Below are 141,104 nucleotides of genomic sequence, written 5' to 3' on the forward strand. Positions count from 1 at the left end.
CTTCAATTGAATCAACCTTACCATTAATTTAACATCTGAAATTTGAGTAGTGAGATTGTCAATCATGGGTAGGATAGTGAATTTTACATGTGTATAAAGTAATCACTTAAATCAACCAATGACAGGTCGTAAGTCCTGTAAATGCCCAGAATTTTTATTCGTCCATGTTGAGATATCGATAAAAAATCTTGATTTCAATAACTCATAAGTGGAACAAAACCCAGAATTTGTGAACAAAAATTATTAATTCTACCTCCATTTACTTTTGTATGATTTGCAAACAGTGATCAATCACATTGCAAATGTGTGTAGATAATACAAAAAAATAATTTAGAACAAGTATATCCTTAACATTAATATATATAAAACAGTCACAAAATAATAATTTACCTTATTTTATTTCATAATATAATCAGCATACAATATTCCATGCAAAGATAACAAAAGTTACAAATTGAATGAATAGTTTTATGTGATGAATAAAATTTTTGTGTATCGACTTTGTCCGCCTCCGTAGTGTAATGGTCAGCATGCTCGCCTACCGTTCTGGAGGTCCCGGGTTCGATTCCCAGGGGGTTTAATAAGTATAAGTGATTTTTTCACTCTAATATTTATTCAATATTACACTGGACTGGTACCCGAAGTGGAGGGCTGATCACCTTTCCTTCATGTGTAATCGATCGAGATAACACTGCGTTTATATGAAGCAGTGCCCTATGCACCATTGGGGTGCGGTAAGGGATTATTATTATAGTATCGACTTACTAAATTAAATTAAAATTACTAAGCTAACACAATGACCCCATTTATTTTATTTCATTAAGGCTTTAATTAAAATTAATTAAGTACCTGACTAATACATATTTTGTTTATCATTCAAAGTTTTACATCCTGAAAAATTGCAATAGGGTAAATACCCCAGTTATTGTCACTTTAAGTAGATTAGTTTTGATTTGTAACCAAAGTATTCACCATATTAGTACAATTTATTTTTTTGTTGCGTAAACCAATGCTCATTTCACTTAAACTATTTCTTATATCGAACTATAATTTAAATAAAATTTAAATATAAAAAAAGATAAAAACAGTAAAAAAAATACTATTTATGCCACTTATTATAGACATTTTGGAACATGACAATCGGTTTTGATGTAAAGATTTTCATTTTTAATTAGTTAATACTTCTATTTCTTAAAATCTGTTGTGACACATCTTTCGATGCATTCCGCATCATTTTCAATCACCGTATGTTACGTACGGTGTTTGAAAATGATGCGGAATGCATCAAACACGTGTCACAATTGATTTGAAGAAATAGTGGTGTTTACTTAGTAAAACTTAAATGAATGGATAGATTTTTACCACAAAGTGACTGCCAAATTTAATAAAATAAATAAAATTAAATAAAATAAAGATTTTAATTTGGTTAGACATGTTAGGTAAACTAACCCAGTTTCATCATTGATACCCACAAATTATGATACATTAAAAAAATAACTGTTGTGCAGATAACATACAAAATCAGAAAATCAGGATCCATGTTATAACTAGACTAACAGAAACGTTTAGATAAAATCTTCATTACTAACATAAGTAGTATTTTATTTTATTTATAAAAATAGGATACTCAAAACTTTCACATGTGTTTAAAATTTACAAATAAAATCAGTAGTGTCGATAACTGGGAGAACAAGGGAGTGTCAATAATACCGCTGTTTACCCTATATGTACAATTATAATTTTATAAAATATTATTTTAAGACTTCAAATCATCCTCTTTATTTAAAGGAAATATATTTTATTTAAACACGTTAAATGAAAATGCTTGTCTTGTATTTTCAAGAGCTTAAGTATTATTTTCTTTTTTCTTTTTGTATGACATTTCTATTACAGAGGCTTTCATAAATAATATTTAAAATTACTGGTTGATTTTAAAGTATTGTACGCAAAATGTTTAGCAAGTTGTAATTATTTACAATCAATATTTCATGATTTATTATTAGTTTTCAAATTGTCTTGTATAAAGTAGTTTCTTAATAAAGTAAACTTAATAAAGTAGTTTCATAAAATGGCATCTAAAATTTGGAATTTGAACTACTGGTTATATTGAATTTGAAAGGTATAATGACATTCACAAATTGAGGGGATATTAGTTTCATGTTTGGAATTTACGAAATGAGACACTTTACGTTAGAACAAAATTAGAAAATATTGAAAACTCACATACAAAGTGGTGAGTCTTCTACTTAAACTGTAAAAAATTTAGGATTTTTTTTAGTACCTGTAAAATTTCATACTCAATGTTTTGTTTCTTTTCCAGATTTACTTTTTATATACATGTATAACGTACTTATATTTTGTCTGTGTATATATATATATATATATATATATATATATATATATATATATATATATATATATATATATATATATATATATATATATATATATATATATATATATATATATATATATATATATATATATATATATATATATATATATATATATATATATATATATATATATATATATATATATATATATATATATATATATATATATATATATATATATATATATATATATATATATATATATATATATATATATATATATATATATATATATATATATATATATATATATATATATATATATATATATATATATATATTTATATAGATATATTTTAAATTCCTATTTATTTGTAGAGATATTTTTTTCAAGTTATTTGATTAATCTCCTCAATATCATCTCAAATATTACAATCATTTATATACAATCAAATATTTCTTTCTTTCATCAAAATGCACGGATAAAAATATATTGAATTGTGAGGTTTTTTTGTATAAACACAATTCTTGAAACAAAATTCTCACTGAATGTGCCCTCTTATCCACAAATATGTCGGAAAATTACAGTAAATTATGTAAAAAAAAAATGTTCATTCTTGTATGTGTATTTCTGACGCAACTGAGTAAAAAACTATTAAAATTATTCATTTTGGGGATACCAGTAAAATTGTTTTATACTTTACCCTCTGTATTTTATTTATATTGATTAATCAGTACTCAAAGTAGGATTTGGTGTTTAAATTAATTGGTATATTTTTCAATATAAAAGTTGCCTTTTACATATGAGGGTATCAATGACAAATATGTAACTCAATTTTCTAACATCATATTTTCTAGCATCAGCATAGAGATGTAATACTTACCTACCAACAATATATGCTTAGTCTATGGCAAAATCCACAGAAATCAAAATTTAGAAATGTTTCATCTATTCATGTACTATAGTATTCTTCTTCTATATTCTGATGATTTCTATGGATTTTACTTGTTGACTGTCCGTATATTTTTTGTTTGAAGGTATTAGATGCTAGAGAAACATCTAAAAATTATTTATTTGTTACGAATGCTTTCACATTTCTTGTAAATGTTATTTACCGGTAGACACATATTTTAATGCATACAGCATCATTTGTTTTACTTTGTTTAATAAACATTTGTGATAATTTCTTGATTAATTTTAAAAACAGTTATAATTTAAAGAAATTATTTTATTTTTTTCATATTAAACATATCTAATTCCAGTGGCGTGCATTCCATATAAGCATAAAGGCAGTGCCTACCCTACTTATTAAAATATATTTGAAAAAAACTGTGATAGTGAAAGAAATGTGCGTTTAACTTTTTTTTTGCATTTTTCATCTTGTCTTTAGCAATAAAATACGCATTACAAGTTTAAAAAAAAATTATTAACACATTTTTCCTACTGCATAACCTAGCTAAATCTATCTGCACGCCACTGTCTGATCTGTCCATCTTTTTCCATAGTAAATATTCCGACCTTCTTTAGAAATATAAGTAGATACTTCAAGATCATTTTTGATAAAAGTTTTTAGGCAAATATTTGACATTCCTCGACCATCTTGCGGAATGAGTAAGGAACGAAGTAAGTTGTAATTTTAAATAAAATATACCATAAAACTGTTTTGTCAATATAAAATATTATTTTTATAAAATTTTATCGCATACTGTTATCGGAAATATAGTTTGATGTAATGGACAAAGGTAATTCAGGCGCATTCCGCCATCTCATCTTTCAGCATGCCTTGAATTTTTTTACACTTTTTACCTATTTCTGTTATCCGCCCAGTTGTTGACACATGTAACTTACATATCGCTGATTTGGTGTAACAATGACATAATTACACTTTTTTTAATAAACGAGTTTATATGTCAAAATGTGCAAAATACTATTTACATTTAGAAACATCGACAGAATTGATTTTGTAGTAAAATGCTGCGAGATGGCACGAGTGTCATTGTAGAATTGATTAAAATGGCGCCATTTCTATTGCTACGTCTGAATGGCATCTCCTGTAATATTTCTAAAAGTGTAATTACGCTATTGTTGCACCAAATGAGTGATATCGAGAGTTTGGTGAGTGATTTAGCTTTAGCGCGCTATCAATCCTTTGGATGCTGCCGTTAGAATCAAATTCGAGCCTTACATAAGATTAAACATTCCTGCGTTTGCACTTTAAGTGTTCCAGTGATATCTCATATCGCTCACTCCTTTCAACAACGTCTTAAATAAAAAATTGTAAATTTTCAGTTGTGCATGTTTTCGGAATGCCCAAAAAATGTACCATATCCCAGCAAAAGAGGCATATTTTTAACTTAATATTTACCTGCTACAGGGCAGAAAGTGTTGTTTTTGCATTTTTAAGAAAAGGTATTGTTTAATTTTTTTTTTAAATATACTAAATATTTTTCAAATGGAGAAAAAACCTTCAGGTTTTACCTAAAAAGATCTGTTGCACAGTAAAATTTCAATAAGTGGCTTGATATTTATTTTCAATACATTGTATTATATTTTTAAACTTTAAAAACGATCTCCTGAAAAATCAAGTTTTTTGATTTATGACGTTCTTGAGTGAGCGATATGATATTTTATATGAATTTAGACCCCTCAGGATTCGGACCCGAGATCTCCAGCTCTTTAGCCAAACACGCTTATCATTGCACTACAGAGACAGATTTTGTAACTATTCTGTATTATACATATCTACACATTGTTTGCGGTAAACGCATAAAAGCGTTTTTTACATAATGTTGGTAGAGAGCGGGAGACGCTTGTAAGTGTTCTATTTGCTTACTTTTGGCAGAGTGCGAGATACGCCAAAAAAACATTGTACAGGTCAGAATTGGGTTTGCAGTTACTTGTGATTAGTATACTTAGGGCAAGAGTAATTAGGGTCGGGGTTGATGAAAAAATCACCCGACAACAATGCATTAAGTTGATACGAAATTTATAGACTTTCTACAAAATAGGAGCGTAACGGCCATTTTGTATTTTTAAAATTAGATGATATGAAGCGTAAAGGACTGGAACCATGAAAGATATGTTAAGAATATATCATTTTTGTTATAAAGAGCTTCTCTTCTCCGTCTTAGTCCTCATTACTAAGACTTGTAGCTCTTGTGGAAGCAATGACTCTTCTCCAGTTATCCCTTGACTGCGCTGCATGTAGTGCTCCAACCACCGAGGCGCCTGCTGCTTTCTTAACTTGATCGGTCCATCGTGTGGGAGATCTTCCTCTCCCTGTCTTCCCCTCCAGGCTACCAAACACAACCAGTTGTTTCACGCTATCTTCATTGCCATGCGCAATGTGATAAAGAGCTGAAAACTTCCCATAGATGTCATTTTATTCAAAAGGAGGTTTATAATAGCAATACATTTTCTAAAATAAAAAGTTTTTTGTGTCTCCCAATAATTTAGTGTTGTATTTGTCTATTACATCGAGTCATATTTCCGTATATTATTTTTTTTCTGTAATCACGCTTGACATTTTCTGCTATGACACTAACATTTATGCCACTGCTTATCTAGCACTTTTTCAATCACGTAAAGTAAAAAATATATTTTGTAGCGTATTTTACATATTTTGCTAATAAACCCCAATATGCTTATATAACTTAAGTATACTTTTACATTATTGAAAACGTAATATCGCTGAAATTGTAGTAAATGAGTACCTAGCAAAGGATATTGAAGAATGGGTTCCAAGATGGTCACAATATTTTTATTAATCCATTTTAGTAAATATTGCATTGTTGGCGAATGTGTATTTAAGGTTTGAGGTGTGATTAGTGGTTGTGAACTTGAAAGCAATACTATGTGTGTGACTTGTTAAATTTATTACTCTGTATTTATGAAGAAAAAAAACCCTTATAAAAGCATACAAAATATGTATTATCATGGCAATTAGAATGCAAACAGTGATTCTAAAATTGCTGAAGGAAATTGCCAGAATTTCTCTTTTTTGACAGAGGGATAAGAAATATAATTATATTTTGGGGTAATTGATATAACTAGACTTTGAAATCTATGTTTTTCGAGTTAGCCAATAAAAATATACAGCAGAACCTTTCACTTGTTGGGTAATATATCCAAAATTAAACAAGGTTTATTCGGTTGAATTCTGCATTTATTTATGTATATGTTAATACGTGACGCGTTTCGTCTTTTTAGGACATTATTAAACTCATTAGAGTGTTTGATAATGTCCTAAGAAGACGAAACGCGTCACGTATTAACATATACATAAATAAATGTAGAATTCAATCCAACAAACCTTGTTTAATTTTGGATATATTACCCAACAATTCAATATGGAATTCTACCAACTGTCTGCAGTTACAATAAATAAAGAACCTTTCACGTCCGCCACTCTGATTGGTCCAACCTTGCTCCAACTGAACTCATCCCGACTCTAGACCCGAGAATATGAACTGTTACCTTGCGAACTCGATTACATAGACGAGATAAGCCTCATCTATAAAATGCTGCCAAACAAAACGCTGGCTGCATCAAATGAAACCGTGACAGGAATCAAACTTTATAAAGAGAGACTAAACATTGCTCCTTGCAGCAAGGCTGATGGTACACACAACCTTCCCCAGTTATTATTTAGATTGGCAGTGACAGGTATATTGAAAGCTTTTAAATGTAAATTCATAGTAAAATCGGGATACAATTTTATGTTGTTTCACATTTTCAATAAATTTCCCAACTTAGTTAAAAAAAAAAAAAATTGCTTAGCAAGAGCAGATCTGTCAGGAAGCCTAGATGCTTCTGTATCAGATCTGGGCATGCGGTGGGACAGCTTTCAAAACCTTCCCCAGTTTCTTATAGGCTAATCTCAGAAGCCTAGGGCATTCGAACATGAAATTTCCTTCCTTGCCTCGCTTCACACTTATAATATTGATATACCATCCGTAGGGTGAATAATCCAGTGTCTGATAGAATAAATAATAATTAATAATGGTATATTTTACTGTAAATCTGTATTTTTTTGTATTTTCTCATAATCTGACCTTTTTTGTGTTCTGACCACACTCCTAATTCCAACGGTGACGGATTCTACAGAAGGGTTCTACTGTAACTTTATTTTCTGGTCTGCATATGCATCATAAAATAATAATAGGTATCATAACGCACTGAAATCATTAATAATTTCAATGTTTTTTTTTAAATATTATAAAAATACAAAAACTAATTTATCAAACTGCTCGCAATCTTCTATTTCGATATCCCAACAAAGCTTATGTAAGAGTTACCTAGTTGTAGTAATTACCTCGCAATGTTGCCTTACACCTTTGAGCCTCTTTTCTGTCTCCTAGGGCCCCCTAACCCTTCTCGTACGGTGCTAAAACCTTCCGCGTGCACTGGTGATATGCATTTTATACACCATATGAAAATTTGGTTTAGAAAACAGGAAAAATGTGAATATTCCTAAATGTTGCTTTTATTAACCATAGTCAAAGTTGAAATGTAACAATTTCGTAATGTTAGCTCTGGAAAGTATCTAAAAAAAGGGGAAAAAATACATCGCTAATAACCGTTATAGCTGGCGTAGCTACACAACCGCCGTGTAAGACGATCTGCGCACTACTAACGCCGAAAACACGTTATGACATGCGCGTATAAGTAATAGATATTTCCGTCGCTGCAAATGAATAACTTTATATTATAATACTTTACATGATTATATTACGGAGAAATAAAAAAATTATGGGTCCGTATCTATTATATTTTATATTGATATTCTCATTTTAAAAGTCGAGTTGTAGTAAATACATATCACCGGGAGGGGAAGGTTAAAGACCTATCCAGCGCTCACAGAGCGGCAAAATGGCCCACTTTGGGAATCGCTGGTCCATCAGATAGATGTGATTTCATATCTTAAAAGCAATCCTGTGAAACCAAAGCAATATAGTATAATAATACATACATGTACTGATTAATTAGCTTGAACAAATGACATTGTTATGGAATTGAAAAGGTTATTGACTGTTTAATAATTTTGTAAAAGCAATATGTTTCAGGGACCATGTCTCTTAAAACCATAATATTAATACGACTATGATGATTAAATTGTATCCACCAATATATGTTTCAGCAATTGCCAATATGTTATTACTCACAAATTACAAAATTTACATGTTATTATATAAAATTGTACATTTAATAAAGTTTATTTTGCCTTTAACCCTTTCCGGTGCCCCAAAATTTAAAAAAAAAATCTAGGTAGACAGTTACATTCCAATTGGAAAAAATCCTTTGTCCTCTGCTCCACATACTGTTGTAATAGATACGAGTGACAAAAATGTAAGCTTGGAATTTAAATAAATAATACTAATCATGAAAAAAATGTCGAATAACATCTAACATGGGACCTAAGAGGAAAAAATCGATGTCGAATGAGATTCGAAATTGGACCAGTAAGAGTTAAATTAATAACCATGGCATATCTTATAGGGATGATAATAATAATAATTTTGGACACCATCGTTGTAATTTTATGAATATTTTCTTAATAGATCCTGTTGTGTAAAATTTAAAGCCTAAGGTATCAATAGAATTGACTGAGACTTGTGTTTTAATAAAATCTCTAGAATTACCTTTTACCTTATTAGAACTGAATCGAAAGGTTGTTGCAGATCTAAGAAATTGATCATCTATAAATATTACTTACTTTGCGTCTATAAGACTACATTTGATCAAGATTTCAATATATCTTCGTTTCTATTGTTTTATCTGAGTCGCTTCTTAAATCTTCCCTAAAATACTCATTCTCTGTCTCTTCGCAAATGCATGATATTTGTCAAGCAAATTAAAACAAAAAAATACCTGTTTGTGAGTTACAACATATTAACGTTTGTTGAATGTTATATTGGTGTTTTATGTCACAAATTTGTCACAATGTTTTATTTTTAACAGTTTACTAAAGTGACTGATAATATATGTGGAACTGTCCCCTTTGAAATAGATAGAACTGTTTGTACATGGAATCGCAACTTGATTTTTTCTTTATTTTGCAAATTGAATTATAAATCGGCTTCATTTGATTTTCTCCATGTTTGTAAATAGAAATGTGTACAAAGTTTCACAGAATGAATGATTTGATTACATTCTTCCAAATGATTTCACAGCTTCTCATATGTACTTCTTTATGGTGCTTTTGCAAATTGACTGCACGGATTGTATATGTTAACTTCACACCGATATATGAAAAGACATTTGTAATATTTGTACACTGTTATTGTTATTGGAATTTGTCCACTTGACTTTAAATAAAATATTTAAGCTTTTTCACTGTGTTTTATTTATTATTGTGGCAGAAAATCATGGTATCAACCTTTCCCGTACTGATCATTCAAAAATTACATATGATCCAAAGCAGGTAACAGGCCCCAGTTCATATTTGTATGGAAATCGTATTACACAGTTGGGAGTAAGTATTACACTCCCCGCCGACTGAGTCATAAGGACAATACGCCCATGCCAATGCGCCGTCATGCAGTGACTGAATGCGGGTAGCGGGACACTAGATTTCGCTCTCTCTTTATGGTAGTACCACATTTATTAGAGTGAAAGAAATAACATGTCGCAAGCAGACAAAAAATTAACGTGGTAATATGTAAGTACGTAGATCTCGTGGCACTGACTGATTGTGCTTTTTATCAAAAACAATATTTTGAAACATTGATCTATTTGAAATTATTTAAAAGAAAAACACACATTTGTAATAAATTTATAATTTATTTATCAAAATCAACAACACTTCCATACATAAAAATAAAAACAAACAAAAAACATGCATAAATAATTTGAAAAATAACATGTTACAAGCCATGTAATTTTTAAACCAAAAGAATAATACATTATTCAACTCCTCGTTTGACTAATTATACTTTCTATTCACACTTTTAAATAGATGTATTATTTTGAAGTACTGATAATAACTTTCAACTGCAGAACTGATAAAGCTATTTTTTTTAAACCAGATTGACGTAAGATACCTTATATTTAAATATAATATATTATAACTTATAAAATACCTTTGATTAAAATACAAAACAAATATGTTTTAAAAAATTATAATATGGGAAAACAGATGCTTTAAATATTGATTTTTAACATTTTATGCCAAAGTATAATATTATGTTATACATTGAACGCACAGAAATTTATAATTATTTTTAAAAGCAGTTATTCTTAAAACAGTGATGATATCAGTATTATTTAGTGATAATATTACATTCAACTTTATTGATCGAGTTATAATCAATGTATTTCTACATAATAACAATAAACAGATGTGGTGTGAATGGAAATTTTAATTTTTAAAAAAAAATATCTTTAAAACATTTAATTTGCAAATATGAATATATTCTTCAAATTATTATAACAATACACATTTTACTAACGGATATGATATAAACATTGTAACATTATAGTAATTTTGATTAAGAAAGACAGAAAAAACAGTTCAATTTTGGTGACCACAAAATTTAAAATTTAAGGAGTACTTCCTTAAAATAAACTGGTAATTTAAAAAACCATTTTCCTCAATAATACTGAACTAATGATACAGTTTTAATTCATTACAATTAAAGGGGAATGATGATGATCAATAAAATAATTATATAATTATTTCAAACCTTTTAATTGTATAATTATTTAAAAGCAGGTATGGATTGGATCGCGGAGCAAGAGTCAAGACTCAAGTGACAATGGGCGGGACATGTTGCAAGAAAGAATCCCAAAAGGTGGACCCCTAAAATTTGGAGATAGAGACCTTGGGAGAATAAAACCTTGGGGACCTTGTGTCGGGTTGTGGTCCCGTGGTTAGTATCGCGGACTCTCAAGTCAGAGTTTCTCGGTTCGAACCCACTCTACCACAGTTTGATGCCTATTTTTAATAATGAACCGCTTGGGCTCACAGAAAAAGTATGAAATTGAAATATTTGTGTAAATAATAAAAAACACAAATGTTTCTTTTTATATATAAAAAAAAGAGGCTGAGAAGAATCATATTATTGAATTATAATATTCTCAACAGTGTATTGGTATAATATAGTAATTACTTAAACCAGCCTATGACAGGTCGCAAGCCCTTCAAATTCCCATACGTACCATACGAAATCCAGAATTTGTGAACAAAAATTTGGACACTGAAAATATAGTGAAAACAAAAGTTAGCTGTCATCCACGAGACTCGGGTTCGATCCTCAATAGGGTCGATGTAAATAGCATTTTTCAGTAGCATAAATGAACATATTTATCTGGAGTGGAATCTGAAATGCAAGACTGATGCTTTATTGCTCTTAATGACAAAGATAATACTGCATCAATGGATTGTAGTGCTCTTTGAGTCATTGGGGATTGAGTGTAGACAATAAGAAGAAAGAGAGTAGTACTATTATTGAATGACAATGATAGATTGTTTCTGTTAAATTAAATACAAATTAACTATAAAGTCTATTTCTATTCAAGGCGCAAATTTCATTCTTTAAAGTCACATGTTTCCAAGTATGATATTTTTATAATAAAGATAATTTTTAATGTTTCGTGTTTTTGAAACCAAATCACACTTGATATTAAATTCATAGTAATTAAAAACTATATAAATTTCATAAACAGCCCGAAAAGATAAATTCTCTTCAACAATTTGCATAATGAAAAATTTATGGTTAGTTTTGATGTTTGTGGATATGATACCTTTTTTAAAAGATGTTTTTATTTAATTTAAAATAAAAATATTGGAATGAAAGGAATTTAGTAACATCTTGCACAATCAGTCTCATAATGTAACGTAATATGATACATATCATCATACGTTTTGTTTAATTTTTATATTTCATTCCCTTTTTTTACAGCAATATACTCCAAATAAAAATTTAAGATGTTAATATATCGCTCACTCCTTTCAAGAAGGTCATAAATCAAAAATCGTCAATTTTCAGTTTTGCATGTTTTCGGAATGCCTAGAAAATGTACTATATCCCAGCAAAAGAGGCATATTTTTAAATTAATATTTACCCGCTACAGGGCAGAAAATGTTGTTTTTGCATTTTGAAGAAAAGGTAATGTTTGATTATTTTTTTTAAATAAACTAAATATTTTTCAAATGGAGAAAAAACCTTCAGGTTTTATCTAAAAAGTTTTGTTGCACAGTAAAAAGTTCAATAAGTGGCTTGATATTTATTTGAAATACATTGTGTTATATTTTTAAACTTTAAAAACGTTCTGAAAAATCAAGTTTTTTGATTTATGACGTTCTTGAAAGGAGTGAGCGATATGTCCGTTGAATTTAACACCATCCATCAGAGCATACTTGTTTCTAATCAAAATAATGTAACATAACAAGTAGACTGCATTGTATTTAATGTTTTTTGCATATTTTATTTTGCTATGAGGAATTAATTGTAAAGTATTTTTTTTGTATATGCTTTTTTGCAATAATACTGGATAGTGTTCCATAATTAATTTCAAGGGTGCAGAAAAAAAAACAAAAATATCATTGTACCAATGACATGAGTGTAAGAAGTATATAAGAAGTAAGAACAACACCCAATAGTATAGATATTGCAAATTATCGTCTTGATCATTAAACACGTGAAAGCAAGGTAATCAGTCCTTTGGTAGACTGTTGGTAGGACTGCCTGAGTGATATGAAGTACAGAGTGAAAAATTGTGTATATTTATAAATATATATAGGTATTAATATATTTTTATATTGGCAACCCTGGACACTAGACTCAATTATTCCTTCTGTGACTAGCTCTCTGGAGGACATTTCCATTTCCCTGGTTATAAATTCTTTCCCATGATAATTAATAGATAATATAATCTAAAATAAACTTGATACCTACATAAAATGTGTTTTGAGTTTTTTCCCACACTGTATTTACGTTGTTTTGTTTTTAAACATGCAAAACAATACTTGTATCATGTAAATATAAAAATATTGATTTATACGTGTATTGAATTCAGAATACGATAAGTTTAGTGTTACTTTTAATATGATTCTCTATAAAATCTAGTACAAATTTGATAATTGAATAAATAACTTTTAATAATGCATTTCTTTTTTTCTTTTTCGAATTATGATTAGAGATGCACCTGAAAATTATAAATACATCCCGTTGACCAGATAATCAGCATCGTGCGCAAACGGCGATTTTCCCGATCTGCGCATTCGTCTGCGTGCCATTTTGAGCCTACATCCGAGGAGAACGACCATGATGCTGGCCATACACACTCCTGAAATAAAAGTGAATGATGTAATAAGAACAGGTGTACGTTTCATAAGACAAAAGATGTATCAGCTTGCCTCATTAATTATTTTGTTGGGTAGTACAAAGGTGCTGTGTGATATGAAACCTGCACTGAACTTAAAATAAATGAACTACTGTCAGAAAAGAATTTTTCATACCTACAATAAACAGTATTAAAGCTTAAGTAAAATATGTTATTTTCACATTTTAAAATTATCATTTTCAGCCTCTAAAGTAGCATGATATGAATTTCAAAACATTGTTTGTTCAGTTGGTAAAACATGTAACTAGTCAATAAATGATTTGACTGTGTTGTATCATCAATAGATGGCATTACTAGTCCAAATCCCGACACAATTTGGAAATATTCGAGAAATAATTACTACATCCCAAATGTAGTGCCACACGTTATCTGACCCCACAGTTGAGGCAGAATGCACGCAGAGGTTAACGTACATATGATTTTTTTCAAATCACAAGATAGCGATTCTATTCTTAAGGAAATTTGCAAAGACTTAAACTATTAAACTACTAAGTGATTTTTTACATTCAGAAGGCACTTAAAAATAATATTCCTTTAACTAATAACCAAATAAATTTTACTTATAGTCCATTATTTGATTCAACATCGGTTAAGCAAGATTCGTCAATATCCAGTTCAAAACCCCGCCCACTTCTTTGAAACTACGAGTATATGATCCAGTCGTATGGTAACTTATATGTAATGCATGTTTGTGCTCCAACCCTTAGTGCATGTTGGTCTTCGGGTCGACTCAAATCGCACATGTTAAACATTTTGTGTAGTTTTAAGTGTGTAAATAAAGTGTGTAAATAGTCTTATGAAACAACTCACTATTAAGAGCAAGAGTAATTGATACTAACCTAACGTCAATAACAAAATAGCACCGGGAGGTCTCTCCGCCTCACCATCATGAACATCATCTTCAAACTGTTTCCCCATGATTATCTGTTCATGAACAAGTGTAATTTTGACATCTTCATTTTCGTTATCTGATTTCTTGTCAGTTTCTGACTTGAGATGCTTCTTCTTAGTTTTGTTCGCAGCATGCTTTTTGTTATTCTTGCTCTCCTTGGGCTTTTCGCTTTCTTTTGTCTCTGTTTTTTCATCATCGCTGCTTTCTTCTGACTCATCGTCCGCTTCTTCGGTTGCATCGGGAAGTGGTTCCTTCTTAACTTTTTCTTCTTTGGGTTGTGGCGGTTCAAAATCGTCATGTGTTTGGACTATGGTTTTTTTTTCGCCCGGTTGGGTTTCTACTTTTGGTTGCGTATAAATCGGTTGATTCTCTTGCTGCAAAAGATCACATTCCATTAGAATTAAACACACTAACTTGTTGAATTTCACATTTTTATCGGGTACTTAAATACATAATACCTAATTAGCAGTTCTTTCTTTCTAATTGAATGATAACTACTACTATTACGACTCCTAACCTGATCACTTTCAAAGTATTTGGCATACCTGATCGTGCCGTGTTTTTCTCGGTCTTCCTCTGCTCCTTTTCCCAATTACATTCGCCTCATAAAATTGTTTTACCGTTCTTTCCTCACTCATTCGTTCTACATTTCCAAACCATCTCAACACACCTTTCTTAATTTTATCGATAATGCTTATCTCAGCTTTGCATTCCTTCCTTATTTCAAATACTTACTTAAAATAACAATTGGAATGTTTTAACTATCTACTTTACTTATCTTAAATACTTAAATAAATTTATCTAAGGGAAAAAGTAAGATTAAAAAGCTAAACTTAAGTCAGTTAGTGAAAGCTTTTCACCTCGGTTTTTCTTTGCTTCTATTACCAACCACATTCGCCTCATAAATTTGTTTTACTATTCTTTCTTCACTCATTCGATTCACATGCCCAAACCGCCTCAACAAACCTTTCTTAATTATATCGATGATACTTATCTCGGCCTTGCATTCTTTGCTTATATCACCATTCGAACATCTATCATTCATTGTTTTGAGCACATTCTTCTGAGAGATCGCATTTCGACTGCATTCAGTCTACTTTCATCCTTCTATTGCCTAATCCATGCATCACTTCCATACATTAGGGTTGGAACCAGGACTTGATTATATGGTACACCATATAATCAAGAAACTCTGTGTTTTTTTTTGCTTCTATTACCAACCACATTCGCCTCATAAATTTGTTTTACTATTCTTTCTTCACTCATTCATTCCACATGCCCAAAACATCTCAAAAAACCTTTCTTAATTATATTGATGATACTTATCTCGGCCTTGCATTCTTTGCTTATATGTATCACCATTCGAACATCTATCATTCATTGTTTTGAGCACATTCATCTGAGAGATGGCATTTCATTTGCATTCAGTCTACTTTCATCCTTCTATTGCCTAATCCATGCATCACTTCCATACATTAGGGTTGGAACCAGGACTTGATTATATGGTACACCATATAATCAAGAAACTCTGTGCGCGTCACTGAATACATTCAGTGACGCGCACAGAGTTTTTAATGAAGGTAGTAGGGTTGGGTAAGGATAAGGCATAGTAGGCACTGGTCGTGTTTCTAATGGAACATGAGTAACCAGGGTAGACACTGCTTTTCTGCCTATATAGAACACACGCCCTTGTGTAAATTCATGTTGTCATTATTGATTTCTCACAAAATAATGTTAAAAAACATTACATTTGAAAATTAGTCCATTTTCAATCCCATTTCCTTACCTGAACGTTTTGTTTGGGAACAGCCCACATTTTATCTCTGTCTTGCATCAATATCTCGGGTAGTAAATTTTGCATCGGTATCCTTACAGGCTGTGTCACTCTTTGGGGAGGAGGTTGATTATTAGTATTTTGGATTCTGTGCTGAAGTACATTCTGTAGTGGGATTTGCTGTTTCCACGCATTTTGATTTTCCATTTCCAGATGATAAATGGGAGATCCATCATTCACGTTCAATTGCTCTGCAAATGAAAAAAAAATACCTTAACAATTTATTATTATTTATCAGATACTGAACTATTCACCCTACGCATCATTTACCAATATTAAAGATGTCTCAACTTGAAATGAAATATCTGTCGTTTATATAAAAGAATATGGAAGTCTGTGCAACTCAAAGTTTATGATCTGGTATTTGGCCAGCTTATTGATCACGTTATACACTTGTGTAACGTTCACCATTCTGCCCATTGTTGAAAATCCATAAAGCATGAATTTTTTAATGTTCTATGTCCGCCTCCGTAGTATAATGGTCAGCACGCTGGGCTACCGTACTGGAGGTCCCGGGTTCGATTCCCAGGGGGAGTCAAAAAATATAACTGATTTTTGCACTATAATATTTATTCAATATTACCCTGGACTGGTACCTGAAGCCGATGGCTGATCACCTTCCCTTCATGTATTAACGTTCAAGATAACACTGCGTTTATATGATGCAGTGCCCTATGCACCATAGGGTGCGGATAAGGGGTTGAAGAAGAAGATATACGCAATGTTGGTAGATTCCTTTCATATGCTCGTTCTTATTTCATAGATTAAAAGGAATAATTGATCCAAAACATATATGTAATTCAATGATGAAAGTTATGGGCGCAATGGGCATACGAGTTCTGAGTAAGTTTTCATGTTCGAAAATTCTGGAAAGTAAAAATCGACCATAATAGAGAGGTGAACGCTAATAGATGTTTTACTGCAATTAAATACCTTGTTGAGGTTGCTGCCATTGCCTATGTTGCCAGTTATTATCTTGTAGCGAATCATATGGAAGACCTTTGTAGTCATACTGCCCGGCGGCAACACTAAAATATAACAAAATATGTAATGAAAACAGAATTGGTAGAATATAACGAGATTAGTCAAAAAAATGTGTTTTGAAATACCGTGTAATATATTTTGTATATTAAAAGCATTTTTAACTTTCTGGTAACGTAGAACGTGGCTACTTGAACATTGATGTGTTACTTGAGCCCAGTAGGAAAAAAAAAATCTGTATTTGGTCTACAATAATGAATGTAACGACATGATTCATTGTTTCCCTGACAGGTGACACTGATCGTCACGATACGTCGATCAATACCACAAACTAAATATATTTTTTTGTACTCGGCTCAAGTAACACATCAAAGTTCAAGCAGCCCCCGTTCTACGGTATGGTAATATAACATTCTCCTTATCATTCATCTTTTACTTTATGTAATACCACTTTAAAAAACACTAATTCCTGACTACCGAGTCAATTTCACAATTACAATTTCACTTTAGTCCACATTTGACCATTTGACATGGAATGATTACTCTAAAACCGGTAGTCACAAAGTATTTTTTTTTAAAGTGGTATTACACAAAGTGAACGATGAATAATAAGAAGAGAATAACTGTGTAATATTTTATGGTCGCAGTGGTCGCTGATATGGTCGCATTGTTCTTAAAATGCGGTTGTGACCATATCAGTCATCACAGTGACCAGGGACAGACATACATATAGAATATTGCTCACCTATCAGTCTCAGTAACTTGCAGTCCACCTTTATGGTTGAAAATATGAGATCCTCCGGAATTTTCTATAAAAAATAAAAAATTGTTTTTTTAAAACTAACTAACTAAGACCACAATAAAAAAAACATACTATATTGAATTTGTTTTTGGTTTCTACTTTGGTTTTCAGGACACAAGTGGCGCATTGCATAAAATCAATGCGTTGTTGATTTGATTTGGACTACATGAAGACAGTGATTAATTCTGCGCAGTATATTCATGGATCAATATCCAATGAGTAGAATATATTTGATGGGATGTAGTTGATATAAGTCAAGGACGTCTCGCTCACTACTTTCAACAACGTCATATATCAAAATTCGATAATTTTCAGTTGTGCGTGTTTTCGTAATGTCCAGAAAATGTGCTTTATCCCAGCAAAAGCGGCATATTTTTAACTTAATATTTACACGCTACAGGGCAGAAAGTGTTGTTTTTGCATTTTGAAGAAAAGGTATTGTTTATTTATTTTTTTAATATGCTAAATACTTTTCAAATGGAGAAAAAACATTCAGGTTTTACCTAAAAAGATCTGTTGCACAGTAAAAAGTTCAATAAGTGGCTTGACATTTATTTTTAATACATTTTATTATATTTTTAAACTTTAAAAACGATCTCCAGAAAAATTAAGTTTTTTGATTTATGACGTTGTTGAAAGGAGTGAACGATCTCTGTTTTACGGAAAAAAATAATAAAAGTCATGGTCAGGGCACTCGGACTTGCATACACTAGAGATTTGACTAATAGATAACTAGAACATTTTCGGTTAGCCGATGAGAATGGTATTCGTTACATTTTCTCAGCTGAAGTTTTTTATGTAAAATAGTCAAACATATTAAAGCACGAAATACGCAATCAAATTGGTGCACTGATTGGCATATTTAGCTTTAAATGATCGAATCCATGAACCAAAGTAAATAACAACTTCTTTTGAAGTATTTGTCACACAATTTGGTTTTTAAATTCGACCACCCATGTATACTATAAACATACTTGCACCAGTGTATTGAATTTATTACCTACCATTGTATTGCTTGATTCTCGGCATTTGATTATTTGACATGGAGTGATCAAGGTGTGTCGGCCACGGAGGTCCATCCATGGAACTCATCGGTCTCATAAATGCTTGCTGATGCTGACTCGGAGAATCCTGAAGAACATTAATTTATATTTTTTGTAATTTTTTAATACATCTAAAATATATAAGGCAGTGCATTTTCATATATATTATTTTTTCTTTTACCATAAAGTCATTTATTACTATTATTATTTTTTTTAACATAAATTGTATACATTTATTTAAATCACAATTTTAAACATATTTAAAAAACAATATTTTGCAAAGATTCATCACGCCACCTTGTGTGTCTTGTCAGTGGAGTTTTTTTAAATACATTTTTTGATGTAAACCATTTTAACCTAATAATATACACACAAAAAAGATAAAAATTAAGAATATACATATACATTTTACAATTTTCATAGAATTAAATCTTGATCATTTACCCATTCCTTGATTTTGCCTTTGTATCTATTTATTTGCCTCTAACATCCGTCGGCAACAAATTAAAAATGTTCGGAACGATATACTGCAGTGTTTGACTCCCATATTTATTGTTTATTCAGAAGTGTGTTAATATTGAAAATCTTTATTCTTTATTTTTATGTCCGCCTCCGTAGTGTAATGGTCAGCACGCTCGGCTACCGTTCTGGAGGTCCCGGGTTCGATTCCCAAGGAGGGTAAAATAAATATTAGTGATTTTTTCACTGTCATATTTATTCAATATTAACCTGGACTGGTACCTGAAGCGGAGGGCTGATCACCTTTCCTTCATGTGTAAACGATCAAGATAACACTGCGTTTATATGACGCAGTGCCCTATGCACCATTGGGGTGCGGATAAGGGTTTTATTATATTATTACTTTATTTTTAAATTTACTCATATTGTAAATTTGTACAAAAATTACTTTCAAATGAAGATTTTAGGTTTTGCCATCAATTTGAATAATAACGTAAAGTTAGTCGAGTATTTTTTGTACATTTTATAATCTAATTTTATAAATTTATCAGCCAGAAGGCTAAAGAGTTTACACGAAAATAAGTTAATCTGTCAACTCTTATCCACACTCAATGGTCCATAGGGCAATGTGTTATCTTGATTCTTAATAACTTGAAGGCACATTAGTCTTGCGCTTCTTGCACCAGTTAAATATTAAAAGGAATACACTCATATAGCGTGAAAATCACTCATACTTATTTTTACCCATCTGAGAATTGAACCCGGAACCTCCAACGCGGTAGTCAAATGCCCTTACCACTACACTAGTGGAGACGAAGATAAATATGAATAAAATATGTCATTAAAACAGTGTGCAAGGATATTTATATTTTTAAAGATTTTATTCATTTGCGCCTTGTGTATAGGCAAAATAATGAACACACGTGCTGTGTTTTTTAGCGTGAAATAGGCGCAGTTCCCATTGAATGTATCGTTCAATATTGATATTATCGATTCTGAATGTTCGCACATACGCAGATAAGTGAAGTATTCGGACAAAAAAATACCCATTTTATTTTTTACGGAAATATTAACTTCCTGATAATACTGATTGATACTTACGTCTAATTACTACGTGTACAGATAACTTTACTTTAAAAATTCAGTAAAAATAAATATTCCTGATTTTTATCGGTAACTTTGATGTCCTGAATTTTCACGTACGTATTTTTTTTACTTTTAAAAGAGAAATTTTTGTGTTTTTTTTATATTATTTACAAAAATACTTCAATTTTATAGTATTTCTGTGAGCCTTAGCGGCCCATCATTGGAAATGGGTATCAAATTGTGGTAGAGTGGGTGCAATTAATATATTTTTTTAACCGCACGCGATGGCACGACTTTGAGAATTCCCTGTCAAGTTTAAGTTCGGTTCAAATTACCTTAGGTATGACTTCTGACCCCGCGTAGTTCTGCATCTGCGGCTGAACTTGGGGCATTTGCGGTATGATTTCCCTGGGCGGCAGGTTGGGGGGCGGGGGTGGGGGCGGGGGCGGGGTGGTGGCGGCGGGGCAGCCCAGCTCGGGCGCCTCGTCGCTGGCGTCGGCGCACTGCGGTATGCCGTCGCACGCGTTGTATATGGCGATGCACTCCTCGGACGAGTGGCACTCGAACTGGAACCGGCTGCAGCGCCGGGCTGGTACCGAAAGATGTCTCATATGATGAATATGCCAAGTGAGCCTTGGAGGCTTGCACACTTTACCTCAAGGTTTTTTAAATGTATTAACCGTACGAGCTTTAGAGACTTGCACAGTTTACATCAAGTTTTTTAGGTTTATAAAATGTATAAACCACGCGAGCCTAAGAGGCTTGCCCACTTTAGTTCAAGATTTAGAAAATGTATAATTCATACGAACTTTAGAGGCTTGCACACTTAAGTTCAAGGTTTAAAAAAAGCATTAAATGTTTGAGTTTTAGAGGCTTGCGTACTTTATTTCAAGGTTTAGAAAATGTATAAACCATATGAGCTTTAGGGGCTTTATTTCAAGGTTAAGAAAATGTATAAACCGTACGTGCTTAAAAGGCTTGCGAAGTTTATCACAAGTTTAGAAAATGTATAAACCTTGAGAGCTTTAGAGGCTTGCACAGTAAATGCATATGTATTTTTATATAATGTCTATATCATATGAACCTTAGAGGCTTGCACACTTAACATCAAGGTTAAGAATAAATATAATAATAAAAATAATAAACCCTTATCCGCACCCCAATGGTGCATAGGGCACTGCGTCATATAACGCAGTGTTAACCTGATCGTTTACACATGAAGGAAAGGTGATCAGCCCTCCGCTTCAGGAACCAGTTCAGGGTAACATTGAATAAATATTACAGTGAAAAAATCACAAATATTTATTTGAACCCCCCTGGGAATCGAACCCGGGACCTCCAGAATGGTAGCCGAGCGTGCTGACCATTACACTACGGAGGCAGACTGAAGAATAAATATAAAATAAATAAATAATATGTACATGTATACGAAGGGAATATGTAAGTCTAGCCTGTCACAGAGCTTTCAAAGGTAAAAGTTTTTAGTTCACAGAGTTCTCAACAGGCGGCAGATCCAAATGGGATGCGAAGGGTTGTTGAGATGCTCGATATTAGACACAGGATCTAATTAACCTGTTAACCGGGCGGTCCGCTGTCCAATTACGCAATTTGTAAAGGGCGCGAATACTGATTCACCCCGTGTCTTAAATTCACGTCAAGACATGTATGGATGACTATTCAATTCAATCAAATAATATATACATACATAACAAACAATAATACCAATACCTTTGTTGTTCGAAAAATATACGTCCATATATATATTTTATTGAAAGCTGTCCCACCGCATGCCCAGATCTGATACAGAAGCATCTAGGTTTCCTGACAGATCTGCTCTTGCTAAGCAATTTTTTTATTGAACTAAGTTGCGAAATTTATTGAAAATATGAAACAATATAAAATTGTATCCCGATTTTACTGTGGATTTACATTTAAAACCTTTCAATATACCTGTCACTGCCAATCTAAATAAATACAAGATTGTAAGTCCACCACCAAATTTTCTAGAAGTACCCCAGTATAGGCAGTGAAAGGGATTAGTGTTTAGTTCAATAAGTCAGCTAGATCCGATTCCGACTCGACGTTGGCCGGTACACAGACGCCCACAACCCCGACCAGATATATAATATATTAATAATAATAAAACCCTTATCCGCACCCCAATGATGCATAGGGCACTGCGTCATATAAACGCAGTGTTATCTTGATCGTTTACACATGAAGGAAAGGTGATCAGCCCTCCGCTTCAGGTACCAGTCCAGGGTAATAATATTGAATAAATATTACAGTGAAAAAATCACTTATATTTATTTTACCCCCCTTGGGAATCGAACCCGGGACCTCCAGAACGGTAGCCGAGCGTGCTGACCATTACACTACGGAGGCGGACATAATATAATAAACATATATTTCAAGGACGTATTCATATGTCCTTCCCGTACCCGATATTGTTTGCGTTGGACGTATTTATGCGTCCCGCCCGGTCGACAGGTTAAATTAAAATTTAAATGATTTAATTAATATATTTCGTTACTTTTGATCGTAGGTGGAACTGATGTTTCAACTGCTGGATTCATTATTGGATTTGATGTCACAGGTTTAGGGGTGCTCTCCCTTGGACTCTCTTGAATGTGTTTCCTGAGTAAGACGCATAATTTATTAAAATATATAATAAACAATAAATTTATATAAAATGCCAGTCACCTGGACGTCTCACGTAATATTTGACGCAGTTGAATTCATTATTTTAAACGCCGTTTTTGTGTTGGAAAAAAAAAGTTTTTCTTCGAAATAAATACATACATGGTTTTTAATCGGGGTAGGCAGTAGGAAAAACAGCGTTTTATTTTTTACTTTTTTAAAACTTAGTTGTCGCGGAGAAATAACGGAGAAAAATGTAAGTTTTGTTAAAAATATTTTTTGTTAATTATATTATTATCACAGTTTTCCATATTTTTTTCCATTCCGGCATTGCACTAACCAGATGAAAAGTCTCTTCTTCTTCTTCTTCTTCTTATTATAGGCCTTGCGGCCTGTTTTTAAGAGGGATTAGCCTCCTGCGACGTCGATTCCCAGCTATCGGCCCATCTCTTTGGTGGTCTGCCCGGGAGTCGTCTACCATGGGGTTGGCCGTACAGAGCGATGTGGGGGAGTCTGGATGGTTCCATTCTCCTCACATGCGCATACCATTGTCTTCTTCGTTGCCTTCCCCACCTAACGACATCTTCGATCTCGCATATTTCCCTGATCTTGGCATTTCTCAATCTATCTCGAAGACTCTTGCCTGTTATGCTTCTCAGAGTCTTCATTTCTGACACATTTCTGACAGTGTCAGAAATGAAAAGTCCACTTACATTTTTTTAGCCAATGGCGCTAATCGGTAGAGTATTAAAAATATCAAAGACCATATTTAACATAATCTGCCAAAACTCGTTAAGTTCGGAATAAGATGGAATGGAAAAATCAATACTCTTGCAAAACTCGCTATGCCGATCAACCGTTCACTTACGAAAATATCCCAAAAAAGCTCAAATCGGTAGAAGATTAAATCTTCTTGGCGCCATTGGCTTAAAAAACTTATTTTTTAACATAACGCGGTTTGCAAGCGTGGAAGTCCTCACCAAAGAGTTACATTTCAAATATTGCACAATAAACCCTTTACATGCAAATCTGTTCTGTACTGTACTGTATTCTATCGAAATCTTAACTAATAGTAAAACCCTTATCTGCACGCAAATGGTGCATAGGGCACTGAGTTATATAACGCAGTGTTATCTCGATCGTTTACACATGAAAGAAAGGTGATCAGCCCTCCGCTTCAGGTACCAGTCCAGGGTATTATTGAATATTACAGTGGAAAATCAATTATATTTATTTGAACCCCCCTGGGAATCGAACCCGGGACCTACAGAACGGTAGCCGAGCGTGCTGACCGCTACACTACGGAGGCAGACATCTTAACTAAAGTTGCTACAAAACATGACCAATCCTGTGTCAAACCAATATGAAATCATTAAATCGTACCAAACAGCTAGATTTCCTGATTAATCATTTATAATGGAAATGTAACGTTTTGGTGAGGACATCCACAAGTGTACCTACTACTCAATTTTAAAAAAATACTTGCCTTAGACTTGCCAAATCTTGTTCGTGTTTAGTTAGCTTGATTTGGTCTTCCAGTTCAGCTAAATGTCTGTTGACAGCCAGAACGGCACTAGAAAAGTTCGTGTGTCTCGTGAACTTGCACTTGAAGTCCTCGGGTGGGCCGCAGTGAAAGAGATAACAAGATCCTGGACTCTGAAAAAATAAACCGCCTGAAAGGACTGTCCTAACTGTAACTGTCCGAACTTTTGAAAGCGAGTTCTGAATAATTTAGTAGTGCTGTGGCACAAAATGTCGAACCCTCTTCTAGTGGAACGGAAGGTCTGTTGACGACAGTCAACAATCCAGCTTCTCCTGAGGATTTTTATATGGTATTTTCCCACCAATGAGCAAATAATGCTGTGGAGTTCTGTTCCAGGAAATTATATTAAATTACATATCGCTCAGTCCTTTCAACAACGTCATATGTAAAAAATCGTCAATTTTCAATTATGCATGTTTTCGGAATGTCCAGAGAATGTACTATATCCTAGCAAAAGCGGCATATTATTAACTTAATATTTACCCGCTACAGGGCAGAAAGTGTTGTTCTTGCATTTTGAAGAAAATGTATAGTTTAATATATATTTTTTTGAGTATAGTAAATATTTTTCAAATTGAGAAAAAACATTTAGATTTTACTTAAAAAGATCTATTGCACAGTAAAAAGTTCAATAAGTGGCTTGATAAATATCAATATAAATATTTTTATTATATTTTTTAACTTTAAAAACAATCTCCTGAAAAATCTAGTTTTTTTTATATATGACGTTGTTGAAAGGAGTGAGCGATATGTGATTTTGTTTTTTTTTTAACTGTTTTTTTTTTTTTTAATTTTGTAACTGGAATGTTTCAAATACCTGTTTTTGTTACTTATTAATGGATTTAAATATATTTATGTAACTGTTCTGTAAAATTTTGAATAAAAAAACTTTATACAAAATAAGCAAGGTAAATAATAAATACATGAACAAAAGTCCAAAAAATGAGTGCTGTAATCCCTCTCTATAAAGATATTGAAGGAATATTTACTAAACACATATAAAATACTAATTTTTATAAATTATCCAACGTCCAAGTAATTCTGAAATTAAGATTTCAGAGTCACATGTTATCGTTTTGACTATTATTTTTTTTTCACCAATAAAATAAGACGATGAAGATAGACATGGTTGAAACACATTGTGAGAATGTCCCTTGAGAGAGATGTGTCAATAAAAAAATGTTTAAGAAAATTTGTATTCATTTATCAAATGATCAAAACATTGAATGTTTATTTAACTGATGCTAATTTTTACCGTTTTTAAATGTAGGTAAGTATTTAATAGCGATATCTAAGTAATAAATAAGGAAACTCACATTTTTTTAAACACCTTACCGTACCTAAGTGATTCTGAAATTTAGATTTCAAGGTGACTTGGACGTTTTTGTATTGATTAAATTATTTTTTCTACTAATTAACTAAGACGTTGAAGATAGACATTTTTGAAACACGTCATGAGAATGTCCCTTAAGAGCTTGATATGTCAATAAAAAAAAATTAAAGAAAATTTGTATTAATTTTTTAAATGATCAAAACATAGAATGTTTATTTAAAAGGTGTCAATTTTTACCGTTCGTTTTAATGTAGGTAAGTATAGTGTTATAACGATTAAGTAATTTATGGAGTTGGTTTCGGGAATCATGTAATGAGTATTTATTTACCTTTTCTTCGAAAACAAACACGTCGCAGGACTCTGTTTCGCAGCATAGTCGCAGGCACTCGTCTCTGGAGCCGAGATCCATCTCATTGAGGTACTTGGCTCCCATTTCCCTGGAATCCTCAGTCCTTATAATCTTGTCGCGGTGGATATCGAAATTGTCGATGCACGTCTGCGGGTCGAGATCGCGTCGCTTTTCCAGGCTGTGGAAATCCCGCGTCCGATCGGCCATGTTTATCATATTGTTCCGTAATAAAACATTGTCGGCATTGGCGTCACCGCGTGGTACAATCGTATATAACGTCAAAATGAAAATAAACAGGTTTCTTTGAAAAAAATGTGACATATTGGCGGGGAGCGGAAAATTTCCGTCCGAAAGGTGACGGATGTCGGACGGTCGGAATGGGTCGATAGTCGATATCGGCGCGCATGCGCCAGCGCCCTTTTGGGCGGGAGTTAGTGTTGGGCCGCGTCGACCTAGGGTACTTGCCGAGCCGCGAGTGCGCACGCGCCGCCCTCCCGCACCCCACCCCACCCCCTCGCCCGCGCGCTGGCAGCCCGACTGTCTTTCTGTCTTCTCCGCGGACGTCAATACGCCGTTCATATTCTTTCACTAAAATACCACGCGATAAGCCTGAGCACGTTGATTCCGCCTCGCAGCGCCAGTTTACAAATTATCAAATCATCTCTCACGACTTTGAGACATTTTCTACCAAAAACTCTTTCGCTAAAAGGAATCAATCAATTCCAGATCAGATCCGGGCGGATTTTCTTTCTGTTATAAAAAATAAATAAAACATCGATTAAACCATGCCCCTCGTGTTATCAGTGAAATTAATATAGTAATTACTTCATTTTAAGAACATGTGCGTCTGAAAACATTTCTTCTCACGTTACGAGACAGATTTTTGTTCAACAAAGAGTTTTCGAGTGAAAAGCGAAATGTCATTGTTTTTCAAATTCAGAAACGTAAGTATCCATTTCCCTTACTTTCATATTTGATGCATTTGTATATTTAAGAAATATATATATATATATATATATATATATATATATATATATATATATATATATATATATATATATATATATATATATATATATATATATATATATATATATATATATATATATATATATATATATATATATATATATATTTATATATATATATATATTTATATATATATATATATATATATATATATATATATATATATATATATATATATATATATATATATATATATATATAATTTATAATTTTTTTGGCATAATAATAAGGTATAAAAGAACCCACTATTTTTTTTATGACAACACGAATTTTTAAGAGAGTGTTGTTTAAATATTTCATATACACAAAACTACAAGCAATATATAATTTTTCACATAATTTCACCTGAACAGTCATTGCACTGCATTATTAGTATTGATCACCAATTAAAATAACATCACTATGTACACTATACCTCCCTTGTGAATTCTGTAATCGATTATTGCCCAATTCGAGCTTATGCAGTTTTAATGCAAGTTTTGATGTCGAGGTTTTCGAATTTGAGAGGAAAATAACCCTGATGGCATTGACCTCAGGTAGACAACAGAGAACCACCCTTTTATGGGCTCTGCATGCGGGTCATCCAGGTTCATATTAAGGGTGTACTACGGCCGATGTGAACAATATGCGCTATTTAGTCATTTCGCTCAATCCTTTCAACAACGTCATATATCAAAAATCGTAAATTTTCAGTTGTGCATGTTTTCGGAACGCCCAAAAAATGTACTATATCCAGGCAAAAGCGGCATGTTTTTAACTTAATTTTTACCCGCTACAGGGCAGAAAGTGTTGTTTTTGCATTTTGAAGAAAAGGTATTGTTTAATTATTTTTTTTAATATACCAAATATTTTTCAAATGGAGAGAAAACATTAAGGTTTTACTTAAAAAGATCTGTTGCGCAGTAAAAAGTTCAATATGTGGCTTGATATTTATTTTTAATACGTTTTATTATATTTTTAAACTTTAAAAACGATCTCCTGAAAAATCAAGTTTTTTTTATATATGACGTTGTTGAAAGGAGTGAACGATGTCCCCTTTCTCTCTTTCAATTTTTTTTTGTAAAAATGTCAAACCGTAATAATTTTATTTTAATGTACTGATGATGGAATGATGATTCCGAAACCGGTAGTCACGAATTAGCCTTTATTAAAGTGGTATTACACAAAGTAAACGGTGAATGATAAGGAGAGTGTTATATTATACCATACCACAAAGTTGACAATGCTTCTAGTATACAAAATATATGGTGAAGATTCTTTGCGAAGTCAGATTGGTGTCGCGTTCTAATTTATCTGCCCATCCTTGCAGGGAAGCGGCGTACTGTTAGGTTTTTTTAATTAAAATGCGATGGAACGAATCGGAGAGTTGGGAAATAGTAGATTTATTTGATGGGGCGTCTGTGGATTGTTATTTTCCCACGGACTGCGGTCGTGTGATTGCCTCTGAGAGATCCGAATAAATTACTCGGAGCTGTGAGAAAGCAGATACTATGGTGAACTGCAAGAGTCAAGACGAAGGAACTGGCTGTTGAAATAATGCGAACACTCTAATTGCCCAAAGTTGCGAGTAATTAACGCCTCTGTAAGTGTAACGAGGCAGGTGTCCTTGGGCGTTATATTAAATTAAAACAAATTAATTGAATATAAGCGTAATTTTGCAACGCTTTTATAATTTTACACTGGTGATTTTCGCGTAAGATATATAATAACAATAACAGCTTTCATAAAATAACAAAGGAATATGGAGTATGATGTTACTTTTTTTTATTTATTATTATTTATATTATTTTTTAATTATTATTTCTTGACATCGCATCAAGATGAAGGAGAATATGGAAGTCTGGGCATTTACAGGGCTGACGACCGTCATAGGCTGGTTTGAGTGATCACTTTACACACGTGTAACATTCACAAATAAAACCAGTCTATGACGGTCGTCAGGCCTGTAAATGCCCAGACTTCCATATTTGTCTTCATCTTTGATAAGATGTCAAAACATAATAAGAAAAATACTCCTTTAATTGGAGATAATTCAGATCTGTGAACAAGTATTTGGACACACTTAAAATGTTAACAAACATAAACAATTAACTTAATTTTAGTCTCCAAAAAAGATACTGAGCTCTTGTCGGCTGTCCAAATTTAAAACACAGTAAGGGACATTTTTTTTGTAGTAGGTTTTTTTTGCATTTTCGGACTAAGTAGAGTCTACTTAGTCCATAAATGCAAAAAAACGCACTACAAAAAATGTCCCTTACTGTGTTTTAAATTTGGACAGCCGTTGTGCTTGGATAGGGATTTTTTTTATTAACTTATTTGTTGTTTCCGATATTTATACGTACTTTGATTGAACGATTACTTTAAGGCAGGATATTCGATAGCCCGCAACTTAATTTTCATTAACCCCTGGTAAAATTTGACGTGATAGTTTTTTTTTGCTTAAAACATAGTTTTTGTATTGAAAAAAAATAAGTTTCTTTCGAAATAAATATATGATTTTGAAAAATACAGAGTTATTGAAAGGTAAGGAGTTTATTTTTTTTTTCAATATACATAAGTATATGGATTCTAAAAAAAAATGTGCGTCTGACTTCTCGCCCAGCGGGTCGCTTTCTGAATTGTGAGTTTGCGAGTTCCCCTTTGATATTATCGATAATGCTTATCTCAGCCTTGCATGAGTTACAGAGTGGATAAAGGTAATCACTTAAGCCAGCCAAATACCAGGTCGTAAGCCCTGGTATGTTCAGTTTTCCATATTCTTTTTATATGAACGATAGATGTTTCGTCTCTTATTGAGACACCTGTAATATTAATCATATTTAAACTATTTCAATATAAATTATACTTATCTTATACAGCTGTAAAAAAGTAACGTCCCAGATAACTCAGATAACTCAGACCTTAATCTTTTTTCATATATAAATGATAGATACAGTAGAACCCCGGAAATACAAACGAGTAGTTCGGATTAGCCCAGAAATTTGTAAAACATTACATATAAAGTACTTTACACTACACTAATTACGTTGTATGCTCTTTGTACATTTCACTTTTTACATTTTAATATAATATTACAGTACTTGAGTAGTAATACAAGTCAGTACTGTATACTTTATTAACGTTTTAATATTTTATTAACAAAATTAGGTTACATATAATTTTACGTAATAATAAATACGTATTTCCTCAAAATCTTGTTCGGATTTCCCGGGAATTTCGATATTTATTTTTATTCGTCTTTCTCTCTATCAGAAACATTTTATTTTATATTAATTTTAATAATTTGAATGTAATAATTTTATTTTGATTTAAATGACCTGACGATGGAATAATTTTCCGAAACCGGTAGTCACAAATAAGTGTTTTAAAAAATTAGTATCACACAAAGTAAACAATGGATGGTAAGGAGTGTTTTTTTTCGTCCATATATTGTTCTAATTCGAAACATTGCGCTTAAATCGCTAGAATTTCACTATATACATCTATGGTGAGATGAAAGAATATAAAAAAAAATCCTAATTGGAGATAATCCGGATTTGTGAATAAGTATGTATTTGGACACACTTTAAATGTTGTCAACAAATATGAATGATTTGCGCATTGCCCAAATTCAAATTACCCCCCAGTGGGGGGCAGTTTGAATGTCTTGGGGGGCATTTGAATGTCTTGGGTCACTCGCAGGCCCTACGTTAGGAAACACTGTTTTAGTCGTTACCTAATTTGGTGGTTACGTATCGATATATTTACCGGATGACGTTGAGTATTAAGGATTACCAGCAAAACTCGCGAAGCCCGGGAAATGCGACGCGTAATTGAATTCAGCAAAAAGTCAGCTGATAAAATGTTTAAAAAAAAAAGTGCTGACGCTAGAGAGAAACGTCATCAAGTACGTTATCCCATCGACCAGATGTCAGATTCGTATGATAGTCTTCGCGAGAGTCTATTCCTCTATGAGAATCTCTTCGTTTACCGACAGCTGCTGCTACCGATTCGTTCGTTCGTCCGTTGTTATTGTTTTAAAAGTGAATGTTGTTCGTGGCCGGATGTTTCAGTTAAACGCAAACACCGATCAAAGAACAATACAAAATTGTTTGTGTGTCTTCACACCGCGTATTGAGACAATAACAACGCTGGAGATTAACAGAAAATCACTACAAAACATTTTTCGTCCATTCTTTTCAGCGAAATGTGTAATTTATACATCTTTAAAGTAAATTATACGGAATTTCCCCGGGTCGGGTTGTGGTCCCGTGGTTAGTGTCGCGGACTCTTGAGTCAGAGTTTCTCGGTTCGAACCCACTCTACTTCAATTTGATAGATATTTCTAATAATGAGCCGCTTATGCTCACAGAAATAGTATGAAATTTAATTATTTTTGTGAATAATAAAAACACAAATATTTCTCTTTTTAATTAAATAAATAAACAAATAAAATTAAAATTTCATTGGTCTTGGATAAATGAAAGAAAAAAAATATGAAATGTCAAAAATATATCACTCACTCCTTTCAACAACGTCATAAATCAAAAATGTTAATTTTTCAGGAGATCGTTTTTAAAGTTTAAAAATATAATAAAACGTGTTCAAAATAAATATCAAGTTTTTACTCCATTTGAAAAATTATTAGTATATTTAAAAAAAAATTCAATAATACCTCTTCTTCAAAATGCAAAAACAACACTTTCTGCCCTGTAGCGGGTAAATATTAAGTTAAAATATGCTGCTTTTGCTGGGATATACTTAGTACTTATTTTTTGACATCTCATCAAAGATGAAGAAAAATATGGAAGTCTGGGCATTTACGGGGCTGACGACCGTCATAGGCTGGTTTAAGTGATCACTTTACACACGTGTAACATTCACCAATTCTACCCAATATTGACAACCACACCACTCAAATTCTTGGAAGTTCTATATATATGAACCAATTTAGAAACCTTGTTCTACATTGGTTCTTGGGATATAGTACATTTTCTGGGCATTCTCAAAACATGCACAACTGAAAATTGACGATTTTTTATAAATGGCGTTGTTGAAAGGAGTGAGCGATATGCAAAAATAACTCGAGTACTTCGAGAGAAGCGAGTATAAACATTAGCCTCTCGTGAATGCTACACACAAAGAGAATAGTATGTTGCATGTATCTACAAATATTTTTATTTTATTTTATAGTTTTAGTGTTTTGAAATTCTCATGATATGTATTTTGTCAGCATCTCGTGTTGTTCGTGATATATTGAAAGCAGTGAACGTGTTATCATCCATATGTGGATAGAGTATTCGATCAATTCGGGACAATCGATAATTCTTAAATGTCTTACAGTTCCGCATACATTTTATATGGTTTGTGTTGTCTGGTCTGTATACATTTTAAACGCTACGGAGTTTATCGATTAAAAGAGAAAGAATTAGAGAAAAAGGTCAATTTTGGTAATGACATTTAAGAAGACACATAAGTTTGTAGGTAGGGACTTGGTTGAATATTTCAAAATGACATATCGCTCACTCCTTTCAAGAACGTCATAAATAAAAAAAACTTGATTTTTCAGGAGAACGTTTTTAAAGTTTAAAGATAAAATAGAATGCATTAAAAATAAATATCAAGCCACTTACTGAACTTTTTACCGTGCAACAGATCTTTTTAGGTAAAACCTGAAGGTTTTTTCTCCATTTGAAAAATAGTAGTATATTAAAAAAAATTAAACAATACCTTTTCTTCTAAATGCAAAAACAACACTTTCTGCCCTGTAGCGGGTAAATATTAAGTTAAAAATATGCCTCTTTTGCTGGGATATAGTACATTTTCTGGGCATTCCGAAAACATGCACAACTGGAAATTGACGATTTTTGATTTATGACGTTCTTGAAAGGAGTGAGCGATATGTACTACAATGGAGTTATTTGTACGGGTTTATTATATGAGACAACCCCGGACATAGTGATACAGTTGGATAGACGCCTGAATGAGAATCTGGAGTAAACTAACTTTCAATTTTTCTAGATATTGTGATTAATAAAAAATAGTGTAAAATTTTCAGTTGTTCTAGATATGATATGATCTAGTGATGCATTTTTATACCAAAGTTTATGGTAAAAATAATACATGTGTCATTCGTAAATAAAGAATTTGTGATTTTTGAAAAATTCACCTCAGTCATTCGTAAGTAGAGAGTTTATAGTTAAAAAATCACGTATCATTCGTAAATATAGAGTTTTCGTAAAAAACCACATGTGAGTTGTAAGTTAAGAGTTTATGTTAAAACAATACACATATTACTCGTAAGTAGAGAATTTATGACTGGAAAATACTCATATCATTCGTAAATTAAAAAAATAATACTCGTATCATTCGTAAATGTAGAGTTTATGGTAAAAAATACGCCTTTTACTTGTAAATACACAGTTTATGGTTATAAAGTAAACTTATCATTCGGAAATAAAGAGTTAATGTTAAAGAAAAACCACGTATCATTGGCATGTAAAGAGTTTATGGGAAAAAGTGCAAGTAAGAAAATTCTGCATTCTCCCAATATGTATGTTTTGGCATTTAGATATGCGATACATACATATCGCTCACTCCTTTCAAGAACGTCACAAATTAAAAAAGTTGATTTTTCAGGAGAACGTTTTTAAAGTTTAAAAATATAACACAATGTATTAAAAATAAATATCAAGCCACTTATTGAACTATTAATTGTGCAACAGATCTTTTTGGGTAAAACCTGAAGGTTTTTTCTCTATTTGTAAAATATTTAGTTTATTTAAAAAAATAATTAAACACTTCCTTTTCTTCAAAATGCAAAAACAACACTCTCTGCCCTGTAGCGGGTAAATATTAAGTTTAAAATATGCCGCTTTTGCTGGGATATAGTACATTTTCGGGGCATTCCGAAAACGTGCACAACTGAAAATTGACGATTTTTGATTTATGACGTTCTTGAAAGGAGTGAGCGATATGTTCACATATAAACGTACATAATGTGTTAATAGAAATATGAATCGTATAGATAGCTGTTAGATTTTTGATCTGAATGTAGTTGTTAGTAAATATGAAGAAAAAATACAACGATAATATCCAATTAATTTTCTTGATTTTTTTGCAGTGCCAATATTTGCAGGGCGTTCAAATATTTTCATATAATTAACAAGTAGACCTATTCTATACAGTTTATGATCAATTAATGAGCAGCTATAGTCACCGAGGCGCCTGGCAGACACAATAAATAAGATTGAATGATAAAACATCTAATAAACAATATCCACGAGTTATGGGGGCGCAGTTAAAGGCTAAAAGCGTATGTGAAGCTGTCAGTTTCAAAATTCACCAAAACAGTTATAGGGAGTTTGCAGAAAAATAAAAAATAAAGTGATTTTGTGTACATTATCTTTTAGCTGTTTTATATTTTGTAAAAAAACTTTATTTTCTATGGTCGTAGTCGTAAACCAGTAGTTATGAAGTAGAGTTTTTAAGTAAAACATATTACACAAAGTGAACGATGAATGATAAGGAGAGTGTAATTGTATTCTACTCTTACTTCATCTCTTACAGTCATCCTCTTGTGTCCAATTATTGAAAAGACCGTACAACTGTAAAAGTCCATGAGGCCTCCCTCTTGGACTTCTACAGTTGTTGGACGCGACTCTCTTCTATTGCAGACCCTCCACTTCTTTTAATGTCATCGGATCATCTTGTATGGGGCGTACCCACGCTTCTGTGTCCTGTTCCAAGTCTCCAGTCAAGCACCTTTTTCGTTCATCTATCCTCAGACATACGTGACACATGACCTGCCCAGATCCACTTTTATTCCGCGATTCTTCGAGCCACATCTTAGTCTTTTCCCTTATCCAAACATTCATTTTTTATACAATTTTTTTTTGACATCTCATCAAAGATGAAGAAGAATATGGAAGTCTGGGCATTTACGGGGCTGACGACCGTCATAGGCTGGTTTAAGTGATCACTTTACACACGTATAACATTTACCTATTCTACCTATTATTGACAACCACACTACTCAAATTCTTGGAAGTTCTATATATATGAACCAATTTAGAAACCTTGTTCTTGAATCACTAGAACTTCACTAGAGACATCTATTGGTGAGATGTAAAGAAGCTTTTTATTCGGCAGAAACTCTTATATTAGTATGTGAGGTCCGAATCCTGGATTATAATCACACACATGAGAAACGCCAGAAAATACCATTTTCGTTTTATTATTTAAGCTTATAATTTGACCATAGAATTTCTAACATTTTGAGTGTGTCCAAATACTTGTTCACGAAATCTGGATTATCTCCAATTACAGGAGTTATTTTCATATTATTTTTTGACATTTGTCAAAAATTACTCCATTGCTGTACAAAATATGAATCTACTTTTTAAATCGTTTTTCTTTTTGGGGGTTTTTGAAATTGACAGCCTCGTATCTCAGTTGATGGGACACCATTGTAAATATTGGCCCCGCATTTACGGTGCCATCCGCTCGCACCAATCGAAGCCTCTAATTGGATGGCCTCTAAACAAAAGGGTGAATGTATTAAACTGCTCGGGGTTTCGTGCAGTCGGAATGGATGTAAATTTGTTGCGCGGCAAGTGAAGCGAGACGCGCTGCGGCGGGGTCCGCGTGTGTGCACTTTATCGCCAGTGCAACGTCCCGAACGGCCAACACGCTTCGGTGCCCGCTCGGGGCTTCTCAAACTGTCGCTCGATCACTTACTACTACTACTACTCGGCTGTCCAAACTTAAAACACAGTAAGGGACATTTTTTTGTAGTACGATTTTTTTGCATTTTTGGACTAAGTAGAATGAACTTAGTCCAAAAATGCAAAAAAAAACGTAATATAAAAAATGTCCCTTACTGTGTTTTGAGTTTGGACAGCCGTACTACTGATATCATCACGCCGTTTCTCCGCAGGATTAGGCAGAAAGGATGGAACGCCACACTCTTCTGTCCTGACATACACTCCTCGCCTCTTTCACATCCATACATCTAGTGACACATGCCCTCTGATTACGCAGACTTTTGACACCACCAGATTTTAGGTTTTGATTGATCAGATCGTGCCAAGTCTTTTTCTTCTCGCTCACTTTGTGGTCAATAATGATTGTAGAGGTCCTAACCAAAACGTTACATTTCCAATATCGCACGAAAAAATCATTTAAATGCAAATCTGTTATGTTTACTGTATTCTATCGAAATCTTGTTGGAAGTTGCGACAAAACGTGACCAATCCTGTTTCAACCTGTTAACCGGGCGGGACGCATAAATACGTCAAACGTAAACAATATCGGGTACGGGAAGGACATATGAATACGTCCTTGAAATAAATGTTTATTATATTATATATATGGACGTATATTTTTCGAACAACAAAGGTATTAGTCATCCATACATGTCTCGACATGAATTTAAGACACGGAGTGAATCAGTATTCGCGCCCGTTACAAGTTGCGGAATTGGACAGCGGACCGCCCGGTTAACAGGTTAAACAAATATAAAATCATTAAATCGTACCAAAACGTAACAATTTTACAAACTAGAATTCCTAATTACTCAAAATCATATATAATGGAAATGTAACGTTTTGGTGAGGACCTTTACAATTTAGGATTATTTATGTAGCGCCATCGTCATAAAATATTTTCTTCTTCTTCTACGCCTTATTCCCACCCAATGCAAAGAATGCAAAGGAATTAGTGGGATCCCAGTGGGGGATCAAATAAATGTTAGTGAAAGAAGGCAAAGGAAGTAGTGGGATCAGATGAAATCAAAATAATGTGGTTTAATAGCGTTTCATTCGCGAAAACGGAAATGATAGGGTTTATTTTTGTTTGATTTTTTTTCCACTGTTATTATTTGTAACGTTACTGCTCCAGATTATTTTACAATAGCCCAGTGTTACAATCAACCTCGATCTTCTCTATTTTAATTATGATTAACTTCTTCTTTTAACTCTTATTCGCACTCAATTGTGCAAAGGGCACTGCATCATATAAACGCAGTGTTATCTTGATCGTTACTTACATGAAATAAAGGTGATCATCCCTCCGCTTCAGGTACCAGGGGTTATATTAAATAAATATTAGAGTGTAAAATAACTTATATTTATTATCACCCCCTGGAAATCGAACTTGGGACCTCTAGCACGGTAGCTAAACATGCCAACCATTACACCACGGAGGTGGATGAAAATATTTTAGCTGTTATATTAATACGTAGATTGACGTCATAAAACAATATGGCTTTATTTAGAAGTTATGTGTCTGGGTCCCCTTCAAAGTATTCACCTTCCCGACCCACACACTTATTCCAATTGTGTTTCCACTTTGGAAACAGTCCTTAAACGATTAATTATTTTACATGTTTTTTTGCTATTTTAAGATTTATTGCACTATTCACCATGTATTTATTTTTTATTATAACCCTTATCCGCACGTAATGGTGCATAGGGCACTGCATCAAATTGACGCAGTGTTATATTGATCATTACTTACATGAAGGCGAGGTGATCACTCTTGCGCTTCAGGAACCAGTCACAGGGTAATATTAAATCAATATTACAGTGTTAAATCACTAATATTTATTTTCACCACCCCCCTTGGAATCGAACCCGGGACCTTCAGCACGGTAGCTAAACACACTGACCGTTACACCACGGAGGCGGATAGAAGTATTTATTATTAATTGTATTCTTTATTTTTCATGTATTTATAGTATTAAAAATCTTGAAAATTAATCGCTAAAAAGGTGTTTGGGGATTCATGTTCGTTTTTCGCTACATATTTGTATTTTTGTGGCATTATTCGTTAAACCTGCTGATAAACTGCTTATCTGTATAGCTTTTAATCGAGACAGTGTTAAATGGTTTTCGTGAGAAAAAAAGATGAGCAAAAATAATCAGCATTAAATGTTCAAAATATTTTCACTTGATTTAAGTTTAATTATTTATTGTAACTGCAGACAGTTGGCAGAATTCCATATTGAGCTGTTGGGTAAAATATCCAAAATCAAACACAGTTATTGGATTGAATTCTACTTTTATTTACATAAATGATACGTGACGCGCTTCGTCTTATTCAGACATTATCAAACACTCAAACACTATGTGTTTGATAATGTCTTAATAAGACGAAACGCGCCACATATCATATATGTAAATAAAAGTAGAATTCAATCCAATAACTGTGTTTAATTTTTAGTTTAGTATGACATTTCTTGGTGGAACTACATTTTATAGAATAAAATAAGAAGTTTTTAGTTTTGTTACACATAAATCATATTTATGCGGAAAAAAACTAAATAGTTGTTATTTTTTCCATACTATTTTCATTTCTATTCATTTATACTATTTCAATTTATTTTAATTTCCCTTGCATTTTCTTATTGAAAAAATCACAGTTGCATTGTTGTGTATTACATTTTTATTTTTTAAAAGGAATAACCCGCAAAGCGTCTATTTTAGATCCTTGTCTGCAGGTAGGATAGTAAGGATAGGGAAGGTAAATGTGAAAAATACATCACAAACACCCAGAACAATTTAAAATAAATATAAACATAGTTGTAACAATGAAATATTATATGTTTAGTATATTATGGATTTGTTACAATATGTTTTTGAAGTGTTTAATTCCTACACAAGTAATTACACTGTCATTAGCGTCATGCGAATTTGTTCGACTCGCATCTCGCAACACATTTGGAGAACCGCTCGAAATTGCAAAGTTCTTTATTCAAGTTCACAAAGCTCAATCCGCACTATTAGCAGTGTATATTTCAACGGCTCTCAAAACAATGTAATGTAGCAAAACGGCGTATTCCGCTCCAATCTTTCAACACTCGGGCGACGCTAAAACGAGCGCTTTCCGGACGAGCCTTCGCGCTGAAAACGCGCTTGGTTCGATGTCGGCACCGCTGGAAGGGGACAGAGAGAAGTCCGAGAGGTAGGCTGGCAATGTGTGTAACAGAGATGGAGATGTTCTTGGTCTTTCCATTCGAGTATCGCATTTCTCCGACGCCCCGAGCGAGTCGCGTCGTCTGTTCTGCGCTCTCCTAGCCTCCCGACTGCCGGTTTCGTTGGTTTTTCACTCGGAATATTACCGGATTCTTCTTAGATATTCCACGTTTTTCGAGAAACTTTTCCATTTTCCATCGTTTATCTCTCCGCTGAAAGAAAGATCTTTTAATTCATCTTTTAAGTGCTGTTTCGAGTCATAATTTAGTGTTTTCGCTGTACGGTATACAGTTAGTATCGTATCGTGTTTGGAACTGTGTTTTTGTGTACTTTTTATAAATTGTGCAGATTCATATATTACCGGGAAACTTTTAGTTTTTAGCCGACTACAGAAATAGAGCTTCGCCGAAATAACGCATACATCAAACAAAGTAAGAACTAATTCATATTATTTATACGTTTCTTTGTAAAATATGTACGTATTTTTATTCCCACTTTTTGCTAAACTCACATGTAATATTTTGTTAGATATTTCATTCATTCAAATCCCTTTCCACACCTCAATGGTGCATAGGGCACTGAATCATATAAAAGCAGTGTTATCTTGATCGTTTAACACATGAAGGAAAGGTGATCAGCCCTCCGCTTCAGGTAATATTGAATAAATATGAGAGTGAAAGAAATCACTTATATTTATTTGACCCACCCTTGGGAATCGAACCCGGGGACGTCCAGAACGGTAGCCGAGCGTCCTGACCATTTTACTACGGAGGCGGACATTGTTAGATATACATACATATTATTTTTATCTAAATGTTTGTGGTGAGATTGAGCGACGTTTTTTATACATATGGTTATGTATTTTTCTGATTAGGTACCTATTTTAGTAATATAATTCGTATGTTATTATCAAAAGTGAAAATATGTTTGTTCATCACGATTACACGATGATTGCTCGTATTAATTTTAGTTTGTACATCGTGTGTGCTAATTATTTTACCGGTTACTTGGTGTTTTGAAATTCCAACGTAGCGAAATGTTTCACATGGGCATTTCTCATACTGACCTAGTATTTCCTACTTGGATAACAATACTTGAAGTATCCTTGCATAATTTGGATTCTGAACATTGGTCGTGGATAGTAAACTTTAGGGCCGCAGACCACCAAAATTGCAATAATTTATAAGCATTTAAAAAAATGTAGTCTTTTCATTCCTGTGAGTGTTGAAATATTATATTGTTTTTTTTTTAAAATTAATGTTTTACTTAGTAAATACCACTTTTTCTTAAAATCTACTGTGACACGCGTTTCCATGCATTCCGCATCATTTTGTAACACGTGTGTGAAAATGATGCGGAATGAATCGAAACACGTGTTGCAGTAGATTTTAAGAAATAGTGGTATTTACTAAGTAACACATTGATTCAAATAGATAGATTTTACCACAAAGTGACTGCCAAATCAATTAATGAAAATATTATATTGTCTTTCATCAGTGATGAATTTTTAACTATGATATTTGTTTTTTTTTTCTATGTCAGCCTATGACACACCATAATCCCTATAAATACAATGACTTCCATATTCTTCTTCATTTATGTTGAAATGTCAACAAAAAATCTCCAGCGGAGATAACCCAGATGTTGTGATGAATTTTTATTTGATGTAGTTTTGACTTGAGATGCAACATTAATTGTCATCTTAATCTTTTAAAATTTTTGTTTTAAGGGAGACGTGTAACGTTCACAATTTCACCCATTCTTTCACATCCATATTTCATTAATTTTTTGAACTTGTATATATGCAATGGTCTTGGATGCCTTTCACAGGTAGGTAGTAATTCAATTTTGATTGTGGTGCTGTCAAATCTAAATCTATTGAATAACTGCTAAACTTAGGTCATCCAAATGCCAGGTCGTAAGCCCTGGTATGCTCAGACTTCCATCTTCTTTCATAAAGAAAGATAGATGTTTCTTTTTAAGTTAAAACACCCATGTTATTGACATATCATCCGTAGGGTAAATAATCCAGTGTCTGATAATATATCACATATTATATCTGACAGTATAAAATTGAAAATTGCTGATTTTGTACAATTTTAAATTAGCTAGGACACAAAATGCCGGACCTTCTTCTAGTGCAACGGACTGTTGATGACAGTCAACAGTCCGGCTTCTCCTGAGGAGTTTTACGTAGTTTCCTCCCAGCAATGAGCAAATGCTGAGGAGTTCCTGATTGGCCCACACTAGATTATCCCACCTGTTCCCAACAGAAATTGAAATATCTTTATTTTGTGAGAAGAAAATAAAATTCACACAATGATCTATAAACCTTGTACATAATAAGCAAGGTAAATAATAAACGCAATTTACATCTAAAAAAACATTTTAAATTTTGCTTTCGCAGAATGGCCCCATGACTTTATTCCATATCTTAAAATGGATTCTATTAACGAAGAGAAGATAATCTTTACAGGCGGTTAAGACAAAATACAGGACAACTTAAACCAAATGTACTCTGGTGATTCAAAGGAAAACTGAGACTAAAATAGTAAACTTGCGCATCGGAAAATCCTTTGTGTGTAAGGAAAGCAACACTCATCTCGTGTATTTCAGAGAACAGATCCATTCCAGTTCACCTATTCTCTATTCTTACTTCAATCAGTAATATGATGCCAGATTTCTAAGGGCTTTTGTTGCGCGAATACCGCTATAAAGCCCGACTAATTTGTAATTACAACACAGCATCAATCAATCAATACGAAACTCTTACTGTTGTATTTCATTCATGGGATATCGTATTAAATTTTTTTAATGACGGCACTAATTATAATCAAAAATGCCCGAGGCGGCCACATATTATTATTGATGAGCGAGTATTTTTTACACGTATGTTAGTTTCCAACGTGGTATCAAACGATTGTTTTATTATTATTATCTACATTTATGTTTGCTAGTTTATTATAATTATCTGCAAAATCACCTTAAAACGATTCAAAGCATTAAAAACATCTACTTTTTTGTTTATCTTCTTCTTCTTTATCTAGGAATGTGTCCTGTTTTTCTCGGAGTCCACTCCTTGAAGTTGGATGACAAGCTATCACATCGTTTAGGTGGTCGTCCTGGGGGTCTGTTACCTCTTATTCATTCGTCCGCTGCTATCCTCATCACTCGGTCCGAAACTGCTATTCTCACATGATCTCTCCAGAAACGTCTTCTTACTCTTCCCCATCGCACACCTTCGACCTCTCAGATGTTGTGCGATGGAGAAGAGTAAGAAAACAAGAATATTTAAAATAGTAGGTGGTTCGGCCCCACGTTGGGCGCCAAATTGAAGCAACCAATTTTTGTCATTTAACCGATATACCTTGGAATTTTGGAAAGGGATTATTATTTTAATTAATAAAAAGAATTAATCAATTAGCATTGCAGTTCAATGAACTTTTGTTTTATTGTTTTTATAAGCTCAAAAATGTGTTCAATAGATGTTCGAATAGCGATAAAAGGAAAGAATGCAAGGCTGAGAGATAAGCATTATCTTCTTTTTGTAAATACTGGAGTTTTTTATCCACACCCAATGATGCATAGGATACTGCATCGAATTCATGCAGTGTCAAATTAATTTTGAAATATATGAAGGCAAGGCGATCAGTCTTACGCTTCAGGTACCGATCCAGGGTAATATTATATTGATAATATAGTGAAAATTCATTTAAATTTATTTCCTCCCGGTAATCGAACTCGGGACCTCCAGGATGGTAGCCACGCGCCGTAACCATAACATTATGGAGGTTGACGAAAAATATATGTTACTCTTGATGCATATGTTAAGTAAACTGGCTATTAAAAATACGCATATGGCGTTAAACACTTGAAAATATAATAAGTTATTAAAATAGTTACATCTTTAGATCGTTATAATCATAAATTTATTTAAATGAGTTCTTTTTTATGTCTCCTCTAAGTATATTTAATACACGTTTGTCTTTTTTAGTGAATAAAGTAAATATAAATACTTATATATTATCATTCCAGGAAATATGCTTACGATAATTTTGCATGCTAGATAGACGAAAATATGTGAAAATATCAGTGATAACGTTCATATCAATAAATTTGTTTGATCGACATTTTTTTTCAATAAGTACATAGGTACCTATATTTTAAATAGAGGTAAATATTCTGTGCTGATTAGTTTGAGCTTTATATATTTTCTTATACTAATTTTATCGATAAAATTATGAAAGGTTTGTTGAGATGGTTTTTAAATCATTTACATGTCATTCCACAAAGTTAATGCCGATTCAATAAATAATATAACTAACAATTATATTATTATTTGAATAGATAGATAAAAACGCTGACGAATAGAAGCGAGTGTTTTTGCCTAGAATTTTCACTCATGAATTACATGAAATTATTGTAACTTTAAACATAAAGAGGAAATCTACTCACGAGTAGGCAAAGGCTATGAAACTTAAAAAGTTGAAGCCTGAGTAGGGTTATAATAAGCGGTGTAGCATAAGCCGTAGCTAGATTTCAGAGTCACTTGGAGGTTAGGTAATTAATGACGAATAGAATGCTGTGTCGAGATTTCAAAGCAATCAATTTGAGTTGATTTGATATTTTGAACCAAGTAAAATTAAAGATCATTTTTATCTTTATGTATAGATAACCAATCATTGTCTAGTTTTCGGGTAAAATATTACAAAATGAATAAAGTTTTCCACCCACTGCGCATGTGTAGGTAAGCATCACGGAGAACCGTGTCATAACTACGAAATAATTTATTCAAATACGATCCGCCACACTTCATAGCGCGGCGAGCATATTTCCAAAAACTCATTGAAAAAAGATTTGAAATTCCTTGGGCTGTAATTGACAATGGAATGAATGGAGAAGCTAGAAACGCAATTATGGAAAGTAAATGTTTCTCACGATTATGGGATTATCGTCATTAGTGGGAGGATTTGTGAAGCCGGCGGAGAGAATGGACGGTCGCCTTTTATGGCGTACTCCTACTCGGTACGTACACCTTCACCGGATGCCCGGACCTACTCTGAATCGGGAAATTCAACGTTAAAAGCAGGATTCTCCTCAAAACTGATCTTCAATAGCAACACTGGAGACATTCTTGTCTCCAGTGTTGTTATTGTAATTAGTTCAAGTGTCCGGCGGAGGGGTTATAGTGATATCTCGCATCTTCTTCTCCTATCGTTTCCTTAATTACTGAGCATCGTGACCCCCCTGCTGGCTTCCTCTGGAGCCTCGGACAACACTCCGCCATTGGTCCCTGGATTTTGCAGCCTTTACAGCTCCCGTAACGTGATCTCTTTCACCTGGTCGGTCCATCGAGTTGGAGATCTACCTCTAGCTCTCTGACCTTCTAGGCCTCCGGTTATGACAAGCCTCTCTAGGTTGTATGGTGGTCTACAAGCAATGTGGCCGAAGAACTGGAGAACTCGTCTTCGCGTCTTCGTCAAAGAGTCGAAAGACGATCCACGATCATCGATGAGTGTCCCTTAGAGACAAATAAAGAGTTAACGCATTTGTGGAAGTCTGGGCGCAACATACATCAATAGTAAGGTAGAGGAAAGGCAACTGAGATAGTATGGGCACATAGAACGCAGAGAAACTGATAATATTATGAACCAGGTAATTGCCATGGATCTTCCTCGAAAGACATCTAGAGGAAGACCAAAAAATCAACAGATGCTACAATAACACGATTCGAGGCAAAGCCTAGGTGACGTTGTCCATGATGATAGAATGACCTACAACCTGAGGACGATGAGAGCTGACCCCGAAAGTCTACAAATACGAAAATTTGGAACAAAGCCAGAAAAAAGAAGTGTTGCTTTGAGAATTGCACCAATGGTCTACTGAGTACCTTTTGTAAGCCGCGATGCTGTTAACTTTAAAGAAAAAACAGGTACCTAATTTATTAACAAAGCCGCATTCGGAGTAGGCACTTTTGTGTTTTGTGGTCAACCATTCTATTATATCATCGTTACTTTTGGTCATTACGAGTTAAGTAATAAAATCGTCTCAAGTAGTATGTACCTTCATTAAATTCAAATTATGTAAATATTCCGAGACGCCTCGAGCGAATCGTTTCTGGCTTGTATTATGAAGCAAGTACTTAATCCAATTGTTACATATGCAATTAAACGGTTTTATCATAATTTTATGCAAAAGAAGAGCGCTGGTGAACTTTTTCAGAGCATTGAAAATAATTCAAACAAACTGAAGTATTTTTTTTATCATTTATGCTATCAGACACGGGATTATTTACCCCCTACGAATATCAATATATATTACATATAGGTATCTCAACTCGAGACCTAGCATCTATCGTTTTTACAGACTCCCATTATTAGTTTATGTTTAATTTATTTTATTTGGGAATTTAACATATCAGTAACATCAAGTTATACGCATCACTCACTCCTTTCAACAACGTCATATATCAAAAATCGTAATTTTTCAGTTGTGCATGTTTTCGGAATGCCCAGAAAATGTACTATATACCAGCAAAAACCGGCATATTTTAAACTTAATGTTTACCCACTACAGGGCAGAAAGTGTTTTGTCATTTTGAAGAAAAGGTATTATTAATTTTTTTTTAAAAATATAAGTACTAAATATTTTCAAATGGAGAAAAAACATTCAGGTTTTTACCTTAAATAGATGTGTTGCACAGTAAAAATTTCAATAAGTGGCTTGATATTTATTTTAAATTTATTATATTTTTAAAATTTAAAAACGATCTCCTGAAAAATCAAGTTTTTTGATATGTAACGTTGTTGAAAGGAGTGAGCGACGTATACGAGTATTACAAAACAAATATCAACATTAATTTGCACTGTTCCATTTACAAAATTTTACATTTGTAAGAAAACCTACAAGAGGGACAAAATTACAACTAACATACGAAAGGAATCCAACAACAGTGCATACCTTTCAAAAATTAATGTAATATGAATGTTCAAAAGTGGTCCGAATGGCGAACGTTACACAAGTGTAAGTGATCACTTAAGCCAACCAAATGGCAAGTCCTGAGCCCTGGAATGCTTTGACTTCTATTTTCTTTGAAAAAACAAAAGATGTTTACAAGTTTTTTACAAATATAAAAAAAAACTTACTGTAACTAACTATGCATTTTCAATATTTTTAATTGTGTCCAAATACTTGTTCACAAAATCTGGATTATCTCCAATTACACGATTTATTTTCATATTATTTTTTGACATCTCAAGATGTCAAAAAATAATATGAAGATAACTCCTGTAATTAGAGATTATCCAGATTTTGTGAACAAGTATTTGGACACACTCAAAATGTAGTAAATAAATTATCTGGTCAAATTATAAGCTTAAATAATAAAAATTAAAATAGTATTTTCTGGCGTTTCTCATGTGTGTGATTTTAATCCAGGATTCGGACCTCACATACTAATAAAAGAGTTTCTGCTCAATAAAAAGCTTCTTTTCATCTCACCAATAGATATCTTTAGTGAAGTTCTAGTGATTCAAGAACAATGTTTCAAAATTGGTTCATATATATAAATATAGAACTTCCAAGAATTTGAGTAGTGTGGTTGTCAATATGGGTAGAATTGGTGAATGTTACACGTGTATAAAGTGATCACTTAAACCAGCCTATGACGGTCGTCGTCAGCCCCGTAAATGCCCAGACTTCCATATTCTTATTCATCTTTGATGAGATGTCAAAAAATAATATGAACCATGCATTTCACTATCCAGGTTTACTCTCCGGATGTCCCGATAGTAAGACAGCTTAAAGTGATCACTTAAGCCAGCCAAATATCAGGTCATAAGTCCTGAGATGATCAGACTTCCATCTTCTTTGGTTTAAAAGCTTTAGATACTCAACATGTTAACTTAAAGTACATATTTGCATTTCGCCATGTGGGCCGACTCGCCAGATGTGCCGATAACAAGATAGTTTGAAAATACTGTTCCGAGAGATTGATGAAGGAAATTTTCAGCCCAATATTGACATAATTCACGGATAATTTTAAATAACTTAACAGCAGTAGCGGCTAAACGAATTACAAAGGCAACCTCGTGCGGTTTGCGGTAATGATAGATAATAAAGAGAAAGACGATGCATACAGCGGAGCGGAACGGGAATGAAAATTCCGACATAATAGAATGATGGACACAGCTGTGTGCACACTACATTGGAATACGTATATGATAATAAAAATAAAAATAATACACAATTCTTCATAAGCGCCTTCTCTGGCGTAATCCTCGGACAGCGGCAGAGGCGGTCAATTCCAGAGGCCGAAATAAAAACGAGTTACTTTCATCATTTCGCGACGATTTTTATCTTCGTTTATATTCGATCCGGCATTTTTGTTATTGTTGACTCCAAGATTGTGAGCGAGTGCGTCACAATAGGCCTTTGTTACGATGTTGGATCACTGGCTAATAAATTAATGTGAAAAATCACAAGACTATCGATAACATTCTTATTGAAATCTGTAAGGAACTAAGGGAGATATTTAAGTTTAAACTTTAGATATTTGAATAAAACGAAAAACGTGCGTTCGCATACGTCATTGAACGTTTTATGACGTCATATGGTTTATTGTCTATGGTTTATAGAGCTGTAATAGTAGTGGTATGGATTGTTTGTTTACCACTACACTACCATTTGTGTTTTACAAATATGAGGGGAGGGTGGACCATAGACATCAACAAATAGAGGCGCCAATAATTTAGCAATGTTACCAACATTTCAATAACTCCATCGTTTCTGCGGCGTCATTCATTGCCAACTTACGAAAACAACGTATTTACGAAGGCGAATTTTCCAAATGAAAATGATGAATGAAAATATTGATTATATCGGCTGTTATAAACACGAATGAGTCTAATCCAACCCTTTATAGGTTGAGTATGTTAAATTAGATATTCCTCCCGTCTGACGAAGATTCATAATAGAGAATGTGGATGGGTTTTTCATGGTCTTCCGTACAAAATCTGTAGATTAGGGAATCATACAGTCCAATGTTTGATATGGGCTTCCTCAGTCTGCTGTGACTTGTCAAGGTCCTGGTTAGGATCCTTATTTGTTTCTTTGTCAAGCTTTATATGTTACTTGCTTACTTTATTAAACAAATCCAGAGTCTCTTGTAATTTTTCTCTATTGATAGTGTTAAGCATGAAATCTGGCAGCACGGAAGCAATAAGATTTCCCAAAGTACCGATGTCGATTAATCCTAAAAAACTAACTAACTAACCATCACGCCGCTTCCCCGCAGGGGTAGGCAGAGAGAATAGAACGCCACACCACTCTGTCTTTGCAAATATTCTTCGCCTCTTCCACGTTCATGCATCTCCTCATACATACCCGCTGATTGTTATGACTCCTAACCTGACCACTTCCAAGTATTTGGCATACCTGATAGTGCCATATTTTTCTCGGTCTTCCTCTGGTCCTTTTTCCAATTACATTCGCCTCATAAATTTGTTTTACCGTTCTTTCCTCACTCATTCGTTCTACATGTCCAAACCATCTCAACACACCTTTCTTAATTTTATCGATAATACTTATCTCGGCTTATCCTCTCATATCTAATAAAAGTTTTACTTTTTCTTATACTACGAGTATAATCCTACAGAGAACCATCGTATCATCTTTGTATGAGACTAAATTTCTCTTAAAACTGACGTTACTTCGTCATATTGGTTTTTCTTTATCGCATTTTTTTTGTCACATTTTGTTTTATACAAACATACATATATTTACGTATTTAAACATAAATTTATATTTAAATCTAATAAAAGACTGTGAAATTATGTAATACATTTTGGCCAACAACTCTAATTTGGTGTCTACCCACAAACTTCATATACTTATTTATTTATATATTTTTCATCATGACTTTAAATTACAATTAACAATGATGTGCCCTCATCGAGTTTTCTTGTGCCGATGGCACGTTTTACAATACAAATTGATAAAACTATATATAGGAAAATTGTTTGTGACATGTAATCAAATACGACATGGCCGAATGATGCGATCCATTTCAGATATACCCACTTCTATTATCCATTTATGAATAGCTCTTTTTTACTTTTTTTTCAATGACTTATACATAATAAAAGCAGGTTGTACAACTTTATTGCATAATAATCAAAGTTCGCTCAAAGTAATAAAACCTTACTTTTAAATGTTTTCGTTGGTTGAAATCGGATTTAGTGAAATTTGATTATCGCCAGCGCATTTATCCAAGGAGTGTGAATAAATAGTAAACTTTTTCTATTAAATATCTTCGATGAAACTTGTGACAATTAGAGTCACGTTCCGACATTAGATCCGCTTTTCATTATTGATCGATCGTAACTAAACTATTCACGCCGAAACAATTTGATTAAGTAGTTTTCTTTTCGTCTTTGATGTAACAAGTCCGCCCTCAATTTGGAGTGTTTATTTCGCTTTCCGATTTCTTTCACGCGTATTTGCAAGAATTTTCTACAGTTTTAGTTTGTATTTTACAAATCTGTAACTTCTCAGTTAGTCTTACATCTAAAACTAACTAAATAATCATTACGCCACTACTCTCCAGGAGAAGGCTGAGAGAATTTAACGCCAGACCTATCTGTCTCTGCAAACTATCTTCGCCTCTTTCATATTCATGCATCTCCTCATACGATACAACATCACATTCCTTACATTATATAAGGACCGTTTGGTAGGTGTAGTAAAAATTATGAAACGATCAAACAGTTTATTAAATTAAATTAGGTAATTTTTTGTGAGAGACAACATATTGAGGGTATACTTACTAGTAGAACGGATTAAGTTATACAGAAACGTTCCTCTATAACGATGTTTAATGGAAAAAAAAATCCAGGCATACAATTTATCTCATATCATCCGTATGTAAAGAGTTTATGACATGTAATGTGTATGAAATTAATATTGTACCTAGCGATACGCCTTATCTGCTATTATTAGAAATGGGTTTCTATGTTTCTAATTTTCATTTCTTTGTTCAGTTTGAAAGAAGATTTTTTATGAGTGATAATTATTGCTTTGGTGATGTCCGCCTCATTATCTTAAGTGTTTTCCTTAGAAGTGTCCATACCAATTATCAGAAAAGGAATTTGGACAAAGCTTCGTTTGTTCAATAAGTAAATAAAGAGACTAATGAGACACTCTGGGGAGCGATCATGACGACTGCTGAACATATACTAAAAGAGTGATAAAATAAGAAATAAATAAATTAGGAGCAAAACCAGAATAGCGGATATCGTGGATCGCGTAACAAGACTAAATGAACAGGACACATTGCAAGACTAGATGGACCCCTAAAATGAAAAGAGGGAAACCTTGGGAGAACAAAAGAGGCGTCGGAAGACTTCAAAAAAGATGGTCCGACGATATAGCCGCTGTGGGAGGTAAAACTGGCTGTAAGCAGCAACCGACCGAAAAAATGGAAGGATACGGAAGACGCCTATATCCGGCAGTGGAGGACAGAGGGCTAAAGAAGATGAAGAAGATAGACACGTGAAAAAACAATGCGATGCGGAAACAAATGCGTCCACCGTCATCATGATCGGTCCTCTGACGTCATAATAAGCAAGTGATTCACCTTTGCAAACGGATTATTCAAACGTGTATCGTTTTCCTGTTCCCCAATAAACACTTCTCGTCTAACGTATTGATTCTTATGTAACGGGCATAATACATTATCTCTGAATGTTTTTGTTAGTCATTATTTATTCACAATATATCGATTTCTGCTTGGATGTGCTTTGAGGCGTGTTCACGTCGTTAAAAAACAAAGATTGTGATTTATAAGACCGGATAAAATTCTAGGAAGCGATCTCGAGATGCCCTCACGCCGCTGGAGTTTAGTTTTCCTTGATAACCGAAGCGATTGCCAATCGTTTTGACATCATTGATTCTGAGAACTGAAAGCGGGAATGGGTTCCTTGCATTATAGTAGGGCCGTTCGATAGGTCCGGTAAAATCTATGAAACGACGCCACAGTTTATCAAATTAAACTAAATCTTTTTTTGCGAGAGGGGACATATCGAGGGCATATTAACAGAATGGAGTAAGTCATACAAATTCGGGACAGTAGTGTATAAAGGAAAAAAAATGCAAGCATTCTTACTCAATACATGTCACTTGAAAAAAAAATTGGTACACACATTCACAATAACAAGTACAATCTTCAGAAATGTAAAAGTTGATTAGTTAGTATTAATTTCATAACATTTTGAGCGTGTCCGAATACCACAAATCTAGGTTTTCTCCATTTAGGGTTATTTTAAACTTTTTTTTTGATATTTCAACATAAGTGACGAAAAATATGAAAGTTTGCGTATTGACAGGGCTTACGATCTGTCAAAGGCTGGTTAAGTGATCACTTTACACACGTGCAACACATACATCATTCTACCACTTAAACATAGATAGATCTTGAGAACTCATATGTACAGCGTCATGAGAAATTCCAAAAGGTTGTCAATCACGGATAGAATAGTGAATGTTGCACATGTATTAAGTGATCACTTACCCAGCCTATGATATATCATAAGTTCTGTAAATTAATACCAAGACTTTCATATGTTTTTTTCATTTATGCTGAGATGTTAAAAAAATGTAAAGATTTTTTTTTAAATTTTCATATACAGGTATTTGTACTTATCAAACAACCCACGCGTGTTACCCAGCCCTTTCAAAGTAAGATATTAAATGATCTACTGTAATTATATACACACTCCAGTAATATAGTTAATGGCCCTTCGTTATTCCGTGTATAAGCTGGCCACTGATTACCTTCTCGCATACCTGGACTATTCGGATCTAACTGCCGTGAATTTTGGTAATAATTTAATAGGTCTATGAGGAAGATTATAGTCGAATTTTTTGCATATAAATTCCTGATATTGCATGTTCAAACGCTAATCTTGTATCCCGAGCATGTGTTTTTTTTCACTATGGCAAATCGCTCACTCCTTTCAAGAACGTCATAAATCAAAAATCGTCAATTTTAAGTTGTGCATGTTTTCGGAATGCCCAGAAAATGTAGTATATTCCAGCAAAAGCGGCATATTTTTAACTTAAAATTTATCCGCTACAGGGCAGAAAATGTTGTTTTTGCATTTTGAAGAAAAGGTATTGTTTAATTACTTTTTCAATTATACTAAATATTTTTCAAATGAAGAAAAAACCGTCAGGTTTTACTTAAAAAGTAAAAGTTCAATAAGTGGCTTGATATTTATTTTTAATACATTGTGTTATATTTTAAAACTTTAAAAACGTTCTCCTGAAAAATCAAGTTTTTTTTATTTATGACGTTCTTGAAAGAAGTGAGCGAAATGTGCTCCAATATAATTCAAGAGCTTTTAATTCATTGGGCGTGCGTAACTTTAGCACTGATATGTAGCTAATCTCTCCGTAATATAATAGTGATTAATTATAAACGTCTTATACTGTATCATATAAAAAAATTAAGGCATAGGTACATTTTTTATGGACCTATTTATTTTCGAACGAGTAAATATTCGATCAATAATTCTAAAATCGATCAATAATTCGAAAATCGACCTTAAATTCGAAAATCGATTAAAAATTCGAAAATTGACTATAAATCAAAAATCGACCAAAAATTCGAAAAAATATCAAATAACTTTAACTAATGACTTAATAATAATAATATAATAAATCCCTTACCGCACCCCAATGGTGCATAGGGCACTGCTTCATATAAACGCAGTGTTATCTCGATCGATTACACATGAAGGAAAGGTGTAATGGAACTAATGACTTAAATGAGTATATTATGAAATCGTCAGCAATTAGTCGGCTTTGTGACAAAATTGTCCCGAAAGATTTTTGGTTTAAAATAATAGGTCTATGGTATTTTGTTATTATGTATTCTTATTAAAACGTATGTTACCGATTTTTTTTATATACTGGCAGAAGCCTGAAAACTTGATTTTCAATTTTTATTCTTTTGTTTTGACCAGTATTTTTTCACAATATTTTGAGTGTGTCCAAATCTTTGTTCACTTATCTGGATTTTACCGCCTATTGTTTATATTGACATCTCAAGATTGATGAAGAATAATATGGAAGTCTAAACATGAACAGTTAAATATCTTCTAAGTAGATTAAGAAAAAAATGTGAACAAAGATTTGGATACACTCAAAATATTGCAAATCAATTATTTTATTTTATTTTATTTTTATTTATTCGGGAATTGTACAGCTTACATATAAAAAAATGATATAATAAACAATAGTTACATTAACAATAATAGACATTACATTACAGTAACAAAAAATAGTTACGTTAAAAAAAAGCCAATTAAACAATTCCACATTTATGTTTTAAAACTATTAAAAAACATTCAGAGATATAAAAAAGGGTATTATATACGATAATAGATTTAGCAGAAAGAAGAAGAAGAAGAAGAAAAGGAGAGGAATTAATGAGGAATTATTGATTTTACTAAATATAGCCGCTTGTGCACTACAAGGAATTTTACCGTCCGGCACTCCGATTTTGAAAAATGAAAGCGACTACGACAGTTTAGCGTGATCGAATTTACGCGCAACGTGTTCACGCACCGATCAAGAGCTCCGATCCGAAGAAAGATGGACAAAAGAACAAGCCAATCCAAGCCAATCATCCGTTTTATATGCTAACTGACATGCCGGACGGTAAAATTCCGTGTAATTTCGTGTAGCTCACAAACGCACTAATATATATATAGGATACACACAGGGAGCGAGGATCGGGTTAAGCAGCTTTTGAATATAATATAGCCTTTTCGTTACAAGGCCAAATATTAACGGAGTTTCTGAATACTGATGACTTTTCGATATTACATTTACAAAATTAATTTTACTTAAATAACACCCGCCATTAAACACATTTCAAGGATTATATTTATCAAGGCTGTTATTTCGCATTTCAAATCGCACTCAGTGCGTTTTATTTATAATAATTAATAAAAAGAAACCTTCCGACAAACCATGAATTCCTTTTTCATTTTAATTCGGTTTCTCTTATATACTTACATCCTGCATCCTGTCATATTATCTACATAACATACATACGAGTACATACATACCTATTATGTGTCCATGATGTATACACTAATGCGAATTACGTAGGTACCTAAATGTACATAATTTTCAAATAAACACGACTTGTTTTCAAACTGGAATAAAAATCACATCAAACTTAGTGTAATATATGGTATGCTTAAAATTATAATAATATTGGTATAATTCATATTTGAAGAGTGATATCCCGTTTTATAACTTGCCAAATACAATGTTATCAAATATTTATATTCAGTTATAATGCCAGCCAGATTCGAAGCAAACAGCTTCCTTCTCAATACTAAATTATTAATTGATTAGTAAAATGTATTTTGATTTTATAACGAAGATATTGTGTCGATTACAATCGTAAATTTTGATGCAATTCACAATCGAAGTACTAACTTTGTAATATGTTTTACGTTTTATAACTTGCAAAATACTATATTTAAAAAAATAATATACAATTTTTTGAGTGTTTTCAAGTCTGGATTATCTCCAATTAGGAGTTATTTTTAAATTATTTTTAGAAGTTCCAAGAATTTGAGTGGTGTGTTTGTCAATCATGGGTAGAATTGGTGAATGTTACACGTGTGTAAAGTGATCACTTAAACGACGTAAGCCCCGTAAATGCCCAGACTTCAATATTCTTCTTCATCTATGTTGAGATGTCACAAAAATATATTATACAATGTTTATATGAGCTAGTTCCTCTGTTTGCAATTTACAGACTCGCGCAAAGACACTCATTTTTCATAGCTCCGAAACAGTTTAATTTATTCCACAGAAACTATATATCGCTCACTCCTTTCAAGAACGTCAAAAATCAACAATTGACAATTTTCAGTTTTCATGTTTTCAGAATGCCCAGAAAATGTACTATATCCCAGCAAAAGAAGCATATTTTTAACTTAATATTTACCCGCTACAAGGCAGAAAGTGTTGTTTTTGCATTCTGAAGAAAAGGTATTGTTTCATTATTTTTTAAAATATATTAAATATTTTTCAAATGGAGAAAAAACCTTCAGGTTTTACCTAAAAAGATGTGTTGCACAGTAAAAATTCAATAAGTGGCTTGACATTTATTTTTAATACATTGTGTTATATTTTTAAACTTTAAAAACGCTCTACTGAAAAATCAAGTTCTTTGATTTATGACGTTCTTGAAAGGAGTGAGCGATATTATGTTAGACGTTAATTACCTAAGTTTGTTTCGATTTGAAATTTCGCTTTAATTATTTATTGAAAAAATATATTTAAGTTCATTTTTCTTTTAGACGTATTACTCAAGTATTACACGATTGCTAACTTTTTTCTTTTTCATCGTTTTTTTTTTATTTTTTTGTTTTCTGTTAGTCAAGTATTTGTAGTTTATATTAACACTTTTGTTCTTATTTTACTTCTTATAATATCTATTGTTTTCTTGCCAGTGCCTTTTACTATGACCTTAAATATAATGTATACCTATGAACCAATTTAGAAACCTTGTTCTTGAATCACTAGAACTTCACTAGAGACATCTATTGGTGAGATGTAAAGAAGCTTTTTATTAAGCAGAAACTCTTATATTAGTATGTGAGGTCCGAATCCTGGATTATAATCACACACATGAGAAAATAAAAAAAAATAATAAAAATGAGAAAAAACAAATATTAAAAAAAAAAATATTAATAATAATAATAATAATAAAATAAAAATGAAAATGGTATTTTCTGGCGTTTCTCATGTGGGTGATTATAATCCAGGATTCGGACCTCACATACTAATATAAGAGTTTCTGCTTAATAAAAAGCTTCTTTACATCTCACCAATAATGTATACCCACACACAGGCCATGCCTTTGTGGGATTTTTTTTTGTATTTATATATATTTTTTGTGTGTCTTGTTTTTTTTGCATTGTGTTGTGAAATGCCTCCTCCTAACCCTTATCCGCACCCCAAAGGTGCATAGGGCACTGCATCGTATAGAAGCAGTGTTACCTTGATCGTTAAATACACGAAGGAAAGGTGATCAGCCTTTCGCTTCAGGTACCAGTCCAGGGTCATATTAAATAAATATTTGACTGAAAAATCAATAATATTTATTTTGACCCTCTAAGGAATCGAACCCGGGACCTCCAGCATGGTAGCCTAGCGCGCTAACCACTACACTATGGAGGCGGACAAAATTATTGTGAAATGCAAAAGAATTAAAAAGAAAGAAACATTTACGTCGATCGAAATACCATATATCCGAGGCAAACACAAATATTTATTTTGTGCGCTTCGAGAAGCCGGAAAGGACGTTCAAAGACAGCATTTTCTCGTACGCAACGTGTAATTGAATATTGAACCGTTTGCTGGAAATAAAATGATCAAAAATAGCCGCTGTCTGTAGTACCGAGAAACGTGTTTTCGGTTTATTTTTACTCGGGTGACGAGTTTATCAACGATACCAGTATGCTAAATATACACTAACGGCGGTATAAACATTGTTTGGAATATATCGTAATGTCTCTAATGATATGGTATTGTAATGCTAAATCGAAATGCGATGCAACTTAAATTACTAAAGATTCGATACAAGCCAAAAGACAAGCCTCTAAGAGGCTTTGCGGGTTGTGCCTTAAAAAAAGACAAGCTTCTATTTATTCGGTAAATAAAAAATAGTCAGCCAGGAGTCTATGTATATCCAGAGAGTATGTACGAGGAGATGCGTGAATGTGGATAAGGCGAAGATTGTTTGAAAAAAATGTGTGGCGTATTATCCTCTCTGCCTCTCTGCCTACCCCTGCAAGAAAGCAGCGTGATGATTAGTTACAAATAATGTCACAAATCTGGATTATCTCCAATTATAGGAGTTATTTATCGTATTATTTTATGACATCTCATCAAAGAAGAATGTTTCACGTGTGTTAAGTGATAACTTAAACCAGCCTATGACGGTCGTCAGCCCCGTAAATTAGTTATGCTAGATTAGTATATGTTATTATTCCACAAAGCTAATGTTTAAACAATATATAATACCATTTTTTTCATATGGCAACTGTTTTGCGGAACTGTCAATAATTATGATTGCAAAAAAAATGGATAATGATATTTTTATTCATTCAATAGTTTCCAGTTTTTTCTCCGCAAAAATGCAAATCGGTCGTGATATTTTTGCGGGAAAAATACAACCAACAGAAAACAGCATCACCAATACTTGAAAAAAAAATACTCTTGTATTGCTGTTTGCTGACCGCTTGCTCCGGCATCTACCTGACCAGTGGTGGAATATTGAAAATTAATTATGACTGAGTATCGGCAAAACTATCGGCATTTGTTGTAATAATTGAAAAGAAAATATTTTGAACTAAGTCAAAATAATGACTTTATTTATTTTCGTGTTTTTATGTAATATTTTTTTCTATGTGAAAACCCCCGTCTCGAGGCATGAAAGGGATATTCGCTAACACAGAATTCATTCCACCCGAGAACACCGGAGAGGTTACATGTCTGTTCACGCTCGATTTTTTAAATAATGTATAAGTATTGGATATTTTTTGTTTTATAGAATACGCATACTTATATAGAAAAAATACTCTAAAAACTCTTTTTCAAAACTATATAATTATTTCGAAAAAAACTATGTTTTTTCCATACAAAAACGGCGTTTTAAAAGAAATCTACATTAAATTTTACCTTGGTTTAAAGAAAGTCAAGATTAGGGCTATCGGATATCTCGCCTTAATTTAAAGTAAAATATAATCAAAGTATTTTGAAAATAATAAATTAATTTATTTTTGTGTTTTATGAAAAAAAAAAAATCTATGCGAATATCTCTTTAGACACCCACCCGAGTCGAGACATTAATTTACATGATTTAAAATGTTCTTATGGTGTCTAAAAGAAAACTAATTAACTAACTAACCATCACGCCGCTTCCCCTCAGGGGTAGGCAGAAAGAATAGAACGCCTCACCAATCTGTCTTAGCAATCAATCTTTGCCTCTTCCACATGCCTCATTCATACCCGTCTATTATTCCGGCTCTTGAACTGGCCATGCCCAAGTATTTGTAATACTTTATCATGCCAAGTTTTCCTCGGTCTTTCTTTTTTTTGGTCCATAAGAATAGGCGGGGGACAATAATACACAGTGTTTTGAGGACAAGGGGAGACAGATGGTCACGAGGTTAGCAGTGACGACTGTGCATCAAAATAAGAAGATTGTGGTCTATTTTGAGAATCAGTTACATGTCCAGAATTCCATTTTCCACCACTGTGCGCCGCTCCGCAGCGTCTGTCCTGCCGACCCGAGGGGTCAAGTACCTTCCGAGAGATCAAAATCTGATAGTCCACGCTCGCACACCTGCACGTGTGTGCCTCGTACCGTCTACACACGCCACACCTGCACATGTGATACACACACAGACACACACTCCAGCGCCGTATACGCTGGCTGAACACGCAAAATAGTTTGCTCCCGTTGCAGGTTGGAATTATCCAGTTCTCTATGACGCGGACATTAGTACATACTGCAGTAAATTATAAGCGAGTGATTTTACCTAGAATTTTCACTCAAAGCTAAACTGGCTGTACACAACGCAGTCCCGGTTCCAACCCTAATATGTGGAAGTGAAGCTTGGAGTTGGCAAAAGAAGGATGAAAGTATACTGGATGCAGTCTCTCTGGTCAATGCGATCTCTCAGTGCGGCAAAACGATGTATGATAGTTCGAATGCTGAAATAAGGAAGGAACGCAAATTTTTAATAAGTAAGTATCATCGATAAAATTAATTGAGGTGTGTTGAGATGGTTTGGACATGTGGAACGAAGTGAGTGAGGAAAAAACGGTGAAACAAATTTATGAGGCGAATGTAATTGGAAAAAAAGTAGAGGAAGACCGAGAAAAACTGACGTGATCAAGCATTTCAAATACTTGATCACGCCAGTTTTTTCGATCTACAAATACTTGATACGTTGTCAGGTCAGGCGTCGGAATAATTGGCGTGTATGTATGAGGAGATGCATAAATGTGGAAGAGGGGAATAATGTTTGCAAAGACAGACTGGTGTGGCGTTCTATTCTCTCTGCCTACCTCTGCGGGGAAGCGGCGTGATAGTTAGTTAGTTAGTTAGCAGGCACCTCGGTGTTTGGAGCGCTACGTGCAGCGCAGTGAAGGGATAACTGGAGAAGAGTCATTGCTTCCACAAGGGTCACAACCCTCAGCACGAGGAGTAAGACGGAGAATAAATAGTAACATTTTTTATTATATATATTTTATTATACCGGATCATAGCCCTGGGATGCTCAGACTTCCATCTTCTTTCATAAAAATGGAAAGAATAATACGTTTCATATGAAGTTGAGACACCTTTAAAATTATAGTAACATTAAACATTAAACATTTGTCCGCCTCCGTAGTGTAATGGTCAGCACGCTCGGCTACCGTTCTGGAGGTCTCGGGTTCGATTCCCAAGGGGGGTAAAATAAATATAAGTGATTTTTTCACTGTAATATTTATTCAATATTACCATGGACTGGTACCTGAAGCGGAGGGCTGATCACCTTTCCTTCATGTGTAAACGATCAAGATAACACTGCGTTTATATGACACAGTGCCCTATGCACCATTGGGGTGCGGATAAGGGTTTTATTATTTATTATTATTATTAAACATAAAGACTAAATCCACTCACGAGTAGGCATAGGCTATAAACAACATTTTGAGTGTGTCCAAATACTTGTTCACAAAATCTGGATTATCTCCAATTACAGGAGTTATTTTCATATTATTTTTTGACATCTCATCAAAGGTGAAGAAGAATATGGAAGTCTGGGCATTTACGGGGCTGCGAAGTGATTAATTTACATACGTGAATGTTACACGTGTGTAAAGTAATCACTTAAACCAGCCTATGATATTCTTCTTCGTCTTTGATGAGATGTCAAAAAATAATAGGCTTTAAAACTTTATAAATTTGATGCCTAAGTAGGGCCATGATAAGCGGTGTTGCATAAGTCGTAGCTAGATTTCAGAGTCACTTGGACGTTAGGTAATTTAAAAAATGCAGTAAAATATAACGAACTTTCATTACACATTACAAATTTTTAAACAATATCGCATTTATCAAAGATTCGTCTATAAATTTTAATATTTAATTCATTTTGGCAAATTGTGGCGATAAAGAGAGATAATATTGGTTATTTCACACAGTTCATCTTTGCAGTACAATGGGTTTTAAGTTATAAAAATGTGTAATAATAACTAACTATCCTGAGAATTTCTTCAAAAACATTAAGCGAAAATTTCAGCTTAAATGAAGTAATACTTTAGAAAATTTTGAATTATACCTTGTACAGGGGAATATTTTAGAAATGATCAATGCACGTGGAAATTCACAAGGCAATCTGTAATGAAAAGAGGGAGATTTAGGAAATCAAATAATCTGAATGGCGCGAACAAAAAACAATTTGCGACGTATTTGGGTGTGACATTTCGCTCACTCCTTTCAAGAACGTCATAAATCAAAAAACTTGATTTATCAGGAGAACGTTTTTAAAGTTTAAAAATATAACACAATGTATTAAAAATAAATATCAAGCCACTTATTAAACTTTTTACTGTACAACAGATCTTTTTAGGTAAAACCTGAAGGTTTGTTCTCCATTTGAAAAATATTTTGTATATTTCAAAAAATAATTAAACAGTACCTTTTCTTCAAAATGCAAAAACAACACTTTCTGCCCTGTAGCGGGTAAATATTAAGTTAAAAATATGCCGCTTTTGCTGGGATATAGTACATTTTCTGGGCACTCCGAAAACATGACACAACTGAAAATTGACGATTTTTGATTTATGACGTTTTTGAAAGGAGTGAGCGATTTGTGATCAATTCGAATAATATCTAGGGTAGATTTGAGTAAGCTTTTTATTTAGCAAAGACCATTATATATATAAATATATATATATATATATATATATATATTTATGTATATATATATATATATATATATATATATATATATATATATATATATATATATTTATGTATATATATATATATATATATATATATATATATATATATATATATATATATATATATATAATATATATATATATATATATATATATATATATATATATATATATATATATGTATATATATATATATATATATATATATATATATATATATATATATATATATATAAAAATATATATAATAAAAATAATACTTGACACTGACAGAAACATACGTTCACAGGGTAACTGCCAAATAAATTATTTTTAAAAAAAGTATGCAACAATAATAATTTGATTAGGTGGGGTGACCAAGTTTATAATGATTTTTTATTATTTATTAAACCATTATATGATCTATGATTCACTGTCTTTGTCTTTTAGTTTTATTAATAATTAGATACACCTTTGTGTTTAGTATTAGCGTTTAGTATGTCAGTATACAGGTATGATGCCTCGTCTCCAATCTCGAGGGTATTTGGTTTACTCTATTATGAAAATTGCCTATTTACAAATATGACACATCGTGTCATTGTTACGCTTAAGTCACGAAACGGGACCTCGAGGATTCTCTAGACACTGAAGTTAGTCACTGCCGTCTAAATAAACCGCCAGTCCACTAATTGGTTCGCGAACAAATCGTATACCGAAGGCATTGTTGTTTCTGACGTCACGAATTAAACAAAAAGGAGAGTGGATTATTTATGAAATATATCTATCTACACGGGTACGGTGATATGATATATATCACGCGAGCGTGTCAAATAACTTATGTGGAGTACTATAAATCATGGATCAAGAACGGAACTAAAAGCTGACGTCACATTTATACAGGTTTTTAACTACAAATTTGACGCTTTACAAATCAAATTAGACATTTAACAAATCAAATTGGACGTTTTATTGTATTTTATAAATAAGATAAAATTTTATAAATAAATTTAAAAAAAAACAGAATTTTGTACGTGTAGTATACATGATTCAAAGTTGTATCGAAAGTCTTGTCTGAAAACTTCTGAACACATTGCGCGCGCAAACTATGACAGCGCGCCGCACAGGCTGGCCAACTTGAGTTGTTGAGTCGTTGACGAATAACGTTTTTTTCGTTTTTTTAATTCAGAATTTCGATGGCGAAGTTTTTATCGTGGATATACTCGTACATATGTATTCGCTGTAAAATGTGTGTTAAGATCGCTATTTCGAATCCAGGGATTCGTTTTTTGTATTCAGAATTTCGATGGCGAAGTTTTTTACGTGGATATACTCGTACATATCGCGCACTCCTTTCAAGAACGTCTTAAATCAAAAATCGTAAATTTTCAGTTTTGCATGTTTTCGGAATGCCCAGAAAATGTATTATATCCCAGCAAAAGCGGCACATTTTTAACTTAATATTTACCCGCTACAGGGCAGAAAGTGTTGTTGCATTTTGAAGAAAAGGTATTGTTTAATTATGTTTTTAAATAAACTAAATATTTTTCAAATGGAGAAAAAACATTCAGGTTTTACCTAAAAAGATCTGTTGTTTAGTAAAAACGTTCAATAAACGGCTTGATAATTATTTTTAATACATTGTATTATATTTTTAAACTTTAAAAACGTTCTCCTGAAAAATCTTTTTTTTTTATTTATGATGTTCTTGAAAGGTGTGAGCGATATGTATTCGCTGTAAAATTTTTGTTAGGATCGCTATTTTGAATTGAGGGATATGTTCTTGAATTCAAAATTTCAATGGCGAAATTTTTATCGTGGAAACATATTACATATCGCTCACTCCTTTCAAGAACGTCATAAATCAAAAAACTTGATTTTTCAGGAGAACGTTCTTAATGTTTAAAAATATAATACAATATACTAAGAATAAATATCAAGCCACTTTTTGATCTTTTTACTGTGCAACAGATCTTTTTAGGTAAAACCTTAAGCGTTTTTCTCCATTTGAAAAATATTTAGTATAATTAAAAAAAATATCAAACAATACCTTTTCCTCAAAATGCAAAAACAACACGTTCTGCCCTATAGCGGGTAAATATTAAGTTAAAAATATGCCACTTTTGCTGGTACGAAGTACATTTTCTGGGCATTCCGAAAACATGCACAACTGAAAATTGACGATTTTTGATTTATGACGTTCTTGAAAGGAGTGAGCGATATATAACATGTTTTCCATGTAAAATGTCTGTAAAGATTGTGAATTAATTTTTTTATCAGTTACTGACTCAATAGCAGTGCTCGAGTTGTGATGATGAATTATTTATCATCACGCGTACTGTTTTGGCAACAAGCAACAAGTCGCAACTCACAACACGTTACGGAGTCGCGGAGGCATGTCGCATTTGTCGCTCGTTATTCTTCAGGTTTTTTTCCCGTCACGGTTTATGTCGTCACACGAGGCGACCGGTGACGGAAGGCGCAGCACAGGAGGCACACTTAGCGACCTGCCCACTGAGTCACATTATGGCATATCCCTCACATCCGCGTCACCTATGTATATCAGTGCCTACTCTAACTAAACACGTTTACCACTGCGATTAGCAGGGGTGGATTTATATTATTTGATACTTTATAAATAAATAAAAATAAGATAAATGTTCCTCTCCAAGCACAAGAGCTCAGTTTGTTTTTTGGAGAGGCTCAGCACAACTAAAATTATATGATTAATAGTATAAGTAGAAATTGTATAAAAAATGTGTAAATGCAGAAAGTACGCTTTAATTAATATTTGTGGCTGAACAGTACTAATGAATGTGAGATAATATTTTTGTATATATATATATATATATATATATATATATATATATATATATATATATATATATATATATATATATATATATATATATATATATATATATATATATATATATATATATATATATATATATATATAAATGGTTAAATTACTTTTTTATTTGTAATTAACTTTGTGGAATAACACGATGAAGTACATGTAATTTTTACCATCAATAATACACTTCTAAAATACCACTTTTTGATCTTGTTAATGTTTACACGACTTCGAGAACTACAGATGTTACAACATATAAACCAGCATATGACGGTCGTAAGTCCTGTAAATGCCCAGACTTCTACATCTATGTTGATATGTCAAAAAATACTACAGACGTTCTTCTCATCAACAGGTGAAAATACAAAGCATTTGATAATTTCACCTGTCGATGACAACATCCGTAGTTCTCGAAACTAGTCGTGTTAACATTGATATAGGTACCGTAGAACGGGGATACTTGAACTTTGATGTGTTACTTGAGCCCAGTACAAAAAATATCTATATTTGGTCTACAATAATGAACGTATCGACATGATTCATTGTTTCCCTGACAGGTGACACTTAGTGTCACGATACTTCGATCGATACCACGATCTAATTTTTTTCTGTACTGGGCTCAAGTAGCACATCAAAGTTCAAGTAGCCCCGTTCTACGGTACTCAAAAAGTGGTCTTGCACGAGAGTTTTATTTTTTATGTTTATATATGGTTAGTTACCTGAATCCGCTACTGGCGACATTATTCACTGTGAAGGATACATCCAGTCCACGATGAAAACCATAAATCACAAAGCTCGAATTCTTTCCGAGTGTTTTAATTATTATTTTAATCAGCGCAGCCGAACAATTACTTCGCCACCCAAGGTTGGTACAGCAATATGTATTACGGACCAATAAATAACGTGTGAGGCCATAAAATGGATATTAAAACACCATTTCCCGTTAAAACACGAACATCGCGTATTCAAATTGGACCTAAGTTATTCATTGTGTTATCAATGTATGCATTTATGCCCATCTAACGTACGAGATTATTAAACACATTACTGTGTAACGTTTCCTAACACTCGCTCACATACTTGTAACTCGCTCGAAGAAACACCATGACTTCGAAAATGGCAATGTATCATCCGAAAATAATTAACGATATTTTTAGTGTGTCCAGTTCATAACTCTCAAATTGTAGGTATAATAATAATAAATAACAAAACCCTTATCCGCACCCCAATGGTGCATAGGGCACTGCGTCATATAAACGCAGTCTTATCTTGATCGTTTACATATGAAGGAAAGGTGATCAGCCCTCCGCTTCAGGTACCAGTCCAGGGTAGTATTGAATAAATATTACAGTGAAAAAATCACTTTTATTTATTTTACCCCCCTTGGGAATCGAACACGGGACCTCCAGAACGGTAGCCGAGCGTACTGATGACCATTACACTACGGAGGTGGAGGCGTTAATTGTAGGTATAATTATTTTTTACCCTTTTTGTCTCAGTTTTTTTTTTATTTACCACCATCCCAGATCTGCGAACAAAGATTTATACACACACAATATACTCTGGACAAAGGTTTTTAATTTCTTGAATGTTTTTCGCAGATACTTTGTGGCACATTTTATAAATGTTTTGAATATTGAAAGCATTAACTTTGTGGATCATATTGATATATTATTTCGAGAAACAAAAATACTTTGTGTTTTGATCCGTTCACATTTTTATTTACCAACTAGTTTCGGCAACAACCTGTTGCCCTCTTCAGGGTTTACTAAGTCATAAATTAAACCCTGAAGAGGGCAACAGGTTGTTGCCGAAACTAGTTGATTAATAAAAATGTGAGTGGATCGAAACAAAAAGTATTTTTATTTGTCGAAATAATACATTTATAAACTTTATAAAATAAAACAACGTTGTTTTAACCACTTTTTACTGGTACACTTTTTCCCACCGGTTTCGACAAGAACCTTGTCATCATCAGGGTTTATGTACTAATTCTAAAACATTGAAATACTCATAGTTAGGTTATAGTTAATTACCCTTCCTTTACTTTAATTTTTTTTAATTTTTAAAACTTTGTTGATTCGATTTTGATAGGTAATATGATTTCAACTACGTTTTGTATTACGAGAGTGTCCATTTACACATATGTACATATACCTATGTATGTAAGCATGTCATCATATAAAAATGTGTTTGTTTCTGCTTACGGAGCGAAACTGATTTTATAGAAAGATATTTCGTATCAATGTACCGAATTTGTTAAGTACATTCATAACACATACATGACCATCGCACATATCGCTCACTCCTTTCAAGAACGTCATAAATTAAAAATCGACAATTTTCAGTTGTGCATGATTTCAGAATGCCCCGAAAATGTACTATATCCCAGCAAAAGAGGCATATTTTTAACTTAATATTTACCCGCTACAAGGCAGAAAATGTTGTTGCATTTTGAAGAAAAGGTATTGTTTAATTATTTTTTTAAATATACTTAATATTTTTCAAATGGAGAAAAAACCTTCAGGTTTTACCTAAAAAGATCTGTTGCACAGTAAAAAGTTCAATAAGTGGCTTGATATTTATTTTTAATACATTGAGTTATATTTTTAAAACTTAAAAACGTTCTCTTGAGAAATCGAGTTTTTTTGATTTATGACATTCTTGAAAGGAGTGAGCGATATGCTTAAATCAAACATACAATGATTTCACGCGTCAACTAGGCACCTACACATGGTAACTTTAAACATAAAGAGTAAATCCACTCACGAGTAGGCATAGGCTATGTATGAGACTTAAAAAGTTGAAGCCTGAGTAGGGTCATGATAAGCGGTGTTGCATAAGCCGTAACTAGATTTCAGAGTCACTTGGACGTTAGGTAATTAAAAAAAAAGCTTAGCTATTCAGGGTGGCGCAAAATTAATCACACTATCGGAAGATGTTACAATTTTTGCAAATGTTCCAAGAATTTGAGTAGTGTGGTTGTCAATAATGGGTAGAATTGGTGAATGTTACACGTGTGTAAAGTGATCACTTAAACCAGCCTATGACGGTCGTCAGCACCGTAAATGCCCAGACTTCCATATTCTTCTTCATCTTTAATGAGATTTAAAAAAAATGATATGAAAATAACTCCTGTAATTGGAGATAATCCAGATTTGGTGAACAAGTATTTGGACACACTCAAAATGTTGTTAATATTTAAGATATTGACAAATCGGATAAATTGATATATGCGTCCTCGTTTGTAGAATCCGAATAAGTGATTATATAAAACATGATAATTTTTGAGTTGATACAGTTTTGATCTAGGTGTGCGATATGGCATACGCAGAATGAAGTTACGAATAAAGGTATTTGTGTAAATTACAATATAATACATGTACTCATGTAGATTAAATCATATTAATATACTTTTGCCATCACGATTCGTGCGTTTAGCGAATTGATCGAAAAACAAAAGGCTATTAATAATCGCTTTATTTATCCTGAACAAATAAAAAACACGTCGTAAAAATGTACTGAAATAAAATCGTATGAACAATTTTCCGTCACTCTAAATCTGTTTACTGCAGCCGTCTAGTTTACAAACGCCAAATACGATTGACGTACGACGCCATTTGCAAAAATTGTAACATCTTCCGATAGTGTGATTAATTTTGCGCCACCCTGAATAGCTAAGCTTTTTTTTTAAATTACCTAACGTCCAAGTGACTCTGAAATCTAGTTACGGCTTTTGCAACACCGCTTTCGGGGAAGCGGCGTGATGGTTAGTTAGTTAGTTAGTATGAAATGTTTAAATGTAATTATTCTTTAAAAAAATATTCTTTACACATCATGAGATTGTTCAATTAATATTTCGGAAGAGAAAATTTGACCTTTCGGTATATGGGATCAAAAGGAGTCTTGCAAGTCGTTTTAAAATTTGTATATCTTTAGTCTGTTTCTGCATCATATTAAACTCATCCCACGCCCGCTTCTGTTCATTTCTATGTCAATATCAAAGCGGTGGGTTTGAAAACACTTGCTATAAATAAATTCATCTCAACACGAGTTAGCGACTTCATTTTGATGCAGATGAATGAAATGTTAATATCTAAAAACGTTTTTTTGTGCAAATTAATACCAAAATATGCAAATTCATGCCGTAATTATGTCGCGTCTGCTTAAAAAAAAACTATGTAGGTACCAGTGGCGTGCCTAGGGTTTACCAGTAAGGCAAGCCCATTATTTTTCACATTGGTGAATACATGATGTACCTATAATTTCTTCACCTCATATTATTCCCAGTATAGTAAGCACTTAAAAAGTATTATAAATGTAAACAATGTATTGTAATCATTGTAAAAATATGCTAACATGTAACTTTTGTAAAGTATAGCCATCACCTTGAAATAAAGAAAATGTTCACTATAATAAAATATCTTCCTCAGATATTAACCATAACCAATAAGTACCATCACCATATAATGGCATGCATAGAGTTTAATAAGAGTTTAATAATAGTCATACATTAATTACGTATTTTTAATAATTTGTTCTAGATTTAGTCATTTTTATTTGGAGTTCTTAGGCAAGCCGGGCTTTTGGGCTTCTAGGGAAGTACCGCCACTGGTAGGTACCTACATCATTTCAACAAAATTTACCAAATACTACGTGAAAACTAATAAATCTAAGAGCAGGTTTGCTTGTACTTTTGCAATATTTGTACATTTAAAAAAATAAGATCAGTAAAATAAAAATTGGTGAAAAATTCACACGTACACGAAAAAAGGTGTCTGATATACTCGTATGAAGTAACATCGCTAAAAACCTTAAAAAGAAACATACATTTTGACATCTCAACATAGATGAAGAAGGATATGGATGTCTGGGTATTTACAGGGCTTATGACCTATCAATGCCTGGTTAAGTGATCACTTTTCACACGTGCAACGTTCTACATTCTACACATGATTGACAACCACACTACTCAAATTCTGTGAAAAACTACTCAATACGTGATATTATACAATCTTTAGTATACTTCTTCTTCTTCTTCTTCTTGGTGTAGGCCTTGTGGTCTGTTTTTAAGAGGGATTAGCCTCCTGCAATGTCGATTCCCAGCTGTCAATCCATCTCTTTGATGGTCTGCCCGGAATCGTCTACCATGGGTTTGGCCGTACAGTGGGGGACTCTGGATGGTTCCATTGTGCTTACATGCGCATACCATTTATTTCATCTTTAGTATACTCTCTAAAGAGTATACTAAAAAGTAAAGAGAGTGTCCGAAAACATTTAAGTATACCTACATATTTAACAAATAAATGAAATTTAAATAAATAAATAAAATGTTGTAATAAATATACATATATTTAGTAGATCCCCTTCTGGGAATCGAACCCGGGACCTCCAGAACGGTAGCCGAGCGCGCTGACCATTACACTAATCTAATATTGATTTTTTCACTCTAATATTTATTCAATATTACCGTGTACCTGAAGCGGAGGGCTGGTCACCTTTCCTTCGTGTGTTGACGATCAAGATAACACTGCGTTTATATGATGCAGTGCCCTATGCACCATTGGGGTGCGGATAAGGGTTCGAATGAAATATACATAGGTACGTTTAAAACAATTATATACTTATGAGCTCCCTCGCTGATCTTGAAAAATGATGTCTGGGCGCTGTCTTAAAACTAGACACATTTGTATAAGGGGTCGTCAACCCCTTCGGCTATACCACTCTCCCAAGAGCCAGACACCCTCCGCACTGAGGGCGGGTAGAGGGTAGGTACTACGTAAAGGCGTAATGGCGCTCCGAGCGGGAAACTACTGAATAGACCGTTTGAATATTTAACATCAACATTTGCCCCAACAATGCCAGGCGCTTTGGCCAGATTCAAAAGTTCCAAGACCGCAGAGGAAGGGGATGCCTTTATGGCGCTCTTTGTGGCGTGTTCACGCGTGAACCGAAATTTCCTTAGCTGAAAAACGCTAAGGAATGACGGTCCGTAATTATTTATAATGGCCTCCTTCATCCGGTGACTTTACGAAGGACCAAAATATAAAAATTAATTTATCCGGTTAGTTTTTTTTAAACACGCTTTTACCATTTTAAAATTAATTTATCCGGCAATTTTTTTAAATACAAATTTACCATGTAAGTTCATACTAAGAAATATTAACTACATTACGTAGATAACACGTTATATTTTATTTTATGACATCTCATCAAGGCTGGTTTAAGTGATCACTTTACACACGTGTATGAAAGTTCTATATATATATATATATATATATATATATATATATATATATATATATATATATATATATATATATATATATATATATATATATATATATATATATATATATATATATATATATATATATATATATATATATATATATATGTATATATATATATAAATATATATATATATATATATATATATATATATATATATATATATATATATATATATATATATATATATATATATATATATATATATATATATATATATATATGAACCAATTTTAAAACATTATTTTTGAATCACTAGAACTTCACTAGAGACATCTATTGGTGAGATGGAAAGAAGCTTTTTATTGAGCAGAAACTCTTTTATTTGTATGTGAGGTCCGAATCCTGGATTATAATCACACACATGAGAAACGCCATTTTTATCATTTAAGCTTATAATTTGACCAGATTATTTATTTACAACATTTTGAGTGTGTCCAAATACTTGTTCACAAAATCTGGATTTTCTCCAATTACATGAGTTATTTTCATATTATTTTATGACATATGCGTATGTGTGTGTATTTATGTTATTAATATTACGAGAACAGATTGAGTCGTGAGACTCTTTATGTGTTCTGGATTTAATGGCACTAAATGATTAGTCGATGACAATGACCAGTGCAGTATGCATTGCGGGAGATGACGCAGGCGGCAGGAATGCTGCAGAAACGGGTCGCAGGATGTTGCACCGCCTCACAATGGGAACTGCATTACCCAATCGCGGAGGAATGCAATCTTTTTCCCTCTACAACGGTCACACTGACCCGAGGCTGTGCAAATAAATCACGGTTGAAATACCCACACTGTTGGGGAATACAGTTTCGCATTTTACTGTTAAATGCTTGACAGACAATAACATACTTTTGACTGTGAGAACCGGTGATTATTTAACGTTTTTGGTTCATACTTATGTGTAACATAAGTATGAACCTACGGACACACTCAAATTGCAAATTGCAACTTTTTGAGTGTGTCCGTAGTGACATATCTGGGTTTGTCCACTTATGGGGCTTACGACCCATCATCTAGGCTGGTTGTGATCATCTTACACACGTGTAACATTCACATTCTGCCCATGATCATGTTTAACTCATTAACAACATGACGTTTTTTACAACATTTTGAGTGTGTCCAAATACAAATCTGGATTATCTCCAATTATAGGAGTTATTTTTCAAATTATTTTTTGACATCAAATTCTTATAAGTTCTATATAATAATAATAAATAATAAAACCCTTATCCCCACCCCAATGGTGCATAGGGCACTGTGTCATATTAACGCAGTGTTATCTCAATCGTTTACACATGAAGGAAAGGTGATCAGCCCTCCGCTTCAGGTACCAGTCCAAGGTAATATTGAATAAATATTACAGTGAAAAAATCACTTATATTTATTTTACCCCCCTTTGGAATCGAACCCGGGACCTCCAGAACGGTAGCCGAGCGTGCTGACCATTACACTACGGAGGCGGACAAAATATATATATGAACCAATTTAATAATTCTATATATATGAACCAATTTAGAAACCTTGTTCTTGAATCACTAGAAGAATTTCAGTAGTGTGGTTGTTAATAATGGGTAGAATTGGTGAATATTACACGTGTGTAAAGTGATCACTTAAACCAGCCTATGACGGTCGTCAGCCCCGTAAATGCACAGACTACCATATACTATAAATAACATAATATAATAAAATTTAAATAAAATTAAATTCCGTTTACAGGTTTTCTCTTAAGTAATCTAAAAATAAACTCATATACATAAAAATGTAGCTAAATAATAAACTTACATGAAACGTGTTGTTATCGTAAACAAACGTGCACATAATCAGTGAATTATAAAAAAAAACTATTATCAGTTTACGAGCGTTACTCATAACAGAATGGGTATCGTCTTGGAATTCTTGAGATATAAACACATTGTTATAATACTTAGATAAGGAAAAATCACCTAAATTATAGGATTTTTTTCTAGTTATGTAATAGGTTCAGGTATTATACTTATAACTATTTAAAATAACTTATAAAATCACTATGCATCTTACTATAAATAAATTATAACGTCGACTGGTTTCAAGCAAACATCTCTCTTACTCTAGACTAGTGATTCCCAAAGTGGTCTGTATCGACCCCCAGGGGTCTACGACAACTTGCAAGGGGTCAATATAAACGAAAAAAAATTGGGGATCCATGAAATAGAAATGGGGGTTAACGATGCACAGTTTGTATCAGTGCGGTATTCATGATTCAAACCTTAATTTCTCTGGACTGAGTATTGATATGGTAGTGAATTTTACTTTAACCTTCATATTATTGAAAATTGTGGGAGCTTTGGTAATCTCGGCGACCGCTGTCAGTTTGTATCTGTGTCATTTTGTTTGATAGTGCAGAAAAGTGCAAAGATAGATAAGTTACGCTAATCATGCCGTAAGTTATAAGTTGATTAATATTCAAATCATGCACAATTTTACGCGTACACCTGCTCTATAGTTTCCTTTTCCAATGTTTTAGCAATCGGTATTATAATACAATGAAATATCTATATAACGTCACTCAATATAACGTTTTCCTCGATATAACAAATTTTTTGCAGTCCCATTTCATTTTCGTATATTTCATACAAACAAAACCGTGATATAATGAACTTAAACCTTGATATAACGTCAAAAAAATTGAAATCGTAATTTTACTGTCGAAAATTCATTTGAAGTTAATGAATTTGCTAAAAATCAATATCAGGTAAGGCGGGGGGTCTACCCAAAATCGAAAAACGTGGCAAAGGGTCTACGAGACAAAAATGTTTGGGAACCTCTGCTCTAGACTTATTAGTACTAAATACAGTATCTACTTCACAAAAAAAATAATTAACCATCACGCTGTTCCCCGAGGGCTTGCAGAGAGAATAAAATGATACATTGATCAGTGGAATTTTTTTATGTTACAGACGAAGCAATCGGGAATAATACACGGAAACATGTAAAAAAAAGTCCGATACATTTTTTTAAAGTGGTGGGTGAAATAGCGCTAAATATTATATTTAAATAACGGAAAACACCCGAATCGGAGCGTAGTTGGTAGGTATTGAAAAACAAACCGGGGTTAGTTGGCATTAAAAAAATATATATATTTAGTGTATCTATAAATCTCCAACAAAATATATAGACCTCGTAAATATGTCGCTTGCAGATCAATTATTAAATATAGCCGCTACTTGTATTATTGTTATCGTTATCTCTGACATTTCACCCGATAACGCATAGTGCACTATATATATAAATCGAGTAGATCTATTTATCTATTTTATTATGTGCCCATATTGTTATCATGTACAGCATTATGTAATCTCGTAATACACCAATTTGGTACTTGCCTAAAATATCACCAGAATTTATAAAATAATATTCATAAGTCTTCGCGCTATGGTCACAGGCTGTCAAACTTTTATACTCTGGTACCTGATAATTTTTATTTTATTTATTTCTTTAATTAACTTATGTTACATTGATATAAACCATTACACTTGATTTACATCATCTAAATATATATTTATATATTTACATCTCCTTACAGTAAACAAAACATTTATTTTTAAATTCTTTCAGACTCTTTTCATTCTTCATACATTCAGGCATCTCATACATTTTCAAACTCTTATACATCAAACAATTTTATCCTTTTTAATTTAGTCTTATTTTATCCTTATTAATTTTGGTTCAACACTATTTTATCCTTAAAATATTTGGGTAATTTATTGTTTAAAAATTTATATATAAAGATCACCATATTTAATTTTAGTCTCTTTTTTATAGACAACCAGTTGATATTGTTATATATTTTATAGATATATCAGTTTTATACATATTTCGTATATTCAAGAAACGAAATCGACGAGTTTCCTCTCATATACAGGGAGGAGAAATATGAATACACATATTGCGCAATTTCCAGCTCTTTATTCTATCTTTAAGGGCCCCTAGTATCTCGCAGCAAACCTCTCTAGAGCCCATTAGAGGGCGGGATCGTCTCCTTTTAGAACCTATGGTTGAAACAGTTGTATAACCTTTTGGAAATCATACTTCGAAGTTTTAGCTGCGTCATATAGATTACTTTTACTTGGCTTCCGGATTTTGTTCTGGCAGATAACAGTCTTGATACGTGATGTAAGCGCTATAATACGGAATTTACCTATATGTGTTCATATAAAACCTCATCGATTTGTTTATATCTATATCTGTATACATTAAAGTCTTTTTCAAACAGCTAGATTAACACAGCTTTTCCGCCCTGTTTTGTTCTTCGTAGTAATATTTTTATAAATGATAATTAATGCTTAAAACCTGGCTGGGATTCTATTACCTAGTAAGTTAATCTTTCAACTACGTACTATTGACTTTATTTTTAATTTCCTGAAAATACAGATCAAAAATCGGTGTAAAAATACCAAGTGGTTACATTTTAAATACGTTTAAAACATGCAATCTTTCCTCAGAGACTAACCACCTGTAATTATATATTCTTACATCTTATAATTCGTTCATTTTTGGGGTGTTTTCTACCTCCCCTTCAACTTCTTTCGATCTTACTCTCATAACTTTATTTATGTCATCAATCAGTAGTATTGTATATTTAAAAAATATGTTAAGCATTCTCAGCAACTAGCTTTTAATTTCTCTCATTTTTATCGCTTTTGTAGTATACAAGTACCTACTATCTATCTACCAAATTCAGACAGCAATTTAAGGTTTAGCTTAATTCTTTTTCATAGCAATGTTTACTTTATAGCAATACATCCACTAATATTAAAATATGTTGTAAAATACAATACGAAAAGTTTAATAAAGAAAGAAAAAAGAAAAAAATTAAACCAAAATCGCCATCTTTTGTCTCACGATTATCATTTTTTTAGTAGCGATAAACCGGTAACCAATATACTTGAACTTGGGAGCTGTCAAGACTGTTACATCTTATGAAGTACCATAACTTGTACCTACTCCGTTCATCGGAACTGGTTTCTTTCCCATAACTGTACAGCACGTGTTACGTGTTGTGATGCTATACGTTCCCATTCACCAGTCATTCCGCAGTCACCAGTCAGATACCGATACCAATCAATATAATAAAATCGGATTCGCAAACTGAACGTACTGAAAGAAAAACTTAAACGTACGTCTTTAAACCCGCATGTAACATCCTAAATGAAAAGAATCTCACTTCATGACTCCCCAGTATGCAGATTTTGTATGGAGGATAGCGAAACGCCAATCCACATTCTTTACAATTGTGACGCACTCGCTCACAAACGAAATCACATCCTTGGAGGACCTCTACTGGACTCCGAGAAGATGAAGCTCCTACCACCAAGACAGGTCGTGAGTTACATGACTCATGTAGGTCTTGGCAGTGAGCTGTAAAACACAGGGAAGTCACAATAGACCTGACATGGTCGCGGTGACATAAGGGATGCAAGATCTCTTGACCCCCAAGGAAAAAAAAACATCCTAAATACTAGTGAAGGACATTGGTACCATAAACCAAGCTAGGACACAAAATGCCGGACCTTTTTCTAGTAGAACGGAAGGTCTGTTGACGACAGTCAACAGTCAGCCTTCTTCTGAGGAGTTTCATTTGATTTCCTCTTCCTCCCAGCAATGAGCAAATGCTGAGAAGTTCCTGATTGGCCCACACTAGATTATCACTCCTGTTCCCAACACAGATTTAAATAAAATATCTTTTTTTAGTTAGAAGAAACAAAGATTTACTTTTCTCTCTCTGGTCTCAATCCTGCGGATTGGTCTGTAGCAACAGATGACTTCTCTTTCTCCATTCTCGCCTATTTCCGGAAGTCCTCTTCAGATCCTCATATGTCGAGTAGCCCAAGATTTACTTAATGATCTATTAACTTGTACATAATAAATGCAATTCCCATCTAAAAAAAACTATCCAAAATACAGAAGGAAAGTAAAATTACTATGCTTAAGCGTTAGTCTATTCTGTAGTATGGTTTTTGCTTTGTTAAGTTTTAAGTTCAATCAGAAAAAAACCATCGTTATTCTTTTGGCTCTTAGTGCAGCTGTGTACTACTGCAAGATGTAAGCTTTCTTATCTTCTATATTACGCTTCATTTTGCTCCTTCCTCATCCCCCCCCTCTCTCATCTTTTTATTTGAATGATGTATTTCCATCTCGTTAAGGGACATCCTTGAGATTATCTCCACCAATCCAAAATACGTTTGGACTGTCATCGAAATTCTTTAAAACCAATTTTTCTTTAATTCGTTAATTCCTCTACTTAGTTTTTGTCCTTTATTTTTTTTATCAGATATTTATATTTCTATGTATGTCTTCCACAATCAGTGATGAACAGAATCAGTGTTATATAGTGATATTGTGTTCTGATGACGTTTTGTTTGATTTATTACATATAACTTTGATGTTAAGTAGTTTCTTAGTCGTATACTCTCGACAGAGTGGTCATGATTATAGTAGAGTTATTCATAGCCAGTCTCGGTGTCTTTTATTTAAAATTTGATATTAAGTTATTAAAATAAGATACTTCTTTCTGTTGACGCGCGTCAATATTCCTTTAGAATAATTGGTCTGTATTCCTGTATAAATACGATGGACCTATCGCGTATAGTTCTTCTCCAATACATTCCTCTCACAATATAATGATAACTGTATAAAATTGTTCGCTCACGAAAAAGCAGCCAATCAGCAAGAGTCCGGTTTCTGTTACAGATCCTGTTTTCTATCATTGTTATTGCTTAAAGATGCAATAGCGCTGTGAAATTATAAATATTGCACGCTATAGCATTAGAGGTGGGCAAAATCTAGTCGTCCAAAAGATCCGTATCACTTAAGTGATCCGTTCGTTAAGACCGGATCAATCGAATGATGGGTCTTTTATCGAACAGACGGGAGAGTTTTTATTCTTCTGCTTGTGAACTGCCAAGTATCTCCAACGGAATGACTCCTTCACCCCTCTCATCTCGGTCCAGTCAAAAATTTTTGCTTATAACTTTTTTTCACAAAAATGTTAATAATATTAGTATATAACCACTCACCAAGATTTTTATGTCTACCGGTATCGAGACGTACCCGTCTCTTCGTAAGGATAATCACTACCACAGCATGCAAACAATACCACCCTTCACCACCGTAGCACCATTTACACACTTGAAACGACACAAAATGTTTAACACGTGCGATTTTTGGTCGACCCGAGACCAACATGCACTAAACGTTTCAGCACAAACACGAGCGTTACGAGCCGAGATTAAACATTCACTAGGATTAAACATATTCATAAACCAGCTTATATACTCGTAGGATGAAAGGAGTGGCTTGCTTAACGCTTGCTTAAGCCGGAGTGGCTTGCTTGACGAATCTTGCTTAACCGATGTTGAATCAAATAATGGACTATAAGTAAAATTTCTTTGGTTGTTAATTAAAGGGATATTATTTTTAAGTGCTTTTCAAATATAAAAAATCTCCATATTATTTAGTTTCAACCCTTTATTATTAGTGTTTAATATTTTTACTCCCGTGTCTTTTTTGAATACGCGATTTGATTCTATGAGGCGATTGGCAAATTCGGAGAAGTTATTATTGTTTAAAAATGTTTGTTTTAGCCACCATGTTTGCTCTCTGCCAGCTCCTCGGCCTTCCATCTTTAGTTTTTCCTTCTATCTCTTCTATCCTTAGAGTTTTCATCACAAATATCAAATCATTTTCTTTCATTTTTTTATTTGCTTTCGTGAAATTTTACTTTTTTGACGATACAAAATCGTGAACAGGTCAGCGTTGGCGAACGAGATTTACCCATAGTAACGTTCATGAACGGCTCGCTAAGATCCGGTTGTTCACGAACGACCCGCGTCTACTTAGCATGACAATTTATTTGTAATCTCCTCATCATTCCATTTTGCGAAATTTTAATTGGCTATTAATTATTAATTATTCAAAATGGCAATTTATTTCAAGATGATGTGTTATTTATTTTTTGCTAAGAAAACTAACTGGCGGATATACATATTTAAATTTCTAGAATAAATCGATGGAAAATATGAATATAGAAAAATTCGATAATTTCACATAGCCTATTTTACGAGTAAAAGTCCGAAAATTTTCCATAGTATATTTTATCCGATTTGTCGTTAACTGTTTTTTTCCCGCGGCTACATTATGCATTTTTTTCCAATAATTTAACCGTTTCTATATTTTCTTGTTTCAATTAGGTCTTTTATTAGTAAAATAACAAGTCAAGTTCTAAACGGCTTACACAATATACAAATATAATATATATATACAAATATGTATATATATATATATATATATATATATATATATATATACAAATATGTATATATATATATATATATATATATATATATATATATACAAATATGTATATATATATATATATATATATATATATATATATATACATATATAAATATATATATATATATATATATATATATATATATATATATATATATATATATATATATATATATATATATATATATATATATATATATATATATATATATATATATATATATATATATATATATATATATATATATATATAAATATATATATATATATATATATATATATATATATATATATATGTGTAATAAAATAACTAGGTACCTACCTATACATTTTATTAAGTACTTACAAAAAGTACCTACATAAAACAGTTCTACCACCAGATGCCGCATGCGTCGCTCAGAATAAAACAAAAGACTTCCGATAATATTATTAACTGTCAGAATCAGATAGATAGATAGAAAGATATAAAAATTATTGTAAAGATTAATTAAGAATAAACTTTTATTGTCGTTTCTTTAATTACAAAGCAACACATTGTTTATTTTATTATTATACACCCACTTTACATATTATTTACACTTAATTTTCAAAAGGAAAATATTACCACGTTATATATATATATACATGCTCTCGCCCTGCATCGTATATAAACAACGTTAACTCGATTGCTTCGTAGTAGTGCTCTGTGCACCATTTAGAGTGTATAAAGAATGATTATGTACAATTTAAGCTCGTACGAGCACGGGGATGTAACTCCAAGTGCACTATCCATTGCTGATATTTTCCCTACGTGATTTCAGTGATGTTATTCACCTTAAGCCATCACGCCGCTTCCCAGCAGGGGTAGGCAGAGAGAAAAGAACGCCACACCTTTTCGCCTTTTCCACATTCGTGCACCACCTCATACGTACCCGCCGATTATTCGTTAGAAATCTCCCATGGTAAAACCATGTAGGCCTGTAACTTATTTGTCATTTTGTATATAGTTTTTTTTATGTTCGATTACAATAAGGCAGTTCTCGTTAATTTGATATCTTTGAATAGTTTTTTTTCCTTCATACAAATACGACCTATTGTCACGCGATCCGTAAAATGACACGAACTCTGTGAAAGAATCCATCGTTTGCCCGTTCTTAAATGAATAAGAATCGTAGCGTGATGATTTCAATGTTAAATGGTGGAAAAAAATGAATGTGACGTCGTAATATAAATTCATTGTCATTTCTAAATATGGGCTGTACTCTTTATTCCGTTTCTGAATTCGATCACTTATCAAATCACGCCAATTAGTACACAAATTTGGTTATGTATTACGTAGCTTTTGATATATCTGACATAATTTTAAAAAAAAATAGTAAAACAAATTTTTGAGGCGAATATGGTCGGTAATAGAAGCAGAGGAAGTAATATTTCAAATACTTGGTAGTGGTCATGTCAGGAGTCAGAATAGTTAAAAGTAATAATAATAAACCCTTATCCGCACCCCAATGGTGCATAGGGCACTGCTTCATATAAACGCAGTGTTATCTTGATCGTTTACACATGAAAGAAAGGTGATCAGCCCTCCGCTTCAGGTACCAGTCCAGGGTAATATTGAATAAATATTACAGTGAAAAAATCACTTATATTTATCTGACCCCCCTTGGGAATCGAACCCGGGACCTCCAGAACGGTAGTCGAGCGTGCTGACCATTACACTACGGAGGCGGACAAAAAAATAATAATAATAACAATATAAAATATTTAAACCCGTTTATTTTGTTATATTTAACATTTTGCCCTGTGTTAGTTTTGTTTAATTTTTTAAAAATCTTTTTTAATCATTATTATTTGACTTTCAGTCTAGTTTATTAATCATATGTCTCAAAATGACTGATGGAAATTACTCATCGAGAATATTGAATATGTAACCTATTAACGTAATATATTTTTTTAAAATAATTAAATAAAGAATTAATAAGTATGAGTAGATGCATGAATGTGGGAGTTGCGAAGACTGTTTGCAAAGACAGATTGGTGTGGCGTACTATTCTCTCTGCGTACTCCCGCGGGGAAGCAAAAATTCTTACATTGGTATGACTTATGAGCACCTCTACGGTCCTGATCCCCGTCCAATCTCGTATATTCCGGAGCCAGGAGATCTGCCTTCTGCCCACACCTCGTCGAGCCTCTATTTGCCTTTTATGATTAGGTGCAATAGATCGTACTTCTCTCCTCTCAGCACATGCCCCACATAGGACACCTTTCGGACCTTGATATCAGCCAGCACTAATGTGTAAAAGCAACTAGCCGCAACTCAAGTTGCGGCTGTTTGGCGTAACACGGCTCAAAGCATTCTTATAACTGGCCTCTATCATATACAATCACAGATTTTGCTCGATTTCTTTCCTTATATCGTCATCAAACCCTTATCCGCACTCCAATGGTGCATAGGGCACTGCATATAAACGCAGTGTTATCTTGATCATTAACACATGAAGGAAAGGTGATCAGCCATCCGCTTCAGGTACCAGTCCAGGGTGATATTGAATAAATATTAGAGTGAGAAAATCACTTATATTTATTTGACCCCCCCCCTGGGAATCGAACCCGGGACCTCCAGAATGATAGTCGAGCGTGCTGACCATTACACTATGGAGGCGGACAAGATCGAGATATTCATTATCCAAATAGTCCAAATATAATAATAATTGTATTAATTTGATGCACGTTTTGGCAAAAAGCATCATTTTAAGTTAACTATAAACTTGTTTATCTCAAAACTACTGTTTTTAACTTGCGGCTATTTGCCTTTGCACAACTGTCTCTCTGCTCTTGCTCTTTGGAGTACATTTGCGTCGCTGACCATATCGCCCAGATGAAAGTACATAATATAAACCGTGAAAAAGTAACGTATATCCTCGGATTCGGTTAGCCGAAAAAGTAACAGTTAGTCATTAGATTAGTCACATCTCTAAAATTTCTTGTGCGGTATTTTTCTTGCGCCGTAAAAAAAACTGTCTACGGATTTCATTAGCATTTGACTATGGGGTTATCAATTACGATTGTCGTTAGGACATTGTTTCGGCAAAACAACTTTTTAAATAACTCGTAAATATTAAGTATCGATTGATTGATTTGGGTCGTGGGTTGCTGCATCTAATTTACTGGCGTTGTATTTCATTCATTTTCATTCCAAGATTGATTAATGCTAATTGGTTTTAATTATACAAGCAGTTAATAATAGTATTTATAAAAAAAATATATTAAAAAAAACAGATTCTAGAGCAAGGTTTGATTTAAGAAAAAAACATGCAAATGAATTTTTTATTTCATTTTTTTTTTTTTTATTTATGCTCATACTTTGTGGCACATTTTACAGACATTATAAAATTATTATACGGTATTTTTCCGACTAGTTTCTACAAATATCTTGCCGTCCTCAAGTGTATATATATATAATTTTGTATACTTATTACAAAGTTTGTGTTTTATTATATTTTATTAAATAATTTTAGTGCTATATTATTTCGAGAAATAAAAATACATTGTGTTCTGATCCACTCACATTTTTATTAACCAACTAGTTTCGGCAACAACCTGTTGCCCTCTTCAGGGTTTCATTTATATTACTATTAGTAATAAATGAAACCCTGAAGAGGGCAACAGGTTGTTGCCGAAACTAGTTGGTTAATAAAAATGTGAGTGGATCAGAACACAAAGTATTTTTATTTCTCGAAATAATATATCAATATGATCCACAAAGTTAATGCTTTCATTATTCAAAATCTTAGGGATATCTATTTTTTCTATTAATAATTTTATGCGTGCAAAATTGTGCTATTCTGTTTTTCTTCTCCCATATTACCTGTTATACCTCCTCTATTTTCTTCCTTATTTATAAGTTATGTCCTGCTCCTTTTCATTTACGTCATTAACCCAAAAAACGATAGAAAAACAACCTTAACTCGCAACTCTTTATTTAATGCAATATTTATTCAGGTTTAATGACAATAAAGACGTGTAAAGTGATCACTTAAACCAGCCTATGACGGTCGTCAGCCCCGTAAATGCCCAGACTTCCATATTATTCTTCATCTTTGATGAGATGTCAAAAAATAACACAGTAAACGAGTATAATATTTGTGTGTATAAATAATTCATTAAATAACGCCATGTACTTATCTTTTTAAATAATAATAGTAAAACAAAGCATTGATTGATTGATAATTGTCACTATCAGTTTTAAAAATAATATAATTCTGTTTTATTTGTATAAATAAAATAGTACATATATAACTACAATGATTTTATTATTAATATATATTTTTTTTCAATACATCTACTTAATACAATCTTATAATTTGTGTTGCGCTCAGCCTCTCCAAAAAAGAGACTGAACTCTTGTGCTTGGAGAGGGACTTTTTACTTCTTTTTTTGTTGCTGATAGTATCATGTTATACATTTTTTTAAATACTGGGGAACATATATTTTTATGCGGTACGAGGGAGTTCTATTCCTAATATATATGTATACGGGATATTTCAACCTGCTAAATTAGATAAAACCATACTTGTAATTAAATTGATTGTATGAAGTAATTCCAGTGTCCGCCTCTGTAGTGTAATGGTCAGCACGCTCGGCTACCGTTCTGGAGGTCCCGGGTTCGATTCCCAGGGGGATCAAATAAATATTAGTGATTTTTTCACTGTAATATTTATTCAATATTACCCTGGACTGGTACCTGAAACGGAGGGCTGATCACCTTTCCTTCGTGTGTAAACGATCAAGATAACACTGTGATCATATGAAGCAGTGCCCTATGCACCATTGGGGTGCGGATAAGGGTTTGAATGAAAATTCCAGTAATGTTTTGTTGACTCTTTCATTAATTGATTCGGCAGTCACTTTGCGGTAGTATCTATCCATTTTTAATTTAAGTTTTACTAGGTAAATACCACTTTTTCTTAAAATCTATTGAGATACGTTTTTCGATGCATTCCGCGTCATTTTCAAACACTGTGATGCATCATCGAAACTACTTGTCACAATAGATTTAAGAAAAAGTGGTTATTATTTATTATTATGATAGTAGTTTTACCCGGCCACACGCTGTTGTGGCTCAGCCTGATTGAATTGAAAAGAAAGAAAGTATTGTAGAAAGCACACATTTCTAATACGTATAATTTCAAAATGCTTGTGATGCGATCGAAAATATTAAAAATGTAAGTGACAGCAGCTATCAAGCGTTTTCTTTCAGCCATTCTCTCTACCTACCCCTTCGGCGTAGCGGATGTTTACTAAGTTGCAATTCTACATTTTTATCAATATAACATATAACATATAATATAATATCTCAAGAATTTATTTTAAAAGTTATTCTTGATCAAAATACTCATGCCACCAGGATATTAAAAAAAATTGTGTCATAATTTTCTTCCATGAGTTTGGAGGGTAGCCAGAATTTCATGTATCCACTCCGAAGAATTAATCTAACAAGATAATCTATCGATCGTCATCTTATAAAAATATCCACAGTATTTTGAGCGTGTCTAAATCTTCATTCACAAATCTGGGCTTCTGGGGGGAGAATCATGGAACGTCATGAGATTGATCAAATATGTGTGATATCCAAAATTTTAGTAGTGCGGTTGTCAATAATGGGTAGAGAATGGTAAAGTGATCAGTTAACCAGCCTTTAACAGATTACAAACACTGTAAATATCCAGAATCCTTTTTTTGTCTTCATCTATGTTGAGATGTTTAAGTAGGTACCTTTGTGATATTCATTTGAACGTATTTGAATCGCATTATTCCATCGAATCTACATTATCACAAATAACAAGAGTGAGGGATGGTTTTTTACTGTAACCCAAAATTTTTAATAATAATAATAATAAAACCCTTATCCGCACCCCAATGGTGCATAGGGCACTGCGTCATATAAAAGCAGTGTTATCTTGATCGTTTATTATATATATGGAGGAAAGGTGATCAGCCCTCCGCTTCAGGTACCAGTCCATGGTAATATTGAATAAATATTACAGTGAAAAAATCACTTATATTTATTTTACCCCCCTTGGGAATCGAACCCGGGACCTCCAGAACGGTAGCCGAGCGTGCTGACCATTACACTACGGAGGCGGACGAAAATTTTAGGACAATAATTTGATCAATATCTCAGGTTTAAAAAATAAATACAATATAATATAAATATCCGTCACTTTTTTGTTATTATCGTGTTGTACGTCATATAAATGATATTTTTATAAAAATAACTATATATTGTTTATTGTTGATATTATACTCGCTTGCATTCCTTTACAATGATGATAACGTTTTTGATAAGAATTAAATATCATAGTATTTTTGAGCATCCATCCTGTGTATGGTTTTCTCTCAACTGTTCAAATTTGACCTCACGCGATAACTGCATACTTAAGGCCCAGTATTTGGTCGAAACTTAATTTTCTCTAAATCCGGGTTACGTGACTGATTGTTTTTTAAAACCCCGTTTTGCGTTGAATTAATAAGTTTTTCTTCGAAATAATTATATGGTTTTGAAAAGGAAAGAGTTGAATCGAAATGTAAGGAGTTGAATATTAATTTTTTTTTGTGTACTTTCTAAAAATAAGAAATAAATTTACTTACTTATATATTTTTTTAAAAAAGCGCAAAGGCACGACTGACCTTTTGCGTGTTTGTCCGCGTTCTGAAATTGAATTTTGAAAACTACCCTCAATGTACGTTCAACCCTACGTTCAATCTATAATATTTTAGATATTTCTAAATCTTCAGTCAATTCGATTTTCCATAAAAAATTATGTGTTTGTATTTTTGATAATATTTTGAGCGTGTCCAAATACTTGTCCACCAATCTGGATCATATCCTATTATAGGAGATAATTTTCATATTATTTTTCATATTCAGTGTTGAATGTTGAGTGTCGATCATGTGTAGAATTGGTGAATGTTACTCGTGTGTAAAGTGATCACTTAAACCAGCCTATGACCAGCAAATGCCCAGATTTCCATATTACTCTTCATCTATGTTGAGATTTCAAAAAATAATATGTATTTTTGATAGTCGGTTACGACATTTTCTCCGTAAAAATAATTTAATGAAATACGTATTTCGTAAAGGCGAAATCGTTTATATTTTTTGCATTCGTGTTTCAATATCTAAGGTCACGTACGAGTATTTAAATAATACACGGGTGTGTTTACTTTTCTAATTATTTGGTTTTTAGTTTGGAGTGTCGGAGGGCGACCTTTCTCTCGAAGGGCGTGGATGTTCCGCCTACAATAACGTATCTATTTTGCCTCGTTTATTTTCGCTTTTCTCATGGCTGTGTCACTAACCTTCCTTGCGGAAAATGATAATTATAATAAACACAAATTAATCCTCCGGTTTTAAGAGGATTACTGAAATTGGAATTATGGATTTATCTAAACAAATTATCTATACGAACAAAATAAATCATTCGCCACGTTAATGTAGCATTTACGTTTATACTCTCTTTGAGACAAGCGAGTAAGAGTCGATTGGGCTAAAGCTGAGTTTACACTCCCAAAGTATACATTCGTACATGAAATTTAACCATTTACTTTTAATGTTTTTTTTTTATTAAAAAAAAAATATGAAAAGAAATTTCTTTCCATAGATAATAGTACACACTGTTCTCCATGTGTGTACCATTCACGCGCAGCTCATGTTAATACTCGCTTTAATGCAAGCGAGTATAAACATGAGTCGTTGAGGGGACTAAAATTGAGTTTACATTCGCTAATTATACATTCATACAATAAATTTAATAACTTGTGTTTTGTAATTTTTTTACTATTTTTATTTATTTATTACACACTGACAAAATATTGTGTTAAAACTGGAATGGTATATACTTTCAATTACTCAATGGATTTGACATATACGCGCTTACCACGTATTCCGCACCGGAAGAAAAAATACGCGCCTAGTTCATATTTTGAGTTAAACCGGAAAGTTAGGAAAACGCGCCTGGCGCGTTATTTGCACTAAGTAGAATCTTTATATGTACGCGCCTGGCGCGTTATTAGTGCTTGGAGGAAAAGTCAGGTGGACGCGTCTAGCGCGTACGCTTCACCTGACGCTGATGCTAATGGGGAATGTTTGTTCGTAGAACCGGCCGGCGGCCCAGTGCGCCATGGAGTGCGGAGTGGCGGCGGCCGCCAGCTACGCGTCCCCGCCCGCGCCGCCGCCCGCCAGCATCATGTCGCCCACGGAGCGCTCGCCCGCCAAGTCGGGCCTGCACGTCAACTTCACGGAGAAGGGCGAGGTGAAGGAGCGCCGGGAGAAGTTCCTCACCGCCAAGTACGGCTCGCACCAGATGGCGCTCATCCGCAAGCGCCTCGCCGTCGAGATGTGGCTCTACGACGAGCTGCAGAAGCTCTACGAGATCCCTGTGAGTACCTAGCCCCGTCACATTCTACCGGAACCCATTACCCCATAGACAAGGAATCCAACTCCCCACCCGAGTATCCACCCTTCGAGATGTGGCTCTACGACGAGCTGCAGAAGCTCTACGAGATCCCTGTAAGGACCCCCCTTACATTCCAGTCCCCATCTAAAACCACCACTGTGACCAGAACCCATTACCAACCACCATCGTGACCAGAACCCATTACCAACCACCACCGCAACCAGAACCCATTACCATCCACCATCTCGACCAGAACCCTTTGCCAACCAGTGGTGTAGTCCTTAATAAAAAAGTAACGGAACGCACAGTCACCCCTCTGGTGAAGCGGGGGGAGGGTAGCTTTTTTTTATGGGATAACATTTGATCTCCTTCAACATCATTCATATCGTAGTCGTACAGGAGTAAAGTGACCAACTAACAAAACGTAAAATGTTCAGGAGGGCCATTTAAGTCACTTTTGCTTGGCAAGAAAATAAACATCAATGCAGTTAGTCATTTTTAACAAGTGAATATGTTATACTTCCAAGTTTAAAATCCTTTGGGATGTTTTTCAGGGCAATATTAAGTTAGTAAGGTATCAAATAGTGTCAATGATCACGTTTTTGTAAAAAATGCACTTGGTCACTTTCTCCTTTATGACTACGATATTATCTAAAGTTTTTTCTAATTTCTGATGTTTGGCCGTATTCAATATATTTTTCAGCATTTAAATGCGTGTTGGATCGTTTTGCTTACAGAATTGGTTGGTTAATAAAACATAAACACTTAAAAACAGTATAAACTCCAGCCTTTTATTACAGGCAGAAAACTTTCAAAAGGATCATAAAATTAGGCGGTACTTAGTTCTTATTGGGATGGATTCCTGAATGGATGGGATGGCAACAAGTGCATATTGCATATGTTGACATGTTTAGACTTTTGCGGGTTATTGGCAATAAATATGTATATTGTTTTTTTATTCGGAATTGTTTGAAGAGACTTCACTTGATATTTTTTTAAACGTAATATTTGTTCCTAACCAGAGCCGGAGCGCAGCTCTGCTCAGATAAAAAAAGTGCCAGAACACCGCTCCGGTGTTCTCCGGCCAACTACACCACTGTGACCAACTAGATCTCATCATTGTAATCTTTGTTTAAATGTGATCCTTCATGAATCGTACGGGATTCATAAAAATCCAGCAGGATTGCAATCTTACAATCATTACATTCACTTTAGCTTTTAGAGTGCGTTCTAAAACCATAAGAAACCCATATAATGTCTGATATGGTCGCAGTGCATTAGAAATGTGCTTTGTGTCCGTTTCAGGCCACCACGACCCAAATTGTTACATGAGCCATTGTTTGGACTGTTGTTCATGCCAGTAACAATCTTCTTGTTTGTAGCTGAAGGCATTGTCAAAGGACACATTGTGAAATGTTTAACACAGATTGACATATTGTATACACAGTGAAACCTCCATAGATCTTGCTGATTTTCATTATTATGCTTAACTTGAACTTTGATGTGTCACTTACAAAAAAAATATTTAGATCTGTATTTGGTCTACAATAATGAACGTATCGGCATGATTCCTTGTTTACCTGACAGGTGACACTTATACGTTCATTATTGTAGACCAAATACAGATTAAATTTTTTTTGTACTGGGCTCAAATAACATATCAAAGTTCAAGTAGCCCCGTTCTACGGTACTTCTTTATTTTACAAGTTGTATTTCAATGTCTGTCTCGTTTCGGCACGTAATTTACATGCATCAAAACCTGTGCAATATCTCTGAATACCAATATGTTAGATCTAAAGATGCTAAAGTACACATGTATTATGGAACCAGCAAAAATAAAGATATGCAAATATGAAACAATTCAAGGAATGGTTGATTGAAACATCAATTCATCGCACAATGAAAATTGTATTGTTTTTCAAAGTGATTTATTGAATGAAATGATTAATGAATGAAAACAATGGCCGCACGAATGTGGGATTGGGAGTAATGAATGACACGATGTGTTGCCGTCTAATTAAATCAACATTAGCTGCCCAATTTTTAGTTGAATAATGGCAATAAATTTTAACGGTTTATAAATAATATATTTTTAAATCATTTTACAGAAAGACAATGTCAAAACACACGAAGTGGAGGTGGATATAGACGAACTCCTCGACATGGACAGTGATGATCACCGAAGGAGTCACCTCGGTGTAAGTTAATCAATATATTATGTAATACAGTAAAAGTTCTTGGATTCTTACTTTAACACGTTGACTGCCAACTACGAGATAACTCATAGATTGCGTTTTCGCAAGGACGCCGACTACGAGTTATCTCCTACTGTGTTTACCTGCCATATTCGTGCAGCTACGATATAATTCCTAGTACATCAGTGCTAATATGGATAGATGGCGCATGGGAAGAGAACAAAACATCAATGCTGTTTTACATGAACAGAAAATATAATTATGTACTATAATTAGAGTTTTTAATAATATAGTATGAGTAAATGAAATTGGCTTTTTAGATTGGAATTCTGAAAATTGCTATGGCAGTCAACATGTTAATTAGAATTTTATCAAAATTCGTAAAACTGTAATTCGATTTTGACATAATCCAGATTTTGTCATAATTCAAATTACTACTACTACTACTACTACTACTACTACTACTACTACTACCATCACGCCCTTCAATTACGCAGACTTTTGACACCGCCAGATTTTAGGTTCTGATTGATCTGATTGTGCAAGTCTTTTTCGGTCCTTGTTCTGTTAAAATTACTGTTATTCGATTTTTGCCTTATTCGACATTCTGATCCCACCAATGATTTTTCATTCAAAACTGTCAATAGCAAAAACAAAAAAAAACATCAAGTTGATGATTAAATTGAACAAATTGATTAATTCAATTTTTTTTCCCCAAATTTCAAAATTAAATTACGAAAAGTTGTTTGTGTCATGTATCACTCAATCGTGGGTGCTTTGCCAATTAAAAGTAATCTTTTAAACCAGCCCTATTTACAGGTAATCCCTGTATTTATAAGTATTTACCCAGACTTGTTCCCATATTAATAGATTTCTTCATCTACGCTGAGATATCAATAAACCTTAAAGGTGGAGACTGACCGGAGTATTTGGTCGTAATGTAACACGTTACGATGCGAGCATTCGTATAGTCAGTACAGCGAGCCGAGCGCTCCATCCATCGATGCTCACTGCGAGCGATGTTACGACAAAATGCTCCAGTCAGTCTCCACCTTAATGTAAATAACTTTTCACTGGAAAAAATCCAACATTTGTGAAGAAAAATGTAGACATATTTGTTATATTCCAATTTCATCCAGCAATGATATATAAAGTAGATATAATTATATTTTATAAAATCTATATAAATCTTCATAAAATTTTATTTAGATTTTTTCTTTAATTCCAGATGATTTTAGCAGATGCCAAAAAACCTCAAAAAGATGTAAATGTATGTATATATATTTTTTTATAGTAAATATAATAATAGGTATTTAGAAATTCAACTTAAAAACGTTTCAAAATTTTTAAAAGTAAATTGTATGAATTCTCCCATTTACATCTTTGGTCGCAGTCGCAGTTAACATGCTCACAAACACATGGTTCTCTGAGACCATATAGGCTGCCACTGCACAACCAAAATATTTTATACCGCTTATTTATTCTTGTGTTTATATGATGCAGAGCCCTATGTACCATTGGGTGCGGGTTACAAAAAGAAGTCTATACAAAATATTTTTTTTATTGAAATAGAGAAAGAATATATTCCTCAATATGAATATTTCTATAATAAAATTTAAGGATTTTAAAATGTTTGTTGTATTTGTGCTAATTTATTTATTTTTCCTTTCAGAAATTCATAACCGAACTGCTAGAAAAGGCCAAAACACTTTGAAGGAGTGTGTCGATAACACCTACTTTAACCAAAATGTAACTTATACCGACATTATAAGTTTAACAATAATTTAGCCATAGCAAGTTTGGCCGATAGGTTCGATGTACGCGCGTATGTTTGGCCAGTAGGTTCGATGCACACGCGTATGTTTGGCCATAAGGTTTGATGTACACGCGTACGAATGCGTACTTACCAAGCTCTAGAAAAATAATTGTTTGAAAATCTCCAGTGCATTGTGAGCCGCAATAATTGTGTATGGGTACTCTTAACATAACTAAAGCATAACTGTCAAACCGACATTTTTTAAAGGAATGAGAATATTGAGAAATGAAATTTCTTAAAACAATACAAATTAAACAAAACTTATAACAAACAAAAAATGAATTACGTTTGTATAGTTTTTTATTTTTATTTTTTGTAATACATTGGTCGGTATTTATTAAGATAAATAATGATTTCAAATAAAGGAACATGAGATCACAACAAAGATATAGGAACATTTTTACATGAGAGCTCTCTCCAGCTTTAAAGACCTATGATCTCTCTCATACCCACTTTTGAAAACAAAAAATAGATACGAAAAAATGTGCTGAAACTTATCGTTGTCAATGTAATATCTTAATAAATTCTCTGTTTAACCTTCTCCTCTTTACTTTATATCCTAAGATTGGTTAAAAAGCTAAATTTTTATTAGTATGGCTACACTTGAAAACCCAACCCCCTGCTTCACACAATTCCTTGTCCCATTACATTTGAGCGAAACTCTTATGGTTATAGGAACAGGGGAAGAGGATATCAATCTTTTTGTTTATATATGGACTTATCTCCGTAGATCTCCAAGAGAGTGAACTTTATTTGTACATAATTTATTGTACCCCTTAAAAGTGTACAATACTTACTAGATGTCGGTTTCTCAGTTATCAAATTTGCTTGATAACCAAATTTTTATAAACAAATTCAGGAGTTAAGTTAGGAGTACTTGTATTAAATGTTACAATTGTTGTATTCAAAACTGTTTCCCTTATTCCTTGCAAACTAGTAATGTATTTGTGTTTTTTGTATCTGCAGATTAGTGTAGTCTATGTGTAACATTATTACGTATATTATTTTTACGAATACCTCGTTATTATTAATGGTATATTCCCAACGAATTAAGGGCAGTTTGATGAAAAATTAACATAAACCACCCATGTGTGTCCCATCCATAGAACCTGTATTACTATTCTAATTATCTTAACAGTGTATGTTATAGCTATTATAAAATATATAGTACATACATTACAAACCTACTTCCAGGTTACACTTTTGGTTGCGGTGGCGGGTTATATGGTCACAGAGCATCGAAAATGCGCTTCGTGACCATATCAGCTCCTACCCTGGCTAGAAATGTACGAGGGTCGTTTGTTTAAGAAAATGTAGATCCCTTTCATAATCTTGTTATCGAGTAAAGAATAGGTACTGATAGATCTGATAATCTCTTAGTATTTACAAAAACAATCGTACATTTTTAAATTTATTTATTGGTAAATTGCAATTTTCATTCAATAAAATACTGTATTACCTTTAAGACCTGTACTTATTCAGTGGCCAGATTTGTTTAAGCTGACAAACGCATCGAAGGCCAAAATGTTTTTAATTATCGTGAGTAGAGGAATTAATTTTACAACATTCCTACTCACTTTCAGTAGATAAATTTTGTGAAATGTTGAGATCTGCAGTTGATTTGAGATTCATTGTAAATATAGAACACATATCAAATATTTGTCAAAAAGCCAAACAGATTAAAACTTGCTGTTATTCTATGCGATTTTGAAACAGTATTTAGTATAATTCTTTAAGTATATAATCGTGCATGTTTCTTTATTCGCAATCAATGTGATAAACCCCATGTTATCATGAATGAATTCCTTAACAAAATTATCACGTGAAAATTTTAACAGGATTAAAATCGATTTATTTATCAAATTTACATTTTTAATTGTATACATATTATTCGATAATGTGGTTGCTTTTTGATTGCTCAATTGGTAAAAATGATATGTATTTAAAAAGTACATAGTAAATTTATTTGTTTTCTGTCCTTATAATTTTATTTAGAGTGCAGTTAGTCCTCTACATGTGAAGCTGTAACAAAGATAACCACATACTATAGATAACTTTAACTTTACATTCGGTTGAAAAATCAAAAATATTATTTGGATAAAAACATTGAAAATCGCAAAATCATTAGAAATCCATAAGTAAAGTTAAAGTTGTCTATGCTGTGCAGTTCATGCATTATCTATCCACTGTAATTGACTACCAGGACAACGGTACATGACCGAGATTTCTAGATCCAAAGTAATGTTGAATTACAAACCAAGTCTCAGAATGAAGATCTCTTTATTCTTTTTATTCATAAGGGTGGTGACTGACCGAAGTCATTTCCTCGTAACGTGTTACGTTACGATGCGAGCATTCGTACAGTCAGTACAGCGAGCCCAGCGCTCCATCCATAGTTTCGGATGTTCGTTGATGCTCGCGGTGAGCGATGTTACGTTACGTTACGATGAAATGCTCCGGTCAGTCACCACCCTAAGACCTACTGTAATGTAACACTCTTGATAATTTGACCTGAAGAATTATATATTTGGGATCGAAATATGAAAACTACACTTTGGGTCCATCCATAGAATTAGCGTCTTGTCTCTTGATATATAAATGTAATGAGAAAAACTTCAAAATGATTAATTCAGAAGGGAAATTCATTTTTTTATATGGTCATACCTTCCGTATGTACTAGTGTTGTACCAGATAAAAAAGTAAATGGTCTTACAAAATGGTAATTTAATGTAACATATCTAATCTGTTTGAAGAACTGCTGTGCCAGATACATCCACGTGGTTAAGTAGTAAAATAAACACGTTTGTTGGCCAAGGCAGTGTGACAAACTTTACCAATATTACCCGCCGTTGCACATGAGCGATGTGCGATCATTGTCACAAATAAAACTTAATCTCAAATTTTTGACATTTCATTTTATCAAGGTGTATTATCTGCTGTTGGGATATGTAAAAGCGTCAGTATTTGCGTTCATTAAGTATATCTTTCACTCTTAGCGCATTTAAAAGCACGCGAGAATTGAAAACTAAATCAAACTGACAATTAATTATTGAAATCAATAAGCTAGGCTATGCATGAAATTGGATGGTAAAGGAACCAAACTTGTTTTTAGGATTTAACCACCTGGATACACGACTGGGATCGCAGCAATTCTGCTACTACTTTTATCCAAATCATTCAAAACCAATTTTACATTTAAAACAGCATTTTTTTTATTGCTCATTGTATAATCGTTTGCATATTGATTGTATCAGCGTTTTATTATTATATAACATGAAACTAGAAATGCACCTGCCTACATTTTATGCCTGGCAAATGCATAACTTTAACCTAGGTATGTAATACATTAATTATAGATAATTAGTACGTAATATCATTGTGTTATAAATATAATATTATTTATAGTATCGGAAGAGTCTAAATCTAAATGGAATGATTTTTTGGTGTCATGATGTAGGAGCTACAAATGAATATAACATGTTACTTAAATATTAATTTATCAATAGTAAAAAGCATGTGTTATGGATTTATTGAAATGTTCAAATTATGTTTTTACAATCCTTTAAAAATTCATTGGCTTTATGATATCATCGTATTACTGGCAAATAATAGGTAATTTTACTATTACACCTACTAAGCGTTTAATTTCTCGCCAGAATGCTGTGTTTGACTTTCACCCGTAAGGATCAATATGAAAAATGCTTTATTTTATCTGTAATAGCTTATTTGTTATTCTGGACTGGCACCCGAAGCGGTCTGCAATGCGGCATCATTTCATCACAGGTAAAAGAAGAAAGAGAATGAATTCATGTAAATTTAAAAATGATTTATTTAGAAAATACATGCTTTGCATATAATTTATTTATTCATACTTTAAAAAAAAGGAACAACCCGCAAAGCCTCTACTTTTAGAGGCTTTTCTGCAGATAGGATTGAGATGTAAAAAATACATCTCAGACATCCAGACCGATTGAAAAAAAAATCTTTAGTAATTTATTTTACAATTGGCGGGAATCAAACTCACGATGTCAGTTTTGCAGATTACCCAAGGCGCCTGTCAATACTTCAAAATCATTATTTTTACTTGATTCTTTTTGCCAGTAATAGGAAAATAACGGTGTTATAATATAACATCTTAAAAACCAATATACTTACTACATAGTACGAGGTAGGTATGGTATGTAAAATTTTGTATCTAGTTGATGTTAAACACGTTGGAGGTTATGACAGCTCGAACAGATGATTTTATTCCCTCTATTATAAAATAACAGTCATTTGGAGAAATAGTTATGTAGAGTAAAAACGGTTACAGAAATTACAATATACAAATAAGATCTTCATAGTATTTTACACTAGTGTCACCACGTATCCCGATACATTACTGGATATGACACTTATTGATTAGTGACTTAATAATACAGAAAATGTTTTGATATTCAGTTGAAATAAAAATTTTACATGTCATACATTAATTCAATTTTTATCAGAGTATTTTGAGAGTCTAAAATGTGAAAATAACTTAACTCAGCGGCCATCTTTGTTTTCAAAATACTGTGTATTGCTGTCCTTCACCCTTCTCGGGACACATCTCCACATCGCTCCAACCACTGGTGAATCTGTGGCAGCCTTGATTTAATCAGTCCACCTGGAATGAGGTATTTCTCTTCCTCTACTACCCTCGAACCCTCCTATCACCATTAACTTTCCTGTTATCATTTCAAACAAACAAAAAAAACAGGACTCATTTCAACAGATGGAGAATAGTCTGTCATCCATATTTGGCTGGTTTAAGATGGAGAGGCCTTAAAAAACTAAAAATAATGTGGAGCTAAATCTCTGAAGAAATCCTTACACGCATATAACTGAAAACATTTATCGCAGGAAGTTAATTTAAATTATTAATCTGTCCTTGATCCAAATGTACATTAGTAATTGGAAGTAAATTATTGAAGAATGCAATTTATGAAATGTGTCAATAATAAATAGTCCATCATGTGTGAAAAAAGAAACTTATTTAAATCACCACCAACCTACCTACCATTTACATATTTATTTGAAAAATATGTTCAAAAGTATTGAATAATAAATTCATGACGAGCAAAACTATACTAGTTTTCTTCGGGGTAATAGTAATTTTGAAATATTTTTTTCTCATTATTGTCTTCAGGATATTTTTGGAGTGTCCGATTGATATCGGACAGCACATTGTCCCTAATTATAAATTGTGACGGCCTGGTAATTGCAGTAATAGGTAAATAAACTCAATTCGTATTTGAGGCTTTTGATGTGTAATTGTCGTAAAAATTAAAAATTATCAGTACATGTGTATGTTAAATTTGGTAATATCAATTAATTTGAAACACTTGCCCCTGAATGCTCAATGTAATAGTTTTTAAAGTCACAATTAAGATTTCATATATTTATAATTAATTGGTTAGTAACTATGTATGTATTATAAATTGTAAACAATTTTAGATAAAATGATTTTTTTTAAGAGCTTCTGATTTTTATTAACCCGATTTTCCTTTTGTTATGTTTTCATAAAAGTTGCAAAAAGTTGGCAGAAGTGATATCTATTATAATAATAATAACTCTTTATTCCAGCTTGACTAAGTGGTGGGTGCAATACTTAGTCAGCCATATATGTATTACAACATTTTTTTTATTATGTAAAAGGCTTTTTTGAGTTATTTTTTAAAAATTGAACACTTGTTGAGTTTTATTTCATTACACATGACTAGTTTCGAACACTACAGTTGTCTTCATCGACTCAATAGTTGGTATCATACTTTTTTTTTAATAATCAACATGTCATTCCACAAAGTTAATGCCAAATCAATAAATAATATTTTTGAGAGTTGTTTTTTTTTCTCGTAGCGGGATTATCGTTTTTTCCAAAATTTCAAGAAACACATGACTTTGACAAATGTAAGAATATATCTGTGGTGACACAGAAGAGTTCATCCGTTTCACCACAGATATATGCTTCAATCTTGAATCGTAGTAAAATGTTTTATTTTGAACTCTCTACCTGCATTTGACATAGTCTGACACCTTCGAATAATACCCATTGTGTGTTTGGCACACAGTCTGTGACACCTTTGATAATGCCCATGTGCACTTGGCACAAAATTTGTGACTAATTTTTTTGTCAAGTGTTGACATTGTGATGATTTATGGGTCAAAAAATAGCTAATTTTTCACAGCACTGACATCTGTAGGAATAATCCCGAAAAAAAAAGTTATTTTGTACAGTTACATGATAAAACTGGACTATCTGAGCGATCTTGGCATCCACTAATTACATGGAATAAATCTGCATCTCCTCGCGCCACGCATTCGGAACAATTTGAAAGAGATCCATAGAGTAAAAAACAATGACATAAAACAATAGTTTGGTGTTGCCACTGTAAAAATTAGATGCAAAGTAAAAAAAGCCCATTAATTAAAAAACTATAATTATTTTTTTCCAATGATTTTTTTCATACAAAACTTATAATAATTTTATAAAATGTAGTTTATTAGAAAATCCAAATTTTTTTCATTTAAAATCAAATAAGGCGGAAATAAAATAAAGAAACTGATAAAAAATATATTTTTGCTATATTGAATTTAAAATTCTTCATTTCCAAATAAATGGGCTTTAACTGTAGTACCAGTGTTTTCCAATTATCATTTTTTTGACAGACTATTGGTCTGTTTCAGGAATGTACTAGTTTTTTTCGCTTCATATTTTTTAACAACAAAGACATATTTTAATGAAGAAAAGTAAAAACAGGAGTATAGAAAAAAACTTTTATTTTTTACAATATACAGTAAAAAAAAACATTTTTTTACAAATAATAATTTACTAACATAAACTTCGAGCTTTAAAAATAATGATATGGTCATGGTGTTGAGGAATAAGTCTTAACTAATAAACTAACAATAAATAATAACTTTGGCAATAGGAAAGAGTTGGGAGAAGAAAATAAATAAGTATAGCTAGATCAGCGTGAAGTCTATCTTCTCACCATGTAGAAGGAGGGATCCATGACGTATGAATAAGGGTATGGCCTTTGAACGCGAGGACCTTTGAAGGCATTGATTATCTCGGCGTCGGGGTTGACTGGTGCCCCGGCATCCGCCATCATCTGGTTGATATAAATGTCATTACTCAGATCGATCGGCGTGATGTCGACACTGTTGGTCTCAATTTCGTTGACGTGTTGCGTGTCGTCAATGCCATTTTCTTCAGCCGACTGAGACACATCCTGGGCGTTGTAGTTCTGGAGTTCATCGGCCAACTCTTCTCCGAACGTTTCGATATCATATTCCAACCGGTTATCGTTCTGCAAAAGGTGCATCGTGATAAAGTGACAGAGTGCAAAGGGTGCGGGTGAAAAACGACACACAGTTTATTAAGACATTTGGTTATTACATGAGAAACTCTAGACTATGTTAGACATTGATTGCGATACAAGAGTGAAAAAGTGACTTTACATTTAAACTAAATAAATACCACAAGACTAAGTAATACATAATGAGAAAAAATATACTACAGTTGCTGTAACAGATTTTTTTATCGATCTGCGACTGTCAAGTATGATGACATTTCTGTATACTTTCTTTTGTAAATTTCAAAACCCTAGATGAATTCATGAAATGAATTCATTTTAAAGTTTAACATAATAATAGCAAAGTGTTGACAAAAAAATCATAAGAAAATAACCACCCATCACCAACACAACAGACAGTCATAAAAACTGTTTCTATAATATGGGAACTACAATAAATCTTTTTATAAGAGATTTATTACATGAATCAATTATTGGTTGAGGTATTACCATAAATTTTTATCCAACATTCCATAGGACACTGTATCAAAGAGCAATTTTCAGATCTTTATCAACAAATGAAGGTAATGATAAGAAAATTGGTACTATTTTTGTCCCAAGTCTGTAAATGGGATGTATAAAATTTAAACTATCCATATTTTATTTGTAAGAAGTACAAACATTTTGTGATGTCATGAAGTGTGACATCACAAGTTGTTTTAACTGCAAGAGTCAAAACTGCAAAATTTGCGATCTCTATTACTGTGGCAGAGTTCAGGTACCCTGCTGACAAATTTCAATATTGTAAATATTGACATTAACAATATTTCAACGATGCATATGCAGATGCAATACATTACCAACATACTAAAATGGTTTATTTCGATAATGAAATTTTGTAAATAAAAATTTAAAATTTATATTTTATAGTTGTTTTTTGGATCCGATTTCTTCGGAAGTGAGAAGTACTCCAGTCAGTCCAGGAAAATGTTGAGATAATGGAATAAAATCAAGTTGGTACAATAAGGAATTGAACCTTAGATTTCAAGCTTTCTAATCAAACTAAATAGTATAATAACACATAGGAGAACTTATTTACAATATATTACAAGAGTACACCGAACTCCCTTTATACACAATTTCGAAACAACAGTTGGAAAAATAAGAAAATTCATTTAAATCAATGCGTAACACTAATTTGAAATTTCCTATATCCTTTGCGTGTGTACTTACTACTTAGCAATGGACACAGAGAGATATCTGGAAGCGGGCTAGGTGAATAATTTAAATCAACTTTTGATACTTTTAAAATATTTTAAAATTTAAATTAAGATACATAATACAACATTTTGAGTGTGTCCAAATACTTGTTCACAAAATCTGGATTATCTCCAATTACAGGAGTTATTTTCATATTATTTTTTGACATCTCATCAAAGATGAAGAAGAATATGAAACCACTTAAACCAGCCGATGACGGTCGTCAGCCCCGTAAATGCCCAGACTTCCATATTCTTCTTCATCTTTGATGAGATGTAAAAAAATAATATGAAGATACATAATAATGTATTTCATTTTTTGATATCTTGAATTTATTTTTATGCAAATAAAACCTATCCACCATATTTTATTGCCTACCGTCTAAATGGGAGTTCAGAGTGCACTCAAAAGGTTACCGTAGAACAGGGCTACTTGAACTTTGATGTGTTACTTGAGCCCAGTACAAAAAAATAAATAAATCTGTATTTGGTCTACAATAATGAACATATAAGTGTCACCCGTCAAGGAAATAATGAATCATGTCAATACGTTCATTATTGTAGACCAAATACAGATCTAAATATTATTTTTGTACTGGGCTCAAGTAACACATCAAAGTTCTAAGGTACCAAAACATTCAAATTAGTTTATTGCAGTTTTAACTAAGTCAATTAAACGATGAGTTTATTCACTTTGAAATGAAGTAGATAAAGTATCAACTTGTCACTTAATTAAATTATTTAAATTGCCAGTTTGATGAAATTAAGCAAAGTATTAATAAAATTACAAAGCACACTGTTAAGCAATTAGAAAATGTCCTCAACCGTATGGGCGTTAAAGTACGAAAGACAATGTTATTTTTATATTTACCAAAACTGAGAGAAGAGTCGGGTTGTGGTCCCGCGGTTAGTGTTGCGGACTTTTAAGTCAGAGTTTCTTGGTTTGAACCCACTCTACCACAATTTGATACCTATATCTAATAATGAGCCGCTTAGGCTCACAGAAATAGTATGAAATTGAAATATTTGTGTAAATAATATTTATCTTTAAAACAGAAATATTTATCTTTTAAAAAAGTATATATAGAAGAATATAATATCTTCCCCATTAAAAACAATTCAGCTGTAAAGCGAAGAATTCTCAAGTTTTCTAGAAAAGGAACATTATTGAAAATATTTTAAGAAAACTGTAAGAAATATGAGATTTGAAAACCTACTATAAAAATAAGTATGTACATATATTTAAAAATCAAAGTACCAAAATATTTCATTCTTCTAACCCTATAGATGGTGCATAGGGCACTGAAGCACACTGATGCAGTGTCATCTTGGTCGTTGATCACATAGAGACAATATGATCAGTCCTGCGCTTCTTCAGGTACCAGTCAAGAGTAGTGTTAAATAAATATAAGAGTGAAAAAATTCTGATTTACAAATTGACCCCCCTTACTAGGAATCGAACCCCGGGACCTACAGCTCAGTAGCCAAATGCCCTAATCACTACACCACCGAGTTGGACAAAAATATACACAAATACTGGATGTATCTCTCAAAGGATTACAATAGATGTTTCAATGAAGACGAAGAAGTTTTTTGGAAGAGAATAAGGGCATTTACAGGACATGTAATTGGCTGGTTTAAGCGATCATTTTACACACTGTGTAACAGTCAACATTCTGCACATGATTAAACATCTATATCTATGTATAGTTATATATTTATAACTCCTATATTATATTCAATGTAATAGCCAAAACCATGAAATGGTTGGTTGTTCCATTCAATTTAAACAAGTTTAAAATAATAAGGTAGATAATATGGATGTTTTGTCATAAGTAAAATGGCAAATATGACACAGTGCATTAATAAAGATCATGTAAATGCTTAGATAAGGATCGTAAAAAGTTTTAGGGATATCTATAATATTAAAAGTTGACAAGGAAAAAATAAACAGGAGAAAGTAATAGGAATACACCGTGTTTCAGACCCTATTCAATATTTGTAAATGATTTCTTTAAATAGACTAAAATAATATTTCCCAAAAGCGCATATTAACCGCCCTACACATACGAACGTACGTGATACGCGCGGTTTTTCTTCACCATTCCGCGCTAACCCGTATGACCTACGCGCACGAGATAAGATATCTGTTCCAAAAATATTTGATGCGTACCGGATACACTGACAAATTTTTATCAGGTTTCATACCTGACAATATTTTGTGACAACAAACATCATGATTTTTTTTGCCTGTTTATAAAAAATATTCCTGAAAATAACCCGAGAGTAATAAATAGTAATAGTAATAAACCCTTACCGCACCCCAATGGTGCATAGGGGACTGCTTCATATGAACACAGTGTTATCTTGATCGTTTACACACGAAGGAAAGGTGATCAGCCCTCCGCTTCAGGTACCAGTCCAGGGTAATATTCAATAAATATTACAGTGAAAAAATCACTAATATTTATTTGACCCCCCTGGGAATCGAACCCGGGACCTCCAGAACGGTAGCCGAGCGTGCTGACCATTACACTACAGAGGCGGACCCGAGAGTAGGGTGGTTAAAATGATATTTTTTATAGATGAAATAGGATCATTTTAAAAGGCGCTTTTAGGAAAACAGTTAAAGGTTTTGTTTCTTCATCTTCAGAAATTATTGTTTGAAATTGATCAGTATGGGTCTGAAATGCGGTGTTAAAAAGGTAGGCATTAAAATGGAGAATATTTTGAAAGCATCATTATTAATTGTGAGAAAATGCAAAGGATATTAAGTATTCTACTGACCGGCATGCCATGCAAGGAATGTGTAAAGGATTTTCCAAATAAAAGACTTATTTTGTTCAAAAACAATTTTAATAAAAAAAAATTAATACTCAATATATCATAAACATGCATTAAAAATATATTACGGTTTTAATATATTTACAAAAATACATAATATTACTGTCCAAAGATATAAAATACAATTGTTTTCAACGTATTACATTGTATGGGTCAGAAACATGCAGTTTTAAGGGAGGATAGAACTCATTATAATCTATAATATATTATGAAAATTGACAATAATAATAATATATTACAATTATAACTAATTCCGAACTAGCCAGCTTAGCTAAAAAGATTACTCAACTTGAATCAAGTCCTATGCCAAAAGTACACCATGCTTACTACAATCGAAAATTATGATTAAATAAAGCAAATTAATATATATTATACCATAATAAAAGGGCTTATACGGAGTGTAAGTAGTAATATTATTAGGTAAATCTTAATCTGTCTTTTCTACCTCTGGTTTCCCGCGAGGAATCTCATTGGCACTTTCTTCTACCAGTTCCGGAGACCCGTTCTCGGTGGACACTTGTTTGGGCGTTGTCTCTTCGGTTTCCTTAGGGCCGCTGATGTCTTCTGAAATATCAAAAGAGACACAATGTATTATCACCTTCTTTTTATTTTTCTTATATTAGATCTTGTGTGCGATCCAACATGCAGAACGCACACTGTAGTCACAAAAAACGCGCTAAGAGTGTCAGAAATGAAGACTCTAAGAAGCATATCTGGCAAGAGTCTATGAGACAGAATAAGGAACACCGGGATGAGGGAAATATGCGAGATCGAACATGTCATTACGTGGGGAAGGCAACGAAGGAGACAATGGTATGCGCATGCGAGGAGAATGGAACCATCCAAACCCCCCCCACATTGCACTGTATGGCCAACCCTAAGGTAGACTCGACGAAAGAGATGGATTGATAGCGGGGAATCGACATCACAGGAGGCTACTCACTCTTAAAAACTGGCCAAAAAAGGCCTACATCAAGCAGAAGAGGAATAAGAAGATATTAGATATGAAGATCTGTTTTTTTTTCAAGCGATTCCTACTGTGATGTTGACGCCTAGTTATCATTCTATTTCTTTGATAGTCCTGGAAGACTGGGAGGTATTTTGTATTACCATTTTAGTAAATAAATGTTTCTCCAATCAATATGAATCAGCAAGTGAAAATAATATCTTATGTAATATAGAAGTGAAAATATATTATTATTATTAAACCTATTAGTAATGATAAAGTTAAATTATTAATACAATAAAATAAGAATTCAAGTGAGAAAAATAATATTTAGTATTCGAGATTATAAGTTCAAAGATCACGGATAAATAATATTTAAAATAAATGCGCGGATATTTTTTTATTAAACGTCGCATAAGTATTATTCGAAATCTCAGAAAGTAATAAAAAAAAACCATAAAAGATAAACAGAATAATAAAAAGTAAAGCCGTTATCTGAATTTTCTCGCCAGACTTTTAAAAATAAATAAAGCATGCACGGCAAATGCGCAATTACGTGAACAGATAATATTTCAGAATATTGAAAACAAATAGCAACATCTAAGAAGTTTCTTGGTATTTTTCATTTTTGAATTACATCATTTGGATTTATAATATTAAAAGTCAAATAAGAAAACTGCTATACAGACAAAAAACTTAGACATATTCTTAGTTAGTTGGAAGATCTCACTTCAAAATTTTTAAATTTATTTATTTATTTGGCAGTCACCCAGTGAAAGGATGTTTCTGCCAGTGTCAAGTATTATTTTCATTTACAAACAAAATTATACAAAATATCATAGTTTTAACTGCGTTAAGCAAAATAAGTTCCTTTTAGAAATAATGGCCGCAATTCTAGAATTAGGTTCAGAAAGAAGGGTGGAGAGTTGGATTCCTGCCCGTGTTAAGCTATTTAGAAAGTTCTCCTCTGTTGTGAGCGGACACTGAAAGAACGTATGGTTTGCATCCCCTATATCTTGTCCACATTCGCAATCTGGTGATGTAACACACTATATCTTATAGAGATGCACAGGCAGTGAGCAGTGGCCAGACCTTAGGCGACATAACATCGAGATGGAAGATCTAGACAAAGATAAGTTCCAGTACCATGGTTTGAATGAGATTTCAGCTTGAATGCTAGCGTAATATGCTCCTAGATGCTGTGTGGACTCTTCCATAAGTACTGTTTATATGGTACATGACATTTTAAAAAGTATCATATAATAATAAAAAATCTTCTCTTTTTTTTAAATAACATAATTTTATCAACAATTTGAGTATGGATATAATAGCAAAATAAAAAAAAAGATAATAGAAAAAAAAACATATAAGACTCACCCCTACCTAGACTCCATACCAAGGAATATTTTTTTATTTTTCATTTACTTTGTTTATTTTAAATTATAATTATAATTTAATTTGTTTATAAAAGAAAAAAAACACAAGTATCTACTTTATTAGAGAGGTAGAAACATTATATTTGAAATGTATTGTATATTTATCAACTATTTTGTATTATTTAAATATGTCTTTTATAAGAAAAAAAATAAATAAATAAATATATATATATATATATATATATATATATATATATATATATATATATATATATATATATATATATATATATATATATATATATATATATATATATATTTAATAAATAATAATAATAAAACCCTTATCCGCACCCCAATGGTGCATAGGGCACTGTGTCATATTAACGTAGTGTTATCTTAATCGTTTACACATGAAGGAAAGGTGATCAGCCCTCCGCTTCAGGTACCAGTCCATGGTAATATTGAATAAATATTACAGTGAAAAAATCACTTATATTTATTTTACCCCCCTTGGGAATCGAACCCGGGACCTCCAGAACGGTAGCCGAGCGTGCTGACCATTACACTACGGAGGCGGACAAATATATATATATATATATAAATAAAAAAAAATAAAGGTAGTGTTGTGGACTTACCTTCGGACTTGTCTTGTGTGCTCTCCTTTTCCTCGGTACTCTCAGAGCCTTCCTGGGAAGACGGTCTCACGTCCACGACACGGATCTTGAAGAAGGATCCGCCATTTTCATCTCCATCACCGTACACGGTCTCGTTGACTGTCACCTTGTGTCCATTGATCACCTGGAAATAAATAATAAAAAATTAGGTCCATCAATTTTAATGTTAGGAAGCTAGTAGTGTATTTCGGGACAGACGAGTGTGGAGTTTATTCTTTTTGCCTACCCCTGCAGGGAACGGCATGATGGTAGTATAGGGTGTTTTTTTTTTAGAGGTTTGGTTTTTGAACTGCCAACATTGTTTATACAGACTGTCTAACAACTCTATTGATACATTTTGCTATTTCACCATCTGACTGAATGACCATTATGCGCGTCGTAGGTTCAGTGAATGGGCCGAAAACAATATTCAGCTTTATTCCCTATTTCAACGTAAAATTTTGGTCACCGATGATGCACATTTTCGGTTAAATGGCTATGTCAATAAGCAGGATTGCCGAATTTCGAGTGAAGAAAACCCAGAAGCCTTTGTCGAGACGCCCTTTTTTCCTTGGGGGTCAAGGGATCTTGCATCCCTTATGTCACCGCGACCATGTCAGGTCTATTGTGACTTCGAGACGCCCTTACATCCGTACAATGTTTGGTGTGCTTTATGGGCAGGTGAAATCATTGGACCATTTTTTTGATGGGATGATTTTTCAAGATGATGCCGGTCAAATGTTACGGTAAGATAGCAAGGATGGGGAAGGTAAATGTGAAACATACATCACAAACACCTAGACCAATTGAAAATAAATCTTTCCTGAAATTATTTTGCACTTGGCAGGAATTGAACAAGCGACGCCAGTTTCGCAGTCGAGCGTCTACCCAAGTACGCCACGGCGCCTGTATGTATCTTGCTGATAACCCTTTAATTATTTCAAGTTAAGACTGGTCATCACCAGTCTGATGATGCTGGTTAAGACGAAACCCGTTTGCCGGTCAAATAAAATTCATGGGGAAAAAACTACATACTTAATTGTTATTTTATTCTAAATCTGTTATGTATCTAATATAGATCATGGAGCCTTTGGCAGGTAATTTAAAAGTCAGAAGGTGCCACACCAGGATGGGTACAGTTCCCGATACCTCTTCCTCCAGAGTTTGTCTACGTACCTTAGTGGTAGAGGTGGTGTTTCCTTTTCCATCAGAGAGATCGGTCCAATCATTATTGTTATCCGCTGGTAACCTATGCAGAACTTGAGTCATCTGGTCGTGAAGTCTTCTCATCATTTCTGAAAATAAAAAAAATTGAATGAACTATAGTGATATGTAAAATAAAACATCAATGTAACATATAATTTTAGGGTAGATTATAAACTCTCGACTACTCATGTATATATCCCCCCCCCACAATGGACTAATCAAATTAAGGCAACAGAAGGCACCTCGGTGGTTGGAGCGGTACATGCAACGCAGTCAAGGGATAACTGGAGAAGAGTCATTGCTTCCACAAGGGACACAACTCCCAATAATGAGAAATAAGACGGAGGTTCACGTATAAGTCGATACATAATATTGCTCCAGAGTATCTAAAACAGCTGCATATTCCAGACAAATTGATTGATATACGTCTCACGCTTTGATCGGCTACAACAACTGCTATGGGTATAGTGATCTTACCAGCTCACAACCAGCGCACTAAATTTGGCAAGCGGGCTTTTGCTGTTGCGGGACTAAAGGCATGGAATGCTTTTCCAATAGTAAAGTTAGAAAAAGTGAGTGAGATGATCTTTAGAAAAAAACTAAAAATGCATTTGTTTATTAAACTATTTCCGCTATCTCCGTTTCCTCAATTCAATCACAGTGAAGTGCCCTTGAAGTAGTATTATATGAAGATGGCGCTTTGTAAATACATAATCCAAAATCATTTATTTTTATTGTAATTTTCCCACTGTACGAATTAGCTTGACGCATCATTTAAAGTATAAATTTCAATGGCGTCAAGCAAAAATATTTTTTGTGACATGAGGTGCACTTTGGACTGTTTTGAACAAAACGATTCAACAGACTGATAATTAAAAGAAAAAACTACGCATAAACCAAGCGTCGCTGAAGTAACACATAACTAAAATCTATTGCATTATTCCTGATTCACAATCATTTTTTCCTTCTAAGCCTTACCCGCACCCAATGGTGCATACGTCACTGTATCTTTAAGCTCTGAAATAATGCTTGAGCATTATATCAGAGTTTACTCTGAAGTTTTTTCTTAATATTTTATTTACCAAAGAATTTTTGAAAGACTTACCATAAAAACTAAGCAAATTTGAACTTATAGCAAAAAATACGAGAAATTAACAAATACATTCATAATTTCTGTACCAATCGTTCGATTATTATGATTTTTATTATATTAACTACCAAAAGACAACTAGTTGGCTTACACCGATTAGTCAGTTTTTCTACCCTACGTACGGGAAAAAATTCTCACAATTATGTATACCACTATATCAATTTCAAATTTGAACTATTTTAAAAGGATATTTACTAGGACCAAAAATTAAAAAAAATAATATGCACTATTATTTGTCCAAATTTGACATGTTGAAGATAATATTTTAATAAATAAAAATGTATCTGGAATGAATCAAATTAGGACATTTTTTGCTTGTAATTAGAACTGCATAATATATTTTTGGTTTACGGGAAAAACTAAAAGGTTAAGAAAAGTGAGGTGCTCTCTGATCCGTTATTTCATTAATGAAATATGGCGACCCTTAGGGCATTTGTGCACTACACGGAATTTTACCGTCCGGCACTTCTGTTAGCATGATAAATCAATGATTGGCTTATGCTTTTGTCCATCTTTCTTCGGATCGGTGCGTGAATATGTTGCGTGTAAATTCAATCACGCTAAACTATCGTAGTCGCTTTTATTTTTCAAAACCAGACTGTTCCGGGTAGTGGACAAGCGCCCTTAGAGTATGAATTGATGGAAATTTATGAATAAGATAAATATTTCATTTAATTCAAAGACATTTTCTCCAATCAAGTTCCACACAACCAATTTTTAATCTTGAAATAATGAAATCGTCAACAAATGGAAAGAGAGCAATGCATAAAATCAACCATTTCTAGAACCTACAAATTTTTTATGTTATGAGTATCTCACACATGATAGTCGTACGGAGAAAGTGACCAACTAACAAAACATAAAATGTTCAGGAGGGCCATTTAAGTCACATTTGCTTGGTGAGAAAATAAACATCAATGCAGTTAGTCATTTTTAACAAGTCAATAGATTAATACTTCCAAGTTTTAAATCCTATGGGATTTTTTTCAGGGCAATATTAAGCTAGTAAGATATCACATAGTCAATGATCTCGTTTTTGTAAAACATGCACTCATGTCACTTTCTCCTGTATGACAACGACATATTTTTTGTTGTCACGCTTTTGTTATTTGAGTTTTATTTTACAATGATATGTAGTTGTAAACAAAAAATGACTATTTTTTGACATCTCATCAAAGATGAAGAAGAATATGGAAGTCTGGGCATTTACGGGGCTGACGACCGTCATAGGCTGGTGAAAGTGATCACTTTACACACGTGTAACATTCATCAATTGTACCCATTATTGACAACCACACTAATTAAATTCTTGGAAGTTCTATATATATGAACCAATTTAGAAACCTTGTTCTTGAATCACTAGAACTTCACTAGAGACATCTGTTGGTGAGATGTAAAGAAACGGTCGTCATCCCCGTATATGCCCAGACTTCCATATTCTTCTTCATCTTTGATGAGAGTCAAAAAATAATATGAAAATAACTCCTGTAATTGGAGATAATCCAGATTTTGTGAACAAGTATTTGGACACACTCAAAATGTTGTAAAATATGACTAAGTGACTAAAGACTAAAGACATGGAATTTTACCGTCCGGCAGTAAAATAACGGGTAGTGCACAAGCCCCCCGAAGGTGTTAACTTACCGTCCATGCCGGACAGGAATCCGGCAAACGGGTTTGCGAAGGGGTTGAAGAAGACGCCCCCGGGGTAGCCAGTGTCCACGACTCCATCTTGCAGGCCAAACACAGCCTGGGGCCCGTCCAGTGGGACGATCATCACCTCTGTGTCGGGATGGGAGGGTCTTTGCTCCACTAGAATTTGAAAAAAAAAAAAATTAATAAAAAAATTACTTGGTAAATATCACTATTTCTTAAAATCCTAATTAAAGTTAACAAGAATTGAACAATATTATGTATTCGCGGAATTATATCATCGATCAGCCTCTGAACCTTAAAAGGTTATCAAATTGAGATGAAGTAATTTTATCAAATTTATTTACTTTATTAAACCCTTGTTCACATATCTGTGTTTCTCCACATAGGAGTTTTTTTTTACATTTTAACATTCCAACACAAGAAGAATATGGAAGTCCGGGTATTTACACCTATGTATGTATGACCTGTTATAGGCTGGTAAGTGACCGCTTTACACACGTGTGTAAATGTATGTTGTGATGTCAAAATGTTTTTTTGATTCACCCGTGATCACTTCACCATCTTATGACAGGTCACAAGCTCTGTTAATACCCAGACTTCCATATTCTTCTTCATCTATGTTGAGATGTCAAAGTATATTTTGTTTACGATTAACCGCTTAATTATTATTGTTGTGATAGCGCTAATTCTAATCTTAAAAATCTATATGTTTTTCATAATAAATCGATATTTTCTTAATATTTTTCGTGTCCAAAAATGGACCTGAGAACATGTATTAGAGCCAGACTGACATATGACCAAAATTCGGAGTCAATTCGTCTATTGGTTCCAGAAAAATAACGTTTTTTTTCTTCATATCTTGACTACAGCGCCATCTACCTGGTCCAAAATTACAGAAACCCGCTTACAGCCAGGAACCCAAAATCTGGAGTCGATCGGGTATGAAGTATCTGAGATTAGCGGTATCAACATATGCCGAAACGTATTTATTTATATGACAAACACGTACGGCATGTTTTAAAGTATGTACCTACAGTAAATTAATGTCAAGGTAAATTTGGTTTACGATTCAAAATTCGACGGGGATTCGTAAACGGAAATCGCGCACCGTCGAGTCATCATAGCCGCTGACTTGTCACGAGCACAGCTCGCGCGTATCTAACGATATGTACAGCCGAACCTGGATATAAGAGACACCTATCACTTTCCTCATCATTCATCGTTCACCTTGTGTAACATCACTTAAAAACACTACTTCACGACCGCCGGCTTGGGAATAATCACTCCATCTTCTACTTCGCGTGCCTTGCTTGTTAGGTTAGCGATCACTATGACAAAGGGGACAACTCCACTCCTTTCATCCCGGTCCAGTCGCGAATGTTCCGAAGCCACGATGTTCGCTTTCTGCCAGCTCTTCACATTCCTTCCCATCATTATTATTTGCAGAATGTAATACTTTTCTCCACGAAATACGTGACCCAGATATGAAATTTTCCGAACCTTGATATTGTCCGCCTCCGTAGTGCAATGGTCAGCACGCTCGGCTACCGTTCTGGAGGTCCCGGGTTCGATTCCCAGGGGGGGTCAAATAAATATAAGTGATTTTTTCACTCTAATATTTATTCAATATTACCCTGGACTGGTACCTGAAGCGGAGGGCTGATCACCTTTTCTTTGTGTGTTAACGATCAAGATAACACTGTGTTTATATAATGCAGTGCCCTATGCATCATTGGGGTGCGGATAAGGATTTGAATTGAATTGATTTTGGACAAGAGTTTTCTCTTTTTAAGAGTACTTCTTCATTTGTATCCCTATCCACACAGGGAATACGAATGAAGCGAAAAAATATTTCTTTTTATATTTAAATCAATGAAAGATTATCATTAAAAAAGTGCTCGTTCTAGTAGAATATGATTAAATTTCTCTTCATAAATATTCCTCGCCTTAGTAGAAATCGGCCAGTCGGCAGAGCAGTCGGTGGTCGGCCAGTCGACCTACCAGCAGTCGATTTGCGCATTGCCCTCAAAGAAATTCAAATTGACCCTCGGTGTGTCGCACGCCCCACGATGGGAAACACTGGTTTAAACATATTAATATATTTTCGAATACATGAGGCTTTTTAATTTTACCACACATCAGATAAGCGCCAAAATAAAGTTCATTGTTATTGTATAAGAAGCTAACCACGCATTGTACATCCGACTGAGGATTCCGACATGACCAAAAACATCGTATGCAAAAAAATATTTATAATGGCGACGCAAAAAGTATTGCGTAAATTAGGCAGGTCTCATTGTTTTACAGTTATGTCGACCCAAACGAGACGGGGTTAGTACAGGACACGGTACAACGTACAAGTCATTGTGTCAAATTGCTGGTAGTTCAAACACGGATATTACGCCGAACTCGGGTGTAGAATCCTTCTTCTTCTTTTATCGTTTTTAAAGAGAAATATTTGTGTTTTATTATTTACACTTCTTTGCCCGCCTCCGTAGTGTAATGGTCAGCACGCTCGGCTACAGTTCTGGACGTCCCGGGTTCGATTCCCAGGGGGGTCAAATAAATATCAGTGATTTTTTCACTGTAGTATTTATTCAATATTACCCTGTACTGGTACCTGAAGCGGAGGGCTGATCACCTTTCCTTCATGTGTAAACGATCGTGATAACACCGCGTTTATATGAAGTAGTGCCCTATGCACCTTTGGGGTGCGGATAAGGGTTTATTAAAAAAAATATTATTTACACAAATATATCAATTTCATACTATTGCTGTGAGCCTAAGTGGCTCATTATTAGAAATAGGTATCAAATTAAGTGGGTTCGAACCAAGAGTCCGCGACACTAACCACGGGACCACAACCCGACTTTTAATCCTTATCAGTGTTACCTTGGTCGTCAAAGTGATCAATCCTGCGCTTCGGGTACCAATACGGGATGATATAAGATAAATATCAGCTGTGTTGTTATAGAAAATTTAACTAAGGCGGTATTATGGACATGTTGAGAGGATAACACTGTTTTAATGCTGTGCAGTGCCCTACGTACCATTGGGTTTGTATTATGATAAGAATAATATTTATATGTGCGCCAATAACTACGGGAGCCGTTATCAGCGGTATTATTGATTATGACGTACATATTTAAATTGGTTATACCCCCCGACTGAAAACTCGTAACTTGTTAAATTAACAATTGCAAGATTTTTTTCAAAAATTCTAGCATATTGTGATATATTTTCATACCTTCCTTCTTTATCCTTTCTTACCAAACTGTAGACATAGACGATTAACAGATCACTCCTACCAAAAAAACTGATACACCTACCAAAGCATTTTTACATTTTTTTTTCAATTCAATCAGACAAAACGGATGAGATTTATAAGAGATAAGAGATGAAAAGTTTTTAAATGTCCACATTTTGTGTCGTTTAGTTCAAAGTTTTGTAAATGTTTTTTGAAAAAAAGTTGTCATAATATGACACATGTCGCTCACTCCTTTCAAGAACGTGATAACAAAAATCATCAATTTTCAGTTGTTCAGAAAGTCTACTATATTCCAGCGAAAGAAGCAAATTTTTAACTTATTATTTACCTGCTACAGGGCAGAAAGTGTTGTTTTTGCATTTTTAAGAAAATGTATTGTTATTTTTTTAAATATACTAAATATTTTTTAAATGGAGAAAAAACCTTTAGGTTTTACCTTAAAAGATCTGTTGCACAGTTAAAAGTTTAATAAGTGGCTTGATATTTATTTTTAATAAATTGTATTATATTTTTAAATTTAAAAAACGTTCTCCTGAAAAATCACGTTTTTTTATTTATGACGTTCTTGAAAGGAGTGAGCGATGTGTGTGTTACTTAACTGGTACGCAGGTACATAAGGTTTCGTTTATCAATACTTAAGCATCAAAAACGCTAGATTACAGAGGCTTCATTTTGCGAACAACCTGACAGATTTATGTATTGTTCTTTACGGCACAGAATTTACGTTGACCTTATTTTTTTTAATTATTATATACATAGTATACATACATAAGTTCGGACAGTGAAGTATTTAACTTTCGAGATATTTGCGATGCTGACGTTGGGGTTGTCAGTTGACAAAAGTTCAATGCACACATCTACCTCAACTTTCTAAAACTTTCTTTGGGAATTTAAATACACACTTGTATGTATAATATATGGTGTATGTGTAAATGGTGCTTGTATCGGCAACAAAAATAATCGCTAATCGCATCTCGACTGCTAGCCGGCATTGAATGTATTTTTTTCCTCGAATTGTCAATCATATGTTACGAGCATTGTAAACGAATACGACACATTTAAGCAGAGGTAGAGTAAAACCTCGATATAACGCACTAATCGGGGGGAGGGGGGGGGGGCGTTAAAGCCGAAAGTCCGTTGTATAAAAATAGGATCAATATAAATCAAAAACTTTGTTTTGCAATTGTAAAACATTGTATTAAGATATAAATGAACAATACAAAACACAAACAAAATTCTTATCATTGTCTTCGGACACTCGTCGTAAAGTGCTTTGAAAAGGGAATCAAGTTTTGTTTGCACATTTGAAGTTTGCTGTTTTTTATTCAACTCTAAAATTATGAAGATGCGTATAATAAAGTTACACACATAGACCTATGACGTGATTATCATCATGGTCACTAAAAATTATTTTTATGCGGCGAAACTTGGATTTACATCTGACCGGATTTTTCAAGTTGTATAAATAGAGGTCCGTTATATGGAGGTTTTACTGTACTTGTTACATTATTGTGAAAAGTATCGAAGGATGTAGGTGGAATTCGAAATATGCAAACTTAAACTTCCGAGAAAATTAATCAGAAGTCAAATATCTAATGCATTACGTATGCATAATAGTAAAAATGTGAACGTCATAATTGCAATACATTAATTAGCCTCGTAACCCACTAGGAACTAATTATTTATTTTTATTTTACCATACACATAATCACTAATTATAATCCGTGTCGGGTTGTGGTCCCGTGGTTAGTGTCACGGACTCTCAAGTCAGAGTTTCTCGGTTCGAACCCACTCTACCACAATTTCATACATATTTCTAATAATGAGCCGCTTAAGCTCACAGAAATAGTATGAAATTTAATTATTTGTGTGAATAATAAAAACACAAATATTTCTCTTTTTTATATTAAAAAATAAATGAAAATAATAAAAATAATGTGCCCTCACTGAGTTTTCCCGTATTACCAAGCGACTTATTAATCACAAAATAAAGGTTTTGGACGATGAATTGGTCGAGGGAATTGAAAAGGCATTTTGATAAAAATAAAATTTTTTGTATTTGTATTTATCATGTTGTAAAATGCAAAAGAATTTAAAATGAAGAAAGAAAAAAAAACTCAAACACCTGTCCTATCTGGGTCATGTGCTAAGAGGAGAGAAGTACGAGCTATTGCACCTAATCATAAAAGGCAAAATAGAGGGTCGACGAGGTGTGGGCAGAAGGCAGATCTCCTGGCTCCGGAATATACGAGATTAGACGGGAATCAGGGCCGTCGAGGGGCTGTTTAGAGATGCCCAAGACAAGGACAATTACTCTCGAGTGATAGTCGACGTCGGGAGGACGTGCCGTGGCATGGACAGAAGAAGAAAACAACTTTTGACATCTCGTCATAGATGAAGAAGAATATGGAAGCCTAGGTATTTGCTAAACTGGAAAGTCAATGAAAGAAAATTCAAATCGGGCTCCAAAAAATTACTAGTTTCATTAATCAAAATATGTACTTATTTTGTAAATTTGGTCAAATGAAAAAAAGTCGCTGAAAGAAATTTCAAATCAGGCCACAAGAAATGACGATTTTCATGAATCGAAATACTTGACTGTCAATTTGATCAACTGGAAAATGTCACTGAAAGAAACTTCAAGTCAGGCCGCAAGAAATGGCGAATTGTATGAATCAAAAAACTTATTTTGTCAATTTTCTCAACTATATAGTCATTGAATCTTCAAATCAGAAATGTTTTTGGTGACAACTTGCAGAGGGACCCTAAATACCGCGACAAGACAAATAAACAGAGGCAACAAGTACGTGATAATTTTTTCCATCGACGACCTATTTCTGAAACGACGTTGCCATCGTTATGTCTCTGTAGCCTGCTTCGCTTTCGTGGTGGTAAACCCCAGGAGAAAGTGGGCAACGCCGGGCGGCGAGCTGCAACCCGTTTCTCTGTTTGCTTTTATCATTCGCACATCAGTCGGCTAGAATTATCACTTTTGAATTATTTTTTGACATCTCATCAAAGATGTTCAAATTCGAAACATGGTGCTTGAATTCACAAGAATTTCACTAAAGACATGTATGGTGAGATAAAAGAAACTTTTTTATTGAGCAGAAACTCTTTAGTTTTAATTCTTTCATCTCCGAATCCTGGATTATGATCACGTACATGAGAAACGCTAGAAAATTTCCTTTTCAAATGAGATGAATAATCATTCAACCAAAATCGTCTCATTCAAGGTCCAATTCGATCACTACGCACGCGGCTGTGTGGGAGGGGAGATTAATGCCGTCGTTAATCATCTGACTGATTTCAGAATACAAAGTTATAAATGGATGCGAGACACGTATGTCTGTAATTCTGCAAATATGTTATGAATGTACTAGAGCATGCGATAAATACACATTTATCTCAGGTATACAACACTCACTGCAAACAACAAACATTACACATCATGTATAGGTGTTTTTTTTAGAGATTTGGCAATGGCAGTTTTCAGAATTCCGGTCTAAAAAGACAATTCTTTAAAAATATTATTTTACTTCTTGATATAATTTTCTGTTCATGTAAGCCAGCATAGATATTTGTTCTCCCCTCAGGAGCCATCTTACCATATTAGCACTGATGTACTGGGAATTTTATCGTAGCTGCACGAATATGAAAAATAAACACAGTACGAGATAACTCGTAGGAAAAACGCAATCTACGATTTATCTCGTAGTTTGCAGTCAACGTGTTAAACTGGCAACCTTGTCTCAACAGACTGTCAATTTGACAGTTGACAGTTGATTTGTAGTCAGTACGTTTAGACATTTCACCATGAATAGACTGGATGACCATTATGCGTGTCGTAGGTTCGCTGAATGGGCCGAAAATAATATTGAGCTTGGTTCTCTTTTTCAACGCAAAATTTTGTTCACCGATGAGATAAATTTTTGGTTAAATGGCAATGTCAATAAGCAGAATTGCCGAAGTCGGAGTGGAGAAAACCCAGAAGAAGCCTGTGTCGAGACGCCCTTACATGTATTAAAAGTCACTGTTTGGTGTGCTTTATGGGCAGGTGGAATCGTTGGCCCATATATTTTTGAAAGACGATGCCGGCCAGAATGTTACGGTCAATGGAGAGTGTTACACACCATGATTACTGACTTCTTTGTTCCGCAGTTGGATGGAATTGATGTGACAGATCTGTGGTTTCAACAAGATGGCGCAACATGCCACACGGCGGGTCCCACCATCAATTTATTGCGGGAAATTTGAATTAGTATACTTTAAAAAAAACATCCTGTACATACTTGTATGTATGTATCGAAGAAGCGTTCACTCACGCGATCTTTTTTTCTGCGAAGTGATCGGATGAAAAACGTTATAAAGAAGTGTACCTACCCACGCAAATAAGAATAGGAAAAAATATTTATATGGGTAATCAACCTTGATTGGCGTTATTAATACGTAATTTAATGATATATTGAAACCTGTAATTTCTTAGAATCAAAACAATACGTAGATACCTAGTTACTCAATTACCAGCGTATGTAAAACGTAAATCATCCATATCTACTGCAAACCTGCTTGATTTAAATATTATTTCTTTAAATTATTTATTGTGAAAATTTTTCATTAATTTATAGTATGTATCTCCTTTATCTGTCTTCAAATTAATGAAACCAATCACTCTTAATGCTAAAAAAATAACTTACGAAACAATTTGAAATTAACAGTCATGTAATTTATTGAATTTCTTTAGTAAGTCTCTGTAGCGCACAGTAGTTAGCACGTTTGGCTTAAATTAAATATATATATTTTTACTAAACTATTTATTTATTATCACCTTGGACTGGTTCGTAAGGTGCCATATTGATCGTCTTCTAAATGTGTAAAAAAAACAATCAAAATCGACATAATACCATGCAGTTCCCTATGCACTATTTGGTGTAAACAAGAGCAAACAGTAGAAATGAGTAAAAATATATATTTGTCATTGTTTGGACGTTTTGTATAGTGATTGTCCTGACGAAGAGACCGGTATGCCTCGAAACCGGTAGACAAAAATCTCGGCGAGTGGTTACATAATAACATTTTTGTAAAAAATTAAAAATGACCACATGTAAATGGTTTTTAATATGTTTTTAAAATATTGATAGTAAAAAATTATACAAAAGTATTTAAGGGGATATTTGAATCAGAATGGGAACTAAAAAATTGCATCTATTATATATTTGATAAACATAAAGGCATTTTTTTTATATTTGCTTTACTCGGTTGAAAATATATATTTTTTAAAATAAATATTATTTTTACCGTTTTTTTTTCATCCACCATTTTAAATGGTAACAGTCCAAAGATACATTATTGAAAATTGAAAATTTCGTGTAACATTTCTGGCTAAAATGTGGCAACAGAGCCTATTTTTGGTGCTGTGAGACCATTTTAGCATCACGGCGACAATAATGTCAGATAAAATACTATTTATTAAATTCTGATACGTAGTTTTATTAACACAAACCTGGCAGTGATTTAAACAGATTTTTAAAAAATCCGTTAATTTTTTATTAAATGTCCGAAATTGCGTCTTATTCGATAAAGCAAGAAAGTGATGTACCTACATAGTATTTTTCTTGATTGAGCGGAGTTCGGAGCAACACATAAACATGCTTTAAAAGTGCATGATGTCACCTTCTAGAAATTACTGGTACTTGTAAACAAATCGTCGCAAAAAATCAGTAGAAAGCGGCGACGGTGGGTCCCGTTTGATGTTTAGTTTAGGTAACAGGTGAATTTAAAACTAATACAATAATATTTACAGTATCAACATTTATCATCAAGGCGGCAAACGCGAGAAATATGAAAATTGAAAATCTAACGACATCGCGGTTGAACGAAAACGGTTGGAATGTTTAGAATCTCATATAGTTCACCTAAATGAAATCAGAGAGCTCTCATCCGAGTACAAAACCGAAATAATCGAAGTATTAATGTCAAATGTGCGACAATATTATTGTATTGAAAGGATGTAGGTTGATTTTTTAACTAACCTGGCACGCAACTCGCCGCAGCGACGAAAGCCAACACGAAAATCAGTTGAACGCTCTTCATTTTCACTTCACAATGACTATATTAATCAACACAAAAACAAAACAGATAACTAAGGATTACACTGTAAGATTCGCAGACCTCCGGCAGGCACTAACGCACGAATATTTCTGACAGGTTGCGCGTCCCCTCCTCCGCTATATACCCGCGTCAAGTCAATACTCGGCGCCATTTTGCGCACCAATAGGAACCGGCCAACGCCGGCTGACGTTTTGTTTACTCATCGCAGATTTTCAAATATGGAATGTGTTCGCCAGGATTTGAAAATAGAACCGGCTAAATGAAATTTGTATGTAAAATGTATCAGGTAGGTTCGTGGTTTTGTGATAAGTACTTACTTTAAATGTAGGTATTTATCTATTTTTAAAATATTTTTTCACACAATTATGTGTTCATATTTACATATTTCACTTATTTTCATGTCACACCTTATTTTTTTCGCGCACTAATTACTTACTGTTAAAAACAATGTGCTTCAAATAACGTTTAAAACGACATACAGCAACACCACACCAATTTACAATAGAAAAAATCATAATATTACACGAGGACATAATGAAATACACGCGGGGCAGATAAACTCAACTAAGTTTAGGGTAAGGTCCTTACGTGTTATAATAAGTTACATATTCTCTTTTTTCATTTACATACCTTATGTTTTTTATATGCCTATTTACTGTACCTTTTATTGCTTTATATTTTACGTTTTGGCCTGTGTTTCTCACTTTCTTATCAGTTTTTCAGGCTTGTTAACCTTAATTAATCCTTAATGTCCCAAAATGAGTAATGGAAATTACTCATCGGGAATATTATATATGTGACTTATGTTTGAAATATGTTCAAATAAATAAAATAATTGTTAAATAAACCGGAACAAAATGATAGTTGCTCATATCGCAGGCAGTATTTTCATGACATTAAATGGTTTCCTATTCAATATTATAGGTGTCTCAAATTGAAATGAAGATCTACCTTTTTATTTGAAAAATTAATGCAATATGGATGTTCAATAATGGGCAGAAGGCCGAACGTTACACAAGTGTAAGGTCAGGTCGTAAGAAGCCCTGGAATATGCTCAGACTTCCATCTTCTTTCAGAATTGCTGAATGTTACACGTGTGTAAAGTGATCACTTAAACCTGTCATATGACGGTCGTCAGCCCCGTAAATGCCCAGACATCCATATTCTTCTTCATTTTTGATGAGATGTCAAAAAAAATAGGTAAATACCACTATTTTTTTAAATCTATTGTGAAACGTGCTTCGTTGCATTCCGCATTTTTATATTTTTTTGCAAACATTCGTTTTCGCCGTCTGATAGTGGTTTATCATCAATCACACGACACACGTAATGACGTAGTAGGTACTGCGTGGGTGTATCGCATCATTTTGGCATCACAGGATGGTGACGTGACCCGTGATGCGGGACTCGGGATGTCAGTCAGGCCGATATTCGGAAAGAAGTCATTCCCATAAATAGACTCCACTAAACCAAATGATCGGCACCATCAAATGACCGATGACTTGACTTTTATTATTTGTAACAGTAGGTAGCCATTTAGGTATACCACGGTAAATACAAAACAAATGACAAATAGGCTATGGATATGATTGATGGATTTAAATATATTATGATATGCCTAATATGGATATGTTATTATGACGAATTCATAAAATCTGACTAATAAATGTAATATTTTAATTATTTTTAATTTAGAAATTTGACAGATCAGTACCAGAAAGTTATACACATATTCAAGTTTGTATTACAAAACATTTATTTATTTATTTATTTCAAAACATATTACATACATAAATCATGTATACATATAATATTCCCGATGAGTAATTTATATTTCTCATTTTGGGACATGGGATTAAGGTTAACAAGACTGGAACACAAATAATAAAGTAACAAAAAAGATTTTTTTTAAATAACCAAAACTAATACTAATACATGGCAAAATATGAAAACAATAAACAGGTATAATAAATAGGCACAAGAAGCATATTTAAAAGAAATAAATGAGAAAACATAACATGAACATATCGGCTGTCCAAATTCAAAACACAGTAAGGGACATTTTTTTTGTAGTAGGTTTTTTTGCATTTATGGACTAAGTAGACTCTACTTAGTCCAAAAATGCAAAAAAAACTACTACAAAAAAATGTCCCTTACTGTGTTTTAAATTTGGACAGCCAATATTTGTGTAAATATCTTGCAGAGGAACGGGAGGGAGGAAAAGGGGAAAGAAAGAGGGAACATCAAAGCTCAATTCAAAGATGAAAAGAAAGAAAAGAAAGAAAAGGAATGTAAGGCCGAACTAGGGATAATTGAAAAGATTAAGAAAAGTTCTTTAAGGTGGTATGGACATGTGGAGCGAATGGATAGCGAGAGAATGATTAAGAAAATGTATGTGGTGAATGAGGACGGCCAAAAAAGGCACGATCAGATCAATCGGAACCTAAAATCTGGTGGTGAAAAAACTCTGCGTAGTCGGAAGGCATGTTTGACGAAACGTATGGATGTGAAGGAAGCGAGGAGTTTATGTCAGAACAGAAGAGTGTGACGTTCCATCCTTTTTGCTTACCGACGTTGTCCATGATAGAAGGACCTATAACCCGAGGCCGATGAGAGCTGACCCCAACAGTCTACAAATACCATAAGTTAGGATGGACACAGGAAGAAGAAGAAGGCTAGTTTGATGTTTTAGGCGTAAAATATCAGGGAATTATATATATTATTAGATTAAAACCAATATTTTTAGCTTTTCCACATTATTTTTATTTGACCAGCGACCGGGTTTCGTCGTTACCGACATCATCAGACTGATGTCGGTAACGACGAAACCCGGTCGCTGGTCAAATAAAAATAAAGTGGAAAAGCTAAAAATATTGGTTTTAATCTAATAATATATTAAAAATGCAATTCCATCACGAAGTGTCAGTGGATAATATAAAAGGGAATTATATGGTATATAAATATATTTAGACAATATAAGAAACGTCTAGTTTTGTGATAATAACACAATTGCTCCAAATTTTGATTCCCTGTGCTCATTTAAGTAGGCTCACGTTACGCATCAAACATAATATGTGAAATATGTTACCATAATATGGTAAATATGCACCTCTGAAATTTATTAATTTGGTACGTGTACCTTGAATAGAAAAAAATTGCGGAACACTGTGATAAATGTGCGAATGATGATATAAAGAATGAAGCTGAGATAAGCATTAATATTTTAAAAGAAAATACTTGTTTTCTACCACTTGAGTAAAAAACATGTGTTTTTTTTAAATTTCATCATGTCTTACCAAAAGTGAATACCGAAACAATAAATAAAATATAATTTATATTTGAAGCACTTACTTTGTTATTTTCCATTTTATAATTAAAACATAACTTTGTTTTAAAATCACTATAAATATAGAATACTTTATAGTCATTTTAAAACAAAGTTACATTTTAATTATGATAAACAAAATATTATCGATAAAATTCAGAAATGTGTGCTGAGATGATTTGGGCATGTGAATCGAATGAGTGAATAAAGAATAGTAAAACATGTATTATTTCGAGAAATAAAAATACTTTGTATTCTGATCCACTCACATTTTTATTAACCAACTAGTTTCGGCAAAAACCCGTTGCTCTCTTCAGGGTTTAATTTATTACTTTTTAAATTTATTATTTATTAATTTATTTAATTTATTTAATTTATTTAATTTATTAAAAACAAAATAGTAAAAGAAATTGAAATTCGGTAAAATTCTAAAAAAGTTAGTTTTTGGACTCTATATGCTCCACTATAGCAGATATGGTACAACACGTAAAATATATTGGATATTAAAATCGCGTACGCCATCACCGTAAACGTTGTCGTAACAGTTTTAAAAGTATATTATTTAGAGATAACATTTGCTCCATGAACTCCGAGACTTGTGGGGATCCCCTAACTTCTCGAGTCAGGGAATATCATATGATATGTGATATGTGTAGGTAATTGCAGCCTAAAATTATAATATTTAAGTATAATATTCTATTTTTACTTATGAGAAATATGCTGTGACGGGAGATATGAAGTCAGCAATGTTGTAATTCTACCGCAACACTAATCTACTAATATAAACAACTTATTTTCGATATATGGATTTGTGATGTGGAGTGGTCAAATAAAAAAACGAATTACATAACTTCTTCTTCTTCTTGTTCATGAGCCCTCTGTCCTCCACTGCTGGATATAGGCTTCTCTATATTTATCTTTCCATTTCCTTCAGTCGGTTGCTGCTTGCAGCCAGTTTTTACCCCCGACAGCGACTATGTCGTCGGGCCATCCCTTTTGGGGTCTTGAGACGCCTCTTTTGTTCTTCCATACTATCTTCCATTACATAATGACTTCCTTAAAACAAGTCTCTACTCAAGTCGGTTTTTTAGATACGATCATTTAACAAACGCTAAGATGCACTTCTAACCCTTATCCGCACCGCAATGGTGCATAGGGCACTGCATCGTATAGAATCAGTGTTATCTTGATCGTTAAATACACGAAGGAAAGTCCAGGGTCATATTAAATAAATATAAGACTGAAAAATCACTGATATTTATTTTGACCTAGTCTAGCCTAGCGTGCTAACCACTACACTATGGGGGATTTTTTTTAGAAGAAGATGCACTACCCTGTCTGGCAGAGCGATTCTTCTCTCGGTGATCCAGACTGACAATGTGTCAGTCTCTGGATTCCAGAGACAAGCAAAGTGAAGCAGAGGAAACAAGTTCATCCAAGGTTGTAGGTCCTACAACCTGAGGACGAGGAGAGCTGACCCCAACAGTCTACAAAGACGATAAGTTGGGATGGAGCCAGGAAGAAGGATACGATAATTTAAAACTAATCAAGCCAACCAAGCCAATTTGAACAATTTGAAAAAAAAATGAAAAAAGTAGAAATATATACAGAATTGTAAAAAAGAATAAAAAAGTGTATTATGCGTTATATAAAACAAACCCTTATCCGCACCCCAATGGTGCATAGGGCAATGCATCATATAAACGCAGTGTTATCTTGATAGTTAACACATGAAGGAAAGGTAATCAGCCCTCCGCTTCATGTACCAGTCCAGGTTAATATTTAATAATATTAAAGTGAAAAAATCACTTATATTTATTTTATCCGCCTCCTACAGGGACGTACAGAACGGTAGCCGAGCGTGCTAACCATTACACTATGAAGGCGGACAAACATACGTTATATAAGGGTTTAAAAATGTATGTCGAGATGCCTGAATGTATGAAGAATGAAAAGAGTCAGAAAGAATTTTAAAATAAATGTTATATTTTGTATAACGATGAATTATAAGGAAGTGTTAATAAAATAAGTGTTATGTTTGTTGTAAGAAGATGTAAATATATATGATGTAAAATTATAATAAGTGTAAATATTAGTTTGCATTAAATGTAATATAATCTAACTAAAGTAATAATAAAAATTATATACATTTCTTTTTTAATGCTATTCTCGCTTGTTTTATCCTGCCGACTTCTGACTATTACTAATTTTGATAGACCATCCTGAGTAATTTAGATCCTAATACACTTATATTAATACTCTACTAGACATAGTCATAAATCCATCTCTGTACACAAGCACACGAGTGAATCCAGAGGATAATTTGACCATATCGATGTCGGAGTATCTTTGAATCAGTCACGGTCACTAAGCGTCATCGAAAATTGTCCCCATTCGTCACAATCATTAATTCACGAAACATCCCAAGGTTTTCCAATGTTTACTTAGATTTGGTATTTAATTGCAGATAGCGGAATAATTAAGAACAAAGATGCATACTGGATACTGAGAAAATGCATCCAATAATGCAATCGCAATAACAAAATCCAATAAAAAAATATACAGGGCAACTGTTTTTTTATTTATTGAACGGCTAATGCCTTTAACTTAATACATATATACAGTATCAAATATAAAAATATACCAATATTGAATACACAAATAGAGAAACAAAGAGTCTAAAACATAAAATAATAATAAAATAACAAATAGTAAGCACTGGTAAATACACGTCTCCTTCACACACTATCAGCGAGCAGCGAGAGAGAGTGAAACACGTTTAAATTTATCCATTATAACATGGAGAATCATAACTGTTGCTTGCTTATTGATTTGACATAGTCAGGAGTCGAAATTATAGCCGGGTTTGTATGAGGAGATGCATGAATGTGTAAGAGGCGCAAAATGTTTCCAAACACAAAGAAGTGTGGCTTTCTATTCTTTCAGGCTACCCCTGCTGGGCAGGGGCGTGATGGTTAGTTAGTGTTAATTAACGAATGTTTGTAAGAAGCGGAAGGCTGATCACCTTTCCTTCGTGTATTTAATGATAAAGATAACACTGCTTCTGTACGATGTAGTGTCCTATGCACCATAGGGTGCGGATAAAGGTAAGAAGAGTATGTTTGTATTTGCATGTACATATATCGGCTGTCCAAACTTAAAACACAGTAAGGGGCATTTTTAAAAAAAAAAAAAAAATATTTTTGGACTAAGTAGAGTCCAAAAATGCAAAAAATCGTTTTTCAAAAAAAATGTCCCTTACTGTGTTTTAAGTTTGGACAGCCGATATGTGCGTATATTTTTTTTAACAAGCAAATGAAATCCTCAAGTCTTAAGGCCCAATATACGATAAATCGCAACTTAATATTCTTTAAACCCAGGTAGCATTTGAAGAAATGAATTTTTTGCTTTAAATACTGTTTTTGTATGGAAAAAAAAGGTTTTCTTGTTTTTGTATCGAAAAAAAGGTCTATATCGTTTTTGTATTGAAAATAAAAGGTTTTCTTGTTTTTGTGTTGAAAATATATGGTTTTGAAAAGAAAAAGTTGTTGAAAGGTAAGGTGTTCAAAAATGATATTAAAAAATCAATTCAAATTTAAATTTCCATTTCTAAAGTCAAATTACATTTCTAAAAAAAAAAGAGCGCGGAAAGATGTCTAGAGCATTTAACGTTCAGCGTTAAATAAAAATCTTTCAAATGATTTGAAACACGATGGTGCATTTCGACTTGCATTCATAATACACGAATAAGAAATAAGAGTAAAAACACACTCGATCATCTTGAACTGAGTGAACTCGCGAGCCGTGGTGTTCCCAATAATTATTACTTGCAGTTTTTTCATATCCAAAGTTCGAAGCGCCATTATCTGTTTTATTGTACAGCTCGAATCGTGATGTAATTATTACTCTGAAAGAAAAAAGACGACCCCGTGTTGGAATGTACCCCGTACCATCTCGTGCGAGCATCTCTTCCGAAGATACAAAGCCATTTTTTATTTTTATTAATTTGCACGATGAACGAAACGCTTTCAAATTGGCCGTATTCATTTCTCTGAGAGCAGTTACGATGCATAATATTAAATTTATTGAACCAGTGCATCGATGCGATCGAATTAAGGGTGTACTCTCGAATATACAATACAGTACGCGACAGTCGCATACTGAATTGTATATTTGAGAGTATAACCTTAAGCGTACATTGTGAACAAACAAACAAAATTTAAAAAAAGGTGTAAATATAAGTAGGTTTATTCATCATTATCATCGTTTCCTAATTCTTTCGTGTATATGACATTTTCAGCACGCAAAAAGATAAACATATTTACATTTTTTATACAAAATGTTGGTAATATTGGTATGTAACCACTCACCGAAATTTTAGTCTGAAAGTTTGGAGATGTACCGTCTCTTCGTCAGGACAAGCACTACACCAGCGTGCAAACAATACTACACGTCTCTACCATAGCACTATTCAAGCATTTACAAGTACACAAAACATTAATCACATGCGTTTTTGATGACTAACCATAAATATTAATAATAATATGTTTTCATGTAGGTAATATTTGTCAACAAACGAAGTTAAATTACATTTATTTGTATTAAAAACAAGGGCAATTGTCAAACTGAAGTTTCTTGGACGAACGAAACTATAAAGAAAATGCAAGAAATATATAGTTATTCCAAATTTCTACTTATTGTTGTTGGAAAATTCATCAAGCATAACGAAGGTGGCTTGCGTTTACCTTGATTTAAAGCACATTGTATTCAGAGCAACGTATATTACCAGATATTCATTGGTTTACTGGATGAGGCAGGATACGGGGGATGAGTATCGGCCCAAATTATTTTATTTATTTAATATATAGATATTTCGTTAAATGTAAAATATGAACGTGATTTTTATTTATTTATTATTAGGTACTTCCTGTGCCTTGAATTAAAATTTATGTATTGTATAGACTGAAAGATAAATGTCGGCAAATCTCTTTATTATTATTTTTAAATGAATGGCATGACAAATCAAAATAAGAAATGTATAAGAAAACCCATTATTCCATCGTTATTTTTGTACAGTATGATGTATAAACTATCTATTTTCACATGCGGTATTGTTTTGGTTAAAATACCATAATAAAAATGCCTTCTTTCCTCGTAAAACCTATCGCTATTTTTTTAGTGTTAGGTCAAAGTTAATTCTATATAAACAAGAAAAATGATAAGTTACACACGATATGAATAAAATATTCAGTGAAATGTCTGAATTATCACATAACTGCGGTCATCCTATTTCGTGGGTTTTCTCCAAATTTGTTGATCAAATATTATAAAGCATAAAATTATTCACTACATATGGGATCGAATGCAGAGCGGACACCGCAGAAACAAAAAACGCGCTAAGAGTGTCAGAAATGAAGACTCTAAGGAGCGTATCTGGCAAGAGTCTGCGAGATAGAATAAGGAACACCAGGATAAAAGAAATATGCGAGATCAAAGATGTTGTAAGGTGGGGAAGGCAACGAAGAGACAATGATATGCGAATGTGAGGAGAATGAAACCTTCCGGATTCCCCCACATCGTCCTGCACGGCCAACCCCAAGGTAAATAACTCCCGGGCAGACCATTTATAAAAAAAAATGGTCTCCAGGCCAAACCCTGGGAAAATCGCTGAGAACAGAGTGAATGGTGCATTGAAATTAGTTATAGCAAATAAAGCGATAGCTTAACCGGAGTCCTGGTTCCAACCCTATTATATGGAAGTGAAGCATAGAGTTGGCAAAAGAAGGATGAAAGAGTAAGAGAGAGAAAGGAGCAGGTGCATGAATGTAGAAGAGACAAAGAATGTTTGCAAAGAGAGACGTTTTCTCTACCTACTCCTGCGGGGAAGCGGCGTGATGGTTAGTTAATTTAATTAAATCTTGTATTTTGAAAATAGTGCATTTTTAACGATTATAAGCAAAATGTATAAAATGTGTAACAAGATACAGTAGGTACTTGGAAAAGTGATAATTGATAAAATATACTAACGTTTCACGTTATGTGCATTGTATTTTACGCTCTGTAGATTTTTACTACGTATTTATTAAAGAACTGCATTTTTCTAGATTGGAGTAATTCTTTGCAGATGAAGATAATCGATATTGCATTTCAGACAACACCAAGACGAATATTTTTCGAGCCGGTCATGACAGAGGCTTTATTAGTGTAGACTGTTGGGACGTAAAACGATTTATCCATATTAGCGAAATACAATACAGTAAACCTCGATATAACGGACTGATTGGTGGGAGCGGGTGTCCGTTAAAGCCAAAAGTCGGTTATATAAAAATACGTTTGAAATAAATTTAAAAAAACTTGTTCGTAAACATGAACAAATTAAATATAAATAAACAATATAAAACACAAAAAAATTGTCTTCGGAAACTCGTCGTGAAGTGACGTTGCTGTTTGATATCGACGCGCTTGCTTTCAGTAATCCTGCTTTGTGTCGGGTTGTGGCCCCGTAGTTAGTGTCACGGACACTTAAGTCAGAGTTTCTCGGTTCGAATCCACTCTCCCACAATTTGATACATATTTCTAATAATGAGCCGCTTAGGCTTACAGAAATAGTACGAAATTAAAATATTTGTGTAAATAATAGAAACACAAATATTTCTCCTTTTTTTTAATAAAAAGGGATCAAGTTTTGTTTGCACTTTTGAAGTTTTGAGATAACATTTGCGATCGTTATGGTTGCATTTTTTTTACATACGGTGACACTTGAAATAATTGTGTAATACAATATGAACAAGGTTTTTTTTGCTTCATATTTGACGGGATCTTTGTCCTTTATATTCAGTTTCAGCACCCATATAACAGCAGCATTTATGCAAGAAAATAAGTAATAGATACGAAAAGGCCAAATGTATAAAATAATTCATGTATTATTTACACGAGGCAGTTTTTCCGCTGATTTGGGTCGGTACAAACATGTATTATGTAACTTGTTGACAAAGTTTGTGCATTCATTTTACGTTACCCGCATGAGTCTATAAAGGCACCTTTGTATGTATGTATTATACGCTAAATAAATGCCAAGGTCTCCATATATTTGGCAAACGATAGCCTTTTTGAAACGAGACACATATGCCGTAAGCTTTGAGTCAGTGTTCGCGTTCGTTTCTCAGAAAAACAATATCACACACAGATGCACTTACAGATTTTGAGTGAAAAAAGGTGATTTGAATATGTTTTGTGAAAAAAATAAGACTTTGTTTACTGAGTCATCGGTGATATATATATATTTTTGTCTTGAACACCTAATAACACTTATATATCTGCATTCGTAATTGTTTTTCACCAAACAAGATAAATCTGGATATGACAAAAATGTAAGATTTTAATGTGATATTGAGATGTATTATGAAACAAGTAGGTACCTAGTGAAAATAGTTGAAATGGAAAAGTACTGAGGTGATGGAAGATGATCTGAAATAACTCGCTATGTACTTTGACTTTTGTTTATTATAAAAGCAATTAGGTAGCTCTAAGACTGACGAGTGACTGCTTTCTATGATTTTATTTTTATTTTTATTATTTTTTTAAGATACATAAGTTTAAACAATCATGCATACTTGTAAGGTCTCGATAAAATGCGATTCAAGTATTTTATAATCGGATTCATAAATAAAGTTCAATAAACGATTTACGACGAAAACATACATAAACAAGAATCCAACGTCAGCTAAAAATTCCCCAACCATGTCGGTTCCCAAAAAATTATAAAAAGGCCCCAAAAAAATCTCATCTTAAAAACTTTTGCCTTTGGCTGAAGGGTGCCGAAAATCGGTAGCCAATATGGTAGGGTCAAGGAAAAAAATTGTATATTTCCACCCAATTTCACTAGATCAGTATATTCTTGCTGGTTTCAGTATATTTACCGAAATTATAGTTTTAAAAAAGTCCAATTAGATTTATAAAGCGTCAAAAATGGTTTGTTAAACGTCCAATTTGTAGTGAAAAACCCGTAGTAAGATATTTAAGCAATAAGTATGAGCGTAATGACATAACGCTCACTCCTTTCAACAACGTCATATATCAAAAATCGTCAATTTTCAGTTGTGCATGTTTTCGGAATGCCAAGAAAATGTACTATATCCCAGCAAAAGCGGCATATTTTAAACATAATTTTTACCCGCTTCAGGGCAGAAAGTGTTGTTTTGCATTTTGAAGAAAGGGTATTGTTTAATTTTTTTTTAAATATACTAAATATTTTTCGAACGGAGTATAAACCTTTAGGTTTTACCGAAAAAGATCTGTTGCACAATAAAAAGTTCAATAAGCGGCATTATATTAATTTTTAAAACAATTTATTTTATTCTTAAACTTTAAAAACGATCTCATGAAATATCAAGTTTTTTCATATTTGACGTTGTTGAAAGGAGTGAGCGATAAGTTATTAATAGTTTACAAGCAGAAATAGCATCCAGAGATTTTGATAGCAATTTAGTTTAATCGGAAAAGTAAGGTGACATCATTATATTATTCATGCCTTTTACAACGTAATAGGTAAGTATGAAGTACCTACACATTGTAATAAACTACTTCAGTAGCCACTTTGATTCACAATGTTAAATTACTGTACGTATATGTCTAGGTACATATTGCCATGTGCGAATCATGGAGGTGACACATTCACGTTCTAGACGTTGCTAGGGTATACTAATATGATTTTATTTGTTATTGATTTCGATATTTTTTTTTGCCATTATAAAACTAGATTTAAAAAAAATTACGTCGAGACTACCGTTTTTTTAATAATCATTTCATCATCAGGTCACATAAAGAATTTTGCGAAAAAAATACAATTATTTAATACGTTTGCACATTTTTGTGCAAATGTAGATTTTTAAGTGGTATTACACAAAGTGAACTATGAATGATAAGGAGATTATATTACCTTATCAAAAAGTTAACAATGATTTAAATATTTTTGAAATACATCATCCATTTTGCTTACATTTTATCATTGGTTTAAATTTGTTCCCAAGAAGATAATGTATTTTTTTTAAGTATTAAAATGAATATATCGTCATTAAGGCAATCATGGTTTTAGGTTTCTTTATTTCTTTTATCTTCTATGAAAGAAGATTAAACAAGTAAACAATACCATTTCTTCTAAATGCAAAAACAACACTTTCTGCCCTGTAGCGGGTAAATATTAAGTTAAAGATATGCCGCTTTTGCTGGGATATAGAACATTTTCTGGGCATTCTGAAAACATGCACAACTGAAAACTGACAATTTTTGATACATGACGTTGTTGAAAGGAGTGAGCGATGTACGTTAAAATGTAATCAATGAATGCATCGAAACACGTGTAATAATGGATTTTATGAAATAGTGGTATTTATCGAGTAAAATTAAAATAAAAAATAATCTGTTAAAATTGCTAGAATATTCAGTTTGCATTCAGAAGTAATTCTTCATTCTGTGAGCAGAAGCTAAGCGCTTGGACTGCCATTTGCTTCACGCGAACAGTGCGGGTACCTACATGTACATATATAGCTCCATTGATAATTTGGTCGCATCCTCGCCGGGATACTAATGAGAGGTCTCGCTCGCGTGAGGACGCAGGATCCGCGTTTGGCGACTGCGGGTACCTGGCGTGTAGGGACCGAGTGTGTGGAACTGTCCGTATGCGGATCCTGGGAAACCCAGAGCAGTGCCCCACCGCGAGACAACTGGCACGTAAACATCCAACAGGGATAAACAAATCAAATTATTTTATTTTTTATTTGGTTGGGAAATAAAATGTTGTTTGTGGTCTCTGTTCGCGTATTTCATATAGGAAGCGGGGAACTAACGAGAGCGGGAACTTTTTCGCACAGCTTTCAGCGATGAAAAAATATATTCTTCATCCTCTTCTGTTTGGTGTAGGCCTTGTGGCCTCTTTTTAAGATTTAAGAGGATTAGGTCTCCTGCAATGTCGATTCCCAGCTGTCAATCAATCTCTTTGGTGGCCATCTCTTTAGTACCTTGGTCATTCATATCTCTTTGGTGGCTGTGCAGTGCAATGTGGGGGAGTCTGCATGGTTCCGTATATACATATATATATATATATATATATATATATATATATATATATATATATATATATATATATATATATATATATATATATATATATATATATATATATATATAGCTAGCCGTAGCTAGATTCACTTGGACGTTTGGTAATTCAAAAAAACAAAAAGTCCTGATTGGCCCACATTAGATTGGGAACAAAATCCTCTGATGATGTATAAATCTTGTACATAATATCCAAGGTAAATAATAAATGCGATTCCCATTAAAAATGTAAAATCTGAAGAAAAAAAATTTAAATATGGTTTTGATAATGTAATTAAAAGCAAGGATTTTTTTCGATTCCACTTTTGTGGTTAAAAGTACGTGACCACTAACATAAATAAATATGCCAACTATGCATGGATTGGTATTTCGCTGCTTTTTGTTTTTGTGTTACGGGCAATATTTTAATATTGTTAAGGCATTGTTTGTATTCCGCTGGTTGAATGTTTAGTTAAGACATAGCTGTGTTATTATGTTATGCCTACATTCTTATGCGTTCCTGGTAGTATATCTCTAAACCGACATTTCTTTAAAGAGTATTCAAGTCAACAAATGTAAAGGAAACAACCTTTATATATATATATATAATATCATGGTGATATCATACTATTTAATAACAAAACATTATCTTCTTCTTCTTCCTTTTCTTCTTCTTTTTGTAGATCCTAGGGATCTGTTTGTGCCTCCGCATGTCGCTCTTGGGATGTCGACTCCCAGCTGTCTTTCCATCTTTTCGGAGGTCTGCCTGGGGGTCTGCGTCCTTCAGGGTTACCTTGAAGGGCGATACGTGGAAATCTGTCTTCTGATATTCTGTTTATATGTTCCATCCAGTATCGCCTTCGTTGTCGTCCCCACCTCACGATATCCTCCGTCTTACATGATGTCGGTATTTCTTACTTGGTTTCGCAATGTGTTTCCGGTTATGGATCGTAGAGTCTTCATCTCGGAGGTTCGAAGTCGAGATTTTGTTCTGGAAGTATCTGCTCTTGCCTCAATCCCAAGTGGCTATTGGTCGAACACATGTTTTGTATATTTTCATTTTACCTTCTATTCTCATGTGTTTGTTCCTCCATACCGAGTTTCTGAGGCATCCGGATAAAATATTATCAATAAAACAAATCACGTCGATCCCCGTAGGATCAGGCAGAGAGAAGAGAACGCCTTACCAATTTGTCTTTGCAAACTATCTTCTCTTCCATATTCGTGCATCTCCATTCTGACTCCTAACCTGACTATACCCAAGTATTTAAAATACTCGATCATGCCAAGTTTTACACTACATTCTCCTCATAAATTTGTTTTACTGTTCTTTCTTCACTCCTTCGATTCACATGCCCAAACCATCTCAACACATCTTTCTTAACTTAACATTTTGAGTGTGTCCTAATACTTGTTCACAAATCTGGATTATCTCCAATTATAGGAGTTATTTTCACATTATTTTTTTGACAACTTCGTAAATACCCAGACTTCCATATTCTTCTTCATCTTTGATGAGATGTCAAAAAATAATACATCTTTCTTATATTAATTTTTGACATCTCATCAAAGATGAAGAAGAATATGGACGTCTGGACATTTACGGGGCTGACGACCGTCATAGGCTGGTTTAAGTGATCACTTTACACACGTGTAACATTCACCAATTCTACCCATTATTGACAACCACACTACTCTAATTCTTGGAAGTTCTATATGTGAACCAATTTTGAAACATTGTTCTTGAATCACTAGAACTTCACTAGAGACATCTATTGGTGAGATGAAAAGAAGCTTTTGTGAACAAGTATTTGGACACACTCAAAATGTTGTAAACATCTTTCTTAATTTTATCTATAATGTTCATCTCACTCTTGCATTATTTCCTTACATCACCATTCGAATATCTATCATACATCGTTCTGTTGCACATTCATTATCTGAGAGATCGCACTTAGACTGCACTCTTTCTAATTTCATAATTCTTTTGCCAACTCCATGCTTCACTTCCATTCATTAGGGATATAATTCCCCTCCATTATGCAAAAAAAGTATAATAAATACAAATAAAAATTCTTAATTTTATAGATAATGTTTTTTTTCAGTCAAGCATTCTGTCTTTATATCATTATTCCAACATCTATCATATATCGTTCTCTCGCACATTTATTGTCTGAGAGATCGCGTTTCGAATGCAGTCTACTTTCATCGTTTTTTGCCAACTCCATGCTTCACATCCATTCATTAGGTTTGGAATTCCCCTCCAATATGCAATATAATTAATTAATTAGATATGTAAAATCAGTTACCCATTACAAATTATTCCTGTTCTAACTTGTCGCGTTTGTTGTCATTATGTTCTAATTCAATAAATATTTTGATGCTAATAAAACATTTAATTAAGCATGAGGCAATTCGCTTAAAACAAAACCGCATAAATGTTTGTATAAAATAATCCTTATCAAAATTCTTTTGATTCTGATATGAACCAAATTACTTATTGTAGGCATACGTACCTACCACATAAAATAACACTGAAAAAAAAACAATGAAATAATAATATTTATACAACTTTATATAATTTAATTAAAACTCTGTTTTTAACCACTTTTATTTTTGGTACTCTTCTCCAATCGGTTTCGATAAGAACCTTGTCATCTTCAGGGATGGACATGTACTAAACCTAAAACTGTGAAATATTCATAGTTAGGTGAGTAAGCCCTAATCCCGCCAGAGTTTTATAAAATCTGCCACTATTTATTTGCAAAACACATTCAAGATTTTTTTTAAAATTTATTTGTAAATTACAACAGTGTACATATAGATAAATATATTCAATATTTCCCATGTACGCACCCAATGGTGCATAGGGCACTGCATCACGCTAACTAAAATAAAGGCAAGGTATAAATAGTCAGGTGAAAGTCCAGGGTGCCATCAGGGGTAATATTCAATAATTATTGGAGTTAAAAATGACATACTTATGTATATTAATTTTGACCACCCTTGGGAATAGAACTTGGGTCTTCCAGCACGGTAGCTAAACGCGCTAACCATTTTGCTACGGAGACGGATTAAATGATACATATTTATGCACTTGTAATGGTACATAGTATTTACTATACAATTTTAAAATTTACTTTATCTTGGTAAATACCACTTTTGATAGATATCTATAAGGCCACGTGTTTTGATGCATTTAACATTATTATCAAATATCATTATCATAACGAAACACGATGATATTGATATTGAATGCATCGAAACACTGCCCGATAGATAACAGTCTATTGGACTTAGCATATTAACACATTTGCTCTGGTCACCCTAGCATTCAGATACTTCCAATCTCGCATATCCTGAAACGCTACCACAGGAGTGGCCAAACTGCGGCGTATACGCGAAATATGGCGCCTAAGAGTGGTGACTGACCGGAGCCATTTGGTCGTAACGTAACACGTTACGTTGCGAGCATTCGTATAGTCAGTACAGCGAGCCGAGCGCTATCCATAGTTTCGGATGCTCGCTGAAGATGATTACAAATACGCATTGCATCCTTGCGCCTTCTTATTTTGTAAATACGAGTAGGCTTCATAACTGAACCCGTCTTAGTATTTTCAACACCAGTGTGATCTCAGTTCAATCAGAATAGCATTCGAAACCATGATTTTTAAAATTATATCAAAAAGTAAGCTTCTTTTGAACGGTTATAGATCATCTGGGCCACTTTCTATTCAAGTGTATTTATTTATGAACCTTGTGTATTTTATACAGGGTTTATAGATCAATCAGTAGATTTTCGTTTTTTGGATAAAATCATGTTTTTTCAATCTGTGTTGGGAACAGGAAGGATACTCTAATGTGGGCCAATTAAGAAATTTCAGCATTTGCTCAAGAATGTAAAACTCCTCAGGAGAAGCTGGACTGTTGACTGTCGTCAACAGGCCTTCCGTTCCACTACAAGACAGTTCGATGTTTTGTGTCCTAGCTTGGTTTATGGTACCAATATCCTTTACTATTTTTATCATGTCACCTTTCGTAAGAGTTTCTTATGAACTAACACGGATCTGATGTTGGATAGGTTCTCACCCAGGCTCCTGCAACGTGATTCCAGCTGTAGACTTTGAAAGCTGAAATGGGGGCAAAACATCAACAGGTGAAGGACATTTTGAGGTGCCTCGTTATCACACGTACAGCTGTCGATAAGGTTGGCCGCCACTGCGCTACCCAGAGCCCAGAGCTGGGCCCTCCGAGAAGCGCTGCTAATGGCATTTCGGCTGTGACGTGTTGTTTTATTTCTATCTGGCCAACAAGGATACTACGCACTCCTGCAGGCGGGTCAAGGATTGATTGCGGATATTATCTGTCTGACAAACAGGGCTGCGCTCAAAAGTATTTTCTAAATAAATTTATCTCACTTCGAAATAATAAAATGTTAAAACACACAATGTACTTCTATTGTTTTGAAATTTTATTTACGTACTTATAGTTTCGATTGAAATTATTTTCTTGTTTATTGGTATATGAGAAAAAGGTATCTTTATTTGCCCTTATTTGATTTTATTTTCGCCTCCTTTCACCCAATTTCGTCCCCTTGGCCATCGTCGCCCCATTTTTCTCCTTCTTTCGTAAAATGTAAAATTACATATTTACTTATTTGTGGATAAACATCTTAATACCCGTTTTCATATCATATGAACAAAAAAAATCATATCGAATGTCATAAAAAAAATCTTCCAATCTTTTAGTCACAAACTTATTTTTAAAGAAGTAGGTACAATAAAGTTTTTTTAGATAACGTTGAATTTATCGAATATGCTGTTTTTATACAAATGCACAAGGAAAATAAATTGCAAAATTGAAAATAAAAATGACTATTATTATTACATTTATTAAGATTTATTGTGTGGTATGAAAAATATACATATATTTTTTCAAGTTATTTTTTTTAAATTCATGCATCTATGAATAAATAACATACTGTAAAAAACTCACTATGAAAAATATTCGTGTCGTAAGTACTACTATTTCATCAATTCTCCTGTGACACGTGTTTCAATATTTTTAGCATGATTAATGCATTGAAACACGTTTCCGAAATAATTTTATAAAATAGTTATATGTCCCAAGTAAAATTTAATTTGCACATGGGCAGACATTTCCACAAAATGATTGCCAAATTAATTAATATAATTTTTTTATTTTATTATTTTATTATTTGCGTTAGCAACAGCAACATTTGTAAAACAAAACATTAAAAGATATACATTAAACGAGCCAATTATAGTTGACCACAGAAACATGAAGATTAGTACAAAATATTTAAGGTAGATCTAGCAAATAAACACAAGTACATATATTATGTTAAAATATTTTGCGTGTGTCCAAATACAAATCTGGATTATCTCCAATTATTGAAGTATTTTTCATATTATTTTTGACATCTCACCAATAGATGTCTCTAGTGTAGTTCAAGTGATTCAAGAACAATGTTTCAAAATGGTTCATTTATATAGAACTTCCAAGAATTTGAGTAGTGTAGTTGTCAATAATGGGTAGAATTAATAGATTTATACTATCCACTGACACTTCGTGATGGGATTGCATTTTTAATATATGTATTATTAGATTAAAACCAATATTTTTAGCTTTTCCACTTTATTTTTATTTGATCAGCGACCGGGTTTCGTCGTTACCGACATGATCAGACTGGTCCAGTCTGATGATGTCGGTAACGACGAAACCCGGTCGCTGGTCAAATAAAAATAAAGTGGAAAAGCTAAAAATATTGGTTTGAGTCTAATAATATATGGGTAGAATTGGTGAATGTTACACGTGCGTAAAGTGATCACTTTAAAAATATATATATTATGGTTTGTTGAATTATTACATTCCTCCTAAATGACAATGAATATTACGAGTTATGATTAAGCTACGCAAAATGGAGTCCATTACGAATAACCACCTCTATTATTCACTTAGTGCATATCAGTAATTTATACTAGTATTTATCCATTTATGATGCTATTATCCAATCAAATAATTTTCAATGTCAACAGAAATTACAGCAACTAGATGACAGAAGGCGAACTCAGATTGTTGTATAACAACATATGTTAGTCTTCGTGAAACACCAATCCACATCTCTATAACTGTGACGCACTCGCTCGCAAACGAAGCCACATCCTTGGAAGACCTCTACTGGACTCCGAGAAGGTGAAGATCTTACCACCAAGACAGGTCGTGAGCTACATGACTCACGTAGGTCTTGAGAGTGAGTTTCATAATAGAGAGGGAGGTCACAATAGACCTAATACGGTCGCAGTGACATAAGGGATGCTAGTAAGATCCCTTTTAGGCTTGTATTTCAATTTTAAATGACTCATTACAGTCATTTCCGCCAGTTAAAATAAATAATTACAATTTAAAACATTAACTCCTAATAACATTCTTATGGTAAAGGGGTACCTATCTCAACGTTGTAGGGGGGTTAACTTGTTAGAATGAATATGCGAAAAAATATATTTTTCTATTTTTTATAGTCTTGTTGACAATATTTGTGTTTTTCAATGAAATAAATGCCTTAAAAAAGATCGCTCGCAGCAAAGAGAAATTAGCCTCAGACGAAGTTGTCGTTAGGTGGGGAAGGCAACGAAGGAGACAATGGTATGCGCATGTGAGGAGAATGGAACCATCCAGACTCCCTTACATCGCACTGTACGGCCAACCCCATGGTAGGCGACTCCCGGGCAGACCACCAAAGAGATGGATCGATAGCTGGGAATCGAGATCGCAGGAGGCTAATTCCTCTTAAAAACAGACCACAAGGCCTACAATAAGAAGAAGAAGAAGATCATTAGAATGCAAATCGATTGAATTGGTACTAACACGTGCAAGGGATCAAAGAGCATTGCATATATACACACAAAATTAATACAATATGGATAGATATTCAATAATGGATAGAATGGTGAACCTTAAACAAGTGTACATAAAGTGGTCACTTAAGCCAGCCAAATGCCAGGTCGTAAGCCCTAAGATGCTCAGACTGCCATCTTCTCAAGAAGAAGTAGAAGAAGAAGAAGAATGAAATAACAAAACCCTGTTAGCGATTGTCAATCTCATTAGTAATTCTTGGAACGACACTCGAGAATCATGTAGGAACGTAAGGTGAATACAGATACGGCTAGTGAGAAACAGCCGTGATCCTGCAATGCTGGCCATGCAGTGTACACAGTGTACGGTAAACCTACAATTATTATGTAGGATGTACAAGTTGGATCACCAAGTTCATCACTCCAATTGTTTTATTATTGTCATTTCACGGCGATTCAACACTAAGTACCACCTACCTACCTACTTTACAATGGATTCGCTATCCATGTGGCCGTTACAGCAATAATAATGCAGTGAATACCGGAAATCCGAAATCCCGGAAAATCCAAACAAGATTTTGAAGAAAATCATATGTAGAAAAACATTAACAAAACACTTTTAGATTGAAAAACACGTTTATTATTACGTAAAATTATATTATTTTCTGACATCTCATCAAAGATGAAGAAGAATATGGAAGTCTGGGCATTTACGGGGCTGACGACCGTCATCGGCTGGTTTAAGTGATCACTTTACACACGTGTAACATTCACCAATTCTACCCATTATTGACCACCACACTACTCAAATTCTTGGAAGTTCTATATATATGAACAAATTTAGAAACCTTGTTCTTGAATCACTAGAATTTCACTAGAGACATCTATTGGTGAGATGTAAAGAAGCTTTTTTATTAAGCAGAAACTCTTATATTAGTATGTGAGGTCTGAATCCTGGATTATAATCACACACATGAGAAATGCCAGAAAATACCATTTTCATTTTTATCATTTCAGCTTATAATTTGACCAGATAATTTAATAATTGGAGATAATCCAGATTTTGTGAACAAGTATTTGGACACACTCAAAATGTTGTACGTAAAATTATTATATTTCACTTAATTTTTGTCAACGATCAAGATAACTCTGAGTTTATATTATGCAGTGCCCTATGCACCATCGGGTGTGGATGAGGGTATAAAGAAGAAGAAGATTTCAGCCACTGGGTATTAGGTAATTTAAAAAAAGGTCAATTCGAAAAAAGTTTTATACTATCATATGAGTATTATGTCCAACGACGCTTCTTTATTTTATTATATATACATGTACACCATTTGTGCCGTAGAAATTTTGATGGGTTAGTATTTTGTTTGGTCGGATTTTGGTATGTTCCCATTGATTGAATTTATTGTTGGCAGTCG

General features: G+C 33.4%; 3 protein-coding genes across 5 annotated transcripts; 1 reads left to right on the forward strand and 2 right to left on the reverse strand.

Annotated features, from left to right (window-relative positions):
- Positions 1-13,362: 13,362 nt before the first annotated feature.
- Positions 13,363-27,224, reverse strand: LOC148312468 (uncharacterized). The gene is made up of 10 exons (XM_088277114.1): positions 26,625-27,224; positions 24,907-25,076; positions 23,314-23,417; positions 21,116-21,369; positions 19,197-19,323; positions 18,136-18,199; positions 17,343-17,437; positions 16,362-16,600; positions 14,523-14,949; positions 13,363-13,626 (listed from the first exon to the last, which is right to left on the reverse strand). The coding sequence occupies exons 1-10, from the start codon at positions 27,222-27,224 to the stop codon at positions 13,493-13,495; spliced, it is 2,214 nt and encodes a 737-aa protein (XP_088133240.1). The 3' UTR covers positions 13,363-13,492.
- LOC148312469 (protein phosphatase 1 regulatory subunit 14B) lies at positions 27,181-91,878 on the forward strand. Of its 3 annotated transcripts, XM_088277118.1 has the most exons (6): positions 39,678-39,918; positions 40,004-40,059; positions 87,290-87,571; positions 89,698-89,787; positions 91,013-91,054; positions 91,457-91,878. In XM_088277118.1, the coding sequence occupies exons 3-6, from the start codon at positions 87,314-87,316 to the stop codon at positions 91,496-91,498; spliced, it is 432 nt and encodes a 143-aa protein (XP_088133244.1). In that variant the 5' UTR covers positions 39,678-39,918; positions 40,004-40,059; positions 87,290-87,313; the 3' UTR covers positions 91,499-91,878. The 3 variants fall into 3 exon arrangements, with proteins under 3 accessions (XP_088133242.1, XP_088133244.1, XP_088133243.1); XM_088277116.1 differs by lacking the exons at positions 39,678-39,918; positions 40,004-40,059 and adding an exon at positions 27,181-27,589; XM_088277117.1 differs by having other exon boundaries at positions 39,678-40,059.
- Positions 91,879-98,373: 6,495 nt separating this feature from the next.
- On the reverse strand, positions 98,374-119,479 carry vir-1 (virus-induced RNA 1). Its single transcript, XM_088277115.1, has 6 exons — positions 119,310-119,479; positions 109,998-110,165; positions 107,174-107,292; positions 105,980-106,142; positions 103,465-103,583; positions 98,374-98,931 (listed from the first exon to the last, which is right to left on the reverse strand). Exons 1-6 carry the CDS (start codon positions 119,368-119,370, stop codon positions 98,602-98,604), a joined length of 960 nt encoding a protein of 319 aa, XP_088133241.1. The 5' UTR covers positions 119,371-119,479; the 3' UTR covers positions 98,374-98,601.
- Between the last annotated feature and the right edge of the window lie 21,625 nt (positions 119,480-141,104).

The sequence above is a fragment of the Brachycentrus maculatus genome, unplaced genomic scaffold (assembly GCF_059751285.1).
Source record: "Brachycentrus maculatus isolate JH-2025_06_01 unplaced genomic scaffold, ASM5975128v1 h1tg000039l, whole genome shotgun sequence".
Lineage (NCBI taxonomy): Eukaryota > Metazoa > Arthropoda > Insecta > Trichoptera > Brachycentridae > Brachycentrus > Brachycentrus maculatus.

Bases quoted from the DNA above. Each gene is read 5' to 3' on its own strand.
- LOC148312468 (XM_088277114.1), bottom strand. From the start codon at position 27,224: ATGAACGGCGTATTGACGTCCGCGGAGAAGACAGAAAGACAGTCGGGC. The intron at 23,418-24,906 runs GCAAGTATTTTT...CGTCTTACTCAG, and splicing joins CAAGATTTGGCAAGTCTAAG to GAAACACATTCAAGAGAGTC. The intron at 17,438-18,135 runs GTGAGCAATATT...GTTATATTTTAG, and splicing joins CAAGTTACTGAGACTGATAG to TGTTGCCGCCGGGCAGTATG.
- LOC148312469 (XM_088277116.1), top strand. From the start codon at position 27,563: ATGTCATTGTTTTTCAAATTCAGAAAC. The intron at 27,590-87,289 runs GTAAGTATCCAT...GTTTGTTCGTAG, and splicing joins TGTTTTTCAAATTCAGAAAC to AACCGGCCGGCGGCCCAGTG. The intron at 87,572-89,697 runs GTGAGTACCTAG...ATCATTTTACAG, and splicing joins AGAAGCTCTACGAGATCCCT to AAAGACAATGTCAAAACACA.
- vir-1 (XM_088277115.1), bottom strand. From the start codon at position 119,370: ATGAAGAGCGTTCAACTGATTTTCGTGTTGGCTTTCGTCGCTGCGGCG. The intron at 106,143-107,173 runs GTACGTAGACAA...ATTTATTTCCAG, and splicing joins ACACCACCTCTACCACTAAG to GTGATCAATGGACACAAGGT. The intron at 98,932-103,464 runs GTAGAAAAGACA...CACCTTTTGCAG, and splicing joins TTCCTCGCGGGAAACCAGAG to AACGATAACCGGTTGGAATA.